At 39.1% G+C, this 144,179-nt stretch overlaps 1 protein-coding gene and 2 long non-coding RNA genes across 7 annotated transcripts; 2 read left to right on the top strand and 1 right to left on the bottom strand.

Annotated features, from left to right (window-relative positions):
* Positions 1-9,975: 9,975 nt before the first annotated feature.
* On the bottom strand, positions 9,976-109,678 carry LOC116226378 (cadherin-6). 3 transcript variants are annotated; one of them, XM_031589244.2, is made up of 12 exons: positions 109,509-109,678; positions 60,398-60,753; positions 37,153-37,447; positions 35,476-35,595; positions 33,279-33,446; positions 31,565-31,752; positions 29,861-30,114; positions 23,402-23,538; positions 18,816-18,937; positions 17,937-18,054; positions 17,601-17,852; positions 9,976-13,435 (listed from the first exon to the last, which is right to left on the bottom strand). In XM_031589244.2, exons 2-12 carry the CDS (start codon positions 60,623-60,625, stop codon positions 12,945-12,947), a joined length of 2,373 nt encoding a protein of 790 aa, XP_031445104.2. In that variant the 5' UTR covers positions 60,626-60,753; positions 109,509-109,678; the 3' UTR covers positions 9,976-12,944. The 3 variants fall into 3 exon arrangements, with proteins under 3 accessions (XP_031445104.2, XP_089993186.1, XP_089993187.1); XM_090137060.1 differs by lacking the exon at positions 109,509-109,678 and adding an exon at positions 100,798-101,334; XM_090137061.1 differs by lacking the exons at positions 9,976-13,435; positions 17,601-17,852; positions 17,937-18,054; positions 18,816-18,937; positions 23,402-23,538 and having other exon boundaries at positions 29,857-30,114.
* Positions 15,533-21,227, top strand: LOC116226379 (uncharacterized). Of its 3 annotated transcripts, XR_016465040.1 has the most exons (5): positions 15,533-15,580; positions 16,750-16,825; positions 17,349-17,451; positions 17,687-17,790; positions 19,729-21,227. It is a non-coding gene; the product is annotated as an uncharacterized LOC116226379 (long non-coding RNA). The 3 variants fall into 3 exon arrangements; XR_004166307.2 differs by lacking the exon at positions 16,750-16,825 and having other exon boundaries at positions 15,535-15,580; XR_016465039.1 differs by lacking the exons at positions 16,750-16,825; positions 19,729-21,227 and adding an exon at positions 17,890-17,969 and having other exon boundaries at positions 15,535-15,580.
* On the top strand, positions 45,584-63,923 carry LOC149918434 (uncharacterized). The gene is made up of 4 exons (XR_016465041.1): positions 45,584-45,754; positions 53,265-53,310; positions 55,530-55,604; positions 63,597-63,923. It is a non-coding gene; the product is annotated as an uncharacterized LOC149918434 (long non-coding RNA).
* Positions 109,679-144,179: the final 34,501 nt, after the last annotated feature.

Consider the following 144,179-nt stretch of genomic DNA (forward strand, 5'->3'; position numbering starts at 1 on the left):
TGCTACAGGAACAGCCTCTAGTTTTGGTGAAATGGCAAACTGAAATTAGTTATAAAAATAAAAATCAGACAGCTTCTGAGCCCCCATTCTAGAAATAAATTCCATGTATTTTGGAACAATCTTTGGGTTTCTGATTTTCCTTTGCTCAGTTCTTCTGTGCCTGAGCTATTAATGGTGCAGGGTTATGGGAGAAAAGTAAATATGTCCACTGATAGTCCAACTTACATTTCTGTCAGGGATAGCATTTCTTCAGCCTACCCTCAGCACTCCTTTATGTTTCCTGCATAAAGGTCTTTATGGTGAGGTAAGCACAAGCCCTATTCTTCTGTTTCTATGGTTGGTACTATGGGGCTCAGGGTCTGGGAAGAATACTAGTTGACAGCTGTTTTCACCAGAAAAAAAGACTTTCCAAAAGCTCCTTTCTGGATCATCCCTTCGGTGCTGTACTCAGCACCTGGTACCTGGTGCATGCACAGCCCCAACGGCAGAGTGAGATATGAGCAGTCTGATAACACTGATAGAGGTGAGTCAGTGAGATGCAGCTATGCATCCGGCAAGGCTTCAAAACAAAAGGTGGAAAGGATGATGAGACTGTGCCATCATTCACAAAACAGCTTTATATGTGTATGGCTAATATACAGTGCACATCTATCAATGTATGTAGGCTACACAGCGGATAGAAGGAAGGAGATGCCAAAACAAGAGACAAATGAAATCAATCTGCAGTTCAGCTTTGGTCCAGTTACTGTAGCTGTTGAGTATGCAGGAGGAGCAGTCAGAGCCAGCACAAAATCAGGAGCATCTGCACTGGGGATGTGACCTGATGGCAGAGCAGGGCAACAGCTGACATACAGCAAGTGGTTTTTTTGTTTTCTTGTTTTTTTGGTATTGCAAGGTAACTGTTTGTGAGTAACAAAATGAAATCTTCTTACAATGGTTTGTATATTATGGTCCTTCTGCCGGAAATCTTTCTTCACACACAGTGCCTTCATTTCATAGCCCTCAGGAACAACATCTATAATGTGAATCCCTCTGCTGCAGTTCCTCCTGGCCATCACACAGTTAACATGTATTGTCTTCCAGGCGTCCCATTTCACTCCTGCTAGAATCAATGATAAAATTCTGACTGTGCAAGCGATCGAGCCCATGGGCCAGATGGATATTTGGTATCAAAACATTTGAAAGGCTCTTACTGCAATAAAGAGCTATATGAAGTATTTGCTCTAAAGAAAAGAACCAATCTCTTTTCTCCAGGGCATCTGCAATCAATATTATATTACAGGTTGATTAAATACCAAGATATTAGAACGGTGAATCTCAAAGTTTAGTTTTGACTTTCTTCTTTTACTCAAAAACAACTGTAAATGTTGTTTAGAGAAATGTTGACAATACCAGAAAACAACAGAATCAGAATATCACCATAGCTGCTACAGCTGAACATTTGAGCTTTGCTAGAGGAAACAGTTGTTATTGGTTCTGTGCCTGGCAAATGCTGCAGGTGGGTGGAATGTTAGAACTTTGTGGGCTAAATATTTTGCCCATTTACACTGTGCTCTGTGCATATAGGTGGTGGAACAATTTCTGCTTCTTAGCTTAGTATCCACTGTGTGTATAAAAGGTGGGTGCCTCTGAAAAAGCTGGGGAGCCAAATAGAAAAGTAAAAATGCATTACGTTCACAAATCTGTACTGCAAGGTTTGTCTAGTACTGGATTTTGTAGCTCTGATGCATTGGCACTGTGATAAATATGAAGAAGCAAGAGAAAGAAGGCCACATGAAGAGCCATCATATGGAGCATTTAAAGGTGGGTTTCCCCTCTTGCAACTGGATTCCTTTTATTTCTTTAGGCTCTTTGTTTTTAATAACAGGTGTTAGGTTCATGTCCATCTGAACATTAGTGATGAAGGCTTAGACTGGAGTAAAGAGGAGGAGGCAGAAAGAATCTGGCTCTGTAGTTAAACTGTAAAGAAACTGGGCCATCAAAATGCCCAACGGTGACAAAACAAAGATGCATCTGGCTCAGTGTTTTGTTTGGTACATAGGGGAGAAAATCAAATGCAGTGAGTGACAGAGTGAAGAGTACACCTTCTGTAAGCCACCAGTATGCAGACTTGCAGGAATGAATGCAGCACCAGAGATTAAGCTGGACAATTAGACCCCATTGTATCCTGCCACTCCACCAGCTTCCAAAGTACCTCACTCTTTCCCTTGCCAGAGCTCTTTCATTCACTCCATTTTTCAGTGTCTCGTTAGCAAAGCTTATGTTTGTTCTTTGGGATGTTTTTGGTCGTATTATATTTTATTAAAGGAGGTTTGAGAGTTTGTTTGTTCTAATAAGCTGGAGCTGTAATTGGGAAATGGGTTAAGCTTGCTTCCAATTAAGATAATTGACGTGAAAAACCCAGTTGTGTCCTGAGAGAGAGAAAGAAATAAGTTCCCCAGCTGAGTTATAGAATAGAACAGCTTTGTTTAACATCGTAGGTAGAAGCAGATGTTTAGAAAAACATGTAAAAGCAATCAGAAGGGGTTTTATTCATTTGTCTATTAATTAAGATGCATGCATGAGCAGCCAGCCAGATAAGTTCTGAGTTAAGAAAGGCAAAGTTCCAGCAAGGGGTACAAAGAAAGCTGCATATGGTGATTCTTGCCTTTTTATATTTGAGGAGCCACCCCAAAAGTCTTGGGTTTTTTGTTTGTTGAAGATTCAAGTCAGTGTGTCTCCTTGCAAACAGTCTTCCTGATTATGTTCTGGTCCTACTAAGTCTCTTCTCTTTTGCTTAAATGATGTAAAATGCATCATAATGTCCTATTAGGCTACACCTATCTCCATAGCTTATGAAAGCATAGATGGGATTGTGCACTCCATGGACTCTTGGGCAGATCTGAAGTAGACAGTGACTGACTGAGGACTTCTGATGATGCTGAAGTTTCCTTTCTAATTTGTGGGGGTTAAGGAAAGTAAAATCATCCTTTCTGACAGTAGGGACAGAGTAGCTTGAGGGTCAAACATAAGGAGGGCAGTGGCAGAGAACCTGTTAGTGGGTACGTACTTGGTTTGTAAAAAAGACAGTGTAGAGGGCTGGTGCCAGCTGTGCTAAAATATGGAATGATGTAGTGCTACTAGGAGGGAATATTTCAAAGGCTTTGCATAAAGATGTAATTTTCTTAATTTTCTTTCCTTTCATTCTTTTCATTCTTTTTTGTTTTTTTTCTTTCTCTTTTTTTTTTTTTTTTAATTTTTTTTTATAAGGTCTATACCTTATCATATACAATGTCAAAAGTAACATCATCTCATATTTAAATTGGAAGGACAAACATTGAACTAACTTGGTTGCTCATGTAAATGATCATTCCTGCAGCTCTGATGTGAAGATTAAAGCCTTAATGAAACATGTCACTATTTTCTTTGGTTTCCTTGTTTGAGCTATCCTTGAAATCCAGCAATTACTGTTTTTTTTTTTTTTTAATGTTTTTTAAAGACTGTAGGCATTAATGGCTCATCTAGTAACTTGTCTGTGGTAACTGCAGTAGTATTAATGAAAGTTGAACTTTTGGAGTGTTAGTGATTTGTGTGTTACTTGTGTGGGGGGAGGTATTTTACAGAGATAAAACTGGTAGGTGACTGTCTGAGAATCAGATACGTTTTCTAGCTGAAATACTAGCCTCTAGCTGACTATTTGTTCTCATTGATGTGCTCACTGAGAATTCAAATAAGAAACCTGTCAAATACCAATTTCCAGTAAAGAAAGGTAGGAGTGCCCCTCTGTTCTTTTCCTGGCACTCAGAGCCCCATGTACACATGGAGGACTGCTAAGCCTGTACTACATATGGCCTGGACAGATGTACTCTTTGCTGGGTAAAAACAGGCTGGATGGATGGGCCCAGAGTGGTGGTGAATGGAGTTAAGCTCAGCTAGTGACTGGTTGCGATTGGTGTTCCCCAGGGATCAGTCTGGGGCTGGCCCTGTTTGATGTCTTCACTGATGATTTGGTGAGGTGATTGAATGAACCCTCAGTAAGTTTGCAGATGATGCCAAGTTGGAAGAAAGCGCTGATCTGCCTGGGGATAGGATGGACTTTCAGAGGGACCTGGATAGGCTGGATCAACAGGCTGAGGCCAATTCTATGAGCTTTAAGAAGACAAAATATTGGGTCTTGCACTCTGGTCACAACAACACCATGAAATGCTATGGGCTTGGGGCGAAGTGGCTGGAAAACTGCACAAAAGAAAAGGATCTGAGGGTGTGAGTTGATAACCATCTGGATGTGAGCCAGCAGTGTGCCCAGGCGGCTAAGAAAGGCAGTGGCATCCTGGCTTGTATCAGAAATAGTGTAGCCAACAGGAGCAGGGAGGTGATATTCTCCCTGTACTTGGTTCTGGTGAGGCTGCAGCTCAAAGTACTGTGTTCACTTTGGGGCCCCTGGATACAAGAAGGACATTGAGACCCTGGTATATGCCCAGAGAAGGGCAAAAAAGTTGTCAAGGGTCTGGAGCACAAGTCGTATGGAGAGTGGCTGAGTGAATTAGGATTGTTTAGAGTGGAGGAGGCTCATGTGAGACCTTAACACTCTCTACAACAGCCTGAAAGGAGGTGGTGGTGAGGTGAAGGGTGTCAGCATCTTCTCCCACGTAACAGTGATAGGACATTACTGAAAGTAATGGCCTCAAGCTGCACCAGGGGAGCTTCAAGTTGGATATTAGGAAAAAAAATTCTCCGAAAGAGTGGTAAGGCACTGGAACAGGCTGCCCAGGGAGGTGGTGAAGTCACCAGAAATTTTATTAAGAAATGTGTAGATGTGGCACTGAGGGATGTGGTTTAGTGGGAATGGAGAGGATAGGTTGAAGGTTGGACTAGATGACCTTAGTGTTGTTTCTCAACCTTAATTAATCAATGATTCCTTGAACCACGATTCCTTCTCCTGCTGCTGCTAATGTCTTAGTTTAAAAGAACTCAAGCTTATGCTTTTTGAAATCTTGTAAGGCTGTTCTAAACAACACGAGTAGCAGAACCAAGAAACAGAACATCTGAAGCCTATCTGTGTTGGCTCCTGTGTGACCTTACCACAGGGTGTGAGGGAAGGAGAAGAGTCCTCCACTTGCAAGGCTTTCTCTCTGTGGTTTGGTGTTCAGATAATGAAATAAAAATAAGTGAATGCTTTTAGTTACTATGTAGACCTGCATATTTATAGCTTTATGAACTACTGTTGAATGTTCAAAAAAGATGTTACGGGCTAATTATATGTAAGTTTTCTTCCTGAAGTCCACCAAAGATTGCAGGTGAATGTTTAAGCTGATTATTTTAATTGATTACAGAAATTTCTCAGTTCATTACAGGTGACTCTCACTGTTAAACTGGTTGTTCTTTTTGTCTAGTTTTAATACTTCTGGTGAAGCTTTGCTGTGACTTCTCCCCCACTTTTCTTTGTCCTTGTATTTAGGAAGAATTTTAAACACGATCAAACTTCTAGAAATGTAGGCAGATATTCAAATTTTCTTTTAGGAAACGTTAAATGAATAATTCTATCTGGAGGTTTTTCTACTTATGTAGAAAGACATTGTAAATGACATTTATCCTCTCCTTAAATGAACAAAGACTTAAAGGTTTTTTTTTTTTTTTTTTTTTTTTTTGGACCTCATACAATAAAAGAAAAATAACAGTACCATTTAAATTATATGATCTTTATATCCTACAAGAAAGGTATTCTACATGCTTTATTCAGGTAAAGCTTCCTCTGGCTTCCAGGGAAGCCTGGGCTAGTTAAAATTTGGCTTGTGTTCATGGATTAATATCCTCCTGATAGTAAGCATCTCTAAATGATGTTTTCTGAAATTATATCGCTCTTTTGGGATGCCTCACTAACCATGGGCAGTGATCCTACTGCTTTTACAGCATGTTGTAAGCCAGACACTTACAAATGATGTTGGAAAGGCTGAGCCAGTTTACCTCTGTGCTCTAATGCAATTGCAGAATCTTTCTGAAGGTTTAGCGTTATGATAGTTGTGTAGATACAAACCATAGATTGAGAGAATTAGGGAGGAAAAAAAAAAAAAAAAAACAAGTTAGAAAAAAAAAACCAATTTATTAAGTAGCATCATATAAATAACTTGTTACAAAAATCAATTTGCAAAAAGGCAAATTCACTCTGTTTGTGAGAAATTGTTGTTCAAATTGGTTTCTCATTAAATCCTTAGTCCCCCTGCCCTCCGCCCCCCAAAAAGAAGCCAGTACAGTGAACAAGAAATATTAGGGAGAGAGCGCACACTTGCCATCTGACCATAACAAACTGCCCATTCACGCTGCAGAAGAGGTGATGGTTCCAGCATGGATCCCTCTGTAATACAGGGAAGCTTCTAGGTGTAAATCTCTTGGGTGCCAAAAATATTATTGCCCGCAAACGTTCCTCCTTGATGACCAGGTCCATCTGATGCTGAGGCTCCTCCTACAAGAGGGGACACATTGCGAGAGGCTGTGTAGCTGGGGCATACCAGCAAGTAAATCTTCCCAGGTCGTGGCACTGGTTTCAATTTATTCTCGGATGTATTTTTAATTAAAAAAAATCAATACCGAAAAGCATTTATTTTAAGGGTTTAAAAATCACAAATCGCAATAGGAGTTTGCCAGATTGATTTAGCTCAGTAACACAGTTAAGATGCACATAGCATTTATTATAAGGCCTTTTTTCTTTCTTTTTTTTTTTTTTAAGTTTAATTTTCAAAGCAATGAAAGTAATCACAGAATTGAAACAGTACAGTGATTCTGAAGAGTTTTTATATGTCAAAATCCAGAACAATTTCATGTTTTCACTGTTGTTTCTTTGTTCTGTTCACCTGAATGCTTAATAATACTATACATTTGTTCCTTTAATAAACACTAAGGTAATAGATTGTAGAAAACTAAAAGCTTATAGAAAGTGTCTCCAGGTATATTTACATAAATAGTGCAGTCTCATAGGAAAGGTCAAAAGCCCATGGGAGTGGAAAGGATTAATCTATGTGTGAGACTTACGCCTTCTTAGTCAAATTAACTTTGTGAAAGGAGAAATGTGAAGTTTGCAGCTCCTTTTTTTTTTTTCCTCTTCTTTTTTAAAGAGAGAAGACATGCAGAAAAAAATAAGAGCAACTTCTGTAAAAGCTCCTTTGAAATCTAGCAACTTTATGTATAATGTGACAGCTTTGTGGCTTTTAAGTGCCGTGGGCCTGCCTTGCATGTGAGTGATTGCCTCCCCCCAATTCCCACCCTGTGCAATTCATTTTCTGTTCTTCTGCCTGAAACTCTCAGCTCTCTGACTCTTGAACTCCTTGTAACCCCAGACAAGGCTTTTGGATACCTCCTGCTGAATTTATGAACTGTTCAGGGAAGTGTTTCATATATGATGAGTGTAGGTCTGGGCTGAAAAGTACAATATTGCAAAATGATGGGCAGGATCAAGATTGTCTCAGCTGTGCCTAAATAAAACTGCTGAGAGAAAAGACTGGCATTAAAGCGTGGAGTTGGCTGCTGTGTTTTTCCTCTCCTGGAGCAATGCAGAAGGCTGTAGGCATTAAATATACTTTTGTTCTTCATCTCTCTTAAATAGAGAAACAACCTCTAAGGAAACAAGTCTAGTAAAGAAAAATATCATGGAATCACTGAATGGTTGAGGTTGGCAGAGACCTCTGGGTCCATCTGGTCCAACCCCCCAGCAGAGCCACACAGAGCTGGGTGCTCAGGACCGTGTCCAGGTGGCTTTTGAAGATCTCCAAGGAGGAAATTCTACATCATCTCTGGGCAACCTGTGCCAGTGCTCTGCTGCCTGCACAGTGCTCAGTTCTTCAGTTGTAGCTCTGACATTTACTGGGGAGGTTGCATTTTCACAGGTCTTGAGGGCTAGAAAAATACCCTGCCTTTCCCAACTTACAAAACAGTTCGTACTCATCAGAAATAGGATAACGATTGTGAATTTGTCAGCTCTTATTTGACAGAGGAGCTCAGACTGCAGTGTTAATTAAAACACAAATGGGCAGGGGATAGCAACCCCCAGTTGGGATAGTGATCGTGTAAAACAGTTCAGTATTACTAATAGCCAAATGAAATATGGAGAGATTTAAAACAGATGGTGGCAGGAAGAGCTGATAGTGTCCACAGAAGTCACCTGCTCAGAATCACTGTCCATAACCCACTGAAAAGAATGCAGAAGACTATCAAGTTAGATCTGGTGCAGAAACTTAGCATGTTTTAGTAATCATCATGAGAAAGGGTCTGTCTTCTCTAGAAATTTGCATGGAAATAGCCTTGATTTAATTTGCTTTGTCTGAGAAAGATGGTGTCTGTCTTGCTATCCACGCAAATCAGCATCTGGCTTCTATAGGCAATCTGGAAGCGGCAAAGTTACTGTGTACTGTTGTCTCTGATCAACGTGGATAAATCAGACTTTGAAGCATGCCTAGCTTCAAAATTTCATTTCTCTCCTTCTTTATTCATACTGTGTACACACATTCCAAAAGTCATCTCTCTCTGCTTTACTTCTTTGTGACTGTTGAATTTTTGTAGGATTAGAAATGTCCAGTTAATGTTTTTTGTTAGTTTATTTTTGTCAGAGAAATGGAAATATTATGCCTTTAATGCAGCCTATTGCTTCCAAAACTGGATCGTTTGCAGGCTGCCTTTCCCATTCCCATTCAACAACTATGAAATACCTTTCCATAGGATGAACTAAGGCCTGGCAGCTAACAAAATTAAGAAATGTTAGAAAAAAATATGTTGTTTAGGACAAATATAGAAAATACTGGTGTTGGTACATGTGCACTGTTTCTCTTCTGCTTGGGATCTTTCTTAGACATCTTTTACAAGCAGTGTCTGGAATGCATAACTTTTTTTTCTTTCCATGATTGGATAGTGTATCTGTCTGGGAACACATTTCAGTCCTGTGGCATTGCTAGCTGAGCTCTCAGGAAACCCCCAGATTCCCTTGTTCAGAGCTCACTGCAAATTTCTATCTTGGTTCTACTAACATACTAAGGCTGGTCTACTAAGGGAGATGTCCTGGCACAACTGTGTTGGCAGCATGTCTGGGAGCATCTGGTTTGCTGTATCTCCCCATACTGTTGCTGCTGTGGGACAGACTGATTCTTAACTTGAAACAATCATTATTCTGAGTAAAAAATCCATTTTACAGAATACAGTAGCTGCTCTGGGAGTTGGGGTGGAATAGCTATACTAGAAACCTTATTCTATCTCAAGTGTAGAGATGATATTGTTCTGCGACAGAAGGGCTGGAAACATCCCCCATGTAAGCAGGTATCTATTTTATGTTAACTCCACTGAGTTCCTTGGTAGCTTTTAATAGCTCCCCTGTTGTTAGAACAGACACTTTTCCAAGTGAAAAGCCAACTTCATTATTCATCTCTGCCTGGCTTGGCTAAATTTGCTTATAATGTTTATTCTATTCAAATGGGTGTGGTTCTAAGAACAGCAGGCTTATAACAGCCTTGAAACTCACTTCATAGCCCCTAATCTAACACTTGCTGATCTATAAATGACAATTCTAGCATTATGTGACGGTACTGTTAAATACTCATTTCTATCATCTAGCACACCAACATGCAACAAGGTGCAAAGAAACACTACTGCAAAGTTTTGTATTCACTGCAATATGGCACTTTCAATATTTAATATGCTGTACTGACTTTATAAATTGCACTTTGTGGTACTGCCAAGCAAGAAGAAAAGACAGAATTGAATTTTTCTTGTGAGAGATGCTTAGTCTGTCTAATTTGCAGGAAAAAAATAGACCTTAAGACCTAGATGCATAGTAAAGAATTTGGATGTGAGTTTGCCTTGAGTTTTCCTAGGAGAATCCATTTGCTATTGAGACAGCATATTATCTGTGGTGACATTACATAATTTTATATATTATACATTTACACAACAGGCATGAGCAGCCTCTCTATTACATATTGGGGCGCTCAATGGACAAGATAGAGCTAGCTTTCATCAGGAAAAGGGAATAGAAAAAAAAAAAAAAAAGAGGAGAGGAAAAAAAAAACAAATCACCAGATCAGACCAAGTCACTGTACTGACTTGGTGGAGGTGTGTGGTTCCCCCTATTGTGTTAGCTCCCTCAAGAACTAACGCAGGCAGTAATCATAGGGGACCACTCCTGTCCCAGCTGCGGACATGTGACAGCAGTCCACCCTAAACAGTGAGTAGAGGGTGGTTAGTGGGGCCAAATGCCTGTGAACCTGCAAGCCTGTAAGGCTTGGCAGCCATCTTTGCTGTCCCCAATGGTCTGAGGGTTAGGATTCACTGACTGGCTCTCAGCATCCAGCTCTACTCTGAGCATGTGATTTGCTGCAGGCAGCCCCACACAGAGGTGGGCAAGGAGCAGGTCTGTGGCAAAATGGTCCCCTGAAGGGTGCAGCATCTGCAGCAGCTGTATGAGGAGAGTGGCTTGTACTGAGAAGCCTGTGGCAGGTGCTGCTGAGCTCCTGCTTCTCCTCCCACGTGTCTGAAAGCCATTGAGGAATCAGGTGGTTCATCTCCTGTGCCAGAACCAGGTTTTGGGCAGGTTGCCTACAGGATGCTCTGATTTCCAGGAGGCCACAAAGGGACAGGCTTTCAAAGGCTTTCATAATCACAAATTGTGGAGGAGAACTGAGGAGAACAGGAAAACACGAGAAGGGCCTAGCTGTGTCACTGTCATCGTTTGGGCTCAGCCCCACCATGCATTGGAGCATCTAACCCAAGGCAGGCTGGGGGCTCAGCTCCCTCTGAAATCTTGCACTCCTCTGCACTGAAAACCCATCTGATCTACAATGTGGTCACCTACAAAGCACCAGCTGCCTTTCCCTACACCTGCAAACACGTAGTGCCTCCCACTGTGTTGCCCTTCCCAACACTGCTGGACACTGCAAAGCAATTCACTTCTCTGAACTGCAAGTGGGCCCACAAAATCAGAACTTCTGTCATCGTGCTTGGATGTGTCTAAAACTCTGGAATCTTACCATTCTCTTTATTTATTTCTCTGAAAGTAATGAATTCCAGGGATTAATTTTTAATCCCTTTTAATTTTCTGTTTATTAACTTTTTTCCCTCATCTTTTATTTTTAGAGTAAATTGGAGCTGTTTAAGTTTTCAAATTGATTCACTAAAGATTTGAGGGGGGAGAAGAAAGGAAATAGATCCATGCCTGTAATTCTACTATTAAATACTGTTTCAAAATTAAGTACATGAGATCAGTTATTTATGAGGTATATTAAAAAAAAAAAAAAGAAAATCCATCTTCCCTCAGCGCTCTGCTTTAGGCCATGTCCCTGTTTTGGGACCCAGGAGGGCTTTCAGCTCCTGGAATTGGATATGTCTGATGGCTACCCCTTTGGGTTTTTTCCATCTAGCCTCTCCTGGATGACTGGGTATAAAGAGCAGCCATAGTACAGGTTTGACAAACCAAAAGAAAGAGCAAATGGTACACAAGCTGTAGAGGAAATTGTTCTGGCTTGAGACTATGACATCTCCCCCGGCTCCCACCGCTGGACAAAAATTACTTAGCTTGGCAAAGCAGATAAGCACACCCACTGAGAGACTTGTGATTAAAATGTCACCTTCTGGTGAAGTCTTTAACAACGCTGGCTGAGTAGTTTATTAAAAGAAAAAGAAAAAAAAACCCACCAAAGTTATATACCCTGCTTTTCAGTACACTAGAATGACAATTGATTTTTGCTTATTTGTGCATTCAGGGCTTGAATCTGAAGGGGGAAGGCAAAAAAAAATGCAAAAAAAAGCATAAGAAATTACTTCCTCTGGCAGAGTGCCAGCATTTTCCATCTGTAAAGCATTTTCTGAGTGACTTATCTAATTCTTGCAACATCCTGATGAGGTAGGCATTATTTCCCTACTGTACAAATAGCAAAAAACTGGGCAGAGTCAGTGAGAAGCCACCCTGGGCTGCCACCAGGGGAGCTCAGGACATAGAAATTCTCTTCACTCCTTTGCAGTTTCTTCTTTTGACTCAACAGTCAGCAATGACCTTGGAGCTACAACAGCCCTCCTACACTTGGGAACAGGCAGAAGTAGAAAAGCCTGAGCCCTGCCTCCCCAGCACAGTGGCCTTCACCACTGATGTGCATGTGGAAGCCATCGCAAATACAAAGAAAAGCACAGTTACTTTCTGTTCCTTCCTCCAAGTCATGGTCTAATATGGAGTCTAGGTTCCTAGAAGCCATCTAAGAACAAGATACTGGGGCTACTGACCGCACACACATGCATGCACTCACATCTCTCCAGCAATGCTAGGTCAGAAGAATATATACATAGCAGTCAATGAACTATATATATGTGTGTTAATACGATTCAGTGCACTGGGGGCAATGGCAGGTTCTGAAAAAACACTTAGATTTAAATGACCATTAGGCCTCTCTAACTTCCTCATGAGTAAAATGTGTTGGATGTTTTTTCTCAGCTGACTCTACTTTGTATAATAAACCTTCATTCCATCAGCACTACTTTTGACTATAATACATAGGTTAAACTAGGGTACCTCATTACATTGGGATGTGCAATACACAATCAACAGAGCAGTCATCTGAGCTGAATAATCTGAATACAAGTAAAAAGAGCAAGTGAGCTTAAACAGTAATATACTCCAATTTACAATATAAGCAGAACAAGTAAAAATATTGCTCCCCATCTGATCTTTTTTTTTTTTCCCCTCCACCACTGCTGTGCCTGTAAGGTTAGCTTGATAAACTTGGATGCCCTAAAAAATAAGAACTTTGCCTCTTGGAAGCTCATAAAATGATACTAGAAAAAGTTTTCTGACAGCTGATCCACACTGCAGTCATTAGACAACTGGAACCGTTCGAACAGAGAACCCTTTCACAGAGCTGTGGAGAAATAGAAAGAAATAGCCACTTCACGTATCTCAATGCTGTTTCTGAAAATGAGGGAGGGAAAAAAAAGGCAACATATTAAGAGTCTTTGTCACTGTCCATTGAGCCATACATATCTGCCAGCTTTTTAAACCGCGGCCCCCAGTCACTGAGGTAATCATAGTCCTGGTCTCCATCTGTGGTCACCGACTCCAAGGAGCTGAGGGACTCTGCCACAGAACCATTACCTTCATATGCGTAGGTCGCTAACGAGTCATACGGGGGGGCTGCTGGGTCTGTATCATTCTCCTTTAACCTTTGGTTAATGAAATCTCTGACATCCGTGTTATCTCGGGCTGTTGCAGTCCGCCGTGGCATAAAAAGCGTTTCTGGCACAATGTCTCTGCGTAATTTATTATCATCTATGGCTTCGGGATTCCTCAGCGTGCCGATATCAAATGCCTGGGTGTCTTCCTCTCCACCACCTTCATCATTATAACTGACAATGTTGTCTCTGATGTCTTCTTTGGAAATAATCAAAGGCTCTTTTTTCCTTTGCCGTCTCAGTGCTGCAAACAACACCACTGTAACTGGAAAGAAAAACAGGGGAGAGAGAAAGAGAAAAGTTAATCCCCCAGCTCCATTAAAACCCAGATGAAGTGCTGAGCTAGGGCTTAAATTCTAAGCTTGAAAAGATGTTTTGCAAAACTGCAAATGTGTTTGTCAGGTTTTTAGACTATGCTTCTTCTGCTTGTGAGCACTGTGAGAGATGTTGTGGCATGAGTGTGCAGCAGACAAAGGAGATGTCAAGCTGGTAAGAAGCTGAGCAGTGCCTTCTTGTCAGCAGGCCTATTTTTACCCAGAATTATATAGCAACTCTGTTGCTTGGAGAACAGAGGTAGTTCCATGAGAGCTGGGAAGGGAGAAACACCTGCACCAAAACTCGTTATATATGTATTATATACCTTGAACATCTGGGCTGAGATGAAACTTATGCTAAGGACAAGACTAGTGTCTACTGGGCTTAACAAAAGGTTAGCAAAGGTGTACTTCAAGTCCTTCCTTCTCTGGAATAATTTAGGATATGGCATGGATTCTCAACTCACTCCAAGTCCAAGTTTATTTCATTAACTTTCCTGGCACGCTTTTACAATGGACACCATGTTTAAAAGTGTATAGCTTTGCCTTATAAAGTATATAACTTAAAGCCTGTGACATATGAGATATTGCCATATGGCAATGGCTTTATTAAATCTGCCAAAGGATTATGTTTCTCAAAAGGTATTTTATACTTTTCATTCTAAGATGGGTGTATATATATAATCTATTTAGAAGTCAGGAATTCTTTCAAAGGCCCTGATCCAAACCTAAATAATTTTACTCAATAACAATCCCTGGAGAAGTATGCACAGAGGTAGGAGGTGATATGTTAAACATTTTATTTCTTTTAGAAGTTGATTTCTTATTTCTTAGCTGGATTCTACTTTGTGATGGTAAATGACCAAATATTTACTAATGAACAGCAGCAAGGAGCAGGGATGTATTATTGCTTGGTAGTCTAAGTCCACAGTGCCCAGTATGTTAGCTCTGCTTTGCAAACTTGGAGAAAAAAAGACAGATCTTGTGGTCTTTATAGTTCTTTCAGAGCAAAGCAAAACAAATCAGAAGATGCCTAAGCTCACTGGTATGAGACAATAAGGTAGATCAAAGTTATCTTTCATGTCAGCTGTACTTCTAAAACTGTATTTCTAAGATGGTGTGTGAGTCAAAACACAGTAACAGACTTCTTTTTTTTTTCCAGTTCCTTCCTTGATTGTAACCCTGTTAAGAGCAATGCTAAGGACTGAGCACATCCCCAAAACAAAATTTTAGTCCATTGAAATTTGGTGTCTCTTGACAAACAAAAATCTGCTTTTTGTTGTCCTTGTTTGTCTGTGGTTTTGTTGTTGTTGTTGTTTGTTTATTTGTTTTTAATGATAGGCTTCCATGGAGAATGACTTAGAGTTAGATGCTATCTGTAGGTGTGTTGAAGCATTACTTTTTCTCTCTTTTTGACCGTAGAGAGATTTCAATATGATAGTTTAAAGTAGGAAAATATGCTAATTCTTATTGTATATTTACCATAGGAGTAATGTGAGTAAGAAAGAATATTTGTTAATAAAAGTCAAAAAGAAATAAGTAAGGTGGAAAAACTGAAAGAGGAAGAATGATTCAGATGGCAAAAACTTCGGGTTTGTATCTCAGTGATGATTTATTTCTGGTGTCACATAAAGACCCTAGTTTGAGTAATGCTTATTTGTGCAGCTGTGTTATAACAGAGAACTCTTGTCCTTATGAACATAAAGCTGTGATACTATAAAAGAGGGCTAGGAAAAGGTCTGTCATAGAGAATAGAGATAGCTGGAGTAAATTTTGGAGAACTTGAAAAATAGAGTCAATTTTGAATGTGCTTCTATTATAGGGCTGTCAGAATTATCTGAGAAAGGATTGATAGTTTTTACATGTGTATGGGAACTGCTGAGTCACGGCCTGAACCTCTGATTAATCACCTGAGGCAAGCAATGAGTCAGCCCTGGGAGCACAGGTGAAAGCAATTCACCTGTGCTGCAGGAAGGGGTAGAGCATGGCTCCACCTCTCCTAGACCCATTTAAGAGCCGACTACCAGTGGGGAAGGTTCTCTCTCTCTTGGGAAGATCCACTCCACTGGAGTTTCCTGAGTGAGCCCATGACACGGGTAAGCATCCTGTTTATTCTCTTTGTCTTGCTGTGCCTAACTCTCTTGCTTATTTCATTATTGTAACATCTTACTATTATTAAATTATATAGTATTCCTTTATATAATTTTCATTGATTATACAACATGGAAGAGTTTCTAATACATTTCATTTACAACAAAAAATGTGTTATACAGAATATTCTAGAATGATACTTAATAATTATGTCACATCTCTGATACTTGGATCTTCTTATTTTGCACTGAACTTGTAGGCAAAAAAAACAAACCAAAACAAAAAAAACAAAGAGAAAACAACTCAACATTAGATGTTATACATTAAAGTACATCACCCTTATATGCATGTCAGTTTTTAGGAATATCTGTGGCCTCCTGATAAGCCACTAGACCTATTCAGTCTGAAAATAAACCTAGCACTTTACAGGCACTTTTTGTTGCTGCTGAACTTTAAGTTGTGGTTCAGGTCTGCCCAGAGTATTGTTTTTCACTCAGTAGTGATTGCACATGCAAACCTTGCAACCAGCCTGAAAATAGAAAATTATATAGCTGAGTTAATTGAAAATCTGCTTATGGTGCATGGTGGCGTGAGCAGTAATTGACATAAAGTGCTGCTTAGCACACAGAATCAATTATTTTCGATTGACATAAAACAGGAAATCGTTTAATGTCAGATTGATATTAATGAGCACAGTTGTATTAACTAGTGCACGACTATCTGCAGCATTAGATTGATTTCTTTTTCTGGAAAGGAACTTGATACAAAGTGAGCTCAACCCTTAAAGGCCATGATATCATGTTTTGAAAAATAAATTTAATGGCAAATTAATGTTGAGATTGTTTTTCTAGGAATCTTTTTCTGAAGAGATGATAGCGCTTATCTGGACAAGCCATGATTACATTGTTGAAGTTTGAGTGTCACTATCTGGTCTTTGATTCATCACTGGAAGGAGAAATCATTTGTCAATTGTAATGCTCACAGTGATGAGCATATGGTGATGAGCATGTCTGAGGAAGATGCAAGCATAGTACAAACAAGTGGAATCACTAGGGAATATCTTTTCCCCTTCTTGACCCTAGTGCTATGACATTGGTCTGATTCCCTTCTTTTCTGGCCAGATGCTAATCATGACTAATAAAATCGATTTTGTATGTTGTACAATTCTCCACAGATTAATTATATCTGATGGCCGATGGACACATCTCAATTTTACTGAACAAGAGGAGTGGAATCTGCATGAGAGGATTGTGAGAGATGTTGCAAACTTGCCTTATTTTTCAACTAATAAACAAAAAGCTGACCACCTGTAAATGCTGCAGCCAGAGATCTGCACGTCCTTGAGATGTTAGAATGCTTTAGTAGCCACCCCATTTCAGCATCCTTTTCCAGTGGAACAGAAGCCCCAGGTGTGACTTGTTTGCCCCTAGGTTAGACATGGGAACATAACTGTTCAAAACTAAGTTATCTGGACCCCTTCTGAGATCAACAGGAAGAGAGAGATTCACTCTGCAGAGTGTGGATAGTCTAATTGACCTCAAATACTATTAAGGGGATTGGATGGACAGCTTTCTGGATGTGCCTGTTTCTTTCAATTGAGCAAAGGGTGTAGCCCTGCTGTCTCATCTTCCTTGGACATCTCTAGCTTTTAGACAGCTGAGATTAGGTGGGATGTATTCCATGCACCATATCGCCAGCACCCCTCACAGGAGGAAATACAATAATATAAATGTCAGATAAGACGTGGATGCTTCTGCTTTGTTCTTTTTCTAGCCTTGGTATAACTACTTGCAGCAGTAGAAAATAAGCCACTGACATCTGTGATACTGACTGCTTTGATCTGAAAGTTTTAACCCCTTGCACCATTTCTTTTGAGGTGAGCCTTTTGAATTTCCTAATTGTTCTGAAAGTATTTAGGAGAGAAACTTTCCATGTGGTTTGGTGGTTTTTTTTTTTGTATGTGTGTTTGAAATGCTCAAAATCAATTCAACCACGTAAAGAACAAAATACCTCTGAGCCACTTACCAAGTAATATAATGATACAGAGAAGAATGGCAATAAGAGCCCCAGTGCTAAGACCAGTAGGATGAATCAAGGCTTCTGCATTACAGGACAGCATCTTTCCTCGATGGTCGCAAGCGCATACCCGAATAGTCACCGTTTCAGTGCTGCTCTGGATAGGGTAGTCATTGTCTGATATTACTACTGGCAAAAGGTAGGTACTCATTTCATGCCGGTTATATCTGGTTTTTCGGGTGAAAATCCCCGCTGTGTTGTCTGGAATCATAAAGCACACATTTTATCTTCACCTGAGGACTGAAAGCAAGAGTGAGATAAATAAGAAAAGTCCTAGAAATTCACCTCTGTTGTCCTGGAGTGTAAAGTTTGAGCTGCTGGCTGCCTCTGGAGCTATGGAGAATGAAAACTGGTGTCCACTGTAAGAGTCATCTTTATCTACTGCACTCAATGTTTGTATCAGCTGAAACGATAAGAACAAAATTATCTTCAATGTCAGTGGACCTTATGCTTATTTATGATTTTACTGTTTTTTTTTTTTCCCCTGCTTTAATGAAGCTGATGCTGCTATCATGAGCATAACAAAAGCAATGCATGTGCTGCTGATGCTGCTTCGGATCACTGTGCTATTGTATCCCATACCATTAGCCAATAACATAATGAATTTGAAAGTTGGCAGGAAAATCACAGACTTTGAGAGCAGGTTTGGTTTGACGCCACTCCAGCTGGGTAGAAAGCTTTGCATGTGACAGGCAGCAGAAATGAAAGATGAGACAGTCCAGTCTGGCTACATATTCATCTAACCAAATCCCATGTAACTAGAATTGTTCGGCTGACTCTTCCAAATTATGTGCTACTTTGAATCATTTAGTAATAGCGCTGGTAGAGTGAGAGTTATCTGGCAGAAAATAATTATCTCACAGACAGGACCTGTAATAGTTTTTGAAGGAGACAGTGGAGGTGCCCGAATATAGCAGAAAATCACAGAGGGAAAATGAATCAGAGATAACAAGGCACAGTACAGAAAACAAGTGTAAAACATAGTATCATATTAGCTGCAAGAATACTAAGTGTAATCAGATGCTGTGCAGCCACTGTTTAGTTTAATTTTGCCAAACTGACGCTCTGATGCAGTGCAAGGTATATCTGTTGATGAGGTGGTGCAAGAGAAGTAGCAAACTCAATTCATTTTGAATATTTTCTTAATACAAGCACACAACACACCTGTTCTGCCTTTGCATTTTCACAGACAAAGGTCTCATAAAACATGGCAAACTCTGGAGCGTTGTCATTTACATCCAAAACCTTAATGAACACTGGGACACGGCTGCTTTGTTTTGGGTTGTCTGAAATGATAAAACCAGAAAAAAAACAGATTTTATTTAGCCCAGCTACTGACCCAGTATAGAAGAAAAGGACAGATTTAGGGGCTCAGTGCCTTCATTCCTTTCTCATTCATTATTTTCTGTTAATTCCTGGGGAAATACATTAGAAGATGAATTCCACAAAACTGTGCTGTATTATCATACTCTGATTATTAACTGTATTAACTGTAAACATTACAGGAGTTCAAGGAGTTGCTGGTTCAAGGTTTGCTGGTTCCTTTGTACATTCTGAACATGATTACGAACATATGTACAATATCTATAAAAAACAAATAACAGATTTCATTTAATTCTGGCATTTTATTAGTCTGCTTGGTGGTAACAATGTTCTCAGAACATATTCGCTTCCTTAACTCTGAAACAGGAAGACTGAATATTCATGAAGAGGGGGTTGCGGGTTTTTTTCTCTCCACCTATAAGAGGCAATATTCCCTCCCCTGCAAATCTCATGACAGAGTTCCTTAAGCTACTGTGATTACCATTACTATACATAAATAATAACCACTGCTGTGATCACGGGCATTTTCTAATCTTCTGTGGATTGATTTGGCTAATATTCTGGAGTTGATTTTAAAACATATCAGCAGAAGAACACCAGCAGCACTATATAAAATCTGCAGATTCCTGTATGTAAGCTTTTCTTTTTTTTTCTTTGCTTTAAGGACTTGGTAGGATCAAGAGATTGGATTTGACAATTTGAAAAGGATATTACTGAGCATAAAGTACTGATAAAAACATTGTTATCCTCACAGACAAAAATGAAAATTATTGGAAATGCAGCTCATTGTGCAGACCCTTTCTTTTCCTGTTGGACTACAAAGGAGACAGATCTTCATCAAAAAGGTACTCAAAGTGGGAAAGAAAGGCAATGTGCAGCAACCTTGCCTGAGAGGCATGAAGGAAGAAAGAGGCAAGACTCTGAGTCAAAAGGACACATCATAATTACCATCAGTTCCTAAGTTGTATAAGACCCACCCCTGAGCAGATTTGTCATCACTAATCAAGAGTAGACCAAGAGACATTTCCAGACTTGATCAGTGTCCCATGTCCGCCATGTGATGCAGAAATGATCCAGGACAGCTCACCTAGGCATACCCATTGTAGTACTTGGGAGCGTGTGGGAGTGTGAGAATGAAATCTATCAGGGAATGAGTGGGACTGAAATGACATTTATTTAAAATAAATCCCCACCTCCTCCCATTCATGAGGACTCGCTCTGTATTTTGCTACATTAATTTCCAACCCATATAAATATAGTTTATTAATACATTTTAATCTATGATCCAAGTAAAAAAAAAAAAAAACGGGAATAAAATATAGATCTATGAGTTTGCAAGCTTCTACAGGCATTCATTATAGTAGCTTGTTGAGTTAAGCTTTAATAAAAGCCCTATTACTGTATTTATCAAACTTTTATAAATTTGAAAATGCATTCTCCAAAATTGGCACCGTATATTCGTATTACAGAGTTCAGTCATTTGGACAAAATACTGCACTTTAAAGCTCCGCAGTCCCATTCGAGTTAATATGATTCCATTAGGCATAAAACACTTCCTAATATAAACCACAGGGCTAAATTCATTCAACGTGTAAAATATCTATGTACAATATATACTAGGCTGAATTTTATACTAAAATACATCAATATAAATGTTGAATTTTTATAATAGGCAGAAATCAAATTACTCATTTGAATTTGCAGGGCTACTTGCAAGACTATTTATAAGGGCATACCTTTCTAAAATATGCATTCAACTATATTGCCAAATGTGTTTCTTTTGCTCCCCAAAATTACAATTGTTTTCTTTCCTGCTTTTTGAACTATTAACTGCATATTTTCATTTTACTTCAAAGTGCTTAAGATCCTCACAATTTAAAATGAGAGTATAATAAATAGAAGCCATATAAAAACCAATATATTCTATGGATGGGGGCCTTTTTCTGATTTTATGAAAATGAGTTGAAATATGTTTATACATCATAAAGACCTTTTTGTCTTCTTTCAAATTATTTTTGCAAATGAATTGGGATTTTTTGTTTGTTCGTTGCGTTATCCTTTAATTACTAATGAGCTCCATCTCCAAAGAAAAAGTTCCATCATATGAAACAGACATATCTGCTTAAAATCTCTATAGTAGTATGTCTTATGCTTACCTATCAACTGCTAAACATTTTTTTTCTGAATGCTACTCCAATGTCCTGACAATGTTGATTTACCTTTAAGTATTAAGTAAAGGATATTTATTTTAAAACACCCTCAGAACTGTCTCTGGTGAGCTGTGATTCTGCAGCTGTGAGTCAGGAGTGCTGTGCACTGAGCTTCATTATCAGTTTGCCTCTGACTGTGGCAGATGTAGCGATCCTGTGTTTCATGAGGTAATTGTTTGCAACATTCAGAGCATAACTCTCAGGACTGCTGAGCAACTGCAGCTCATACAAATACAAACAGGAGAACATTAAAAAATGCAGCTATCTACACTTACTGATAATTTTAGAAAATTCAAGGCAAAACAACTTCTGTATTTCTGTTTGTTTTATACCATAAAACAAACCTGTCAACAGCCATTGCTGAAAGTTGTTTCTCTTTATGACTTTGCCACCTTTTTTGCATCCATCTCTTTGTGTGTGTTCTGCCTCTAACTGGCATGGATCCTTCCTTTAGTTTACTTCTTCACTAATCTAAATTAGTGATGTTGCGTTACTGAGAGCAACTAATGTTAGCAGAATGGAATTCAGCAAGCCTTGCTAGAAATGTCTAGTTTTAGCCAGAAGCATTAAGCAGTGGTGTTTTCCAGTTTAGTCTCTTGAGACTGAAATTAGTGAGGTAGCCTGGATCAGACTAAGCCTTGTTTCAGTAGTAGCTGTCTTTCAGCCAAGAAAATTGCCTTTGGAAGGCATCTACCCTAGTTATGCCAGATTTGGTCTAGGCTCAGAGATGCACAGCCTGGGAAGACAGTTGCAGCCTGCAATGTTTCAGACTAAAGAGGAATTGCAATTAAGGCAGAAACTTGTTTTAGACTCAGAAGGTTTAGCTGAGAGCATTTGGCCCAGTAGAAGCTCTGTCCTAAGGGATGGAGGCAAGGACTGAAATGAGTATTTCCTATAGATACTAACCTGGTTTTCAGATAGTACAGTTTGCTGCAGTGCATGTTATTTCAGTTCCACTGGGATCAAAGTAAGTGTGCTTCTTGGTATTCTTTCCTTTTTAGGTGTTTATTTTTTTCCCTCCTCTCCTATCCAGGAGCACTGTCTCTAGTGTACAACTCTTGACCCTAGACCACTCCTTCAAAGATTTAACAGAAACACAAACATCTGGCTAACAGCTAGACATCAGTGTTAGTGTTTGGTATGCAGAAACCACATACCTGGCATAGAAAGGTGCAAGCTTTCAAGAGAGAAAGAAAACTATTTTAAAAAACATCATTCCTGTAGGCGCTAGTGCACTGGTCTTATGTGCACAAGGCCATCTGTTTGCCTCACTAGTATCACATGTATCACAACAGTTTTCAGCTTCAAAAAAACCAAACCAAAAACCCTACAGAGTAAAGAAAACTGGAGTCAAGTACCTCTTAGTTACATTCTCCTCAGCATTCAGCCGCTGAGTGAGCCATACACAAACATACACTCAAAATGAGAAAGTAGAACTTGTATTCTCTTAGATCACGTTTTTAAATAATGCCATTTAACCTCTTGGACAGCCCCAGAACTGATAATACTAGATCAAGCTACCATTCTGTCATGGGCACTGGGAGTCTGCAAAGGTGAATGGAATTGTATTCTGTAATATGCCATATGTTTATAGGTGGACCAGTAAAATAAAGAGGCTTATTAAAGCTGCCTAGCATACCTGGCTTTATCTAGATCCCTGGCATGTCAGTTCTTAAAATGAACATGACCATTGTTACCACAAGATTACTTTTTCTGACCAGTCCTAAACTAAGCAACAGACAGGTTTGTAACTAGGGATTCTGAATTAAAAAATAAATAATACAGAAGTTAGAAATTGAAATAAAAAGCTGATTAAGGCTTGGGCAACTAGTTCAGCCCAGCCACCTCATCCCTAACTGAAAACATCCTGCCATTCAGTCTGGATCAGAACAAAGTCATTCAAGGAATGCCATTCAACCTTAAGCCATTTTATTTGCTGCATACCACTGTTTGGAGCTCATTGAGTCATTGTGGCAATTACTGATCAGAAAATATAGAATTCTTGCTTTCCTCCCTTCTCAGCTGTTACCTCTTCATGCCCTGCATCCCTAGTAAACATAAAACTGTAGACCATTTTTTTCACTTTCCACTTCTTCATTAGTATTGAGCGGTCTATCCATATAACCTGACATCTGTCCAACCGTGCTTTCCACACTCTCAGTTAGAAGGCTAAGTTCATTACATCAGGGACAGCAATGGTATTTAGGTTTGACTTACTGATCTCTGCTGCTATTACTGTAATGTTGTGCCATAGCAATGTTTCCCGGTCAAGAGTTTTTGAAGTAAATATTGAACCATTTCCTGAGTTGATGTTGAATACTCTGTCCATATCAGTGTGTCGATCTACAGAATACCTGCAAATGCAGAGAGAGAAGTTAGAAGATTGTTTTCCATTTATTTTCTATGTACTTAAACCATTTTCTAAGACTAGACATCAAACACCCATTAAATGGGGTTGCCTTTTGTTTTCAGTGCAGGCTTTGGTGCCTTTATATATTCACACAAAGAGCTTGTTCTGAGCTTCTGGATAATGACACATTGGAGGTTTGATTTAGAAGGTGGGGCATTGTCATTGAATGAATGGATTACTGTGGAATTTACATACCTCTGAGAATCATCAAAGCTTTGTTTTTAGTGAGAAATGTGAAGTCTGTGTCCTGAAAGATATGAATTTTTTTTTGAGGCTGAGTTGGCTTTCCCATTATCAAATCCTTTTTTAATGGCTTTATATCCTAACTGTTCCAAATAATTTCTGATAGGAAATTTGAAGGCCAGGAGGCATTTCTGCCTTTCACTTTCCAGGGTTAAAAAAGACTGCCCCTGAAATAACAAGTTGGTGTGGGCCAGAGATTCATTATTCCACAATGTATATCACACAAAGGTTTCCTGTAATTCATTAAAACTAACATGCGCAGCCCTACTTGATGGTATCCAAATGTGAAAACAAATGCTAACAAGCTCGGGAGGTCATAGTCTAAATACCAGAACAATTTTTCAATCTGATCTTACTCTTTCTTTTCCTGCTGATTAAATTTGAATCCAAATTTAAAAGCAAAACTCTCCAGTGACAGTGTTCAGCTGTCCAAATGTTGTCACCTCATTTTATCTCTCATGAAGAAAAAATTTTCACATAAATGATGGAGATTTTGACAGAAATGTGTTTCTGATGTTTCTAAAACAAGAATGGAATTGTATTATTCTGCTCTTGTTGCAAGTTGAGTGTGTACTGGTGTTCAATCCAGAACAGAACCTTATGAAGCCCAGTGTCCTTTCTTGGTCTCCACATCAGTGGAGGCAAGGAAGCTACTGCTATGTCTAAGCAAAGATAAAACTGAGATACAGCTGAGTTAGTATGCAATCAGATGAAAACTGGGCCAGGAGAATGACTGGCAGAGTTCATTTTCACTATAGAATTAAAGAGGATGAAGAAAAAAATTCACTCCCTTCTCCACTGTAGGCACAGCTCTGTGACATGTCCTCTATTCTACACAGATTTCCCAACGTCTGTGCAGTTTCTTAACTTCTGAGAATGATCACACACAGATAGGAATAGATGGAAGAGCCTAGCTCAAAAATGATTTTGAGAAACGTTTAAATTGAAAACACTAACCTTCTAATTATTTTGTAACTTCATGGTATCTCTTTTCAAGTGAAAAAAATGGGATATGATATCCACAGCAAGTTAAACTAGTCTTATTTTAAATGAGAATTTAGTGAAAAGTACCTTCATAAAATTGTAGTAAGCATTAATATTTTGAATAATTACTTTTTGTTTTACACATTCAATTTCTGTGGAAACAACCAAATTACATTCAAAGATACTCAGAGAGCAAGCCAATTTGGTAGTATTTGCATAGGCATATTCTCCTAGTTTTTCCAGATCTGATTTAGTCCTTGTTCTTCACTGTCAGTTGACTAACAATACAAAAATTTTAGCTGTGTGAAGACAACTTTGGTGTCACTAGCCTAGTTTCTCAGTGCACCATTATAACATTACTGACAGCTTGAACAAAGTATGCGCGAAGGTATCGAATAGGCAGCACTGAGTGACGGCACAGCTCCAGCAAACCGTGTAGTTTTGTCCAAATGTAAATATTATACATGAATTTGTTGACTTAGCTGAAATGTTTGATGGAAACAAGTTTATACCAAGCAGTTTGACTCTCGTATATTTTGACAAAGTAAGTATTTGATATGGTAAACATTTCATTTTAACTTTCATTCATTCAGGCTTTTATATGATATTATGTTGGTATTTTGTGAATTCAGTCATTTTTCAGACATTCTGCAGCTCATTTCCATATCTTTCAGCTGAAATACTTCAGTATTTCCATTTCACAGTACATCTAGATTCTTCATTCTTGTTTGAAATGAAAATAACCAGGATTTTCCGTAGATTAGCTATTCTGGCCAACTCTAATAGTATGTTTCAGTCTCTTATTCAGCAAGATATTTAAGAAAGCATCTAGCTGGAGGAATGAGTTGTCCGTTGTTATTTTTTCTTCAGTTATGCCTTCACACATGCTTCACATTATGAATGGACAACGTATCTTATAGCCTTAGCATATTTTAATGCCTTGACATATTGTAATCACTATCATTACTTTCTAAGACTGCCCAGATTCAATCACATCTGTGATATAGTATCTGAGAGAAATGAAAGAAAATGTTCTGGAGCTTTACACATTGAAGACGACTTCTCAAAACATTAAGAATTTAAAAATGTAAATCCTAGTAAAACCAAATGTATGTTCAGTTGTTTGTGCAGAGGAAAGTAAAACTCAGAAGAAAGAAAAAAAAAATAACCAGAGAACAGCTTCTTAATGAAATGTTAATTTTATTTCTTCATATTCAAGGGAAAATACAAACAAGGTCAATGCAGTTAAAGCATATTCTAATTATATCATTAACCCTAGACTAGAAAGATGATTTTAATAAGCCAGACTGTCACTTCTGTTTCTCAGTTTGTATAATCCAGTCTGTTTTGGTCAAGGTCTGTTAATTATGCAGAACTGGTGGCAATTCTGACTTATGGATCATAATACAGTAAGAATTAAGCAGACAACATCAAACTCATTTTTACATTTATTTAATAAAATTACTGGTGCGTATTTGTCAGATTTCAGGACCTCATCACTTTCAAACCTTGAGGAATTGACAAGCTAGGAAGTGAAAAGGTATCTGTATATATTCCATTCTCTCCTTGTACATAACAGGAAGAAGGAACAAGTGAAAGAAAGAATCTAACACATGCAAATATGTTGTCATTAAAATACACAAACAAAATTAAGCCTTACATTTGTTTGCAGATCATTTTAATCTAGGAAACTTTTGTAAATCAAATCACAGCAGGGAGACAGCTCCAGTGACTGATGAACTTCATTATGACTCTAAGGAAGTACTATAGCAAAAAAAACTCGACTAGCAATTTACAGAGATCTGATGTACAATACAGCAATGCCAACTGCAGCTTTTTTTTTTTTCCTTTTTTTTTTTTTTTTCCCAGTATGCAGTGGTTCATAACATCATTTCTGTTTAGATCAAGGAAAAGCAGAATGCAAAACTTTTTTCATAGCACAGCTGGACAGCGGAATGTTAATCAGGAGTGTATGAACGTTGCAATGCATAGATGGTTATTTAAACATGTAGCCAAACATTTATTGGTGTGTTTTTATATTTCCTTAATGTTACATAGCAGAAAATCTAATTTACAAGAGCTGGACTGATGCTCTACTGATACATAGGTCATAGACAACGATGCACTCTTCAACCAGGGCAGATATCTGCTTCATATTTGTCTATTGCTTCATTGTCTCCTGATGCCCAGCAGCTTGCTGTCTAATGCAACCGCAAGTCAGGAAGATTTGTGGGTCAGGAAGGGATGTGCGTGTGAATTTTTCATAATGCATTTTCATAATGATATTGTGAAGGTTTCCTTTAATGGAAGATCAAAGGGGCTTTCATCTAACAGAGTTAGGACTCAGTTTGTTTAAAAAGAGAAATTTTCACTCAAGTAGAGGAGAAAATGAAAGGTTTTCATTGTAATATCAAGTATCTAAAGATTTTATTTTTAACTGTCAAGGAAAATTGACAAGCAAGTGACAAGCCATATATATACAGTCTAATTGCATCTTCCCTGAAGCTCAGAGCGAAAATCAGATTTAACATCTCCATTGCATGATGGAAAAAAATCACCCTGTCAAAAAAACGCAGACTCAACCTCTGACCCTAAATTCTGGGAGATATGCAATGCACTAGCACCATAAAATTACGAGGGCTGCTCCAAAAGTAATGCTGCCTATTTTATTATGTTGGCCCACGGTGTCAGAGGTGAATGTGGTACAGCAGTAAAGGCTGAACCTTCCCATCAAGATTCTTTTATATTTTCTTGCCATGTGACAGATGGCAGCAGAGGGGCTATCTGAAATGGAAGTGCGTATGAAACAAAGGTGTGTTGTTGAATTCCTCCGTGAGGAAAAAATTGCAGTCATTGACATTCATCAATACTTGCTGAATATTTATGGAGACTGAACAGAAAGCAGACTGAGGCAGTGGGTGGTGTGTTTCAGCAATGGAGACAGCAACAGTGAGTCATCTTCACTGGTGCAGATTTTTATGAATGCAGAATGCAGGCTTTTGTTCATTGCTGGTGAAAATGCATAGCTGATAGTGGTGACTGTGCTGAAAAATAGTGTTTTGTAGCTGAGAATGTGCTCTATTAAATAGCATTATTATGCTCTTTACATCTGTTCTAGTTTCCATACAAATAAATAAGAAATGTTACTTTCGGAGCAACCTACATACATTTATTGTAAGATAACATCTCACAGGCTGCTGCTCTCTGCTGATTTCCTTTCCCTCTTACTGATTTTCCTATTTATTGTTTCTGTGTTTGCTTCTGTTAGTCTAACCTCTTCCTCATTTTTATTTTTCTTCTCTTTTCTCTCTTATTGTTTCATATTATTAGTGTGTAAAGACATTTTCTGCTGTTCTGCATCAATTTTGACATTTCTACTCAGATTTGTTCAGTAATTATATTTTAATATGTAGAGTACCTGTACAGTACTTAATAACTGCCCTATGAATGATAGATAAATTTTAGCACACATATTCAATTAACAGAAAAGAGCCAATAGGCAATACTCAGTGTACAGTACAATCTCTATCCACTGTAAAACGCTTAACAATTAAGAGGTGGTGCTGGTGTGAAATTCAAGTGGTTATAGTTATCACAACAGGGAATCAGAGAAGCATTCCCCTCATTCTCTAGCACCATTAGATATGAAAAAGTATATTTATATGAGGACTGGAAGGGTTTTGCCTGGGTTTCACCTCAAGCAATTTTTTGTCTTCATGCTAGTGTACCCATGAAGACATGCTATAGATGGTATTTATTCTTTCCCTGAAACTCACCACAGTCAGCAAAACACTATGTTGCCCTTCAAGTCACTATACTCTCTCTTCTAATCCAGAACTTCCTATAATTGTTGCATGCCAATGATATAAATGAAAGCAAATCTTAATTACAATTAAAAGGCTTAGTCTTGAACAAGAATTCATGTGCAGGGCAAGGCATTCAAACAGTGTTTCTGCCAGATAGTGTTTCTTCTTCTAGGAAAATAAGATAGTAGCAACTACCCATCTCACAAGATGAGCTGAGAACTTAAAACTTACACATGCTTGATAAGCACTACAAGACATTTTGATGAAAGATAGCTGTTGCAGATGTACAAAGTATTGACGACTTGGATTTTTATTAAACCTGTATTGTTCTATCTTTGATCTAAATACACTATTGCATTTCCAACATGACTAAACCAGAGACATGCTAAAAATTGACCTGGATTTAATATTGCTGTATTTTTTCATTTCCTCCTCTTACTGTCTTGTCAGCAGCAATGAACTCTAATTAAAACACATAGAATATGAAAGTACTTCTAAATATCCATCTAATATCATTTAAGTACTTCAGTACTCCAGTTTTCAGATGTACTGAAATAATTGACCTTTTAATTTACAAAAAATAAAAATAAAAATGAAGGCTTAGGCTTAGCTACACCAACCTTAGCATTTACTCCATTTCCTCAAAGACTAATTTACTGAGTCATAGCAACTGTAAGTTATGAAGTCCATGAGCCTGATCTGTATCTTACTAACCTTACACTGATATAAGTGAGAACAGAGTCTGTGTGTGAACCAAGTGCTTTTAAGGGATTTCTGCTTGTGGTATATAGAAGGTAAATGTGACCTCTGATAAGCAGATATGAATGGATGGGAGAAGCTGCTGAATCACTTCCCTGTCATATAGCCAAAAGGATGCACCACACTGCACTGGAAAATGTTGGAGGTGGAAGGAGAACACCAGCATCATTGTAGTGTTCTTTCCCAGTAAACTCTCCCATGGTAATAATAGCCACAAACACTACTGAAGAGTAGGATATAATTTACTGAAGAGGCTAGGATATAATTCAAGATACAAGGGCCATGCAAACACAATCACACATAAACAGATATGCTCAAGTAAGAGAAATAATTTACCAGCTATGCTACTCCATATATAAGCATACCCAAACAGTTTCATTCTCAAAAGGGATTTCTCTGTGTGTACTCACAAGAAAAAAAAAGCAAAATCAAAGCAGTAAAAGAATTCAGAGTGAGCTGAAAGTCTATGCTTACTTGACAGGGTTCTTGGCAGCATCTGGATCCTGCGCTGTTACTGTTCCTATTACACTGTTTATTGGAACATCTTCTTTCACTTCAATTATATATGCTGGTCTGCTGAACACAGGGGGTTCATCTACATCTTCCACTTGAATTCTGATTGTGGCTGAATCCTTGAATGGCCCCAAGTAGAGGAATCGAGGGTCCACGTGAGTATTGGTGGCTTCCACCTTCAGAATATACAAGTTTTTATTTTCAAAATCCAGTGCCTGGGAAGAGAAACAAGCAAACAAAAACACTTCAGAAGTCTGTGGGGATAGCTGTGGAGAGCAGCCAGAGTATCTAAACAAACTGGGGGATGGAAGCATGTGCTAAGTTACAGGAGCCTCAACTGGAATTAACATGCCAGAAGAGAGAAGAAAGTTGGGGCTCTTTGTACTGATGGTAAGTTCTAGGGAAAAAAAAAAAAAAACAAAAAAAAACTGGCAGGGAATTCTGTGCCAGGAACTTCTAAATTCAAATTAATTGTACCTTCTCAAATAGCCTCAACTCTTCATGCTTTTTAGCCTGTTGGTTTTGAAATTTTGTTGCTTTCTGGACTCTTGACCTTAAGCACCATACACCATATACTAAAGGGAGATTCTCTAGGAGCTCCTTTCTAATATGTTGACATTCCATCACTGAAATGAATCACTATGTTATTTGGTGTCAGAAGACATTCAGGGCCACCCACGGAAAACATGATTTTATGACAGGCTATTACCATATCACACACTAATAAAATAGGAAGAAGAGGTATTTAGGAACCGTTTCTTACATTCCTTAGAGTAATGTGGGGAGAGACTAGTTATTCCACTTTTCTGTTAGGCTGTAGAAGATTCACAGCTTCAGTCACCAAGAGACAGAAATGCAAACAGAGCTAGACTGATATCATAATCAGCCCCTTAAAGGCATCTCTTAAAAAACAAGTAATGACAGGTGTTGTACTGATATCAAACGCAAGTTATGTTCAGAAAATCTACACAATGTCTATTTAGTGAGGACTGAACTTGAACTGATGGAGGATGATATCTGTAACCTTATCAAGCTTGCCTGATAGCCCACTGTAAACAATATTTCTCAAACCTTTTCTGACAGCCAACGTGCAGCCTAGTAGATGGCGTCCACCATGATCCAACACAGCGTTGTTGTATTTTTTTTTTTTTTTCCTGAAGGAAAAGCATGCTAATGGGTTTATTAATTGTATCTTTATAGCATGAGACAAATTAAATTTGTCTTTGTATTTTGATATGTTATAGCTATACAATTCAATATCTTTTGATGGTGCAAAGCAGGCTGTGTGACACTGAATATTACTGTAGTGTTAACACAGCACATTTCTAAGAAGTGAACAAATCCTGTATGCATGATAGAGACAATGTCACAGTTGGGTAACTCCTTGAGTTGTCCTGTAGACACATTCAGACAGAATTTTCTCAATTCTATCCCACTTCATAGATTATGTACTCTCAAATCATGTGTATTATTTTTGTAAAGGAGAAAGCATCCTAATTGTATAAAAGAAAATTTACATAGGTAACATTGTAGAGATTCCTAATAGATAGTATCTAATTTAATAAACGACACATTGCACTAAAAATGGAAAACAATGGAAAATGTGGTAGATACATTTTTTTCTGGCATTTTTGAGGTTGGTATGAAGTGTCTTAGGATGTGTACCTTTTTGACAGTTATAATTCCTTCCTGTGTGTCCTTGTCTGTGGTAATTCCAAACATGTCATATCCATCCCCCTCAGTGATGCTGTATTCAGTCTCTGCGTTTTCATCCACATCTGCATCATTAGCTTTAATCCTGCCAATTGGTGAGTCAGGTGGCGTAGACTCAGGAGCTCTGAATTGGTAGGTGCCTACAGTTGATAGAGGAGGGAACTTTTGTCAGTCAGACTCATGGTATTTTGGATGCTGTTTCTGAATCCATTGTCCTGTTGGGCATGAACAGATGAGTTGCTGAATGGCTTTGTCTTTGTACTTTCCTGGTGCAAAAGCATTCAGCCTCTGCCTAACTTTCATAGGGATAAAAGTAACTTATTCTTCTACCTTTTTTTTCTAGTATGAAGGGATTTTTTTTCCTACATATATGCAACTTTAGCAACATATGTCCTTTCCTAGATACTATCAGTTTGTGTTAACAGTAACAAAACACTATATGAGAAATGTTTTGAGGTCAAAGGACAAATAAAATATTAAGACCTGCCAGAGGCCAATGCAGTTTAGTATCACTAAAAGCCCACTAAAAGCAAATCTGGCTCAAATGCCTATTACTAATATGCTGCACTGAATTTGTCCCCTGAGAAAAAACTGCTTGGGGAATGTTGGCATTATGAGGCTATATCTTTGGCTTTTATACTGAAGACACTCATGTCCAGAGATGTATAATTAACTCACTGGAGGCAGAGTGCTATATTTCCTCTTAACTTGTTTAAATTTAAATGGAAACATTTTGCCCACAGCTAAGAACAGACTTTGAACTTAAATGACAAGTTGCTTCCAATAACATTCCCAGTGACTTAAGCGCCAAAGCTTGCTGATTTGTCTGATAGTATCTGCAATTATTTTCTTGAACAGCTGCTCTTGACTTTGACACACACTGACACTCTGATACACACATGCACACACACAGCAGTGTAAGATGAAGCAGAGATGAAGGAGGGATAAAGAGAGAGGAAGAAAAGTGAATGAACGCTGAATCACATTGAATCACATATGACAATGAACAATCATTAATACAAATGGCTTTCTAAGAGATCTGACTCAACTATTTCCTTTAAATATTACACAGCTATCTAAACGATCTAAGGCAAGAGGAGGAGAATAGGCAGAAATATCTGGTATATTTATATATGTGTCTTTGTTTCTATTTGCAATGAATATAGGAGAACCCATTGAGGCAAATGTTTCCTGGCTAAAAACACTCATTTTGATAGAGTTATTCTGGGGATCATTTTATATTCTTAAATAAATACTTCAAAAGTTAAATATATTTGACTAGAACAGACTCCTTAAAATGCAGTTGACCACAAGGTCTTTTATAAAAACAATATTGATCAGAAAATATAGATTGTATCAGTCAAAGCTTATAGTTTAATAGGTAAGTTTATAGGTAGCAAAAAATAGAAGTTATTTCTGTTTGTTAATTCACTTTTCGGACTATTTATTGCATATATAGTAAAAATATTAAAGGTAAGTTTCCTAATGATTGTAATTAACCTGATCACGATGCTACTGCTTGCTTGTGTATTCCCTTTTTCTTTCTTAAGTGAAGTCATACTCTGTAAATTCATGACAGCAGAAACTTGACTTAAAAGGAAATATATAAAAATACTAAATTCTTGTTCATTTTACTGTAAAGACATAGAATATAAATATTCCATACTCTGGGGGAACCGAGGAGGATTGTCATTTACGTCGGTCAGCGTGATGTTCACAGTGGTGGTTCCTGATAATCCACCCATCTGGCCTCCCATGTCCTTAGCCTGGATGACCACTTGATATTGCTCCCTGTTTTCACGATCCATGTTTAGTAAAGCAGTTTTAATAATACCTAAAATGTGAAAATTAAAAAGTAAAATTCACAAGTAATGTACTGACTTTGATGAAAATTCTTATTTAAAAAAAAAACCCCACAGCCTAAAGAACAAAGCAATCTCTATGTAATGAGTAAACTTTGCCCACTACAAATATTTACTGTTATAAGATGGCATATCAAATTACAGACCTGTCATATCATATCTCATGCTGCTGCCTATGTGACAGACACAACAGTAGAGGCATTTCCAGAAAGATGTTCTACCTATTGTGAGCAGTGTTATTTTACATAATATCTACACCCTTTCAGTTCCATGCTAAAGTCTCTCACTGAACTGGAAGAAGGCTCATTGTTCATTATAATGTGCTCCATCTTTTCTCTCCTGTTCTGTCAATATTTTCATTTTGACAGACAAAAAAATAAAATAAAATAAAATAAAAAGGAAATAAGAAAAAAAGCTAACTTCAGCAATACATCATTAAAGGGGCAATATGACAAAATTAAAATGGGAGAAGTTAATTAAAAATATTGTAAGCATACAAGCATGCCCAAGTATATATATTTCTATTTATACATTGCTTGAAATGATTTTGCCAGTCTGTTCCTTCTTCAAAGGTACAAAGTCTTTTTAAGCCCAACTCCTATTGAATTTCAGTCATTTAGATTTACCATGAAGCAAAATGTTTGCTGGGTATCTTAAGGCTAAAAACTGACTCCTTTGTAGACAAAAGGGATGAAATCCAAGCACTGAAATCCATGGGAAAATTCATAACCGCTTCAACAATGACTTATTTACTCTAGGAGTTTTGCAATTGACTTCCATGTGAGCACAACCAAGTCTGTGGTTTACCTTGCTTCCCTTCCATTCCTCATACAACCTTCTTGCTAAAAGGTTATTACTGCTGAACTCCTGGGTGCATTATCCATATTGTAACTCTAAGAACAGATATTATACTTTCCAAGTGAGAATGCCTGCATCAGTGCAAAAATCCTCTTTCTTGTACTATCTAATACCTTATGCTTGAAAGGGAAGCTCCCTTTGATACTGGCTTCCCTTTTTTTCAGATGTATCTTTTTTAACCTCACATTTTTCTCTGACACATCTCATCTTTACCTTGCCCAAGTCTCTAAGATTTAGATAAGAAACAATTCTAAAACCTGATTAATTGTCTGGAATACCATTCTTTTCCTGTAAGAATGTTAAGAAGAACCATTTTCTCTAGCTTCAAGCAACCTATCAGAATGGATATTCCTATTTAAGGAGCCTCTTGAAATCTTTTATTACTTGTAGAAGTTTGACATAAGTCCGGAGAGTATCTGTGTAGTGGGATAGTGTAGTAGTACAGCAGATTTGATCAGTCAGAATTCACAAGTTTTACACACACTGGCTGCAAAGCAGTCTGTTATTCAGCCCATAAAAATTCTAGTCACTGTGTATAATTTAAATATATTCCAAAAACAGAACTCAGAAGTTTGCAATTCTATTTGTGATCTGCTAGTGTAGTTCAACAGCCAATTTTACCTCTTCTATCATTATTCTTAATTAAGATTTCTTTCATAAAATTAGCATTAAAGTGATATGTTGCAGATGTACAGAAATTATAATTACTTTAAACAAGTTCTGAAGAAGCAGGAGGGAAAAAAAAAAAAAAAGAGCAAACTCTCAGTCTTAATTTAACCATTATGAAGATATATGAGGATTAAGCACTTTTTTTTGCACACCCACCTGTTTTCTCATTTTCTTCTAAAAGCAACCTATTTGGTTTAATTTAAGCATCTACAGCAGTGTCTGTACCACTGCTTGTTAAAAATGATTGAAAACTGTTTCACATTCAGTACTAATCGTATTTATTAGATTTTGCTTTTAGATTAAAATATTGTAGGTGTCATGTTTACAGAGGTATCGCTCAATTAAGTTTGTCAAATTTTGCACTGAATAAGATAAAATCTCTTTGAAGTTTTTGACTGATATGTCCTAGCTTGGCTTAGCATGTCATTTTAAATTGCAGACATTGTCACAGAATGACAGACAAGGTCTTCTGACCTGTCTCGGATTCTACGGAGAAATATGGTTGTCCCTGGAGAATGCTGTAGACAACTTTAGCGCTGTTCCCATATGTAGGATCATCAGCATCAGTTGCAGTGACTTGTACAACAAAGGTACCTGCAATGATAAAAAAAAAGTATATTTTTTTTTTGTCTTTTTTTTTTTTTCTTCTTCTTCTTTCTCATGGCTGAGACAGTTTATGATGTAGAAAAGCATAGCTGAGATTCAAGTCAAACATGTGGCAAAAAGTAGAGATATCCTTATTTGGGAGGAGTTATTCTGCTCTCATAAAAGACAGTGTTTCCAAACCAAAATAATAGCTGGCTTTTTCTCAGTTCATTAAACTGCAGTTATCAATTGGATACATAAATCCTTTATCACAAGTTTTAGAAACAAATAAGAAACCCAGCTTTCACTAGATATGGAAGATGTTTAGAGTTTGAATCTGGCTCAAGAATATACTTTCACGAATTTACTCATGCTTGTAACAGGTTAAACTAAAATTTACAGTCAGAACAATATTAGACTTTAAGGTGTTCGGCATTAGAATGTAAATCTGTTTTTTATATATCTTTTAGAGGAAGAAATGTTTTTGAATCCTGGTCAAAGTGTTAACAAACATGATAAATGAGCTTAAGTTTTAGGATTTTAAGCAGAATAAATTTGCTTTGTGAATAAAGCATTCACTTCACATACTAAAATGTGAATATTAGTTTCTGTCTTCACTGGGTGAAGTTACATCTGTGTGATAAGTCCCATGAATGAGATGAGAGAGTATGCCCTAAAGTCTATATTTTCATATTGCTTGAGCTTTATTTTAATCTCATTCTTGATTGTGATTAATTAATATTTCTGTCTCTGGGTATTTTTTTCAGATTAGAACTGTGTTTCTTGCCATTCAACCATCCATTTTATGTCTGACAAAAAAAATCAAAACGACCTTCCTAAGAATCTGAGAGAAAAATTCAAAACCTGTGAACTTCCCTGAAAGAGATCCAACCATAAGTCATATTTCAAGGAATTCTTTCTCCCTCTTTTTTATTTTAATTCATTCTGATGGCTTGATATTTTTGAAACAAATGGAAAGATTTAAATGGAGATCAGTGGACTTTGTAGCTCAGTTTTTTTTTTTTTTTTTTTTGCCTAAGAACAGCAACAAAATTAATAGGAAAGTAATGACATATCTTAGAATTAATGATGAGTTGACTTGGCTCACAGTTTTCTTTCCTGAAGTATGTACGCTCACTTCTGCATCTCTCCTTTTTCACTTCTTTTTTACCTTCTTGAACTAAACAACGTAAGCTGTATAGTTCTAGAGGTGGTGTTGACTATTACACTGCAACTAAATCATGTTATCAATGTATGCTAAACTCTTTGAAGGTGTCCTGTAACAGAGATCAGCTCAGCCTACTTTCACTGTGAACTAAACAAGAATGCATTAACTTGCTTTTCCCGTAGCACAACAGAGGAAGTATATTTTACTCATCTGGCACTTATCTTTTCAGCAAACCATTGTCACTAATTCCATTGGAGACAGATTTTTTTAATGGCTCAGTTACTTCTACTCATCGCAAACAGCAGATGTCTGCATTCATTACCTTTCAGTTTCGGGCCCTTAATAAAATCCACGGAAAGAATTCAGATCAGATACAGAAATTAACTGTTAGCACCTACCAACATCTGACATTTCTGGAATGCTGGCATTGTAAACGTCTTTTGTAAACATTGGCTCATTGTCGTTGATATCATGGATCTTGATGATGAACTCAGATTCCGGTTCCACTGGTCTTCCAGTTCTTCGATTTATAGCCTGGGCACGAAGTATGTATACAGGCTTTTCTTCTCTGTCTAGTCTCTTTGTGGCTTGGATGTCACCAGTGTTTTCATTGATAATGAAAAGGTCTCCTGCTCCATCTCCAGAAAGGATGTACTTAAGTGATCCATCTCCTTTATCCTGGTCTGAATGCAGCTGGTGGTGAAATGAAAATAATCAAGAAGTGGGGAAAATAAATAACTGGGACACAATTCTACATATTTCATCCCATTAACATGATGCAGGCTTGTAAATACAAAAGGCTATACACTTCTTTTAGGAAATAAGATGATATCTCATTAGGAGCACTGAATGGATGGAGTGGTATCTTGATGTTGGATTTGAAATTGTTTTCAGTATTATAAAAATATCTTTGCGGAAACCTAGGAACTTGATTTGCAGATGACTTTCCAAAGCTGAGCATATATCAATCAAATCTAAATACTAGAGGTTTAAGTGCTATTCTGTGAATATATAGGATAGTAATCTCCAACAGTTGGAAAATCTGCAGAATCATGAACTGTAGCAGTCAAAGAAAGAAAAAGTAGCCAGGACAGTCACTTCTTGAGTTCAAATTCTGTGTGCTGTGCTTTTATGACTCCGGACTATATACAAATAAGAGTGAAAATACACAAATTCACATATGCAGCAAATAAGAATCAGAGGCAGCACATGTACAAAGCCATTCCAGCACTGGCAATTAAGATATCAGTCACCTTATCCAAAGGGACATCGACCAATCTAAAACAAGGTGAGTGCAAGGGTAAGTAGAGAATGATGGTAGTTAGCATACAGCACATGAGCTTTCCCAGGAGATTTCCCTTGCTACTAAAAGTCTGCTTAGTGCACAACAAGGTACAACAGATTAAATACTACTCTGAAGGCTGTTCCTTTGGTAAAGGTAAATTTATTCCTTTGGCCTTAAAATAAAGGTTAATCAAATGTATTTTATTTTCTTGTTTCATGAAAGAAAAAAATATATATATTAAAATGACTTCTAAATTTGGGGAATCAGTGAAAAAATTCATAGAAGAAAATAGCAGATTTCTTCAAACTGTTGTTTTCATAGCAAAAACATGTTTATGAGTCAGAAGAGTTGAATTTTCTCAACTATCTCTTTGCTTTTCTTTCTTCATGCAAATATGAAAAAAAATATATATATATGTAGCTGAATGTGTGGTGAAGTACTTAGCATTGCTGGATAGAATGCTTTGTAGAAGAGAAAGATTTGTACACTGAAAGAATATAGAGTATTATGATCTTCACAGATTTTACTAGTGCTTGGCTATTCCCCAGGCACACTGGAAGGGCAGCCTCCAGTGTGACTGTATAGCCAATGTTTTGGTTTCCTCCAACCCTGTATTCAGACCAGTGCAATGCTGGAAGCCTATTGACAGCTACCTGGTGGCATGCTGCTCCCTCATGGGTACTTATGCCTGTGGACCCTACAGAAAGCATGATCAATGCAACAAGTCCATCTTATAAGGGTAAAATTCTTTCTTTTTATAAAAAAATGCTTTTTATGTAACGTTTTTACACAAAGGTTTTTATATAAATGTTTTTATATAAAACATAATTAAAAAAAATGTTAAATAGAACAAAATATATGAACTGTAGAACAGCAAATCATTACCAGACATGCCGAGGCACATCTCCTTCAGGGAGAAAATGGGCATTCAGTGTAATTTTGCATGGAGCCTTCCTCTTGAAAATAAGAATATCGATAGCTAGCTTGTATGCAACGTTTCATCAGGAGATTTCAAAACACTTCACAAAAGCAGTCAATTACATTTACTTTGGTTTTTTTTTTTAATAGAAAAGAGTAGAAACTTGGAGTTTCCAAAAAGAGTGTCTTGGAACCTGGAATACAGTTCAGATCTCCTGAGTCCTAGTCAGTTGGCCATCAAACCTACAGAAATAATATGATTTACCAGAAATAGCTTAAACCTCTGAAGAATAAGAAGTCAGTCTAGAAGTCTACTGTGGAAAGTAATTGTAATTGGATATTTGAGTATAATTTTCTCAAAGGCAACTTGCAAAAAAAGTCATAAAAATAATTCTTATTTAAAAACATGTATTTTTTTTTATGACTGTCTCACATCCACTCAATTTTTGTTTGCCTTGAAAGCCACTTTAATTTTTTCTGTATCATAGTGGGAGAAAAACAGCCCTTGGTAACAGACTATCATTAATTCACACAAATCATGGAATAGTGCTGTTGTGAGACTTGTTATAGGCTGAACTCCCAAACTCATTTTTATCACTATTTTAATTAAAACTGGTTTCAAGGAAGAAAGTAGCAAAAAAGGTCAAGCTAGAAGGGGTGTTGGAACCACTGGGAATTGTTTTCCCTAGTATTCTTTAAAGAGTCCAGACTACCTAAAGAGCTAAAAATGAAAACTTGTGTGATTTTTCAGTCAATTGTTTATGAAATCTCCACTCTTCTCCCACAGCTAACCTATCAGTGTAAGATGAACTGTGGCTCTTGAATATCAAGACAATGTGTACCAACTCACTAACTTTGAGAATGAAGTGATCTTCATCGAAGGTTCAATCTCTAGCTTTTCAGCAAAAGCAGTAACTTCTGAAAATAAACATTTCCTATCACAATGTTTTCTTCAGATCTAATATTCTAATACCTTCAGCTTTACCACTTTCCCAAGACATTACAGAACAGAGTGAGTGTTCAGCTGGCCAGAAAGTAAGTGGGTTATCTACTTAAGAGTCAGATCTGGGGGAGGTCATGTCCTATATATGTTATGTACAGCTAAGGCTGTCTGAGCATCTACTCATCATTCCCAACAGTGACCTTCCAGTGTGCCACCATGTGTGGCCTGAAGAACATATTTCATAAAAATTCTTCATAAAAGTATGATTATAATACTTGATTTTAGTAAACTATGATAGTTATTTAACCACTGAACATCAGGGTTGTTTTGTTTTGTTTTCTGTTTTGTTATGTGTTTGTTTTTGTGGGATAGGACAAAATCACAACACCAGCATGAACTGCTTAATAGCTAGGCCAAAGTAGTTTGAATTTTGTTCCTTTCTTTTCCAGAAAAAAAATAAGTTGTTTTTATATGTTAGAATAAACAAACAGATCTCCAGGAAAGTTTCTCATGGATGATAAATTTGCAACATTTACCTATGAGGAAAATATCTAGACAAACAATTTATTATTACAGATTATATTATCTGTGCTTGACTGTTTGCTTGTATAAAATTTTACCCAGGCAAAACCATTCAGCTTTATTTTTTCTTAAGTGTCAATTTATCTTGAAAGCAATATTTTGCTTGTGTGAGCTATATGAAGTGAGAGATTGCTACTCCAAGCATGTTAAAAAAAATAATTAGGAATAAAATTTAAAAGAGGAACAAATGGTGCAAGTTTAGACCAAAAGAAGGGCCTGGAGGAGAGATGGGCTTAAAAATGCAGCTGATGGTTTTGTATATTAAACTTAATACAACTGTTATGAAGATAAAATGAGTAGTGGAAACATCCCCGCTTTCCTTTGCAGTTGATGGTATTTTCACTACCCAGACCCTTCATTTCACAGGAAGTTTGCTGTGATTAAATATGCATAGAAAGTATACTGCAAGTACTTTCAGCAGGACAGATACGAGACATCATAGTTTCACTCTTTGTATTAACTCATGTTGCAAAAGAGTGTCCATTATCCTCTGCATAAAGTTATTCATGGGCCAGATAAATGGACCATGGCAGGTAATCATGAGATAGAATAAAATATCGTAGGATGCAATATTCATGTCAGCAGGGTTGTATTACATTATAGCTCCTCGATATAAATTTAGTATGGCCAAACGTTTCAAGGCTCTACTTAAAGTTAGATTTTTTTATTTCTGGAGGAACTTGGTATTATTCAACAGCATTCATCTAATTTGGTGACTGAACTGAGCAGTACCCCAAAGGTAAGCAAAATTGAGAAGTAGTAAGTTGCAATAAAAAGCAAATGCTTCTGCAATTGAACTATATTAATATTATAGTAAATTGATTCACTCAGAATCTTCTCTGGACACTTTTGTGAAATCACCTATCAATCACTGGCTAAGGCTGAGGATGAACGACAAATTAAAGATTTTATTATGCCTTAGGCATACTTTCACTCATTTTACTTTAATGCCACTGTTACGTGAACCATCTTCTTTGCTTTTAATGATTTACAGTAAGATAAAAACCATCCAGTCTTTTTTTCTCTTCTCTCCTCGGGAACATTCTGGCTCAAGTCATTCAAACATGGCTGCTTGAAAGAAAATAGGGCCTCATTGCTCTGGTAAGAACTATACAGCTGTTTAAAAAGACTGCAAGACTACAGCATTGGCTACCTGTATTTGACTTTGTACTCATTGTCACCTACATAATTAATTTAAAAGGATAACTTTTTATTTATTACAAGGAGTTCCCCATTTGAAGCAGCCTTGCTCTTCCCAGTGTCACTGACAGAAGCCCCCAGAAGCATCAAGGGTGGTGCCAGAGGTGTCTTCTCAGCTTGGAGAGATATGTAAAAGCTGTGCTCGAAGTATTTGTGCTTTGAACACTTTTTTTTTTATTATTATTATTTTGGAGTGAGTTTGTTTACAGCATTTGCGTTCATCTCCAACACACGGTATTGCTTAACTTCAAAAGAGCTCCAGAAAAACTTTACCAGGGTTTCAAAAATTGAATCAGGCCTATGCTACATAAATAAGAATTATTTGAGCAAAGTGCGGGAAAAAATTAAGGGTGACTTTCATGTAATTTTGTAAAAAGATTATAAACTGAAATGGCGTGAAAGCAGCAGATCAAACTGGCATTAAGTAGTGCAATTCATTAGCGTTTGTCTTCGGTGTTCTATGCTACAAGAGCTGTACTCTAAAATGTCAGAGTATGCATAACAGAAGTGGCATCGGTGTGTTTCAATGCTGGTGAGGCCAGGGGCTCCCCGGGTGGGCCAGGAGGCACCATGTAGGCAGGGCCTTACCAAGAGTAGGGCACCAGGGGTACAAGCATCTTCCTCAGGGCAAGGCTGTGCTGTGGACCCACAGGTCTCTGGACGGGGCTGTGAGGAACTGGAGCTCAGCTGTTCAGCAGTCTTGCCTGAGCAGGGGTAGGTGGAGCTGGAAGGGCCCATTACAAACTGTGCTAAATTCACCTTGGTATGAAACTATAAGAAACTGCAGTACTAAAACTTGATAATGAAGGTGAGACCTCCTGTATTATAATAGGTTAAAATTAAGCTCTTTTTTTTTTTTTTTTTTTTTTTTTTTTTTTTTTTTTTTTGGTGTGTGTTATAATGGAATGCATTAGACAGAGGCAGTTTTCCAGCACACATATTTGTAATGAGGTTTTACTGAGAATGTACTTTTATAGCTGTGGTAATTAAATTAAAAAAAAAAAAAATATTGAAATTACAGGCCATGGATATTCTCCAGAAGGAAATAATATCCCTCCTCTACCTCACTCTATAACACTGATTTAAACAGCATAGTTAATCTCATTCATGAAATGGCTTTAGGTTGTGTAAGACAGCTGTAAATTGCAGTTTAGCTCCCACTAATGTCGTATTGCTGGTTATGATAACTGGAAATTCGGTGGGTAAGGTGGTTTCCATCCATCCTACAAATCAAGTTCCAATTCCTGTTGTGAATACAGCCCCCTGCTCCCTCAGTTTGAAAGCAGTCCCTGAACCTCTACAATGACACAAGCCAATTGACCTTGGGATGTACATACTAAATCATCAACCTACAATTATCCAGAAATAAGCTGCCTCATGTCTTATTGTTTGTTTGTATTTATAAAACAAACTTGCTATTCTGGGACTGCTGCGGCCACGTTTTTGTTTCCTAGCACCATAATGAAATAGAGACCAATTATTAAAGTGTCAAGTGGGCAGTTGGTATGCAGTTAACATAAAGAATCAGTGGCTTACACTTGGCAGTGTTCATAGCAATGATTTCACTCCAAATTGAATAGATCCAAGCAACAAAGTTCTGTCAAGTAATGAACAAATTCAACCACATGTGTTGCTTGAGGTCACACAGTATGATGCTACAGTAAAACACTAAAAATACTATGATGTTATAATATTGCACAGTTTCTCTTTCAGAGTAATAACTTTCTTGAACTCTTCCCTATCTATCCCTATAAAATCAACAAACACTGTCAATTAATATAATAATTAACACCATTAGGATCATCAAATAATCATGTCTAAAGCTTTTGCTGAGCTTAGTGACTCAGTGTTTAAAGGAAAAATATATCTTTTGTTCATTAGATAGTAAGTACTTAAGTATATATTGCTGAAACTTAAGTAGAGTCTTTATTTGCTTCTTAAAATACTCCCAAAACACTATCTGTACTTCATATACCTATATATGCATACACTGTGTCATGTGTTATTGGGGCAAATGCTTATAGAAATAAGTTATTTCAAGCTATGAAAGAGCCTTTTTTCTAAGTGGATACTCCACAAGATCCACTGGAAGATTCAGCATCACCAGAAATGACAAATTTACTGTGGATGTATGTGCCACGTTCTTATGGCATCAATTATGGAAAGCATCATCTCCTTTCCTGGTCCACATAACCTCTCCATCTGACTCATCCCTAGTGCAAAATTGCCACTACATGGTATTTTATACTTCTTGCTCTATCTATGTCCTCAGAACCTCTTGACTGCAAAATGCTAAGCTCCTTCTCATGTCCCATAAATCCTGACTTGAAAAAAGATGGAATGTGCTGAGGTCAGTGGTGGCTTGGTTTATATGCATATTTGTAGCACGGCCAGCTGAACAGTCATGACAAAATGTAGGTTTCTTTACCTTATGCAGCTACTATTCTTCTAAACTCTAATGAAATGAGTGTTTTCAACACCTTTATTCCTCTATAAAATTTAATTAGAAGTGGTTAATGGACTTAAAAAATCAATTTGAGAAGGCCAATGGACAGGGTACAGAGCATTGAGCTTAGTTATCTGCTCAGGTCACATACTTGGAAGGTTAATTTAAGATACAGGTACCCACCCTTTCACTGTTTTGTTACTTCAAAAATTTAACTGAAATTTCTGGTAAAAACTCTAGAACTCTAAAAAAGGATTCAGAAGAAATGGGAGAAAGGTGCTACAGTTCTTCCAAATTTTCTTATACTTTAGAGAAACTAAGGGTTGATTCCTTTCTATTCTTATGTAAAGCAACTTGAAAATTATATGAAGATTTATACTCATCAGCCTCAAAATAGGAGTTTGTCGTTTCCATAGAAAGTAAACAAACAACAGAAAAAAAAAGCATTGACAAGATGAAAAGAAAAATGCAAAGACACTCTACCAGAGCGTAGCACCATAATTTCAAATGTACAGCTGCCAGAAACAGCACTTCCATACTCCCATACAGGGGCTTTTTTCAAACTATTATGACAGGTGCTTAAAATTGGATACCTTCTTTTTTACATCTCCCCACTAACCAAAGATCTGCTATTCTAAGCAATCAACAATCTTCATTGTTAGTCACTTTCTTGATCTCACAAATGTTATGGTTTACAGAGTACTTAAATTAGTTTACTTTACTTCAGTGATTGGTTTACTATAGTGAGTATAGTTACTTTACTGCAGTTAATAGTGTAAGCCTGAATATGGTTCAGTATGACTGATTCCTGAGTATTTGAATTTAAGACAATTTTAATTTTTTGCATCGAGACTGTTTTTCTGTTTCAAGAACCTCCTCCCACTTGCTTATATTCTTTCTCTTCCAACATCTATGGATAATAATGATATATACTCTCAGTATTTTTCTTTGCAAGGCTGCCAGCCTACATGCACTCTTCCTGTGTAAAATGGTCACTTTTCAGTCCTCAAATTGAATCCTGTTTAAAATGCTAGTCTTTCATTTTTTTGAGTTCAGTAGATTCCAAAAGGATCCCATGAAGAGAAGGCCAGATGTGTTGTTTCTAGTAGTTCCATGTAGTTTTCCTGCAATTGATCTGCTTCAGTTGGCCTTCCTTCTGTATGAATGCACACAGGTCTTGAACAGCAATGTTAGTATTTTCCTATGTCTTTTAGAAATAAGTAGATACATTTGTCATTTTTGTTGGCATGTTTAGGTAGCTTCTTCCTGATATCCCTGGACTAACGTTAAGGCTTTTCTAATATATGACCATTCATATCATATTGGAATATATTTTTTTGTTGGTAACTCCTATTTTATTCCTATCCTGTTTCTTTTCCTTCTTTCCTCCTGCAAAATATTCTGGAAAGAGTTATAGCAGAAATGCTAAATTAGGGCTTGACCCAGTGATTGAGCACCTGGTGGGAAAGCAGGGCCAACCCAGGGGAGCTCAGGTGCAAGCACTGTGCCTTAGTGGCCAGAAGGTGTGGAGCCAGGATGCATCCCTTCCCAGACCTCACTGAATGGTTGGCAATGGAGACAAGGGTATTTCACTGTAGATTCCTACCTGCCTGGTGTCTTTTAAAAGTAAGCACTTTTTTCTTTTCTTTTCTTTTCTTTTCTTTTCTTTTCTTTTCTTTTCTTTTCTTTTCTTTTCTTTTCTTTTCTTTTCTTTTCTTTTCTTTTCTTTTCTTTTCTTTTCTTTTCTTTTCTTTTCTTTTCTTTTCTTTTCTTTTCTTTTCTTTTCTTTTCTCTTTTGTTTCTATGTCCATGGCTGCTGTCTTTGAGCAAATCTTTACTTGTTTTAGCCTAGGACTTAGCTATTCCGCTATCATTGCTGTGTTTTCCATTGCATAACAACAGTAAGGGGTATGATGCTGAAATCAAGCATGCAAATACTGAAGTAATATCTTAATGACACAGAGAACTGAAGAGGTAGTAAGGATAAATAAAATTTATGTGAATAGTTAGAGTTATTGGAATTTTTTCTTTAATCTGTAAGGGGTTCCAGGATGCTGGAATAAAAACGAAGTAGAATAAGAAATAGAGCAGAAAGGACACTGAAATAAGAATTTAACATTTGACCAGGATCAGGAAACAAAGTGCTTTTGTATTTGACCCCCTCCAGGCTTGTGTTCTCCAGGTAGGCTGGAAGGCTCTTCTTATTCTTTTATGAGGGTTATAGGCGAGACTGTGTGGTCTGAGGTAGATCTTGACAATAACTTGTCTGATACTATGATCCTGGGGATGTGGGACAGGCTGCCCAAGGTAGCCAGGAACTTGCTGTCCTATTTAAAATGTCTAAAACGAAGAATAAACACCCATACTCTACTGACTCACACCTTTGTTACACACCCTTCAAGATCACAAATGGTTTTCTATCCTGAAGTGCAAATATGCAGCAACAGCTAATCAGCTTTGCAAAAAATCAATTGAAAAGTGTCACTCCTTTCAACGTTGCCTAGGGCCTATCAACTCTTATCCCTCTTGGGTTCCACAACTGCTGCTGCTCTTCAATTTGATTAAATAGGGACAATGACACAAGAGCTTTTTGTCCTGAACTGCAGTACATCAAGCTGGAAAGATCCCTTATTTTGTTGCTCCCTCTCTCTAGGGGGTAACTTTCTATCAGATCTTAAGGACTATTGAACAAAGCTGCAAACTAAGTAAAGGTGTCTCCATGTTCTCTTGGGCTGAAAGATGCTTAGCCCTTCTTTGGTAATGCAGTCTTATTTGTCCCATTTGCTATTTATCTCTAAGCACAATTATAACAGGAATTTACTAAGTTACAACAGACAAATAGGTCTTTAATTTATAAAGCACAATAGACTTCTGTGTCACATCTGATAATCTCTAAACATAAGGCTCCTTGACTTTCACTTCCTTTTATCAAAATTCTTGCTTTCTTTGAACTACTACATGACCACAAGAAAGAGACCCAATCTCACTTTGCAGGTATTAAAGAACTGAAAGCCATTATACCTCCGAGTACTGATTTCTCTCACTTAAAAAAGAACATATATATGTTGTAAAATGATTTCTACAGCTTTGCTTACTGTTTGGTTCATCAAGCCATTGCCTGAAAGATTACAGAGCCCTGTTCACCTAAACTGCAGTGGTCTTAACAAAATAGCATTGTACAGACCTCTAGAATTACCTTCACAAAAGCTTGGAGATCTGTTTTTTATTCAGTTCTCAATTCCTTGTGAACAGATGAAACTGTTTAATCAATCTGCTTTTTGATTCATCTATTTCAGCATCTGGCATTTCTCTGTTGTAGTGGCCACCACTCTTTTGTTTTGTTTTTAAACTGTTTGTTAGAAACAGTACCTGGGAGACAGGAGGACTAGTTTATCTGAGTCATCAGTACCCACTGACTGAAAGGCATAAAAGGCTTAGCCACCCCAGACTTGTCATAGCTTAGCTGAGGTACTAAGAATACTTTCTTGCATGTAAATCTGAGCAGAAGATTAGGAGAGATTAAAAATTGTTTTATTACTGATGTGTACACTTCAGTGGTCAGGAATGAAAATTCAATCCATTGTAGTTTTGAAAGCCAGAAAGAGGTATACAAGTCATTTTATTTCAGGGGACAGATTATCATTACTCCACATTTCCTACCATAACTGGATTGTCAGTCATCGGTTTCAAATATGAGTCTTAAGGACTAAATGAAAAGATGAGTTTGACGCATAACTAATGACTTCCAAGGTATTAAATAAAAAAAAAAAATACAAATGAGTGAAGCTCATTTAAATGCACCTCTGACAAAAGGCAAGATATGCAATGGAAAAGTAGGCTTTATTTGGAAATGCAGAACTTACTGATTTTAATATTGTCTCTCTCAAAGTCTTACTGGCTGACCTTATGTTGCTATTTGATGCTTCTTTGATGTTCTTCTTGCAGTAAAATGTGGGTTGTTAACAATGTTCAGTTTTGTACATAATTATTATAATGTGATTTGAATGTTAGGTGTAATTTGTTCTATGCTAGCTTGTGGAAATATCAAAGATTGTTTAAGTCAAAGCAAGGAAGATGCTGTAATGCTAGAAAGTATCATTGCTCTTGTGTTTATTATCTACCTGCTGAAGGTTACTGTCACTATATTAACTAAAAGAAGGGATAGATGGGGAAATTTCTGCACTCTGGGCTGATTATATTAGCTCAATAGCATCTGGAGGTATTTTAAACTTACTACTTTGTACTAAAATAAATATGTATTTTCTGTCAGGTAAGCTGTGGAGTTATGGAAAGTTAAATGCCTAATTTGTAATGACTTTCAGTGGGAGTGCAATGAGTCTCTAAAGAAATGCATGCTTCCCTGGAAATCTCTTCCCTAAATCCCCATTTTTCAATGGGAGCTGTGAAAACAATTCAAGAGCACCTGCTTTCCTCACAGCTTTTTTTAAAGTTAGAACAAAATTGTTCCCTTATCCTGACATCCTTTTATATCTCAAAGAAAGGTATGTGCATAGGAGCAGATACCTACAGCACAGCTAATGTGCCTTCACTCTTCAAGTTTATTTAACATACTGTGTCCCATTTTCAAGAAAAGATGCTCACTGAGCCAAGAGGCTAACACAGATATATTGTGTTTTAAAAATTACATGAGAATAAGGTATCATATGAGTTTGTACATGCACATAGACATTTAATGGCAGAATACTTTCATGGGTCGATCTACCTATCTTTGAGAGTTTCCAATGACTCTAATGGGACTTCTATCATGTACTGCATTACTCAGTCAAAAAAAAAGGAACTCAAATAATATTAGCTGACAGCAGACATTTACTGACATTAGGAGTTTTTTGGTTGTTCTTGTTTTGTTGCTTTACTTATTTTTCCCTAGAAAAATGACTACATGCTCTTTTGTAACTAATAGACTGCCTTAGCATATATTCCTTAATCTTTAATTTGCCTGATTAGTATAGTTAATGAAATCAATCTGTGTTATATATCCAGCTTTAATTGCCTTTATCATCTTAGGAAATTTACCCAGGGTCACTCTTTATCAGAGATCTGAATTATCCATTTCACTGAAAAGCGTTTTTCTTAGACTCATAAACTTAAAAAAATAATTTTTTTTTTTTTTAAATCTCCCAAATCATCCCACAGCAGCTTGAATTTAATATTACATCAGTGTTGTTCTTTCTTTGTAGATATAATGCAGATTCATAAAGCTAGATGAAGAAATGCATTTTTAATTCAGTAAAAACCTCTATTCCTTGAGTGGGAAGAGGGGTAGGGAAGATATTCCTTAATGGTGAACTAGTAGGAAAAAAAATTGCTTGGCCTAATATCCAGAAATGTTTTTACTGGGATACGGTTGAATAAAACATCAGGCTTCTTCAGTAAGTAACAGCTTTTTTCTGTTCCCTGATGGATGTGCTTGAAAGCAAATGCTCATCCTTTGCTTACTGACAAAGGTGATCCCTTGATATTCTGAGCTGCACTTGATGCTGACAATCAAATCCAGAGGTATGTGTATGAATTTTATATGCTATATAAAAGTGTGTGGCAGGGTGGAAAGAAGGGATTGGAGAAGTGAGGCTATAGAGAAACATTCAAACAAATGGGGAACCATATTCTGATTTAAATCAACGTTTAACAAGAATGAAATAAATTCATATCCACAAGTTTAGTCGAGTCTTTAATCTGTTTGCATACCTGGCTTATCTAGTTCTGTGATTCAGAAAGTGAGGAAAGGAAAAATATCTCTGCACTGTCATGCTTCCCAAATTTATTTCTAAAAGTTTCTGTTGCATAAAGAGATAACTAGAAAACTGTGTGAGGCAATAGTTACAATTGAAAAGGCCACATATATAAGTCTTAACTGTGTTCTCCCTGGAAGGCTGCTCAGATAGAAAATTCTTTCTGGGAAAACTTGGCCAAGGCTGCCACTGAGTAAGTTTTTCATTCAAAAGAGCATTCCTCAAAATATCAGCCTGGGTATGAAGGAATGGGTCACATGGCTCAAATGTTGAGATAAACAAGTGTTAGAACTTCAGGAGGGCAGGGGGGTGGATTAGCAAAAGATCAGTTCAGGTAGATGGAGCTTTGCTTTGGAACAGGTGACAAATCAGTCAAGAGCTTGCAGATAAAGGACAGATCAACATGAGTGATATTGTGGTAGACATCCACTACAGACTGCCTGCTCAAAGAAATGAAGTTCTTGAAGCCTTTGTTAGACAGATGGAGGAAGGAAGCTGTACAATTGAAGGCTGTGGTACTCATGAAGGACTTCAATCATTCTGATGTCTGCTGGAAGAGCAATATGGCTGTATTCAAACAACCCAGATTTCTACAAAGTGCCATAAGAAAATTTCACACAAGTGATTGATGAGTTGACCAAAGGACATATTATGTTAGATGGATGTGAATGTAAAATTTACCCTCAGGTCTCAAAGGTCCTTGAGCCTAGCAGCAAATTCTAGCGAAGTGAAGCATTATTCACAGCAGACAAAGCAAGCAAGCAAGCAAGCAAGCAAAAAAAAAAAAAAAAAAAAAAAGAACTACAAAAATGTAGGGACTTGTTCACCCACAATTTGGGTGAACTCAGGTCCACACTCAGAGTGGGATGCATAAAAAAAAAAAAATGATGACGAAATGTTTTCTTGATGTGGTATTTGACAAGATACTGAGGAAGGTTCCTAATCTCTGAGAACAGGAAAAGCCACAGGCAAGGCAAATCTGGGAACTAAGGACTGGGCAGGTATACTTCAGTCCGAAGCTATGGAGCAAATCCACTTGGAAGGTAAATCTAGGTGCAAGCAAAGAAAACCAAGGTGATAGAAACAACATGGGTTTAACAATTGCTTAACCGAATGGATTGCCTTTCATGGCATTGTGAAAAAGCAGAGAGGATTATTGCATGACCTTCGAAAGGCTTTTGATATAAAATCTGGATAGACAAATTGGTGAGATATGGACTGCAAAAATGGATGGTGAAATGTGTGGAAAATTTCATGGATAGACAAAAACAATGGGTTATGATCTGTGGTTGATTATTTATCATGTTCCTCAGGGGTTGATACTGGGGGTTAATACAGCTTAATATCTTTATTAATTATTTGAATGATGGAATGCACTCTCAACAATGTTTTTAAGTCATTAAAGAAAAGAATGGAGGTGGTTTGCATTGAGAGCTTTTAATATTGAGAATGTAGAGTTGCTATCTGGTAGTCAGCAGCAGCTTGGAGAAATGGACTGATGAAGTTCAGCACTGGCAAATATAAGTTTCTGTATCTGTGCTGGAATACAGTCTGGATGGAGAAATAGTTTTGTGCTGAAAGATCTGGATGTTTTACTTCAATAAGCTGAAAATGTCCTTGCTGAGAAGAAAGCCAACTGAACACTGGTTTCTTTTAGCAATAGTATAGCCTACTCTCAGAGGCTCAGATCGTTCTCCTCTATTCATAGTTTGTGAGAATAGAAGTGGAGCACTGCATTTAGTTTTAGTTCTCCTCTGTAAAAGAATGACATTGATACACAGCATTAAGTCTACTGAGGGGTCACAAAAAGGGTTAGGGGGCTGGAGCATATGATGTATGTGGAGAGGAGAAAAATGTTTTTGTTTCGATTTCAGAAGAGAAGGTTTATTGTTGTTTACAGCTACCTAATGGCAAAGAGTAGATAAAGACAGAGAAGACAGCGAAAAGATGAAAGATAGTAGTTAGAAATTGCAATAGGGGGAATTCTGATTAGATATTTAAAGGAAAAAAAAAATCAAAAAGAGGTGGTTAAGCACTGAGAGAACTGCCCAAGAAGGTGTGGAATTTCTGAACTTGGAGATAGAACTTGATTGAGTCCTGAGCAACGTGCTCTTAAATGGACCTGCTTTGAGCAGAGGGGTCAACAAGATGCCTCTAAGGATTTCTTCCAGCCTAAATTATTCTGTGGTTCTGTTTGTCAGGAGTAATATTCAGTGCTGGACAGTTCAAGATTCAACACTGCTTGTCTAGGAATGAGGGTTAATTTTGACTGGAATGACTGGAATTCTGTTGGTGAGAATATTTTTCTCCAAATTAGTATTTGTGGAATAAAAAAATATGTGTTTTTGGAGAACATGTTATGATATGGTCAAATCAGCATAAATAATCTGAAAGGAGTTTTCCAGAAAATACTTTCTGCAGGTAAAATCATAAATATTTGCATGAAGTGGGTTAATCAGGGTGAATTGTGTAGATCCTGGCAGGTTGAGTTACCTGGAAGTAGCATAAGGCTCACACTCTTATATTAATTCTCTGGCTGAAACCCCCTTGGAGGTTGTTATTCCCTACGTCTACTGGAAATTCTCTGAGGAATTTTAGCAGTTATAAGTTGCATTAGCTCTCCTTTAAGCAACTGACCTGAAATGTGTAAAACCACAGAAAGAGCATCAGCTGGAAAGAATCTATGAATGCTCTGACACCTCTGTTTGCATGGCCTTTAAATCTACTGCCTGAGTCAGCTTGATTGCAGGGCCTGCTTTGTAGAAGCATGTCATGGAGCCATAGATACAGTTATACTCTTTGATTCTGTCTTTTAGGGAGAATTTGACCTCTTGTTCTTGATAACATAATGCAAATACAAAATTTACATGTTACATGACTTGAGTAGATGTAGCCTGCCAACATGAAGACGCAGTATGCACAAAGCTGCCAAACAGGCTTAATAGGATGATAGTTACAAAGCAGCACAGGGCAATAAAACCTTTTTTGTTACAGTAGATGATTAACAGTGAAACATTTCACAAAGAAGTAAGAAATAGTGCTGGGTAAACTATCTCTATGCAAAAAGGCCACTCCAGCTAGACCTTTGTATAGTTCTGCTCCATTCAACATGGCAGACCAGCTGGGGATAGAAGGGCTGCAGTATGAGTGATATGTCTCCCAAGGAAACAACTCTGAAAAGAAAATACTAGTAATTACAGTTTCAGAATAAACTTTTGCTGATATGTTTTTCCCCTTTTGTAAAGTACAGTTTAGCTCCCAGCTCACCTAGCATTTTATTTCTCTACAAATTTTATTGTTCTTGATGTCCTTTTGTGTGTGTGTGTGTGTGTGAAATTAGAAAAAGAAAGAAAGAAATGATATTTTCCTTTCTCTCTTTCTTCCAGAGGGCAATTCTTACCTTTCCTTCATCTGCCACCTCAGGCTTTCACGGTGAGTACAAGCTTCACTGAACCCTGAAGCATTTGCAAGTGCATGCTAAGGTTTGCTTCACCCCATTAATGGTGAAAGCAAGCCACAGTCTGCATTAGCACATACAGATCAGTGGTAGCTATTCACATCACAACACATTTTCAGTTTGTTTTTGAAATGCTATGCTGACTGGCCACAGCTCTCAATCTGCTGCTGCCCCACTGTGAACCTATGTTCACCAGTGAGAGAAACAGCAGCAAACACAAGGGCAGTCACAGAGGATAAGTTTCATTTAATAAAAAGATTTCTGTAAGCTTTACAGTTTAATATTTTTGATGAGCCAACTGTAAATAGCAAATAGCGGAATAACAGTGGTTCTTTATCGTAAGCCTGATAGAGGGATTTTTTTTCTAGCTGTTGTTAGCCTGCAAGTCTTATATTCACAACACTGCAGCTTTATAGAGAAGACTTGACTTTGCTGTACAAACAAATAGGAAAATGGTAATTGCAGCTCCAAAGATCAGTAATTTAAGTAACCCAAAATAAACCATGAACTTCACCTGTGATTTCTCCCTGAGGAGAAAAATAAATGTGTTAAGCTATTTTTGTATAGCTAGAAGTCTAAGGGCACACAGTCCAAGAAGACAGGCAGATTGCTGACAAAGGGAGGACAGGATGATCTGTGGAAAGATGTGGCCCGAAATGTAAGCACTGGTAAGAGTGGGTTGTTAGTATATAGAAATAAAAACTGTGTAGTTCTGGGCACAAAAAAAAAAAAAAAAAAAAGCAAGATTTTTTCACTTCATTTATCAAGCCAGAGAGAAATACTGTCCTGGGAGTTTCAGAATTTGCTTGCCTTGACTTCTCTAGGTAGAATGAGAAGAAGAGGAGGAGGTTATGTTCCACTGCATTTTAAGTACCATCATGTACCATAAAGGAGGAGATGTGGAATGTTAGAGACAGATGGTTGTAAGGTTCTATTATTGTGTAATATATTTGGGTGTAAGAATGATGCCAAGTAGATTCACAATTATGAGAATCGTAAATGTTAAACATGCTTTGTTTCCAGCCTTTCATTTTCTGAATGTCGTTCTTGCCCATCCCACCCATTTCTCATTATCTCCTTTCTTAGCCCCCATATGATTTAAAATCTGCAGCCTGTTTTTGGATTCGTGTCCTGGGCCTTTAACCTCTCAGCGGTCCCTTGTTTCAGTTATCTCTATTCCACAGAGACCAACAGTATAGAGGGTTTCTATCAGCGTCAGTAAATCTTTCAAAGAGGAATATAAGACAAGTGTGTGTATGTGTGTGCAATTCAGTATAAGGATGAAGGGCAGTTGGGAAAGTCAAGTGGTAGAACATAAAATATGAATGATGGATGAGGAATAAAGGCAGTGCACACATGCCATGGCATTTGTTCTACTTTTTGCAAGGATGACATATATTCAGCCTGTTGAAGCAACAGGCAGGTGCAAGCTAAGAACTCTGATTTTTTTTCAGCATTATTTTATTCATTTGTGGTTTATAAATTTCTGATTTTTAGCTCCGATTATGTCATTTAACCTCCCTGTATATCAGATTTCTCTTCTACAAAAGGCTTGTGCTAATGCTTCTTTCACTGCAGTATTATTGCAATTAACTAATATTGGTATTCATAAAGGACCCTGTGACTTTTTTGTCAATAGCAAGGGCAGGAGTGTCACAAACACAAAAGCTCTATGCTCTGCTAAGAGAAAAGAGGCATGATAGCATATTGCTGATAGCTTTCCAAGGACTCTGGCACCCTCACATAGGTGGAGGAAGAAGGCATCTGGAAAGGTACAAGGATTTATTTCTCCTCCATCTGTGATGATGATGGGTGTGGTATCATCTGAGAGGTACATCATGGAGTCATGTTTTCTGTGCACATTTGGTTGTGAAAGAAGAATGCTGAAGAATTGCCAGGGATGGGGGGTCTAGCCCTGAGGCCTGTGTACACTGTGGGTAGTGCTACAGTTAGCTTGACTGAAGCAACCAAGAAATGACTGATGGCTCTCTTCAGTTTTGCTGCAAGCCACTCCAGGACAAAGTCATTGCAAGACATTAGGTCTGGGTCTTGGGTTGCATTTCTCTTGGAAAATCAGAAAGTAGAATCTGTTCCTAAAGAAATGATATTCTGAATGTCAAAAGAAATTGAAAGCTGTTTTGAGTAGACTCATTGAAGAAGTCCCAAATGTAACTTAAATGTAATTTAATTTTAGGCTTCATGACCTGGTCACTTTGTTTGGAATAGGAAACTGAAGGCATCATGAGGCTATCAGAGCATTAGCTACAAGGTAAAGAAAAACAATATTTGCCAGTAGAATTGTATGAGGAATGCTAAAAGCCCAGATGCTCACAGTCATTTTAGTTTGCCTTTACACATCTTGGCTTTTTTGAAAAACAAAAGTTTTGGAGATAAGTACAGAGTACTAGCATATTAAAGATCTGAGTGAAAGGGGAAGTTTTTCTTGCTAATTGTCCAATTAAGATGTCATAAATTTTTCACATTGGAGTATGTGACCCATTGCTGATCAAGATGTTGAAAATGTGTGGACTGTATTACAGGACAGTAATTTTCATTCTTTAAATAGCCCCTCATGTCACAACTGTACATTTCTCTCTCACAATGTGACTTAGTCCTACTACTTGCCATGGTTTGGAGATATTCTCTTTTTGATTTGGTGATGCTTGCCTTCAAAACAGTTGTAGCTGTAAGTAAAGTCAGGGAAAAGGAAGCAAAATATTACTGGAAACACACTGCAATACCATTCAGTTTATCACGTCCTCCCTAAAAGCAGGATTGATGGTACCTGAACACTCCTTAAAGAGGGTAAGGAATCTTTCACTGTGGGTTTTTTTTGTTTGTTTGTTTGGTTTTTAATACCAAGGAGAAGGATTCTACTTTTTCCTAGGTGCAGTATCCTTTCTGCTTTGCCAAGACACATAGCAGCAGAACTTTGACTTTTATCTTCCTTGAAAAATTGAGTTGTCAGCAGAGGATGATTGTTTATGATGGGTGGTACAGGTAGAAACATCAGATAGCTTCCAGGCAACCATACAGCTTGAATTATTTGAGCATCAATAAGACACAGAAAAAATGAAAAGTATGTCTGGAAGTTTCCTTTCACTGTCAGACAGACAGTGAGACAAAACCATTCTGCCTGTTGTTATCAGGAAAGCAAGTTGCTCCTTTTTACTGCAGGCTGCCAGAAGCTGTTTCCAGGTTAATGAGTAAGATTTAAGTCTTGTTCAGAACTTTCTTTAGTCTAAATGAAAGAGGCATCCTATCCCTTTATATAACAATGACTTGTAGGTTTGTGCTCTGACAAGACCACTCAGTGATGGATGCCAGTACATGGGTTTCATGCAGCCAATGGGATAGCTGTGTAAAGACATCAGATGCATACAAATGATTACTGTACCTTTGAGTCTACTATTGTAACGACAGCTTTTTTTCACTCTGTTGCTCAGAAATATCTGAAACCTCAGAGGAATACAGCATATATTTCTATATACAACTACAGTACCACTTTATCTTTTACCTGTGAGTTAGGGCTGGGGTGAATGCCTCTCCTTAAAATTTTACTAAATAGCTGTTGGTACAAATAGATAATTTTTAAAAACCTAATTCAGATGTTGCAGATTTTTCTGGATTGTAGAAATGGGAACTTCTCCACTTTGATACTCATGTATCATCCTTTTATTTTATTTTTGGATTGAGTCTCTGGCAAGTGTTGTAATTTCTGAACCAGAAGAAAAGATATCTTCAGGTTAAAATGTCACTGTGCCCATCAATCACACTTCAATGAGTAGCTGTAACTCACAAGTTATTCAGCAGTGCAATGAATAATTCCAGTCTAGAACTTTTATACCAGTTCCTTATATTACTGAGCCTAACCAAGACTAGAGGGCATGTATTCCTATTCTTTTTCAAAGGATTTATTTTGTGAATATATAGGAATGAAACTTAGGAATAGAACTGGATGATAAAATGGTGGATCTGAATTCAGTGCCACAGCATACAATCAACTTGTGTTGATAACGCTAGGAGATTTGTGGCAGATGCATATTCTTGTCTAAGATACAGCAGCATATTTGAGTCGATAGTAAAATCTGTAGTAAACAAAACTGGAGGACCTGTTTCTAATAGTTCATTGTACCTATGGCTACCAGAAAAGGACTACTTTGTTTTATATGTGCTCAGGTGTGCTTAGACAATTATCTCCTAAAGGACGGAAGCATTTGGGTTTGCTGGAGATAAAATACACAGAGCATATAGCATTGTAGTGCTCTGGCCCATGACTCATGATGCTTCAGCGTTGCCTTCAGTACTGCCCTGAGCTTTACTGCTGCTTGATATCTTCAGAGAGATTACCTTTTTTATTATCTCAAACCTGAATATGTTCCTCTTCACTTTTCCTCTTCTTCTCTCCAAAACTATTATGATATAAATGTGGTTTCTGTAGCACAAACAGTTACAGGTTTTTATGACTTTAATATGGGCAGTTATAAAAACAATGCTGTTAGAATATTTTACAGCCAAGTTGTGATGTCTAATCTTTTCATACAGGTGTTTGAATTAAACACGTTAACAATTAACAGAAAAGGCATAAGTAAAAGCAGACTAAAAGATTTCTTTGTTTAGAAGATTTTTTTTTTATGTTCTGATGTTAATGCCCACCAGCTTTAACTATTGAACACAAAAAGCAAAAAGCTAGATATGACTGCCTATGCAGTAAAAAGAAAGCACAATTCCCCTTTACATGCATATATCGCTATTGTTTTCAAAGAATTTCCTATGCATGTTTCCTTATGGTATAAGGGAATAAGAAGAAGATAACCAAAATCTCTTATCATTTTCAGTTCATATTTAAGGTTAACATTCTGTCCTCTGAGACAAAATATGCTTCATAAACATGTTCATTATCCTCATTTGCCCATTCCAATCAAGTTTAATTGCTCAGCTAAATTGCCTGGTTACCTCAATTTGGAGACATTCAGCTGTTTCTATCGCTTATCCTCACACCAATATTCAACTTTCTCTAATAATAAATGGCTGCTGTTCCATGCCTTTTGGCTAATTGTTAAATTACAAGGGTGTGAGCAGTTCTGGCATTTGAAAGACGTGTGAAAGGCCACTTGTGAACAGCCCAGGGACACAGAATCAATGACATTTATACATTATGTGTCACTTCTATGCTTTGTAATAGTAAATGCATTAAAGTACAAATAAACAGGAGAATAACTTAAAAATAACAACCACTTTTTTTTTTTTTTTTTCTTTCTGTGACTCCACTTCAAACTTTCTTGGGTTTTTTTTGGTCCAACTAGATCATTTTTAGCTGTCTCACTGCAAACACATCCTGAAGGAGTATTTGCTCCCTTAACAATCCCTCTGTAGTCAATAGCTTCTACTTGAATTCTGCAGTGTGGAGAATGGGAGACTTGGGACTGAGAAGGTTTAATGTCAGAATTTGCAGTGAAAATGACAGGCTGCTGAAAGAGCTCCCTACCTCGACCCCCACAAGTATTCTGTAAAACAAGAGTGTGTGTGGAGAACTGCCGTCTTTCAATTTCTGTTCTTTCTTTTTCCTTGGCTCCGTACTTCTTGTCTGTTTGATTTGTTTGGATCTTTTTTTGTTTGGTTTTCCTTTACTCTCTCATCTTCTGTTTTTACTGTGTTCTCTTAAGGTAACCTTATTTTCCTGAATTCTATTCTCTACCCCTATTTGATTTGTTTCCCTCCCTCGATCTTGATTCCTCTTTGTAAAGTTTCCTCTCCACCCACCTCTGTCTTTCTAGTTCTCCTCTCTTACTCTTCTCTGGCTTTTTTTCTTACCCTCTTATCTTTCCTTCTGCTTCTCTCTGAGGACTCTCTGCCTTTGGCATTTTCCTGTAGATTGGGTTCAGTGGTACTCTTCATGAATGCTGATTATCTTGGTTGGAGCTCTATGAGTATTATACCAGCTGAGTAGCTCTTCATTTGAATCATGCCTTGCAGCCATTTAGTAGGAAAGGAGTGTCACATCCAACTTTGAGTGACAGCTGATTGGCAGGCAAGAAAAGCAGCCACCATCTCTCATGGGAATGCTCAGAAGCTTGTAGAGGGAGATAAAATGTCAAACCACTGTGATCTGCAGCCTCTGCTGTGAGGCCTGAAAGATCAAGCTAGATCAGACACAATCCTATTTGAGTTTAGAAAACTAAGCTATATTGTTTTTACTTTGAATGTTATCATCAATAGCATAATTTCTGCATTCTGCAAGAGAGACTCTTATAGATTATGACACCTTGGGCAGTGTAGACTCCCTCTAAATAAACCACAAATGCATTAGCTCTATAGTTTACCTGAGGAATTGTTACCTACACAGGGGCCTGCCACTCAGGGATGTGGATATTCTCAGAATTCAGATGTAATTTTTATTTTCTAAAGACCCTTTTCTAGCTGTTGGCATGCTTTGAGCTTAGTACTTTTAACCTGATTGTTACCTAGCACATAAGCACAGTGTTCTTCAACTCTTTGTAATAGCATGGCTTGTGTATCGTGGTCATGTCACAAAGTCTTCCATGGCACCACAAAACCTCTTCATAAAATGGCTGCAGCACTGGTATGTGCAGTGGAGAATAAGCAATGAAATGGTTGCCTGCTGTGTAATAGGGAGAATCCTCACAAAAGTATAGGCACTGTGAATTCTAGGTATCTTGGAATAAACCCTCTTCAAGTATATATAGTTTGACACTATATAGTTAAAAAAATGTGAAGGAAAACACATTTTAAAGATAAAAAGTGAGCTAGACTATCCTATAATTGAGCTGCATCATATCCATTAAATAATTTTAAAAACCAGAAGCTTTTGAAGATTTGGGCATGATTGACCATGGGACTTGCAAATTAAACTAGGAACTCCTCATAGTTGATTACAATTTGAAGCTTAAATATACTAACCTTTCTACTGAATTACTCCTCAGCTGAAGCAGGGCAGCCAGAAATGAGAACTGAGAACTGTAGCAGGCATCATTCTTACCTACTTGCTTTTGCTGGCTATCTAGCTCTTCTAAAATCAAAACATATCTAAAAGAATCTTACCTTGCCAACATATTGATAGTCAGTTCCTGTATATTCCTCCAATAAAAAGAACTGATTCCACATCCAACTCCGTTTGGAACGACTGAGGTCTCTCCTGCTGTTTCCAGACAATACCAAAACCTTTTCCTTTTCTGGAAAGCCACTAGTCCTTTTGGACAGCAAAGTTAAGAAACTTTGGTGGGGCTGGCCAGCCCAAAACAGCAACCAGAAGCAATGGTAAGTTCTCATCACGGCAACAAGAGAAGATCTAAATAGCAACTGTTTTTCTTGTCCTCAAGCTAACCTATTTTAGTGCATCAAATCCAATCTCATGCCGTCTTCGTTCTTTAAGTAGTCTTTGCAGTCTCAGAGAATCTCTGAAAAGAAAAGTAGTAATGTTGTAAGTATTTTCAAAAGTATTAACAATCATCATTACAGCAAGTAAATCCAAAAATTAAAAGAGCAATCAAAAATTAGAAGAGATTGTTGAAAAGCTGTTCCTGGTTCAAAACATTGCAAGCAGTCCTTTAAATAATTGAAGTGAATGTATGTTGAGTAGAAGGAGGTAGTCCTGATGTGTTTTGATATTGGTGGTGTCTTTCTTCCTTCACCTCCATTTACTTTCATTCATGAACTAAAGCAAAAAAAAAGTATTTACATTTTTACAGCCTGGGCTTTGCTATATAGCTGATTAATTTCTGACTGGGGATCTTGATGTGGTTACTTTATTACGTTCAAGAAGGATTAGCAAGAGTGCATACTGTCATCTCAAGGACATTCAATTGCTGTAGTTATGGGCTGAAGAGCCTGAAATTTCCAGGATTTTACCTTCAAATGTTAGGAATTTGTACTTAACTTCATTTAGGAAGGGTCAAGTAAACAGGCTAGTGAAGTAGATGTATGTATTTGCCAATATCTCCCACGCTCTGGACCTCTTTGACACTGTGAAGTTAAGTGGAAGTCTTTGTTCTCTTTGGTACCTGTTGCTTGAGTTATGTGTTGAGTTTTGAAACTTTAATGAATAGTTATATATGTAAATATTTTTATTATTAATTAAAAAGTATAGCAGTCATCTAGTTAGTCTCTGCCTCTGGGCTCCTACTAGCTACTGCTTCCTATTTTAATATTAAATATCTGTACACCTTCAAAATAATTATGAAAATGATCCCTATATCACTGAAGATTGCACGACTTTCATCATGGAGAATATCATGCATTCAACACTATAGCTTGGTGTTGACAGTTCATCTGTTTTAAAGAAGTTGAAAGCTTTTATTAAGTAAGAAGAAATGATATGAGGAACCAAATGCCTAATGAACAGCTTTGGAACAATTTGTTGTCTGAAGAAATTAGAATTAGTTGACAGAAAAAATTCCACATATATATTCCTATATATAGGAATATTTTTCATAAACTTTTTTTTTTTTTTTTTTTTTAGTTCAAACAGATCCACTCTTAAAGTTTATTTGCTTGATTTTCATTTTGTTTTGCACAGATGCTCTTTGGAGAAGTTATTTTTTTCAGTATTCTTATCAGAAGCTATAAATCATTCTGAACCAGCTCAATATTCAACAAGGCAGCTCTCAGTGTTTGTAAATAAAATTGTTGAATGGTAATCTGACTTTATACTAAATCCAAAAGAGATTTTATTTTATTTTCTAGACATTTCATGCATCACTATTTGGATCATATTGTACATCAAAGATCATTTTTCCCCCTGTAATTTATGTTGGGTTTGTCAAGGTGTAAATCAGGCAGAATTTAACCTTTGAGGTACATTCATGCAGTTAGAACATTTCCAATGCCTCCTTTTAGCCGTTCTGCTGGTTGTCACTGTTCTTAGTAATACATTGTATAAAATAACCTCAAGTCTCTTGTAGTTCCTCTTAGTAAATCATTTTCCATTAAAAAAAAATACCACTTAACTTTTAGATGATGGTAGGTAATGGAAAAGGGCTGTTCAAACTATATCGTTTTACAGCTTCACTAGGTAAAATACTACAAGAAGGTAGCTTCTGGGTGAGGAGAAATCAGTTTTTTAACATTAAGAGGACGGGTGGAAAAGATACAATTAATTCTGAAATGATGTTGTTTCCTCTGGAGAAAAGGGAAAGTTCCCAGTTAGATCTCATTAAGATCAGTAAACCTTCTGTAGGCAAAGACACTTCCATCCTGCAGGGCTTGGGAGATGTGCCTACGTAAACATCTGAGCATTGTGAGGCTGGCTCAGACCCATGGGTTTACACCCATCTGAACATGCACGCATTCAGGAGTCACAGTAAGAACAGATCCACTGCCCACAGCAAGGTGGCCTTCACAGGAAAGGGGAAATTTGTGAGAGGAACAGAAAGAGCAAAATGTGAGTAGACTTGAAGTGTTTGGCAGAATCAGGCACCAGGCAAGAGTGAGCTGAGGTAGCTTCAGCTTTCTTCCTGTTTTTATGGCACCTGTTATCTTCTTCCTATGCCCTTCTGACTTGGTCAGGCTCTCATTTAAGGCTCTGCCAACATCCCTCCTTGTTCCCCTCAGCTCTGAGTCTCTGCACTCTGGTAAGACACAAAAGGGGAAATGATGTTGCACACGGTACTTCTGACTCCCACACTATTGCCCATCTGCTCTGCAGAGAGGCTGCTGGCTGCCTGGGTGAGTTAATGAGTTCCGTGGGCAGCTGCAGCCCTGGCAAGCTGCCCTTTAACTGCATACCTGTTGTGAAGCTAGCTTGGAGTGAAGATGGGAAAAGACAGGAGAATTAATTTCTGGCTGTGTGCATATGGCTCACCTTGCTGGGGAGGAAGGGTCTGAGATAGGGAGTACAGCGTATAAGCAAACGTATTATTTTGCTATTAGTGAAGTCTGCATGGCAATAAGGGAGTGAAAATCATCACTCCACAGGCTCCACCAGGGCTCATCTCACTGCCCCCACAGCCAAATCCCACAGTGAGCTTGTGTACCTCTGCTCCTATACTTAATGTTTCCTGAGCAGTGCTGCCTGGAGCAGAACTGCCTGACAGGATTTGTGCCAGCCTCTTAAAGGATCAGTCCTTCAAATGCCAATTGCCAGGAAACAATTATTCCTACAGGGGAATTTTCTGCACTTGAAGTCAGCTATATTTCACAGCTCTGATGTCATGGGAGAGGTTTTATAGTGGCTCATGCTGAAATATAGCTCATGAGAATGATATCATAGCTGTGAAATATAGCCTTTTATTCTTCTTTGCAGAGATGTGTCCAAACAGCTGAAATAGGGGCATGATCCCATAATGTCCCTCTTGACTAGGTGGTCTCCGTGCAGAAGCCAAGCAGCTAAACCCCAGCAAATTCTGTGTGTACGGCAAGAGAGCAGACATGTTTTTACAGACCTTGGCTTGAGTGTGCAATCGAGATGAGTACCAACCGAAGCCCAGGATGTCTTTACAGTTACCTTTGCTTGTAACTGTATTATGGGTCATAATGATAAATTTAGTGAAGTGAATAAAAAGAATGGGAGCAATATACTGTGAGCTGTGTCTTTAGTAAAGAGTTAGCTCCTTGTCTCTTAAATGGCTTTTGTGCTTTTTTTTCAACGTCTCATGCTGCAGAGAGGTCTCTGCAATGTAGTAGCTCTTTTGCAATTTCTATGCTTACTCCTTTCTTTAATTTGAAAACAAGTCATTCACCAGGGATGCTTTTTTTCTGTAATGGGAAGAGTGCAAATATAATTGACAGGATGTTTCCTTTGGTCTCCACCAAGGGATGGGGGCTAAAATTTGTGTTTTCTTCACATCATACAAAGACAAGGAGTAAGACAAAGAGTACTTTAAACATTTCACTTTTCTCAACCCTCAGCTGGTCAGCTGGTTGGGGAACGCACTGTGTTAATCAACTGAAATGTCAAGAGTGAAAAACGATTTCACTGTACAACATTCTCAGACAACTGGCTTAGCTCTGTCAGCTCAAATACATATCAAATCTGGGGTTTTTATGGGAGAAGAAGGAATCTGCACATCCAAGCTTAAAAAAAAGAATCCCAGTCTAACTTTAGGTATGATGACTGTTAACATAAAAGCAGTGTCACTTGCAGTGAAATAACTGTCTTTGGTGTGACAAGCTGCAGATATAAAGTTTATGTTCACGCCTCTTTGAAAGATCAAAACCTTAGACAATTGCTTAATCACTATAAATATCAACTTACTTGAAAATTATTTCCCCTAGGTGATGATGTTCATAGGCAACCTTTCTGTTCACTCTTCCCCACAGTATCTCATTAATGTAGATGTCTTCATGTCACTGATGTGAGAATTCAGTGCAATTTTATAATCTTCCTGAGAAATACTTCATTACTTCAACTAGAAATCAATGAGAAAATATATCCGTTGGGGTTTATCTGATGCAGCAGGAACAGTGTCCTGGAGATGGCTTTCCAGCACAGTGACAACCACCAGGTAGGTGCAGGTTCTTGACATGAAGAACACCAGAGGTCTCCACCTCTACTCCCGCTCAGTGTAGTAGGTTGTGCTGCTCTTTGTAGGTGGTGGTTCAGTAAACCAGACCAGAAAAGAGCCTTCCCCCCAGAGGCATCAGTAAGGAGAGAGAAAACATCTTTTCTTTTTTTTCCATTCATTCCCATAGTATCTCCCCCTCAATAAACTCTCAAAAGAATATGATTCATAAATTGTTATTGAACCAGGACTTGAAAATTCTTTACAGATTCCATGCATTCAGTGATGTTTTTGTATATATATATATATATGTATGTATGTATGTATGTCAGGCACTGTCGGCTGCTGATGATTAGATGTTAAGTATCCTTTTAATGAATCAATAATCATGAGTCTCTAAAATTTCTGACATAACCGTTACTCAAACAAGTGCTAGTGCAATAGATCTTTTATTTCTTATTCACCTAAGTATAGTTTCATTGTTTGAGGGCTAGGTACAAAGCTTCAGACATTAGGAATAAGGTCCATTAGTCCATATGATTTAACATTCATTGTATTCAAGAACTGATAATTCACTGCTGTTCTCACATGAAGAGTGAGTGAGGAGTTGTAAGTTAATAGATGATGTGACATAGTAACTGAGGGAACTGAGTATGGAGAATGATACAGATATGCCCTGCAAGATTTAATTGCAGATGTGAATATTCAGACAAGATTTATTTATTTATTCAGTTCTTTACGGTGCATGGTTGGGGATGGGCGGGGGAGAAGCTGTATCTGTCCTCACTGATATTCAATTACTTGGGGGAAAATAAACACAAAGGCAGAAAATAGACCTGCTGTTTAATTCAAGTAGTATTACACAATGAACACTCTGGCATATGTGCCTCTACTGGCACAAAATCAAACTTGTTTTATGGTTGGGGTGAAAAAGTATAGACTAGTTCATCAACACCTGTGTTGTGTATACCAGTACTCTGATGCTGACATCAGGTACAAGTGTTTAATTTGTCAAACTTTTCAGAGAGAGAGGAAAGAATCAACATTTCATTGTCAAAGCCTGAGGAATGAAGGGTGGGGAAAGCATTAATGGGGGGAAGAAGAATGGACAGATATTGATTCCTAGTTTTGCTATGTAAGCTGCTCTTTGGAAGGAGGCATGCTAGGTGAGGATCTGGTGATTATTTATTTAGATTTTACTTTGTTGCAAAGCCATGTCAAAGAAGCAATATCCCAGTCCTTAAAATAATCTGAACAATTCAGAAGAGCCAGGACCTCAAGCTGACCTTGGGGCTGTCCTCACAATGACAAAGTGTACAGTTCTGCTACCCCGCAGGAAAGATTGCAAGAAGAGGATTAAAGCTGTAACGAAAATCTGCAAAAAATTACTTTCTCATCGTGGTGGGGGAAAGGTTAAAGTAGCAATCACTACACAAAGAAAAGACAGTATTCCATCTAACCTAAGAAAATAGAGGCTTCCAAATTTATCATATTCATTTATTTTCAATGTCATATTCATATATTCAAATATATCATATTGATACATTTTCATATATAGTAAAGAATTCCTTGCTGGATATTTTCAGTAATAGCTAAATTTCATGTACTCAAAAGCTGTAATGCTACAGTCTGTCTATAATTGACTTGGACTTAAAAAGAAGTTGAGTTTGAGCTTACTTTACAATTATGTTTCTCTTATGACCAGTAAGATCTGAAAGTCTCAAGTGTAAATTAGCTTTTACTGCTCTGAAATCCAAATGCCCTTTTCCCTTCATTCTCCATGAGGCATTCCTTTGCAAATATCACTCATAAACAGAAAAAAAAGGCTTTTTTTTTTTTTCAGACTAAAGATAGCTGATGAAATTTTAATCTTCTGATGTACACTTTTTCTTTTTAATATCTTTGTTACATAAACATATGCCCTAGTGATCATTTCTGAATACACCTCTGAAATTCCAAACAGAATAGAGCCAAGAGGGAATTCAAACTGAAAGATATGTGGTTTTAAACCGTAGGTTCTTTCAGAAGACATGGAGTACACAATGTAATTGCAGCCAGCAGTGGTTGATTATAGTGTCTTTGAAAGCCATTTTTTATTCAGTTCTCTCAGCAGGAAAAAAGGTCCAGAACTATAAAAATAACTGAAAGCAGCAGAAATGTTAAGATAACTACTACCTGAATCCTGCATTGGGATCTATTAACATGGCACTTTGGCATAATGTGATTGCTTTAATCCCAGTGAACCAGAATGCACGCAAACATCAGCTTTCACAAGAGCACAAACCTAAAAAACAGACAAAGTGAGAGGTAAATCTCTCTTGTTAGTGCCTCAGTGGTGGTGGCTACAGGTGACTGTATGACTATAAGTTTATTCAGTAGCTGGTGAGTGGACTGATGATGTGGTTTGTTGTCTTTCAGAAAGTTTGATTTTTTTTTTACCTGCCATTTGAAAAGAGCCTCAGTTTCATCTTGTTTCAGAAATGCCAAATCTAAGTCTCTGTATTTAGAAATACTGGAAGCATACCTTTCATCCACTGTGCATAAACAGTCTCAAAAAAACGAGACAAGAATGTCACAGGAAAGGAAATCTTATTTTTTCCATTGCATGGATGCAGTAAGCGACTAATCTGTGATCACTCAAGAATATAAAAGTCCTGCAGCTTGGTCGGGGTAATTACCAATATCAGTACAGACTAGAGATCAATTCACTGAGAAGCCCTGCAGAGATAGACCAAGGGGTTACTGGTGGATGAAAAATGAGACCTGAGCTGGCAATGTGCACTTTCAGCTCAATTGTACCATGGGTTGAATAAAAAGGAGCTTTCCCATCAAGGTGAGGAAGGTGATTGTTTCCCTCTGCTCTACCCTTGTGAGGCACCACCTGGACTACTGTGTCCAGGCTGTTGGGGTGGGTCTGGAGAAGAACACAGAAATGATCAGAGAACTGGAGCATCTCTCCTGTGAAGAGAGTGAGGGAGCTGGGATCGTTTAGCATAAAGAAAAGAAAGCTCTAGGGTCACCTCATTGGGGCCTTTCAATATGTAATTGTATGTATTACGAGGGAGATGGAGAACAATTTTTTGCAGGGTATGCAGTGCTTAGTGGCAGTTTTACTGCTAGACATATCTGGCACATAGATCTTTTATTCCAAATCAGTACCATGATAGCAGAGCAGTAGATGTGACTTGCCAAGTGATAGCCAAAGTGCTTTCAAAAGTACAAAACAAAAATCCTTAAAGCTATGAAAATGCTGTAGGAAAACCATATTGCAGTACTTGCTGGAAGACTGCAGTTTTGCTACCATCTTGTGAAATTTGCTATGGTTTTCAGAGGTGCAATAAAGTATTATCAAACCTACGTAATGTTTTTAATGTCTGATTTTCCCTAACATTTTTTTTTGTTTGTTTTTAGATGAGGTGCCCAGTTTTAATGTTTCCATCCCTACTCAAACTACCATTAAGCACCTACCCCCATGCTATCAGAGGCATCTGATGTCATGTATATGCATAAATGATGCAGAACCAGAGAAGAACAGATTCTTTCTGTGCTGACTAGCAATTACTCAAAGCAGCACGTCTGAGGTACTCTCCAAACACAAGAAAAAAGCCTGGGCTTGCAGCTCCTTTCGTAGCATTGCAGTTCTCTCTGAAGTACTGCAGTGTGACAATGAAGGCAGAGGCTGTACTGCCACATGCGTAGCCAGGAATAGAGGAAAGCAGGAGATAGCACGTTTTCAGCAGGCACCAGCATATCGCTCTATCAAAGACTCACTATTTTGGCAGTAATAATTAGACAGTTCAAAGACAGACATAAATGAAAGAAAATTCCTTGAAAGGAATATTTTAGTTGTACTTTGGGCTGTGTAAATCACTGTAAAACTTAATCCCTAAAGTCTTATTTGTTTCCTACAGAGGAGGATGATAGACATATCAGAATTATTATAGTAAACAGTATAACTAAGGGCAAACAGGTAAACAGAGTTCACCTGATTCTAATATAGGTATATTAGAGTTTGCATATGTAAAAAAGGATTATTATTCTCTATCTTAAACTTGCAGCCATCTGTAAATTCATATTTCTAGGAAAGCCGCAATCCCACATTTGACTGCTGCTGTGTTTTATTTTTTTTTTCAGTGACCCCAATCTCTTCTGCTTGCCTTTTGTAGTTCTCCCTTACAAGGACTTTTCTCACCACCCCCACTGCCAGCATGCCCCATTACATCTGTGGTAGAACAAAGCACTTGTCTTTTCTTAGGAGTTTTCCATTCACCAGCTGCTATTTGCTTCTTTCTCTCTGCTAGAGGCTTGATGTTCTCTATGTTTTTCTGTGCATTTTGTCACTAACATATGGTATCTTCCCACTCTGAACTTAGGTGAAAACAATTAGCAGATAGAGCATAACGTACTGGACCTGGGAAGGGTAGAAATAGCTAAACTTTACTTTAGTATTTGATAATCAAGGGCTTTCTTATTTCTCATGGAGTTTCATGGCTATTTACCACTAAGAAATGGATGCAGACTGCTACCAATCAGAAATCCCTGTAATGCTCAGCATGTTGTGGGCAAGTGAACTCCATTTATGCAAATACACTCCAACGGGAGCAATTAAGAGGGAAATAGAGGAATGCCCATTAAGACTCATTTCATTACAAATGTGCTATTAAAAGAACTGTAGATTAGTAGGTCATGTCTCTTTTTTGATGAAAGAGTCTTTTATTTCTTTGATCATGATAGTAACAGGCTGCACTAAAAGGCAATGCTTCTTTAAAAGCCTCTTAATGTTGCCCCTATTAACTGCGCAGCTTAAAAAGCCATAGCAAAAGGCAGGAGAACTAATGCAGGTTTGCAGGCTTTCCTTCTCTCAGATCTCTTGATCCTACTTGGGATCTTATTAAGGAGCCAGGAGATCTTCTCAAGCAAAGCTAGATGAGATGGCAGAAAGTAGAAATACCCATCGTAAGTCCTCCTGAGCTCTCCTCACAGTTGATAAAAAGAAGCTGCAGCACTTAGGAACACTGACATATTTCTGAGTGACTTCAGAGATATTAGGACTGAGTAATCGCTGTTAAATGGGAATGAGGCACACCTGCTGTTCATACAGGGTTGCCACTAGGACTCAGTTATCCAAACATGCTGATTTTTACTTCTAGTACAGCTTCAAGCCAGAACCATCTACCCTCTACAGCTAACCTGTATGGAAAGCTGCCTGTGACTTCAGGTGAGGCAAACTTCGCAGCTTCAGTATGTAGTGACTCATTAAGTAACTGAGATTTTGTGAATACTGAGTGATGTTTCCAAAACTCTTGAAGTTTCTTGAATAGGAAACATGTATACTTGCTTTTCAAATCACTAATCTGAGAGGTGGCTTTCTTCTCTGAAAGGAGCCTTTTAATAAGTTTTTGTTAGTAATGTTATGTTTCTTAGAATATGATAATGTATGAAAGAATAGCATTACTTGTGACTGAATAGCTTCTGAAGTATTTAATAATGCCACCTATGTCACTAGTTCTTTGAAAAATCTTAATGAGTTGTTTAATTGGGAATATGCAAGAAATTTGAATTGTTTATATATATTTTTTTCTCTTGGTGCATACAGCTGTGTATATGTACACCGTTAACAAATACTACGGAGGTGATGAACTACTTTGCTTGTTTTACTGAGGTATTCTCTGGGTGTAGAACCCAATGAGAAAGTTCCTTTCAGTGATATAATAAGATCCCTGTAACACATTGCTTCTTAAAAGTGGAGAAATCTAGGAAAGGTTCTGGTCTGCTTTGAAACAATCAGTGTTTGTAGTGTTGTTGAATTCCTTCCAGTTGTATGTGAAATCTCTTTGGAGAAAAGCAGAGTATATATTTTTGGAAGCAAGGTTTCTAATGCAATTACTGAAGACATCCCCTTGTGTAATGGCGGCTTCAATATGGTGCTTTATTTCTAATTCTGTTCCAGCCAGACTCCTTGTTGCTGTTTTCTAGAGAAGGGAGTTGGGAGTCATGCTGCAGCTCTTAAGCACGTTGTTAATACTGAACAACTATGTGATCACATATGCAGTGAACTGTGGATTAGAATCTTCTTGAACAGCTCTGCTCTTATATGTTAAACAACTGAAGGAGCTAATTCCAAATATACAGAACGAGTGATACAAGTGTTGTTTTTGGTCTGAGATTTAGAGGAATATTACTCTGTGTAAGCTACTAAAGAGTTTGAATTTGGCTACTATTGTGCAGTAATGCTTTGGTTGAGATTCTGAAGTAATCCCATGGAGTAGCCAGGATTGATGATGGCAAAGATGAAAAATAAAAATCAGCAAGCAGATTGGGAGGAGCAGAATTAAATGAATCAATTTCTGTGTAACTTATATTTTCATGCTTGTAAACATGTTCTCTGCTTAAAAAACAACGACATACTTACCTGGACAAGAGAGACTACCTTCTTATTCTGAAATTTCTTTTCATCTAAAAGGTGGGCAGAGAGTGCTGAGGATAAGCAATTCTAGTAAGAAATGAAAGCTGACCAACTGAGGTGTCAGTACAGCCTCTCTGACACTGCTCTTTCTTACCAGAGAGGGGCAAGTCTGCTGTTTATCCATTAATGGAAAGACTACTCTTATATGTTTTAAATATTTTCTTGAGCCAAAAAATAAACTTCTCTGAAATTCTTAAAGAAAGTAGCATACAGAAATAACCAGCTTTAGTCTTGTTGAAAGGGATGAGAAGCTTGTGTCATTGGAGCTAGCATGTCTTCTTTCTTTTTCTTTTCCTTAAACATTTCTTAGTTCTACAGTTACTCCTTTCAGCAGCTTTTATTCTCATTTTTATTAGAATTAAATAATATCCTACCCCAAAATCTTAAACATTGCATGTACTTCTAGAGAACATGAGTGTTGTCAACTGTGGCTGCTTCCTTCTGGAGAGATTAAAGCCTCCTTCCTGTCAAGGTCGCTTAGCTTTGATCCTAAAGTCCTCCCACTTTCTGCTTTCCTGTTTCCTTCTCACCTTTAATTATGGGCAAACTGATGTAAGCTGAAAACGGTCAAACTGCTATGGAGGCTAACATGAGTGTTTATTCACCTCTTTGAGATAGTCACATAGTCTCAATTACCAAGGAGTTCGATCACTTAGGAATCTTTACTGTGTTTATCCTCAGAATCATTTTGTGAGATCTACAAAACTATCGTTTCTGAATATGGAAACAGAATAAATGTAAAGACCAGACCTTCAAAGGCATTTAGAAGCCTAACTATTACTGCAACCAGGTCGATGGAATGTAAGCTTCTTATCATACGATATTTTAGTGCTTCTTCAAAAGCAGAAGACATTATGGCCACCATAAAGTCTGGGCGATCATCGACAACTGAACATGAATAAACTCAAGAATGCACACATTATCTTTCTCATTTCTCTGTAAGATTTCACATATTTTTGCCCAAGTCTCGGCAAAGTAGTTTTTAGTATTTTTTTCACATATATAAGCCACAAGACATTTACTCCTTATTATATTTCTTATTTGCTAGATGAATACAGTTTCAAAACAAAATCAAAATTACACCAGCAGTTTATTACCTCTATCTACATATTATCTTTGAATTGATTGTCTTGTGATGAAATGATGTCTCTTCAGTTACATAAGCAATCCACAGAGTATCAGTTTTAAAGCAGAAATTAGATTCTCTCTCCCACTTCAAGCCCTTGCAACTTAGCAACAATGCAGGTGTGAGGCACACGCAGGTAATATAGGGGAAGATTACCCTGGAGTTATCTGCCTCTGCTCCCTCTCCATAATCAGTACCCCTTTCTTTTGATTTACTGCAGGTTATTTTGCACTGCAGGTTCTAAGAGGACTTATTTTGAGCGTGGGTACTTACAAAGCAGTGGGGATTATCCAAGCTCCAATCCTATGAAAAAATGTTATTTCATTAAGTGGGCAATCTGAGATTTATGATTTTAGATTTCCATTCCTTTCTGTTTATAAGTGCCCAAAGTTTCTTGAAAGTGTGATATATTGTCATTTAGTACTGTCTTCCAAGTTGAACTTGTGTGTATATATATACACATATATCTGCATCTGTGTGCTGTATACTATCTAAACTGGTAAAGTCTTTAGTAACACTTTAGTTACCTGTGAGAATTAACTTTGATTTCAGTGCTGAATGGCTAAAGCATTTCTGTGGTGTTAGGATCCTGGATAGGATGGGACTTAAAACCATAAGCTTCTGTTCCTTAAAATCAAGTATGGCCATGTCAGATGTGAGTGGAGCTGAGCAATATCAGCTTGAAGGAAAAGCTCTGGTGCTTTGAGAAATAAAATCCAACACTTTGATGGCAGTTAATTTGACTGTAACTGGGGAAAAGATCAGCTAAGTAAAGTTTTACTGACAAAAGCATTTACGGAACAGGTAATTGCTAGGTATGCCTGTTTAGAGAGTGCATATGCACCAGCACTGCCAATGTGAACACAGCCTCTGTGTCTCAGGAAACACAATGCTGCCATTGCTACCTGCAAACTGCAGATTTTATTTTAACTTAACAGAAGCAGCTTCAGGTCAGAAGCATATTATAGCTTGTTTTAACTGAACCTGAGTAAACCAACAGGTAAGTAATGTCACCTTCCTGCATTAGCTTAACCCTGTGAAACTGTATGGTTTTACCTTAAAGAAATTACTGTAACTGAGCTTGCAGACCAATTAAAAATTGGTCAGTCTATCTGAAAACCTCAAGCAGACCTAAGAAATTCTCACTGCCTGTGTGCTTCTCAAGAAGTAGAAGTTAGGACATAAGAACTTGCTGGTACTACTTGGAAGAAATGTGAGGATAACAAGACAGAAAGGTATAGGAACCAGGAAGTTGGTGATGAACCAACTTCTATTGTTAATGACAATTAGTAATTAAGTAATACGGACAAAAAATGTCTGTATTAATCTAACAGGGCTGGTAATGAATAGGTGTTTGTTTCATTTTGATTTTTACTGTTGAAACATTAATCAGGCTAACAATGAATTCTAATTGTTGGCTCTGCAGATAAGGTGTGTTCCCTTGTGCCCATAATGAGACTATGAATACAACACTGTTTGTCAAATGGACAATTTTTGTGCAGCAGAAGTGTGGAGAAAGGGAAAATAATGAGAAGTAACAGCAAGGAGAAAGAAAAAGAGCAGCAGCAGAGAGGTTCCTTGTTTGGCAGTGCTTCAGAGCTGGGAGACAGCTGCTTATCCATCTGTGAGCCTGGGCTACAGCCAGGCAAAAGGGGCTCGGGACCCTCTCATGTGCTCATTTTCTCCCCATTTGTATTGAGCCCATGCTGGTGGCACTTGAACATACTGACCAGCATGTTCAGAGGTCAGGTGTTACCTTAGGCTCCAGGCCACCAAGGGATTTGAATGGGTTTCCTTCTCCCTGCTATCCCTGGGGACACTGCTATAATGGCCTTGTTCATAGCATTGATTTTTTTTTTCTTGAAGCAGCCCCCTGTTCTGAGTAGTTTCACACCACCAGAATGAGCTCCATGCCAGAACCGACAGCATCAATTCATTAGTCAAGGCTGACCAAAGTTTGGTGTCACATCTCTAAGATGCAACCTGTCGTTTAAAGGCCTGAGGGAAATATAGATGAGGGTGACTTTAAGCAGCCTTCTTTTCTGATATTCTGCAGGCCTGAAGTGGCTCCTCATGTAACTTAGGCAGTCCTGATTATCTCTAAGTCCCTACATTGCCTGCTCCTTGCTGCTTAGCCTCCACCTCCCAGAATGTCTGCAGAATTGCACTCCCTGTGCTCAGAGATACATGAGCAGTTGCTAGGGCTCTCTTTCTGTGCCAGTGGTGAAGTCTGGGGAGAGGACATCTTTCCTGTCTGCGCCTGGAGCTTTTAAGGCTCCTTTAATGACTCCTTAAATGCTTTAGTAAACATAGGGGGTCTGGAAGAGTGATGGATGACTCTCTTTTTGTGTCCACTTTCAGCATACAATGTAACACACAAGTTGGTTTTCTCAGCTGTGGTGGTGGGAAAACAAACAAACAAACAAGAAAGCCCTCCAGATCACATGTACCTGTCTGCTGCTTAAAACTAAAGAGGGGCAGAGAGTCTTGAGTACTTCACTGCAGTGGTATTCCACATCTGTTGAACTGGGGCCACGATGTGGTTCCCATTAAAGTTCCCTGTAGAAAGCACCTGGGCCGCACATCCTGAATCAGCACATAAGGAAAACAAGTTGTCTCTAAGGAAAAATGGTCATGTCTGGCCTGCCTTAACTTTTCTCCCCACCTCTTCTTTAATGGAAGAGTGAGATATATCACCCTGCCTCAACTCTGCATATTGAGTTAAACCTAACATTTGGATTTATTAATAACACCTTCCATCCTTTATTCCCCCAGGATAAGAATTCAATCTTTTTCCCAGGAGCTGCACTTCTATGCATACGTTATGGGCAGGCAAGGTTCACAGAAGGTGACTCCCTACAAAAAGTGTGCGTCTCCTCAGTGCCTATTTGTTTCTCCTGGAAGGACCTGTAGTAATCTGCATGAGTACCTGCAGGAAACTGAGAACAAGATATGATGTCCTAGAAGGAACAGGCTAGCATGAAACGTGGGAGGGAAAGAATTCCCATTCCAGTTAAAATTAGCAAAGTCATTATGAAATTCAGAGATTTCCCTTTGTGTGCCAAAGTAATTTATTGGGATTTTTTTTTTTTCTTTTACTGCTGCTTGATGAATGAGATGCAAAAGAACCTGATAAGTGATGAATGTGTTATTTTTCTGGTGTGAGGGGATGTAAGCATGGCTTGCATGTAGGGAAGAAAGAAGAAAATCAGAAGTGGAATGGGTTGCTGTGTTATTACTCAGCATTCTATGGCCTGGGAGTGGCAAAAAACTCAGGGTTGGTCAAATACAGACTCCTCTGGGGCTTAAAAGGGAGCTTGCGCTTCCTCTTTGTCTCTTTCAGCCACTGTGAAGGGACATTACCCTGAGCACCCTTTGAGTATGTAATCCTATTTGTCATACTTTTGTCTGGGTAACATCAACCTTGTGGCTGTGGGTCCTCTTCTGCCTTTTGCCTACAGCTGCACTTGTTTTAGTCATTATTAGTTTGTTGGTTCTTTTTTCCCATAAATTGCTTTTAATTGCACGTCAGAACTTCTGTATCTTACTTTCTTTTCATTCTCATAGTGAAGAATATTATGAGGTGGCAGCAGAGCAAAATCCATAAATTCTAGTTTAGACAAGGAAAAAAGCCCTGAACAATTTTTAAGCCATTTTTTTTTCTTGCTTGCTGTTATTTACAGACTTGATCTCCAACCCTACACCCCAGCTCACCTCTGTACCAAACCACATTAAGTCTTAATGAGAAAATCTTTAGGGTGAGATAATAACAAATAAATAGCTGTTTACTCACAAGTCCTTTCTATTGTTTCTCTTTTCTGTGTGTGCACTGTAGCATTCCTGGGGCTGATAGGATCAAAGTAGTCTGGCTTTTGTATTCCCATAGCTGGTTGCAAACAATATGAACGTTTTTCAAATTCACCCTTCCACCCAGGACATGTACTAGCTCTCAAGGAGGCATAAAGGAAACATCCCAATCCAATGACTGCTGCAGATGTGTTCAATAAAAGAGGAGCTGTAACTACACAAATTACTTTTGCTAAGCTGCAGGGTGCTGCAGAACTCCTGGAATGAGTTTCTCCCTGCCACACTTTTCATTCTCTCTGTTGGTTGTGAATGAATACAAATTAAGAAGAAATCGCTGAAAGAGGTTATAGGCCTATACAAATATCTTACAAGAGAATTGGACTGCTCATACAGCTTATTTCTTTACATTTCTGATAGTTTTAGGAAGAAAGGGATGTTACCTCTTTTAGAAACCTGTATCTGTAGGGGAGGAAACAGAGACATTTAGCACAGCTTACTGGCAATTTCATTACAAGTCTTGCAATAATTGATATTTTAATTAAAGCCCCAGCTCCTGGAGACAGGTAATTGTGTGCAGATCTCTATTTTCATTTAGGAAAACATGTTTCTATTCAGATGTTTGCCAAATAACACTGGAAAATATAACCTGTGTCCCAGCCTCCTCAAAGCTAGAATGCAATGAAAGCCAATCTGCGCTTAGGATGTTTTTTCATTGTTTGAGATGCAATGCCTTCTGAGCTGAAAGCCTGACTTGTTCATGTTGGGGCCAGGCCCCAGGCTTTCGAGTTTGGAGTGGTTAATTTTGGGCATTTAAATTGAAGATCTGAAATGTATTGGGAGCAGTGGTAGGAAGAGGCTGTGGGAGGGGAGTGGAAGGAACAGGCTTGTAGCATGCTGCATCTGCAGGGGGAGCAAAGGGATGCCCTCTCTCAGAGAATGAAAAGCTAGCTGAGAAAAATTGCAGCATTACCGTCTATTGAGGAGAACAGCTTCTTAGAGATTAATTTACTTCATCTTTTGGTTCAAAACACCATTTAGCAGTGTATGCAAAACTGCTGTTAAAAAATCCTCATTTCTGCCTGTATGCAACCAGACTCTCTGCCATGGCTCAGTCCTGTTCTTTCATGAGCAGCACCCTCAGCTCTGCAGAGTTTTAAGGAACCTGCCTGCTTCTCCTTCCCTGGAAGAGGTACAGAAGAGCTGGTTGTAGTTTGGCTTTGTAAGTTTAGAGGCAGGATTTTAACTGGCCTGCTGCATGTGCTCTACTTCTAGCAACTACTTTGTTGGGTCCCATTAGCAGCTGCAGAACCCTGGGACATGAGGCCAGGAGTTTTCCCACACCACAGCTTTTTGCTGTTTGTGAATTTGCTATGCGCAGCTAATTTTAGATTTCTATAAAAAGAGCCAATATGAAAGAAATCCAAAACCTGTACCAGAGTGTTGCCTTTTAAAATAACAGATTTTTGGCTCCAGGCCAACCAAGCTGAGAACAAATGGAAGAAAAATTCTCTTAAATATTTAACATTACACACGGGATTATACTGGATTACAAATAATCAAACATGTCTGTTTATTTTTTTTTAAAGACTCATTCCAAGTGCATTGTTAGCTTTCATGTTTATTTGTTGCTAACCAATGATGGTAGAGATGGTAAAGCCACTTTTGGGCTAGAAAATGATATTTTGTTACTGGTCTATGATTTATTTTTTTTTCCCTTATGTTCAAAGAATTCCTACATGGTCTTCTGTAAGAGTAGGGTGGGATCTATTCCCAATTAGCAAGTGCTGCTTTCTTTTTCCTTCCCTACTTCATTAAGAATACCCTGCTGCACGTACAGCCATGGACTTGCTCATTTTGTTGTACCAAGTCATCTGTATGAATGCATACAGTTTAATAGATAGCCTGCTCAGGCATTAGCTGGCAGAACAGGTAATTTGAAATTTTCTCCCAAACATGGCAAATAAATCTCTACTTACATAAGTGGCAGAATCTGAGGAACAAGCTTTATTTAAAAAGCTGTTTTAAAAAGATGAGTACGTCAGAAGGGGGGTGGGCAAAAGGAATGCAATATGAGTAGTTGTTATTTGGGATCTTTAATAGATGACATTTGAGAGAAAAAGAGGATTGAGAACCTCAAAACTTTCAAATTATGGAAGTCATATTTTTCCAACCACTGAAATAACATGGTGACTAGTATAAGTTCTCCTGTACAGGAGAACCTGGGCTTTGATGCTCAGGATTTAGAGCCTCTGAATCTTTTCTCAGCTGCCAGCTCACCCTAGTGGTGCCAGAATTCCCCAGGCACTCATGATTTAGCCATCAGAGCCCTCCAGGTGCATGCAATTCTGCTACTGAGAAATGGTAAAATTATGCAAATCTGATGCAGGCAGGCAGTGTGGCAGCTAATGCTTGGCACAATTCACAGGGTAGACCCTCCTTCTCCCATTTCCCCTCAGGAACCTCAGCTGGGATATCAAAATGTGTCTACCAAATTGGCAGAGCTTTCTAGCCTGTTTCCTACCTCCAGCCCCTATGCTCTGATGGGGCTCTCCAAGCTTGATCCTGTTCAATCTGTTGTACTGAGGTTTAGTATCATTCCATGATACTCACAACACAGATTAGCACCCAGACCACTCTATCCACTACACATAAGCCTCCTTTCCAGTATTTCTTTGGCTCAGTAACAAAGGGAAAGTTTTGGCTCAAGTTCTTTCTCCCGTCTGATTACTTCCATCTTTTCTGTTCTTTATCTAAATGGATACAGCATGAACTGCATCACAGCGCTACCTTACATATCACAATGGGCTCGGACGGGGAAGTGAGGTATTGTCCACATGTTTTCTCTCAACTACAGCTGTGTTGGCTTAAGAGCTCTTCTGTCACCAGACGCTCATCTATACATCCTGACAGGAGAGCAGGTTGTTACCTAAACAGTTCCTTAACTCATTTCAGTCAGAATAAATTCACTATAGATCTTGAATAAACCCATATAATCTTGAGCCAAAGGAGCTGGGCAGGGTTCTCAGCAGGGGTCTAGCTGAAGTGCTCTGGGAGGATGGCTTTAGCCAGAGGAGGATGCAGGAACAAGACCTTCGCCACATTGTAAAATGGAGGCTGATGCAGCTTTTGTGTAGGATAGACAAAGAGACTGAATTGTGACTGAACCTCTGTGCTTGCTTTTATTTCCTAGCCTGGTCTGCAAGATGCCAATTTAGCTATTAAGGTCTAATAGCAAAATGGAAAGCTCAATTATAAAACATGAAATGTTACATTAGAGGTTAATAGAATGGTCTGATAAACAAATCAGTTGTTGCATTTCATCACCCTGTTACCAAATTACTGGTTTGTCAGTTGTATACTTCCACCCTTTTTCCTTGTAATGCAGTTGATTTGTATATTATCTGTCTTCTCTTTGAAGATAAAATATAGCTCAGACTTAGCTACGTTGCTTTAGCTAAAATATTTCTTGTTCTCTTATCCCTCAAACCGCATCTCCTGCTTCAGTCATGCAGAAATGGATGAAATGGGAATCAGCTTGGGGGATTTAATCACGGTGCCAAAAGGCACAGAGAGTCCTGGGGATTCAGCACCCTCTTCTAGCCATACAGCATTGACACCAGGGAAATCTGAGATGAATGTATTTGATAGAATAGAGCCTGCACATCATCTCCATTAAAATCTGCACTTTCTCCTGTTTCACTGCATTCTCCACACTTATACACTCCTGCTGGAGGAGTTGAAAAGCACTTTATAGGCACCGAGCGGAGCCTCACAACACTTCTTTATGCTAACTGCTAACTTTATCTAAAAGATTGAAGGGGAAGAAGAAGAGGAAAATGAAGCCAAGAGGGATTAGTGCCAAAAGGGACTTACAAAAATATTTGCATGAGTTAAGTTAATGGGAATTAGGCACCCTTCTGACTTCGATGCATCCCATGAAGGCATCTAGCTTCCATGGATGATCTCTCTCAGTGGATTTTGCAGGTCTCTTGAACTAACATTATATCTCTGTAAGTCACATACAGAAGATTCTGTCAAGCCTGGGCCAACTGTGATTATTACCAAACATTTCTACTTCTCATTGAAGTAAATGGGATTTAGGGGTATACAAGGGGTCAGCCTGTACATCTCTGAGAGTATGACATTGAGCCTGAATAATCCAGAGGCTTGACAGCCCTGTGTACCAGCGGACTGAGTGTGCTCTGAATCAAGAGGCAATGCGTGCACATTCAAGGTTGTTATTGACCTAGTTTTGGGAGTGGCCCTGGGTAGCCCCCAGAAGATGAACATCTCTGTAGGGACTTGCATGTGCCAACACACAGTGGAGCAGGGATAAAATCTAGCTCATTTCACACCTGCCGTGGAGACGGTGCATCTTCTTAGCACTGCTAGTGGCAGGGTAGTAGCTGGGGTGGTAAAAGCTATGGGGAAGCAGCCTGCTTCCCATGAAGTACTGAGCTATCTGATATTCTATTGTGGCAGAGGTTTCATAAATGCCCAGTATTTGCAATGTAATGTTTTGCCTTTTCCCTATTCCTTGATCTTTACAATTACATAAACCGTTTGAATTAGATGGTATGTTTTAAAACCTCATTGTCTTTTCAAAAGCAAAACAACATCTCCCTTGCTGTAACATCTCAGCAAGGCAATTGAAAAGTATGTGGACAACACCAAATAACATAGAAATCCAATGATACGTAGCCTGCTGCATCCCCTGAGCACAACTGTAATGTTAGTTTGCTGTAGATGAGACACTGTCAGAGGTTTTGATACCTCTTCATACATTTTACAGTGTGCTGCAGAAACAGCAGGCTTGGCCCTGGTGCTTCTCTGATCATGAAGCAAAGAGAAAAGCAACAGCAGAAACGAGAGCAATGTCTGCTAATACAGTGAGTGCTATATAACCTGCTGGAGCACTGCTGATATGGGGCTACGTGCAGAAATGTGTGTTTGTTCAGGTGTGAATGCATTGATTGCATATATGCATTGCCTCCCTTTGTTTACATGGATGCTTTTGTTTCCTGTGTTTATACAAGCTTGTTTTAAAGGCTGGCACATCTCATCTTTGAAGCTGTGAATCCCTCAAATTCCATCCAAACTCACTGCCAGCAATCCACAGCTGTACACAGCGAGAGCAAGTGAATAAAACAAGTGTAACTGGAAGGAGGGCAATGCTGCTTTGCTCTTGTGTGAGCTTTCACTTTAGTCCTATGAAGGACCCAATTTAGCAGAGCACTTTACTTTCAAGCTGTATATACTTTTACTGAAAACTGCTAGCAGACCTAAAGATAAAGATGTACTTGAACGCTTGCTGAATCAAGGCCTAAGCAGTGGAGCATAACAGAGAAAATGTTGATCATTATCTAAGAAATGATGGGCTGGCATCACGCTGATAGAAGTACTTTTTCAATGCACATAAAAACAGTAGGGATTACAGGTGAGGAATGGATTTCTGCATCTTATCTCTCGCTCATTGAAATAAATGGTTTTATGTTTCTAGCAAGTTTACTTAACTTGTTCTTCCAAACAAATTTTTTGTACTTGAACTGAGTAGGGAAGAAGGTGAAAGAACTCTTACAATTGTTCTACAAGTTCAGGGCAGCCTCCATTTTTTTTTTTTTTTTTTTTTTCCTTCAGCAACACATCTGTCAGTGTGGTGAAGGCTCCACATAGGAAGAACTTCGCACTGAGACTTCCCCTTTGACAAATGGGAAGGAATATTTTGCTCTACAGTGGTCTGACAGACCAGGCATGAAATGGCTCTGTTTATCAGCTGTGTAGGAGATCCCTGCACCTTGCCATTCCTAAAGTACCACAGTATTTCTGAAACTGGGAAAAGCAAACAATGCCTGGTAGCATAAATGTCTTCCCTGAGCTAACAATTTCCCTTGCAGGGAGAGAGAAGGGAGAATTTGAATTTGAATGTGCCCCCTGCTCATGTGCATGCACACACATACACCTCCTGCCAAAAGATGCATCTGGTTCTATAAAAATCCCGGATCCTCTCGCATGAATGCAATCTAAAGTCATAGGTTTGCATAAGAACCAAATCCTCAGCCAGAGGGCTGTGAAGTATCTGTCAACTTGTCAGCTGGATGCATACAAAGCGAGCTATTTAGAGCTGATGTTGCTACTTGGAAGACAGGGACTTGGTTATCTTTTTACTTCTGTGCACCTGTGGCCTATCTCACCTATGTTATAATACTTCTTGTTATTTTTACCTCATCTTTTTTGAGCTAAGAGCAACTTCAAAGCAAGCAGTTAACGTTCAGGTGCCCTAACCCTTGTGTGAGGCAAACCTTCCCTTAGGAGCACAGAGGAAAGTAGAGCCATGGTGGTGTCCTGTGAGCAGGGCAGGGAGGGACCTATTTGGGGAAGAAGATCTCAATCAGAGCTGGGAGATGCCCTCTGGTACTCAGCAGAGCCGTTGTGCAACTGTCCCCTCAGATCTGCAGGGAGGTGGCTTGGGAAAGGTCTGCTTTTATGAAGGCAGCAAGGCAGACTCACATGAAACAGTATGAGTCACAAGTACATCCCACCCTTGTGTCAGGGGATATATGCTCTGCTTTAATTTCTGGTTCATCAACTGTGCTTTTTGAACAAAACTTCAGCCCAAACTATGCATGTTAAACAAACAGGCTTTCAGAAAAAGGAGTAAACTTGGCCATGTCAAGTTGACCGTATCATATCATTCTGCACATAACTGCCTTCATAGCAGGGCCCTTTAAAAAAAAAAAAAAAAAAAAGGAAGAAAATAAACCATGCTTTTGGTGCCACTGTCTCTAGATCAGCTATTGGTGTCTGCAGATTTTCAGGATGTTACTTAGCAATCCTGTAATGCTGGCCAGTGATGTCAGAATCTCTTCCTTGATGCAGGTGTTGACCAGCAAACCTGAAATTAAATCCCACTGTGATATTCTTTATCTTATTCCACTGAAACAAATGGGATAGTGGTTCACTGCTGACTCCTTCTCATACTGTGGTCTGCGACCACGATCTTGGAAGGGACTCTGCAAGGCGAGCTCTCCCATTCCTGCTCTGAAGTGCTCTAGCAGATTAAAAACAGTGGGATGGAGAAGGAGAGGTTGCTGAGCAGTTAATGGCACTAGAATGGGGAGACTGCATGTTGTGATGAACATTGCCATAGCTTGTGACCTTGCCTGGTGCATGTGGTGCTGATTATATGAAAGGATCCAGCAGATGTGAAGGAAAATCGAGTTTCATCTCCTCCCAGCTATCACAGGCCCTCTTTGGTAAGTGGAGGATTATGATACTTTAGGAAAATAATGTATATATCTGCGTGTGGCTGCAATAATGATGGATTTTCCTCCCAACCAAAGTAACTGTGATTGATGCAGCTGGTGCAACCTATAACAAATGCTAAGGTTAATTGGAGCCAAGGGCACAGCAGTCCTTAAGTAACGTTATTGTGTGGTGCACTCATGTGCTGTCATTAATTTTCCTATTTGTTTGACTTTACAAAAACACGTAGAACAAATCTGAAAAGAAAGGAAAAAAGATCTCAATTATGCCTCTTAGTACTGAGGATGAGGAGGAGCTGAATCACCAAAGTGCTTGATGACATTCTGCTTTTGTAGCTCATAACGCCTCCAGGTAACTGGAGAGCATACTGTGCAGTGGCATTTGCTACATCTGTGTTTTTCTGTCTCTTCTAGCTGGTGCATTAAAAGATTGGGCATCATAACACTTGCAGGCCACAGGTTTTTTATTACAACACAGTTCAACCTGAGTCAGAATTTGAACTCCTGAGACAAGTGCTGAAAAAAAATATACGGAACATAGATTTAAAGCCATGTTGCTGCATGAGGGCAAACACGTGGGAGATGTAGTCTGGAATCACTTTGAAGGTGGCTGGCTTTGGGTGCTGTATAGGGGTGGTCAGAGATCCAAACAGGCTGAAGTGGGGATAATCTGCCTTCCACGTGAATCACTACAGGTAGCAACTGCTTTGAGCTCTGAACATTTATGATCTTTATTTCTTGGAGCAAGCTCATTCACAACTGTTTCTGTCTGTACACATCTCCAGTTCCCTTTTGGACGTTACTGAAGCTGGGCTTAGCAGGATTATGCATTGCAGTGTCTCCTGCAGTACAACAGCTTCATGTTGCATGAAAAAACATTTCCTCTCCTTTGTGTTTATTCATGCTGGGGCTGGACCACAAAGCCTTGTGTTGTGGGACGAACTATAAAGCAGCCATAGCAGGGAGCAGAAGGTAGCAGGAATTACAACAGTGACATGAATGAGAACTGATAAATCACTTGACAAATGATGTTTGTCTCTGCTGATCCCACAGTGTAGCACAAATACCCCAGACAAGTCCATAAAACATGTGAAACATTGTATACTTGTCAGAATAATCCAAACAAAAGCCCACCATCCTACTCCCTCCCCTCCCAACAAACAATGCTGTATAGGATCTTTTGCTCTATCACAGAAGCCAGCAAGTCAGAAATGATTCATATTCTCGCATAAAATAGATTTTTATAAGATTTTGTTTGAATGAATGATGACTGTCAGAATACGGTTATATTAGGGTGTGAACAAAGAGAGCTTTCAGTGTAATATAATACCAAGCATGTAAACTGAGTTCATATCACAGATAAAATTAGATCTCCGTTACCTATCTGTAGTGATATCTTCTGACACCTTTGCAAGATTTCAGGGTGAACAATAACACGCCAGGTGCAAAACCTTCTCCCCACTTCATTCCATGGTAACAGACTAATGATGATGTTTGGCCACCAAAAAGAAAATATGCACCAGGAATAGTGGCAGGTGTGTCTGTTCTGCCTACATGTAACTCTGTGTGTATGCTTGTTCGCACTTGCACCCTTGCAGCATATTGCACGAGGGAAAAGAGGAGGTGGGAGCAGGAATAAGATTTTTGCATGTTACAAATACCGATACAAGGATTTGGGTTTTTTTTGTTTGGTTGTTTTTTTTTTGTCTTTGCCAAAGACTTTCTGGCTGCTGCATTTCCTACACGAGGAGACTTCAAGATCCTTCCCTAACTATCACTTATTCTAACAGCTACGTGCAGCCCAATGAGACTGTTTTCTTGGACGTATTAGTGCACTTAAATATGTATCGTAATGTACTTTTTTTTTTTTTTTGGCTCAGCTGCAGCACAGAACTGTGGATATACTGGGAAATGAGGACAAAGAGTTTTCCAGACTGCTGAAAACAACTCAGCTTCTGAAAAAAAAGCAATTATTATTGCTTTTGGATTACTCCTTTCTTGAGAAACATAGTGCCCTGCCACTGTATCCAGTACTGCACAGAAATCTATTGGGTTAGCAGTAACCTGTAATTGTCAATCTAAAATCTAACTAATAAGCAATTGAAAAACTGGGGGGGAGTGGGGGCAGCAAGTAAAACTCAAGCTCCTGAAAATAGTTCATGAATATATTTCACATTCAGGTTAATTATTCATTGAAAAAATCCAGATTGACTGACAGGATCACTGTCCTTTTTAGCGGTTCCTAAAATGCAGTCAGGATATTAACTCTGCCCATGGTGGTTTTTCTTTTTTAAATAGAAATGTAATTAGAAAGTAGGAAAAAAAAACATTGGTCCAATTTGAGGCAGTGTTCTTTAGTTGTTATTTTAATGCATTAGAAAGGTGGTACTGCAGTGCCTGAAAAGCTTGTATTTTATAGGGGAATGTACTGATGGGACATATGATATGGAGCACTATGTTACTACAGTGAACAAGACCTTCTTTTTGGCCACTCTTTTATGATGCATCTCTCAGATCCTCAATGTGATGTTATGCTATACTACAGAAACCATATGGTACGAACTCCAACACACTGGCAAAGCATTTGGGCTTCAACATGAGTGCCATGCTTTTTTTTTTTTTTTTTTTTTTTTTTTTTTTTTTTTTTTTTGCCAGTGCTTTGTACTTCTAGAAAGGACTGCAAAGTTGTTGTTACACAAAGGGAGCAGTGGTTTAAGAGCAGCTTGGGGTGCAAAGGTGAGGTTAAAGGTGACTTTAACATGCTTACACCACTATTCCTCATGTAGTTTCTGCCAGATCATGCCCTTGATCTCATCCTTTCCCTTATTCCCATGTTTTGCCATTTTTAAGCTGCTTCTGCATGTTGTACTTCAGGGCACAAGACACAGAGAAGGGTGAAGTGCACAGTGCACTCTTGCAAAGCAGGTGTCTGTTCTGTGGAGACTTGTGATTGTGGGAGAAATGGACTCAGTGCCCCAAATGATTCCTCCTAGCGCTATGTTCCCAGGAAGCTCAGCAATATTTAGAGTAGCCTGAAGGCTATTTTAAGGTATGCCAGCTGCTAAACACAGCAGGGATTCATCAGGGTAATAAAGGACATTTTAGACCAAGTCCCGACTTATACTCTCTGCAGAGAGTGTGATAAAAAGAGATTGCTAGGAAAGCTCTGCTCAATCTGAGAATGCACCTGTTTTGGGATAAGCTTTCCAGGGCTGAGTTTAGGCTGTGGACAGATTTACACTGGAGGAATGGTGACAATCAGCACTAATGCAAATAGACTGTGTAAGGGGACTAACAATAGTGGAAATACTTAAGGTTAAAGATTGATATTTGCAACCTGGCTGTCTGGAGGCTGGGCCTTATGGAGTTTGATTTATTATTATTATTTTTCCCGTTCATTAAACCAATTTGCAGTCCCCATTAATGCAACTCAGCTGTGTGTGTTCTTTACCAAGAGATGAAGGGAACCTCCTTACAGAGACAGATGGGTGAAATGGTGTCTGCATGACTGCACCATGAGTCCGATCACAGCATAATGCACTGAGTGTCATACCCTGCTCCTTCACCTCTCCCACCGGGGTGAGTAAAAAGTAAAGAGAGGATTGAATGTTAGAGGGAAAAATCACTCAGCTCTGCGCTTTCACATGTGATTCTGAACCTGGGGGTTTTGAAACAGCATTAACTGGGTGTAAATTGAAGCTGCAGGAAGCAGCAGATAAAAGCACACTGCCTTGTGATATGTACTGAAAGAAGGATGCAGAGCAACTTGGAGAAAGGCGATGCTATCGGCCCCCGTGACTTGTGCTGGCTGGCTCGGTGCAGGGCGCTGTCAGAAAACTATTCACCCTATGTAGCCTGCACGCTGCCGGTACACGCACCCCTCCTTCACGGGGCTGCCCCTTGTGCTCTCAGGAGACGTGACACGGCCGTACGTCTGCCGGGAGGGGCAGCCGCGTCCCCTCAGGGCCGCGAGGCAGCCCTCGGCTCCCGCTGGTAACGGAGGGCTGCCGCTTGGGGGCGCTGCAGGCTCGGCGGAGGCGGGCGGCACCGGGACTGGGGTGGGCCGGGGGAAATGGGGGGCTCTGCTACTGCTAGGATCCGCTTCTGGAGAGCGTGTTTAAACGTGCCAGCCCACCCCCCCCCCCCCCCCCAAAAAAAAAAAAAGAGAAAAAAGGTGGTTTTTTTTTGTTTTTTTTTTTTTAATTCTTGAGCACTTCGTGCTTCCAGCTGAGCTGTTACAGAAATTAGCAAGAAGTGAAATATTGATGTGGGCTTAATGCAGTTTGAGGTAGTTATTTTCGCTGCGGTAAGGCAGCAAGTCCAATTAACTGTTTCCTATTAAGTGGCCTAAAACAAAATAATGCGGTTATGACCTGACTGTGGGATGAAGAGACGCTGACCCCGGCATGCGGATGTAAATAATTTAATAATTTTCTGATGGCTAAACATAAAGCTGCTACAGCACAGAGAGTCAACAACAGGATGAAGGGATAAGAAGGGAAAATCATGCTGAGGATCGGCATTATTAAATGTTGCTCTCTCAAATGCTGTGTGATAATCGTGAGGGCTTTGGTGGCCTGAATGTGGATCGTATCACCTCATGCCCTCCCTTTACACAGCCCAGTGGGGCGAATTCCCTTCTGCCCATCTGCAAACTCCCAAGAGCAGTCATTTTCAAGGAAATTCATATAGAGTACCAAACTAAACATTGACATGGAGAGAACTGTATTGAGTTTTGCCTTTGACTGATTCAAAGGGAACTAATCAGCCGTCTCACAGGGCTGCAGTTTTGTTTCGTTAGTCTAGATTTTTTTTAAATTGCATTTTATAACGTCTAATCTCTTTGGCATCTAAGCAATTGGAACAGGAGTTGAAGTTTCCATCCCACTCAATGGATGGAGAAGGGGTGTTGCATTTCTCTAAGACAGATGAGGTGGTATTTGGAGACACTCTCAAAGCAATGCTTGTGCTATAGTTTGCACTGCAGGGCTGGGTTAGCACACTCGACTGCTATGGAGACCTGCCTGAAGCCCAGCAATAGGAACAATGCTCCAGCAACCAAGAAAGACAGAAGTCTGGTGCGAGATTACAGTGTACTTCGTAACAAGGTGAAATTTTTGGATGAAATCCTGCAATCCCAAAGGTTGCATTTATTTTTCCCATGGATGATTTATGACCACAATTTCCTCCCACTCTGTAATGACACTGCAGGTAAACTGTCTGGCTCGCCAAGCAGAGCGTGGCTATAATGGGGAGGACAAGTGCACTGCAGTCTCACAGGCAGAGCCTGACAAAAATTTTAAGATGTTCTGATGCTTTTGGGTGCTGAAAAAACATGCTCAGAGTGGCTTTCCGAATGACAAATGTTTTCCTGGGAGCCCAGGATGAATCTATACACCAGTGGTTATTTTTCAACTGCCACTTTTCACAGCCCAGCCAGCTTTGAGTTATTTGTTTTGGAACAGTATCTTAAAGAGACCTAAAAAGGTGTTGTTTTCAACGTACGTTGTAACGATCTTCCTTATGATCCTGTAATGATGCCATCTTCCTTAAGCCTTTCTGAATGATGAGCAACGTTCTAAGAGTGGCTGCATGTGTAAGTGCTTGAGGCTGCTCGTGTACTTAAAAATACGCTCATGTGTAAGTATTCACAAGACTGGGTTCATCTCTGCTAACTGGAGTTCATTGGAGTAATTTTTAATTTAGATTTTTTTTTCTCTTTTTGCACTCACAACTATTCTTTGTCACATACCCTGATATCTCCCTCTTGCTATTATTAAAAAAACAAAATAAGCAGGAAGTTTAGTTGTAATTCAGTGTGGACGTTTTTCCAAACTCCAGAGAAGACTTGCCTTGAACTAGAACTTTGCACTGATTGTGCAAGGGACAGCTCTCAAGCACTCCTCCAGCTGTGGTCCGAGCCTGGTGCAAAGCAGTGCTCAGTGCTTGCTGCCTGACTCGCATGGAACCAAGCTCAGTCTGCAGCACACATCTGGGCACGGCTGCAGGGCTGAGCAACAACGCGCTGTGATGCAGAGAGCCTCCAGCCCTCGCTGCTGTGGCCCTGACACTGCGCTGCACCAGCAGCTTGCCTAATTCATCCTGCTGACAGGCAGCACTCACCAGCCTGCAAGTGGAATGGGGCTGGTACAGCTCTGGTGGAACGCAGTGCTACACAGGTACCAGCAAGTGCTGGGGTCTGCAGAGTGGTGTCAGCCCACCTTGTAAGGATGTTCTCATCACCTCAAAAGGGAAATCAGCAGCACCGCTATCAAACACTGCCTGGGAGAGACATCTGCTCTATAAACGGGTTGTGTCAGATGAAAGGAATTGAAGCACAGAAATCCAGCACTTCCCTTTTTCCTAATATAATCAGTATTTTTAGGCAATTTATCTGTTTATTAACAGGAAGGTTTTAAAACGTTTTGCTTGAGCTGACATTCTTTAATTATTATATTCACACTGCTGAATATGCAGTCACACCAGCAAAAGCTTCATTGTGAAGGAGTATACAGATTCAATCTGTTTCTTTTTGTATATTTTTTCTAACTTGGTCATGTTTTTTTTCCCCCATTCATAATTATTTTTTGTTTGCTTCTCATATTTCTTCTTAAACGTGTTTATTTTTTTCTCCTTACACTGTTGTTCCACTTGAAAACACCAGGATTAGCATGCAGATGTTTTTTTGATCAGTTTTTTTTTTTTAATCATTCCCATTTTCCACAGCTTATTTTGATAGCTAGGGATTTTTGTTTGTTTGCTTGTTTCCAACCTTGTCTTGTTTTTTTGCTTTTTTTTTCCTGATAAATACTTGTGTCTTCTGAGTGTAAACACCTTCTGTTTACTATTGTTTCCTTTAGACAGCATTTCAGAAAATATTTCTCCTAGTTAAAGAGATTACGGGCTATGCTAACTATGCCAATAATCTTCTATCTTCTATGTTTTTAGTGCTTTTCTAACCATGAAAGCTTAGGTCAGATATATGGTTTCAGGAAGGTTTTGCCAAAACAAAAACAAGGTTTTAAGCATGTCAATCTGTTGTAAAATTGTATTGCAATACCTCTAAAAATGCCTTCCAGAATTCTGCTAACTTACAAGGTTTACTATCCACAGAGCAGGTACTGGAAAACAAGAAATGAACAATTCATTTTTTGTGATTTCTTTGGAAAGAATAATCCCCTCTCTCTTTAAATAGGCACCAATGGGGATTTTGGCTGTCTTGTAATCTGCAGGATAAGTTTGATGATGGTTGAATTACAGTTAAGCTGAAAGGGGAATAGATGCTCACAGCTTAGCTTGGGAAAACTGCCACCAAATGCCACATATGTGATAACCAGCAGGAATGGAAGTGCCATGGAAGTGGCAAAATCTGCCATCACTAACTTTGTATTATAAATATGGAAGAGGTTCTGCGGTGTCCTCTTCTTTTGCATTAGAACAAATAATCAATGGCTGTTACAGGGCTGCTATCTCACTATACGTTTTTAATGTCAGGAAGCCAAAGTTGGGATGGGTGTTTCTCTATAACCCTGAATGTTGCCAGAAACTAGGATTCTCACTACTGCTGTTTAATAGCTATGTATTTTTTCACAAACTTCCATGCCTGAAGGTGGAGAGGGAAGCTGGTCTGTACCCCATTCCTTACAAGGAAAAGCAGCCTAAGATCACTTCAGCCAAAATTACCTTCAACAATGTGTGCTGGGCAAGCTCAGAAATGCCATGAACTTTAGTTGTATGGGAGCCTGGCCAAATCAACAGAATGTGCTGCTCATTTCCAAAGTTCATTTAATGTCTAAAACTTTGTTCATTAATAGCTTCCTCTCTCATCCTGAATGACCCAGTCTTTGCCTGGTGGGCAGTGCTGTATTACGGAGAACGGCAGCTGTGTCCTGGCAGTCCTGGGAGCAGCTCTGTGGCAGTACCATGGAGTGCAGGGAGACCTCAGTTCAGAGGGCACAAGTACAGCCCACACAATTAATTTGCCTGTGGAGGAGCTTTTGCCACCACCAATGCGTTGGACTTGATTCCTGGAGAAGAGGTATTGGCTGAAGTTAATAAGCAATGAGATGCTGAAATGAATTATCCCTACAAGTTTTTCTACAAATAAGTAAATGAAAAAGTCTGGAGATTACGCTTTTGCCTTTTCTTTATCGCTAGAGGTCTCATAAAAAATGGATTTTCTTTGAGTAATTTTTTGAGACAAAGTATCTTTTCCCCTACAAGAGAAAGCAGGAGATTATCTCTTACCTGTAGCTATAATCAGGATAATATTACAAATCTGTTTTTCCCCTACAATCCTATTTCTTTTTGCTAAAGTAATTAATTTCTTGTGGCATCACATACTTCAAGAACAAAACAGAAAATGATGGTGCTACAGCAGAGCAGCAAAGAGGGGATTTTTTTTTTTTCTTTCTTGTTCTGCAATATTCATCTAAAAACGCTTTAGGGCTTAGTCATCTTTCTTTAAACCTGTGGCAGTTAATAAGTGCTTTGCCAGCCCTCTGTGTCTGGTCATGAACAGACAAAGGCAAAAGGTCCTGTAGCCCTGCAGCCCCTTTGCACCGTTACAGCTGAAGCAAAGGTCAAGGTGTAAACCTCTTCCAAAAAAAAAACCAACCAGCTGATGTTCATTCAGAAGTCTAGATGCATGCTGTCTCCAGTGTGGGACTTGGATGTGTGAGGATACAGAGGGATTATCCTAAAGGTGTCTCCTCCTAGTGGGAAATGTAGCAATTTCCCACCCCACCACAGCCATTTATTACAGTAAGAACACAATTTAGCATCCCTCTGAACCATTATTACCATGCATATTTTAATTAGTTCCCTCTTGTAAAGCACTTGGGAAGAAAGGAACAATGCAAATGCTAAATGTTACTGTCACTATCATTCACCTTTAGCCAATATGTTTCTGTTTTATTTAGCTGTTTGTGACCAAGAAGTCAACTCGTTTTTAGCCAGATCGTACTCAGAGCCTTTGGAGACTTCAGGAACAGAAAGATGGGGTCCTGAAGCCTTCCTTGCTCCATAAAGCTGAGAGGTAAGTTTGCTTGTACTGTAATAAATTACAAGTTGATAACTGCAATAATTTCTACTTTGTTAAGTTAAACTTATTGCCAATTCCATGTCTAAGTAAGTCATGAGTTGGACTGACTTGAAAATAACTAAGATGACTGTTCTTTTACCTTTTCCTCCTTGATAAAGGTAATGTTTTCAAGGCTTTCTTTATATCCAACAGCTAGAAATTTTACTTTTTTTTTTTTTTTTTTTTTTTTTTTTAAGTGAAAAAATCCCTGTGTAATAACATATTTCTCTTAACAAGTCAGAGATTTAAAGAAAATGAAAGCTAAGAGTGGACTACAGGAATGGTGTATACAAGGGTTTCAGGAATGAAACAAACACCACCAAAAATTATAGGGGTCTGATTCATTGCTATCATTCATATATCAGATCAGAAAAAAATCATTAAAATCTACAGGTAAGATATCAGCCTCCCGAACTCATGTAGTCCATTGAAAATTCTGCCAGGATCCTCAGCAGAAAGGGAAGAGCAACAACCCTATGCAAATAAGAGTAAACGTAAGCCCTGTCATTTGACCAGACTGAAAAACTAGAACATATCCCCATCTGCTATAAATGTCATGGTTTTGCTTTGATTTGTTTTTCCTTGAAGAAATACTGATTTGGCTGTCTAATGAAATGAAACTGCAAGGCTGAATTTCAGGTATAACTTAGATTTCACTGGGAAAAAAAGATGTCTGCATGATCTGAACAGCTATATTCATTTTAGATGCATAAACATCTATTTATAAGAGGGTAAAATCCATTTACTTTATTCTATTTATGGATATGTGTCACATGGTCTGTTTGCAAGCTTATGCTTCTATTAAGGTGCCTAAATACATAGAGAATTTGCAGATCCCAATATGTTGCTCTGCAAGTTCCTAAATAAGTTATGATTGGCTTCATGAAGTAACTTCTCCACTGTAACTGAGCAAATGATTTACTCCAGGATGAAAAGACTAAAAACTAGTGATACAGTACTCTTTAAAATAATAATAAAATAATAATAAAATAATAATAAAATAATAAAATAAAATTGAACTCAGCACAAGTAAGAATTATTTATGAAAGGAATGATACTGCTACTCCAAGTTTAAAATAACCAATTCTTTTTTAGAAAATGTTCTTTAATGGGTAGTTGTAGAACTGACGGTACCTTTGGTTCCCTCCTTCTGTTTCCCCTTCACAGTAGGTGGTATCACAAATTAATGTTTTCATTTTCAACACATGGCTTGAGTACATCAGGTATATTGCTGTAGATCTTTCACTGCACAACTAGAGTGTGAGAAAAGTTGATTCCACCCTCAGATAAGAGACTGCCCTGTCTGTCTTCTCTGCAGATATGAGAAAACAAAGGCTATGACCTCTTTGAGTAACTCAGTATATTGTACAAAGATTCAGAGGTTCACATATCCTTACCTTGCTTGCTTCCATCGCAAGTCAGCTACTCTGCGTGAACATTTTGTTTTTTTCAGTCCCTTTACTGATGCAGTGTAGACAACTGACAGCTGTGGAAGCCAAAGGCCTTTATGTATCCACAGAACAGATAAACAGCAGCAGTGAAAGTTTCTCCACCTTGAGTTTTGCAGGGGCTGTGCTGGTGTGCCGGCTAGCAGCACTGTCTCCATACCACTTCTGCTACTGGTTCATGGGTGTCACAGTGCCACTGAAAGTCTCAAGAGACGATGCTACTACTACAACCCTTACTATTTACTTTTTACATATGAAAGGGAATGAAAATACTTGTTTTGCTTATACAGTCCTCTGAAGAGCCATTAGGTGGTACTGATGCTGCTTTTGACTGTTGGCATATGTTCTAGCTGAAGTTTGAGTAAGGGGCCTTGAAGGTAGAAGGCTTTCAAAACCTGTCTGCTTGCCAGTCCCCTGAGGTATCCTATCTATGCTGATATCAGCATACTGAAAGATGTGTGATGCCAGCCAGCCAGGTGCAGAGTGATAGTTTACCAAATGAGACAAGCACGTGAACATGAAGTAAAGATGCAGAATTTCTATTGCAAGGTCTTATAAACACTCTTGCTGAATTATGTTTTTGAAATAATGTTTGCGAAAAGCTTTCGGAGAGTGTTCTGTGCTGTTCCCTCATAGCCCTCCTCCAGAGGCATTTAGCAATCCAGAGCATTGTGGAGAAAAGATAAATGCTGTATGTCTTTCTTTTTGAAAAAAGACAGAACTTTAAAGGCTGCTAAAAGGAGATATAATGGTATCATGTATAATTCTACTTAATGTAGTTTCCTCCACAAGTGTTATTCTACATTTTTTTCCTTTGACAGTATTTCTTTTAAGTGCCAGTGGCCTGCATGGCACCACAAGTGAGGCTTCTGCATGTAACCTATCCTGACCAGAAGTCAGGTCAAAATGCCAACTCTAGTGTTTTCTTGTTTGTTGTTGTTGTTGTTTGCATGTCTGATAAAGGAGAAATCCCACAAAGAATCAAAGTGTCCCTTCTGGTGTGAGCTGCTCCTACATCCTTTTCCTTCTTTGCTCAGAGTTTTTAAAGAGTTCATTTTTATGGGACTTAGGAGTTCAGCCTCCTATTTTTGGCACATCCAGACTTCTGACTTTGCAAGGAAAGGGTTTGAGCTTATAAAGAGTACTGATATTAAAGGGTATGTGAGTTGTGCCCAGATCCAAATAATCAGGAGTGCTAAAGGCTTGCATTTTCTAGGTATACACCCTGTTCTCTGCAGCAAGCATCAACCAAAAGGCTGTCTCTGTGAAAATGTTCTCCCTAACCTTGGCATCCTTTTAGTTGGGCAGAAGCCATACATAGTCCAAGTGCACCAAAGCATCCACTGCTTTGCCGTCGCAGAGGCTAGTTCGTCAGATGGTAAAGGTGATGACAGCTCTTTAAAGTTACTCAAGGTACACATGGATTTACTCCAATTAAGGACCTGGCCCAGATTCTTATTTATTGTTGTTTTTTGTTTTAATGCATTAGCAGATGGCAAATATGCACTGAACATGGCCAAACTACTGGTTTTTGAGGGCAATGACTGCATGGTATGCTAATTTGAGGCTTTATGTTTATGCAAGCTAACATGAAGGGACACATTTCAGAGTTGGGTAAAGCAGCAGAAAGACTCAAGCTGCAAAGTGCAGAGCTGGATATCAGTAACCCATTTAAAGCTGGGGTGTGGATGCAGGGGTGGGTGTGTGCTCATTCTGAAGAAATTCAGAAAACAAGGTAGGAGGAGATGTTAAGAGATCTGCTTCATACATTTCTCTCATTCATTCATGTCAAGATGAAGTCACTAGCACAACGTAATCTCAGTTCAGTATCCAAACACATTCAGTATGTGAAGGTATTTGACTTCATGGATTAGATTCAGGCCAGCTGACATTACACCACAGTCTGATATTCACGTATTTTCCTGGAAATTATGTCCCCATGATAAAATTTAAGTGCACTTGTGTGGTGGAACTTGATTAGTAATCAGCATCTGACGGTAGAGGTTTAGAGATGTGTATGAAACAAATTTCCACAGGTTTTTTTTTCCATCTGTCAGTTGTTTTGACACAAACACTGTCTGTATCTGCAAACTGTGCAGTGCTATTGCTGTGATGTAGAACAAAGTCAGCATTTCCCACAAAACTTAGTTACTGCAGAAAGTAACCCAGAATAACCATAAAGTTCCCATTGACTGAAGTTGGGCAGTTTACTGTCTAGTTCAGGCTATGCAGCAATAGAATAGAAATAAAATACAGTTTTGAACACTGTGAAGAATTACAGTTAACAAAATATATAACAAAAAGCATAGGGCTTTTTTCTTCTTTAATGGTAACAGTTCTATCTAAGAATACAGTGGAAAGATATGGGAAAACTGAGGGCAAAATTTATCCTAAAGACCACTAAGACATACTACAGCCTCCCCTGACCTCTAGTAGTGTCTTGTGAATGCTCTGTACAACTCTGTTTATTTTGTAGTTCTTTCTCTTTCTTTCAACCAAGAATTGTGATATCCTCATCTTGTACCTGATTACATGTTGTTTCTCGAGATAATATATTCTTGTGCATTACTTATCTTGCTTTTTTCATTTGATTCATTTAAGTGAACCAAGAAGTCATCTTTGTGAGTGAAAAATCACACTGACATCACCTGAAAATTCTGTACACAGAAGACTTTAAAAATCATTCTAGTTATTACAGACTGAATCATAGTATACCAGACGTTCATCTATTTTTTAATAAGTATGCTTTAATTGAAGGAAAGCATATTTAATGTGTTTATTTTACACATCTATTACAGGGTAGAGCTTACTTAGCCACTCTGTTCTAGTATAATTTGCTGCAAAGTTAGCCATATTTTGGTCAAATAGTCTTACACTCAAGACTGATTACTCTGAACATATTTTCCAGCTGGGACTCTATTAGGTTAGAGCATTGCTTTATGCAATTAGGACCTGTGGGCACTAATGTAAAACCGATAAATAATAATATGTTGTTGTAGAATAGTTTGGATAAATAATTAATCCCACAGATTAAGTATGAACTATTTGCTCATACTGTTGTGTCATTGGCCACAGAAGTCCCATGACATTGCTTCTGTTCTCTGGCTGTATGGCTGAGGATTTTTCAGTGGGAGAGAGCAGGCGAGCTGACTGCTTTCAGTTCCTGGGCATGTCTGCTGTTGATAATGTATTTATGCATTTTCTTCTGATTTCTTGGACCAGTTTTTCAGCTCATGCTTATCATAACAGCTCACTGGAAGTCAAAGGAATAAGATTTGTTTTCCTCTTTTGACTGAGAATTTGACTAGCTAAAATCTCAACCGGTACTGAAGAATAAGATAGAAACCTTGAGTGTTGCTAATCCTGAATCTAAGGGACTTATTCCTCACAGATACTGCTTAGTCCCTGATTCAGCACAATCTTTTGAGCTTTTGCTTAAATCCCACTGACAGTAATGGCCCACAAGCACACACCAAATGTTGAGTGCCATGAAAAAACATTATGATTGAAATACTCAGAGTTCTTCTAACAGTAGTTGCTTGAAATATGAATACAGCCCTACAACTGAAATTTAGTATGTAATATCCATGCATCTGAGAAATCTTCCTCTGACTGTGTTGCTCATTTTTTGCTTTGAAGAACCAGCAGTTTTCAGAGGATGGCTCTAGTATTTTAAAACTTAAAGCCCTTGAGTCTAAGACAAAAAGTAAGCTACTGATTAAAAGAAAAGCCATGGAGATGTTAAGAGTTCAGATAAAGAAATGAAAATGCTTAAATATCAGTATTTCTTTTCAGGCTTGTAATGTCTTACTGATGAAGAAAGCTCAAGAGGACAAAAATCCCATCTTCCTTGCTGTGAACCAGTGGAGCTCACAGCCGTTTATTGAGTCTTTTCCCTTAGCTCCACAGGCTATAACCACCCTATCCAAGCCTTGATGAAATGAGTGTTAAGTCCACTGAAAAGTACTAGAAATGGAAATAAACTGAGAGGGGGGAAAAAAAAAAAAAAGATATGCCATACAATTTCCTGAAGCAGCTGAACTTGGAGAAGAGAAAGTCAAGGGGAACATTAGGTCAATTTGAAAATAGAAAGATAACAGAACATATCATTGTTGTTATTTTCTATTTGAAAATAGCCTTGCCTGCAGCGGAATAAGTTCTACTCTTCTCCGCTAAGGTGTATGTGTTTGTCTTGCTTTTGTACTAATGCAAGTGAGCAAAGTTTGGCCAGCAGTGTTAACAATATCTACTTACCTCTCCTTCTACCTGCTAGCATCCTAGCAAAAAGCAGCATATAACTTTCCAGCATATAGTATCAGGATCACCTTCTGTCTTCCCTCCTAGCAGGGGGTGCCCAGCAATAACCTAATAAGCAGGATAGGGAGGCTCATTGACAAATATCACTGAGACAGATGTGACTAGTTGCACAGAGTAAATGTCAAGAAAGAAATTCCTCTCTGGGAAAGCAAGCCTCCGGCATGTATATCTGGATTTCACCCTCTAAAATAACATTAGCTGGACAACATTTAGCTCCTACGTTTGCAGATCTCAGCCTGACTCTGCCAAGTGCTGATTCCAATCCATCCCAATGGACTTCAGGGACACTGAAAAGCAACTGAGCACAGCGAGAGACAATATCCATCATTTTGCAGGATCAGACCCATCACATGATACAGAGGCCAGCGTTTCCTCTGATACATACAAAAGGACGAAGTACTCAGAGATCAATACAACAAACTGGTGCCAGCAATGTTCACATCAGCAATTTTTCTGAAGCAGCAATAGTAATAATAAAAATAATCAACAATGCAAATGTAAACCTGAGTATGGTTTCTCTTAGATGCAAATTAAGATTTAAATATAAAAATGATAGGCTTGTGCTAATCCTTCTTCAGAAGTCATAAATTATTAATCAGACCCTAGGCAGTGTTGTTTAATACCAACTTTAATAAAATAGCTGCCTGAAGCAGAAAGACAGTTGGGATCCTGACTCCAAAACTTTGGTAGCCTCATCCACATTTTTGTAGCCTGAGGCTCTTACACTACCATTGATACCAACTCCTTTGAAATATGCTCATTTTTTAGGCTGCTAAATTATTAAACACCTTATTAGTAGAAAGATTAGATGGAAGAAAAGTCATCTCTGTATGACGGAAAATGGATTGGAAGAGGAAGAAAAAATTGAAGGAATATTTACATAAAAGATACAGCTCTGTTGTTGATATACAGAGGTAATCCATAATCCATAATTCATTTAAGAAATGAACCCATCAAATGACATCACAATGCATGACAAATTGCTACTGTTGAGCTATCCTATGATAAATTACATAAAATCATTCTTGTCAGAGTAAAACCTGTTTGTGAAAGCAATGTCACTAAAAGGTTATTTTCCCCGTTGTTCCATTGGATCTGTCTATCACACGCAATGTTTTGCATTTCATCACACACCTTCACAGGGAGGGGTTGTGAAAGTTTCTTGTACAGGATAAATACAAAGCGTACCAAATTAAAACTGTTCTGAAAATTGCAAGAAAGAGGAAAGGCAGAAGAAGGAGGAACATTCCTTCTTTATCCCTTATCAATACATGTCAGTAAGATGAGCAGATATTTTGACAAAAATAAAAGCAAAAATCAGTCATTTCCTTAAGTGAAATGCCTTTTCCTTGTATGTCCAGAGCAGCTTGTTAGCATGCTAATTGTTTAGTTTAATATGCAATACAGAGCACACTTGCTACTTTGAAGTGCTTATTCATGATGTCATGGATATTAGTGTATATTTCTTAATTACACAACAGGACAATCTTTTCCCCCTCCAACCTACCCTTTCTGTTGCTCTGATTGGTTTCTTTAACTAGCCAGAATAATCATTTTGCCACACAGAAGAAGATAAGGAAAAAAATTGTAAACAATTTTAAAAGCCATTTTAATTTAATAACAAATTGGGAGCTGTACTTTGTGTTAAATTAGCACTGCAAGCCTCATATCAATTCAAGGCAAGGTTCCTTGTTCGTTACTGCTTAATTAATCAGTCCTGCTTCCATCTAAATGAAAAGTTTTCTCTCTCTCACTATCATCTCTAATATCTCATTTCAGGCTGCACATCAAGCTAATCTTGCTTACATTAGCAACTTATTTCTAATGGCTCAGCTCGGTTATTTACAATAATTCATCCTATCCCAACTTACAGATGAATTCTGCTTGATCTCTGCTCCATTCAGTCAGTCCAAGTCCATGGTACACCAGCAGGTGCAGAGCAAGCTCATCCACCCCCGTGACACAGCATGTGAGGACAGAAACCTATTTCTTACACAATGATGTCTACTGAACTTTTGGCTTCCTGATGTGTCTTGTCTTCCCAGAGGCAATGTACAAAGAGCTGGGCAAAGGATCATTCTGTTATAAAACAACAGATGAGCATGAAACAGTCCAATAGAAAAAGAAATATGTAAGGGACAGAGAAAATACGAAGTTGGGTGGTGCCTGAAAACATTTCACCCTTACACAGCATCCTATAAATAAAGCTGGAATCAAGATGATTCCTGCACTATCATCAGTGGTGTATATAAAACAACAAGCCTTCCACAGTGCCACCTTCAAAGGAAATGAAGAACTTTAAGCACTGGCTGGCTGAGTATCTCCCCTATGTGCTCACCTCACCATTCACAGAGCTGAAAACCGCTTGCCACAGCCATAATATTCCACCTTCTGTCACTGCCATAGCCAAGTAGATGAAGTCTGGGACTTAACAAAAGTTAACAAAACCCCCATTATTTGGGATTGTGCTGACCTGGCCCAAGACAACCACTTACTGAAGCTGTGATCTCTGGTAGCCATCCAGCCTACGTGCCCACCGTTCCAGGTTTGGCCTCCAGAAGGAAGATTTTCATGTGCCTGCCCAGGTCAAGGGGACTGCTGGAATCTCCCTCCCTCATCAGGCAGCATCACTGCCGCAGCAGCTCCGTTCCCTGTGACCTGGAGCCGTGGAGAAAAGTAACAGATACTGGCCGGGGCAAGGGCTCGAAACTGAATCTGCATCTGAAGGCCTGCACCACGTGAAGGCAGGTTTTGATGCCAGTTTGGCCAAAGATAAATACCTCTGTAATAAACACAAAATATGCTTAATTAAACAAGCCATTTCAAGTGGACAAAAGCTGTCCCCAAGTAACCCCAGTATTTACTTTCACTCCTCCAAGATTCAGGATGGTATTTCAACAGGAAGGAAGAACGTGCAGTATATCTTAACCTAGATTTGTGACAACCAGCTTCTGACCTCACATTTACCAGCCTGGTTGAAATTACAACCTGTTGCTAAGGAAAACTATCATACCTTAAAGTAACTGTGATATCAAATAGCTTTGAGATATCTGACAAACGGATTGCAGGAGATTAATGAGGAGCAGTTTTAGAAATCCTGTAAAAGGCAGCTTAAAATGCTAAAATATGATAATACATTTCACTTAATAACAATATAAACTCTATGTTGAGAAAAGAAGGAGCCTCTTTTTTTATTTTATTTTTTTTTTTTTAAGGGGAAGACAAATCCTTTCTACAGATCAGAGTGCACTGTTCTGTTTCTGATGGGAAGCACTGCTCTGAAAAGCACTGAATTTCAAAAGCTGCTTGAGATTAGATTGTCTGTGGAATTGTGCTGATGGCTGTAAATATTAATAAATAAGATACAGTGGGCCAGCACTTTCCCCTCAGATTAGCATGCACTGCTTTTACCTTGAGAACAGACCTGAAGACATAAGCACCTAAAGGAATGGTTTGAGCTAAGAGTTGCCCTTAGAGGTGCAGCACTCCTGCGATGCTTTGGCTTCCCTGCACTGCAGCCCCTGCAACTGCTCCCAGCTGCTGATGGAAGCAGAGGCACAGCGGGGAATGCAACTGCATACTGTGCAAATGAGCCAGGACTCCATTATACTAAAGGGGATTCAAAGGGAAATTGTGACCATTCCTTACTTGGTTGTTTCCATCCCTACTTTTCTTAGTCTACTGCTTAGAAACACCAAATATACAAATTTTTGGAGGTCACTTTTTGGTCAGCTTGGAGTTAGCTGTAAACACTGCATTATAAGATCCTGACATCCTGATCCAGGAAAGCACTTAAGTATCAAAACAATCTTGTGGACTTTGGTGCAGTGTATTTCTCTGTTTAAAAGTAAACATCTTTAACAACTTTCTGCTCTGGGACCAGGTATGATTAAGCAGAGAGAGAGGAGAACGCTGCTTTGTTTATAGCAGAAATAACTTGGCAATTATCAGCAGTGAGAAGGGAAATACAGTAGCAAGACATCCATATTGTTTAGACTTAAATGGAGTTTAGATGAAATACAGAGTTTTATAAAACTGGTTGGCACAGCATGGATCGCTTAAAGGGATGTGGCTGGTGGACTTAAAAGTTGCTTCTGCATCTTTTTCCCTTTCAGCAGTGACAGCTAAATTGAGCACCAATTTCACAAAAGGAATTTGCTCCCTGAAAGGGATTCTAGCTCTCTATATTCCTGCTCTGTGATCTCCCAGAGCACTTTTCGTACTGTGAAAATGAGGAAATAGGCTCTCTTGCATCCTTACCGCAGTCACTCAGTTTGTGAGGCCAGCTCTAAAAACATTAGAGCACAGTGGTTTGGACTTGGACCTAGCCCCACCATATAATTTGCAAATTCAATGCAATGTTAGAGTTTTTTTTCTTAATGTTTTCCTGATTCTCTTTCTTTCTTTACACCAGAATTGATATCCGTGACAGGGATATCGTGTATGCCATGTCCTTACTCAAGAAATTTTTCTTTGGCTCACCTTTGTAGTTATGCACTAGGAATGCTGCTTCTTAGATGTTTACAAAACAGGGGTGCTTTGAAATGGATTCCTGTAGGGATGGAGGTGAACAAGAGTGTGGAGAGTGACCTCTTGCTGCCCCAAGCCACGGGCAGCAGTATGCAGAACTAGCAACCTTTTCTGAGACTTCTTTATCCCCTTTTCTCCTGCAGGCGTAAGTATGTGGAAATGGACAAGGCAGGGAACTGTGAAGAATCTCCATGGCTGCTTCAACTAGGCCAACACTGAGAGGAAGGTCATCTCTACCTTGCTTAGGGACGGCTCAGATTACTGTCCCTTGAGAATGAAATATTCAGTCTTAGCCTGGACTGCTCTGGATCTATCCAGCCTCACTCCTCCCCTCCACACAGAACATGACTGAACAAACAGGCAAAAGACATCCAGAAAGTCCTTTGGGAAGTGACTGTCAAAGCAGCTGCAAGGAGTCCTTGAGAAGAATAATTGTCTTTCTTCTGGATGAAAAAAAAGAAGACCCAAATCTGATTTTTTTCCATCCATTCTTTGATCAGCTCCAACAACTGGAGCAAGCAGCAGAGATGCAGGAGGCTTGGCTGCAAGCAGTCCACGCTGTAGGTCCTAGTTCAGCATCCCTGCTGTGCTGCCGATCCCTGATTGACCTTGGGCAAGTCACACATCTCCATTGTGATCTGCTTCCCCCCTCTACAAAACGAGGCAAAACACAGAGGCCAGTTTCACTGGAGTCTACATAGTGAAGAAATATTTTAGAAACGATGGAATACTTAACAGATTTTGAATGAACGCCCCACACAGATCAATGATACCTTGTCTCCTATGTGAAGCAAGACCACCAAATGTCCACGCAGCATCTCATAATGATTGATATTTTTGTGACATGATACTAGGAGCTATTTCACTTTCTTTTTACCTGTGAAGATGCTTTTGTCAAATAATGATTGCCAGACTAATGACACCCTAAAGTTACAAAGGCACAAGGCACTCAAAAGATAATTAATTCAGTGAGGAAGCTGTTTTCACCTAAATGCTTAGGGCAAAACGTAAAGCAACTGTGCTTTTAATTGTTATTTTTGTTAATGCAGTAGAACTAGGAGAAAGAGGGAGGAAGACATGTGGATTTTCTTTTAAGTAAAAAGGCTTTCCCTTGGCAAGAGCATAGATGCCAAGACCAGTCCTCATGCTCCTTGTTGCCAGCACCCAGCAGGGACACACGGACACGTTTGGTTCTCCCACCACCAGACCAACCCATGTGCAGAACAGACTTGGAGTCCAGTCACCTTCAAGAACCCAACACAGGGTTACCACCAAAGTCTAGTCCCACTAAAGCAGAGCCAGATGCTAACAATTGTGTTGATAAAGTAGTCTTTGTGCTTACTGGAACGACTGGCTGACAATGGAGATGCAGCAGTTAAGGATAAAGTGGATCTGCCTCACACCCAGGTGAGCATGCACCTGCAGTACCTGGAGAAATTTGACTCATGTTTAATTTCAGTGCTAATTTCCAATTCCTGCTGACCCTTCTCCTGGGTGCTCCTGCTCTAGTTCTGCCATTAGACACAGAAGCGGGAATGCTGGAAAGAAACACTACCTATTATCTCTCAGGCAACTGTAAACATTACAGCAAGATAATAGAATTAGTTTAACTGAGAGGAATTAAGGTACCCAGATAGCACAGGACCGATGCCATTCATAAAGTGATCTCTGTGTACTGCGGTATGTCATTAGAGAAGAGCTGTGGGGATGCAATGGATATTTATGTTGCAAATCAAATCTAATAGTAATATTCTGACTATAACAAAGCACTTTTTGAATATATAGGTATATGCATATCCTGGAAGGGTAGGCTAATCAATCCATAAAATATCTGCCCACAATGCCAGAATGAAGCCATGACTGAGCAGGTTACTTAAAACGCAGCAAGGCTGGCACCGTTCCTGAATGCGACCAGATGGAAATGTATATGCTCTTTGTGTTGTGTGCTTGGCATAAGGGACAGCATGAGGAGAGTATCCTGGGGCTAGGTGTGAAGAAAGATGGAGCAGTACCAGGGTGAGGGTGGATGTTTCAGCACAGTTTCAGGTGCTTTGGCACTATTACAGTGAAGAAATCACTGCATTGCTTCCAGCTTCTTTTTAGAGCTCCAGCCCTGTAACCCAGGGAGGACACCACTCAAAAGAGTCCTGAACTACATTTATCCTAATTTCTTCAGGGAATGTTCCTGTTAACAAACAAAAGCATAAATACAAATCTCCACAATATTTGTTTGGGCCTTTCAATGCCAAGCAAACAACCAGGAAAATAAATAAAGCCAGAGAAGATGTTGGCAGCCAGCCACACCTGGATTAAGTACAGGGGATGGTCATGGGTACGAGGTGAGACAGTGCTCCCTTTTCTGGGGAGGGGAAGCTACTGGTGAGTGACCAGGATCAGGACACACAGCAGTGCCTGTAGAAGCTCAGGAACTCAATGCTAGATGGACCCCTGGTAGATATTGGACAATCCTTTGGGGAGGATGAGAGAAGGTGTTGAGATGGGATGTGCCACAAGAAGACCCCAAATGGATGTGAAGAGAAGCACTCAAAAAAAAAAAAAAACAAAAAAAAAAACCAACACCTAAACTTAGAAAATGCTTTTATGCAGCATTTCCTCCATCTAGCTCTCCTGCAGCATCACTCACAATACAAACAAAGAGGATGACTTTTTCAGTCACTTCCCTGCTTAGTGTAAGACTGCTGGTGTTTTGCATTTATTATGTATTCTTCAAGGGTGTCTTTAAACCTCAAACAGGGACTAATAATCTGCCCTGTACCTTTTGTTAAGCAAATAAAGACAGATAGCAGCTGAGTTTAATTACACAAAACATCCCTTCTATATCTCCTCTTTCTCCATCCCGAATGAAGCAAGCTGAGATGCCATAAGATCTTTCTCCTCAGAGTGCCTAATTTCTCCAGACCCCTTGGAAGGGCTGCCATGACTAAGCAAGCAGCAGAGCAAACCAGCAGCTGCTGACGTTTTTTGTTTTGTTTTTTGTTTTTTTTTTTTTAATCTCCACTAGTGCACATTTAGGCATTTATACTGCAACTTGAACCCTGCACTGAGTCTGCAGAAATGCCTGGGTTCGGCAGCATATAGAACTTCACGTGCAGAATGGTGGCTCGCTTCAGAGGTTTCTGTTGGAGAGGACCTGAATTTGGCCCCAGTGGCATTGAGGATAATGACATTTGTCTGCCTTGTTTCTGAGCATTTGGAACCAAAGTAATTACTTAGGAAAAAAGAAAAAAAAAAAAAAAAGAGAGAGAAGAAAAGAAAAAAGAAGCAACCCCCCCAATGACTCAAAGCCTTCCAAGAAAGCAGAACAACGCATGCAGCTTGCAGTATCTTTAAAGGGTTAATTAAGAAGTCTCCCTGACACTCAGCTCCCAGCACAGGGCCCCTCCGCGGCACTTCCCACACGGGCACGATAATCAAAAGATACTGAAAACCAATTCTGCTTTATTCTGGTGTAATTGCAACAGAGCCACCAGAGGAATTGCAACCATTACGCGGGATGAGGCACCATCGCGGTGGGGCCTGCTGCTTCCAGCAGATTCTACCCACTCATTTTTATAGATTTCAGCTACCTTTCATTTTTGTAATTAGCCAGCATTTCCAAGGAGATCCATAAGCAATTTCCTCCTCATCTTGAGCCATAATGCTACAAGATCACACTAGCAGCTAAGCATAGCTTAAAAGTAGTCAACAAAGGGCAGAAGGCACAGTAAAAAGTTAAGCTGGAGACCGATCCCACCATATAACCATGGATAAATGTCAGTGCCCTCTACATCTGCATGACTACTGCAGAGAGCACAGGCATCCACTGGAAAACCCAACAGCGATTCCTTCCAAACCCCCAAATATTGCAGAGATCTGCTAACATCAAGTAGATTGGTACGCTGCAGTCTTCAGTCAAAGCAAAATTTCTGGAGCAGATGTGAGGGGAGAGTGCGCTTGGGGGGGGGTCCTGCTCAGGAACTCAACATGCCTTGGGCAGCGCACTGAGCACAGCAGCGCAGGCAGGACTGCAGCCGGGGAGCACAGCCAGAACTTCCATCAAGTTTACAGCAGTTTCAAGATCTTCAGCAGAAAGGAGGAAAAAAACACAACGTTTTTTTAATGCATGTGTTTTGCTTTCAAGGAAGTCTCTCAACTAAATATTTTTGAAACAGCAGATGGCAAAACGCAAACTTTCCGAAAGGAGAAGCTGCATTGAGAGGCAGGTTACCGCCTGCATGGGAATGCTATGCAAGGGAGGGAGAGAGCAAAGAGCCAGAAGTTATAATACATATTTCTGTCTGAACAACTTGGCTGGAAAATGACGACCATAGCTACATATAGCTGGCATGGCGATATGTAGGAGCTTTGAATCGGTGTGAAAGCTAAAATACCTAGAGAGACTAATAAGTCCCCATGGGGACCCCAGTTTGCTAGGTCCTTGGATGGCTGCAAAGGATAATTGCAGACAACTACAACAGGACTGAATCAATGCCACTTTCCCTGGGAAAAATAAATAAATAAATGAGCATTGCTGCCTCTGATTATGCTGCTCTGAAAAGACCGGCTGCCTGCCTCCTCCACCTCCCCCACCTCAAAAGTTAACTGCAAGCCACTAGAAATATGTCCAGAAAGATTATAGTGCAGCTGAAAGCCAGAAGCACATGAGATTATATATTTACCGGTGCTGTGTCAGATAACATCTGAAAAGAGAAAAGAGCAGAGGAAAAAGGGATTCAGCCCTGCAGTCTTTATTAGCATGTTTGGGCTGTTTAAAGGAGCTATCCAATTGTGCTGTTGCTGCCAGGCCTCTAAAACTGTATATATCCATGGTAAAGGAATCTACAGAAGCCTCCAAGCTCAACCCGACTCTCTTGTGACATGCAAACTTATTGCCTTCAAATAAGAATTAGAAAGAAAGAAACAAATAGGGATGCACCATTACCCATAGCATTATATTGCTCAAGAACAGATGTTAATCAATTTTATGGAATGGTTTAAGTAATATGCAAGCACTTTTGCACAGAACTGACTGCATAATAGAGATTTCAGCCCAGCAAATACATGAGATAAGCCTTTATCTTGACAGGGAGAGTTATGTCTATTTTGATTAAAACCAAAGAGGTCTGCGCACTCAAGCAGTTTTATTCCCTTGGAATTACGTTATTTCCAGGGCGCTATTACACATGGGTACAATGACAAAAGGAAATGAAAATAACCTTGCTCTCATTGTACTGCCCTCCTTGTGCATGTATCTATGCACAGAGCCCATGAAGTACACGTGTGGATGCATGTACTACTCTTGCCAAGTCCTGGACTAACAGCAGCAGCCATCCAATCCTCTCTATTCCAGCTGTGCTTGAAGAGCTGTCACTTTGGAGAAAGGATTGACCTTATACTAGGTGAGTAAATTCTGCTACACAATCTCCCCATGCAGTGCTATCAGAACTTTAAAATCTCACGTCATACAGAAGTGCAAGGAAAAAGATGCCCCATCTTCTCGATTTGTACAAAAGTAACTTCTGTGCTGGGAGTAATTTTGGTCATTAAACTTCTTGATCCTTGAATGTCATCAGGAGTTATTTAGGTGACCATCCATTTGCACTTACAAAGTACTGCATTTAACTCTCCATAAAATATGGATTTTATTGCAGCAGTGACAAGACTTTTCTCCCTGGCCACTGACCTCTACCACTATTGCTTATCTCTTGACTCAACCTTCTGCATAAGAATACATATATAGTCTATATCCCATGTATCGGTTTGCATGCATGTGCATGTAGGTGTTCTATACATGTGAATATATAAATAGTTCAATCTATCTGACATAAAAAGTATGCTACCAGCTCCTTAGAAACATTGACAACAACCAAATTCAACACTTTTTTTTTTTTTTTCCTGCAATTATCCAACTTTTCTTCTGCAAAATGCCTGTACGCCTACCCCCTTTCTTCCCCCACCTCCACCACTCCCCAACCTCTTCCTTCCCCAGATGAAGCCTTTCACATTTGCCAATCCCGGCAGCATCCCCAGGTCCGTCCCCCCCCCCCCCTTTGCCCCTTCTTTGCGCCGGGGGAGTGCTCATCTCAGTGCTGCTCTGCATCCAGCTCTGCACTTTGCCTTTTGCTTGTGATCTGAAGGGCTTTACCCTGTATCCATTTCACTGAGACTAGGTAGCGCCAAGAAGCCAACGCAGGGTTTTTTGTTTTTTGTTTTTAATGAAAAAGAAAAAAAAGAAGAAGAAAACAACCTTGGCTCTTATCATGCTTCTCCTTTTCCATCATCATCATCATTCTTGTTATTATTATTAATACTTTTCTAACCACACGCGACCCCTCCACCCGCCTTCACCTCTTCCCTCGCCCCCAGCGCTTTGCTGCCCATCACAGCCCTCAGCCCAGCGCCGCATCCTTTCCCCGACTCAGCGCACGCGAGCGCGGCTCCCGCAGCCCCCGGGGGACGAAACCCGGCGCAGCCGCGGAGCCCCCGCCAGACAGCCGCCAACTTTGCGAAGAAGTGATGGACACCCCTCCCTCCCCCACACGCAGTTGCATTCCCAATGAGCGCAGTAAAAAAAATAATAATACATTAATTAAAAGAAAAAAAAAAGAAGAAAGGGAAGGCGGCCGCCTCCGGAGGGCCAAAGCTCGATGCCCGGGGCGCGCAGCCCGGCTCTTACCGGCTCGCAGGGCCGAGCTGGGATGGGTGGCGACGGCTCCCGGCCCCTGCTGCCCGCTCTCAGCCTCCCCGCCGCTCACTGGGGCTGCCGCTCGACCGGCAGCACTTTTTAACTCCCGCATGCAGGCAGCCCGAGCCGAGGGGGCTCTCTATCTGATTGGTTTCCATTCAGTGCTCCTGATTAATAAAAAAAAAAAAAAAAAAAAAAAAAAAAGAGAGAGAGAGAGAGAGAGAGGGAGAAGGAGGGGGAGGGAAAAAAAAAAAAAAAAAGCCAAACTCCTCCCTCGCTGCCTGCCTCCCCGGTAGGCGCACACTCGCACACACTTACACCCAGCCGCGCACACGCACGCTGGGCGATGCGGCTGCGGAGCCGCCGGAGCTGCCGCACTGGGGCCGGGAGGTGCGCAGCGGGCTGGCAGCGGTGTGCGAGCGATGAGGCGGTCGGGGCTGTGCCGCCGACTCCCCCGTCCACCCGAGGGCTGCTCCGTGCGTGAGGTGGTGGCTTCGTAGTGAGAGTGAAAAGCAGAATGGAATGGGGGCGGGGGGTAAGAAGGAGAGAGAGGCGCACCGCTTGTTCGCGTCGTGCGGTTTCTCATCCCGGGAGCCGCTCGTAAGTCCTTCTGCCTGGCAGCGGAGATGCTCGCCTGCTCTTTTCCCACTCTTGCTGGGAACTTCCCGGACTTGATGAATCAAGGATGGCAGTGAATTATTAATGGAGACGCACCTCGCGGAGGTGATCGCACGTGGTGGTCTCTATGTGAATGGGAAGCACGGGGGGAGGGCTGCCCAGTGCCTCCTTCGCTCGCGGCCCCCATCCCGAGATGCGCGCTTTCTTGCAAAAAGCGGAGATCTCGGCTCCTCTGAGGGACTGTGCAGCCCCTCTGCGCACACGCACGCTGCACCCCCAGCCCTCGGCAAGGCTTTAAATGTTTTAATCTGAAGATAAAATGGCAAAGAGAAAATCGCATACCAGTTTAGTATTTACCTGAGAAGAGTCCGCTGCAGCTGAGCTGCACAGCGTCCCCTTAAGATTCGTGGCCGATGTTGCAGGAAGCGCAGCTTTCTGCTGTTTTCCCCTCACCATTTCTCCACAGCCTTACATTTGACCTTTATGATGTGCTTTTTTCCCTCGCTAGTTAATCGTAAGCCTTCATTTCTCCCTCTTCTTTTTCCCACCCCCTTATCCAGCTCTCACAATTGCTGCTTGCTGAATGTCTTAAGGATGGCTCTGTGCTGGCTCTCAGCCACCTTTGTGTCCTCCCCTTCCTGGACCATCTCAAGGCTTTCAGTGTAATTTAAACACTCCGAGCATCAGAAGTTCAGGTAACTGTCTTGCTGCTTGCACTGTAATTCCTGAGGTGCTGCAGCACCATCTCCACAGCACAGCTGTTATCCCTGACACTGGGTCCGGGCTCCTTAAAGCAGCCTCCAAGCTATTCCCTACAGTCGCTGTGTTGACAGAGTCCTTCCTCAGCACAAAATCAGACTTGTAAGGGCTCTGCATGATGACTACAAAAGCCAAAGCTGCGTAAAGAGGCTGGATCCTGCCTTCTGTATTCTTAGGGGCTCAACTTATGCCACTTAGGTAGCCATGCACTTCTCCAGATGTTTTGGTCTTTCCACACAGCTGGTTTATTTCAGCACACAGATCATTCTGATTGCTCTTCTTTGAACTTCCTCTAGTTCCCTCATTATGATTTTTTTTGGCATTGATGGCTCAGGAGCTCGGTGAGCATTTGCAGACTATTCCCAGGAGTCCCTTCTGGACACAGTCCTTCTCTCCCTCATGACAGACCACATTTGCAGGCTCCCTTTTTCCCTGCCATATTGCATTGTCAACATTTGATTCACTGTCCACTCTGACTCCAAGGTCTCCTTGGGCATTATTCATTCCTGGATGTGTCTCATTATAGTTAGCCTTAATAAGGCTGCTTTAGGCTTTTATTTTCTTTTTGTTCTTTCTCTCAGAACAGGGCTATTTATATCCTATTTGGACTTCTGTATTTTTTTCAAGAAGGAAAGATTAATACAAGGTCTGTTGTATTCTCCACAGAGTGTGCTGGTTTTGTCGTTGTTGTTTTTTTAAATATATCTTCTCATTAATGATATGAATTTGTTGGTGACTGTTTTAAATCTATAACAGTATGAAGAAGACTTGTTTTCATTTTTGAGAGACATTGTCAAGGTGATGCCCTCCCTCTTCGACCCTCCTCTGTTGGCAGCTATAATGACATTAGAATTCCCAGACCAGATCAGGCCATTAGCCCATGAAGTGTCCAGTAGCTGACACATGAGCTGAGAGCAATGCTCAACTTGGCTTATGAAAATTAATCAAAATCAGCAGTGGCTGAAATGTACTGTCCTGTCATGAAGTAGAGAATTTAAGAAGATTGAAAGGAGGACTGAATGTTTATGAGTGTAACAGAGAGCGGTTAGAGTTGTTACACTTAATACAAACAAATAGAACTCTGGAAACTCTATAAAACCTTTTTTTTTCCAGCTCCTGAACCAATCTAATAATTGAAAATCAGAGTACATACTCAGTGTAAAACATGCAATCTCAAACCTATCTTGTTTATGGCTGTTTGTGAAGCAACTATTCCTGCCCATGGATAGACACAACTTTGAGTTAGCCAGAATGAAGATCCAAAGTGGCAACTTCTGCCTCTACAGTCTCTATGGAATGACCAAACACTACAGGCTGAGGCCAAAATGTCCACGAATCTCAGCCATCAGCACAAAAAATCAAAATGCAGCATGGTCTAAGAGTGTGTGATGTATTTGTCTAGGCTATTCCACAGGAATCATGTTTCCAAAAAGAGGAAGAGTTCTTTGTAGGGTTTAAGGACTAAGAAGAAACTTCCTGAAGCTGATGAAAAGCCACCTACAGTTCATGAGCAACTGCAGTATCTATGAAACAATCTGAATGTCTCACTTTGTCAATTCTCACATGAATCAGACACTTCAGAATTTTCACAGCCCTTTTTATTTCCAAAAAATGTGTAGGGATCTTTTTTGACTTTCCAAAGGAGAAACCTCAGTCTAGCAGAACTTCTCACCCTTTTCAGGTGTTTGGTTGTTGGTTCTAGGAGAAAAAAAATAATCCCCTCCAAAGTAAAGGTACAATATCATTTCACTGCAAGAGAAGGGGAGAAAATTGTGTTAACTTATCAGCTTAAAATTTTTGAGGTAGAATAAACTATTAACTTAGTATCACGTCATTACTGGTGCTATACATGGTCACCATGAAAATCTTTAAAAATCTACATTTTAACACTTCTGACCTTCTGTGTTAATGAGTTCCACAGGTGAACCATATGGTGCATAGCTTTGTCCTTTTCTGTTTGTTTGTTTTACAGCTTTTTAATTTCAGAATCTTATCTTAAGGATCAAGAAGATAATGAGCTTCTATGTAGCCTAAACCATATATTTTTTTCATTTTTTCTTAGTACTAGATTTTTTCCCATCCAAGGTTGAATGCTGCATATTCTCTAAGTCTATAAATTCAGTTCTGTAGATCAATGTGCAACAATCAAAGATTAGCCAGACAGCTGTAAGAAGCCAAGATAAGATGTTGTCATTTACTATTCCTCAATCTAAACTTGCTTCTCACAGCACTGAACCTGACGCTGTCTATGTTTCTATTCCTAATCCACTGCAAATACAAAGGAAGCAGATAAACTTCAGTCTCTTTCCGATCCTCTCCTGTTCATACCTGTGGTCTGCTGGACCACTGGCAAAGTGATGGTGGTTTGCAGGATGTATCCCAGGGATGGCTCACAACTCCCTGTTGCATATTTGCTTTCCTTCTCTGAATAGTTTCATTCTTAGTTGACATCCTTCTTGCAATCAAGCTCACAAAACAGAATAAAAAGGTTATTTCAGCAACTCTAAATTCTTCATTCTAATTGGAGTTTGTAATATTTTTTACCTCCTTCAAGAAGTATTGAAGTAGATGATTACTTGATTTGTGGCTTGTGAGGAAGTAATCCTTCCTATGCCACCAATACTTTATGGTGAAAGGGCTTCAAATTGGAAGGCATAAAAGAACAAAGAAGCCACATCTTCATCAACTCTTGCCGTTTTCATGAAAGTATTATGAAATCCACCTGCTTCCTCATAGCTTGCTCTCTGAACCTCTCAGCTGCTTCCCAAATAATACACTCAAAACTCCAAGTTCTTTTGGTTCCCAAAGTGTCATGGCTTCTCGAGCACCTGCCTTTTCTAATTTCAGTAGTGAAAGTCAGGAAATAACAGTAATTAGGAAATTATAACATTTTTGGTTTCTCCTTGAAAAGAGTTACTTCTTTGGTTTCTTCTCTTAATAACCTGGAATTTCTGGTTGAAGTTTTAATTTTAGATGAGAATTTATTTTAAACCATGTTCTGGAAATCCAATTTTCTACCATGCTAGCTATTTCTTTGCTACTCTGTACACCTCTGAACTGTTCGAACTAGCATCTTTTATTCTTGAAGAAATGACAATTTCTTCCAAACTGAATAATCCTGGCCACCATGGACCTCCCTTAGTGTTTTCTCTGTTGTCTAGTCTATTACTTTTTTGTCTACGGATGGTAAAAACAATCTCTATTTCAGTGAAACTCATACTGAAATAGATATTTTCAAAGCTGTCACACACCTCTGAATTTCTTCTCTCTCCTAATTCCAGTGGTACTGAAATATCACAAGAACAGCTGTTGTTATGTTTTTTATGGAGTTGGTAATTACAGAATAGTGTTGTGAATAATCTAAAGAATGAAAGATATATTTCATATACATATAATTTAGGTGTGTTCAGCTGCACCAGACCTTTGATCTTCAGGTCTCAGCCTTCTCTCATTGCAAAAACTACAAGGGGACTCTGCTGTTAAGCATGACAGTAAGGAGTTATTCACCTCTGCATTACCAACCTGACTGATCATTCCTGACAGAAGCATAAAAATGTGAGCATAGACAAACAAGATGTGTAAATAGCAGCTAATGCCTTGGGAGTTTCATTGCCTCAACAGGTTATAACTTCTGTAATCATCACTCCCACAAGCAGTTAGTATTTCTACTTGCCATAGAAGAGATCTGAAAGGAGAGAAACATCTTCTATTCAAAACATGATGGCAATAAACACATCACAACCTCTATGGTCATTGAAACCAAAATCTCTCATGATTAGGGTAAGTGAGGAACCCACACACTTGGGCTAGTGATGAATGGAAAATCAAGAGTACATTTCTTCAGCTGAGCAGTTTATACACAGTGGGATCAGTTTGTGACCAAATTTCACTGTAGGTCATTTGGGAACACTCTGGATGTTGATGTCTTCCCTGTGACTGATGAAAAATGTTATCAGTGGTCCTCTGATGTTGCTGCTGGAGGAGGTGTTAATCATAGGCACTAGTCAGAATTTGTTGTTACTTCTTTCCACATGTGATGACAGTGCAGTAAAGTTAGAAGCCAGTGCTTTTTGCCAGCTCTGTCAAAATTTTGGGTGCTTTGGGAGTATTTTACAAAATGCACATAAGTATTTTTAAAGAAATGCTTCATTTTCTGAAAAAAAAAAAAACAAACCCAAAACAACTCAACCCTTAGTTTAATCTGTTGTGGAACTCACAGACTTCTTCTGCAGGGCAGCATTTGCTATCAATGTGCTCTACTTGGGCTATGAATACTATTATTTGTGCGAAGCTCACATTCTTGGCAGTCCTTTGTCTGTTTATATCCATCAATTCACTCCTCTTGTAGGGGTCAAACCTGTGTAAGTTACCATGATTTAACCAGTTTCTCCTCACTGCCAGAGCTGCAGTTATGCTGTTTGTACTCTCAGATGGCAGAGAACACCAAGTAACATGATTTTGTCATTCCTGTTCACTCTGGACTAAGCTAAAAAGAATTATTTTCCATTTGCTCCTGACTAAGTGTGCCTGTATGAGCAGAGACTGTGCTTTAGCTGATGTAGGCTAGTTGCTGTGCAATAATAACTTGCATGTGAGTCTGACATGAACATACTTTGTATTTTAATAACCTCTGGAGAATTCACTGTCTTTGCAATCTGTTCTTGCACAGCACCTAGCACAATGGGATAAAAAGCACTAAAAATGTGATGCAAATAATTAATACATCAAAATCCTGGTGCATTCACTCACAGACTTTCTGGCCCGAAGGATTTGTCACCTAAATAGAGCTGAAAGGCAAATGCTGAAAAGGAAAATGGAGAGGTGAAGTGAGTTAAGCTTCACACTGCAGGTCAATTTAGATCTGGGGATGAAATCCAAACTTCATTCCTGTTCCACTCCAGCTCACACCAGTGTCTTATCCTCTTATCCACAGTGCCCTGCCACATCTGGTTCCAACCTAAGGTTTCAGTGCAGGCATATCTTTCTCACTTTTCAGATACATAATGCTGAGAACCACAGGTCACTCCTTCTCCCTAGCACATCAATTCCTCTTTCTCAGGAGTATGACTTATTCCAAATCTTCATCTCTCCTGATAATACTGCTGATATGTGTGTACGAGGTTAATTCATCCACACAAGCAATACCTGTTTGGAGTAGTTTTCTAACAAATTGTGTTTTTCATTCCCCCATCTCCTCTACTTTTTGATTCATATAGCCTTGTGTGATTGCAGTGATCTTAGAGGTTACATCAAGGCTGAATTCTGCACTACACACCTTAGGCTAAAGTTCTACATCCACATTACATTTTTTCTTCACAAAATAGTTGATGTCATTTTTCTCTCTTCTATCTGGGGTCTAATTACTCCTACCTCTGCCCCAATTCATGTATCTCCAGACTTCTGTCACCAAAACCACCCGTGGGATGTACTGTATTATCAGTCACCGAGACTGGAAACCTAACTTTGGCTATGGTCATTTTTTATTTAAATCATTTGAGTACTCTGAGTTCCACTGAGTACAGTGGAAAATCTGAGGAAATCATGAACAATTGCATGTATATACCTGCACATATGCATGCTCATATACATTTATATGTATATACATGTGGATGTGTGGGTGAGAAGAGGTTGGGGAACCTCTTAAATGAGTATTTCACTGTAGAAAATGTAACATCAAATAACACATTAAATGATACATTCACTTTTTTTTTGGAAAAAATCATATAGCAGCATAGTAATGAAAATGATGAAAAGACTCCAGCACATTTGTGAAAGATATTTCTCTGGAATAGCTAGCTATATATAGAATTTACAAAATAAGCCAGAGTTCTGTAGTAGCATTTACTTGAGCTAATCAGCAGATATGCTGCTCCCCTCCCTACTTGCCGAGTGATACTGCCATCCCAGAGAAAAGAAACACCCTTTACACTGCAGTTTCCCGGGTCTTGTGCATGACACTTTATATAAGTGATGTAACTTGGTGTTCCCAATCTTTGGCTGAAGGCAAAGAGCTAACAGAACTCTTAACGATGAAATATATGTGGGCTATCTTATTATTCTCCACAAAACATATTTCTTCTGCTTCCTTCTTTTTTGAAATTCTTCTTATCTCCTTCCTTACAAGAGCCTTCATCTGAAGAGTGGAAATTGCAGCTCCTTGTGCTTGGCTCGTAGCTAAGTGGACTAGACATTGGAGACCTCTTTGTGATCCCAGTTTTTGGAGTCCAGTGATCAGAATACTGTAATAAATTTCTTGTCTCTACCTCTTCTAAGTGTAAAAGTTGCTTCTGTAAGTGGGAGATGCTAATCTGAGTCTCAATCTTAAGAAGACAGGAGTATTTTGAATTTAAGTGGATGTCTGCATTTCAGATGAAGGTGAGATTGCAGCAGAAAGACTAGGAATGCCTGTGCTGTGTTTTTAAATAAATATGCTTTCCCTTGGAAGCAGCAGCCTTTTCAAAATTGCCAGCTTATTTGGTCCCTTGTTTGTTGCCTGCACCCCATCCTCCTAACCCTTCAGTGCTGCACACGCAGTTGCCCACTCATCCGGGGTCCTCTTTTCCCCAAGCCCTGTTCCTTTTAGGGAACTTGTAAAAACCAGGAGCCAAACTCTTGGCAGGATATTTTATGATTCCTTTCATTCAGAGTTGCACAACTACACCTATGGGCAACATTTGGAGTACAGCCCCTAAGGACATTGGCAACTCACTGCCAGTTGCCATGAAGTCAAACAAAAATATTGAGACTGCAATAATACAGCTGGCTTCCTAGCCTGGTATTAGTATAATTTTGGGTCTTTTCTCCTTAGAAGAAGAGAAACATTTGCTCTGCAGTAAAGGATTTGCAGTTGGAAAGGGAAGCAGCAACCTTTTATTCTGCATTTAATGAGAATAGTCCCCACTAGAAAAGAGCATATTGTCAGGACCTTTTTTATTTGCTTTCTCAATTAGTAGCAAACTGTGATAGTAATTCACAGGAGAGTTAACACTCTGCTTTCTGCATTTCACTGTCTCTTCTGCATGTAGCTATTTTAGGAATTCCAATGCTGCATGATATACCTAGTTACTGTTAATAGGTACTGTACCGGAAGGAGAGAGCTAAACATCCTCAAGCTGATCTTCCTAATCTCTTATTCAGTGGACCTTCTAGCAGCGCGGGAAACCTTTTAGCAGGAATTAGAGCGATGCGAGTGGGTTTTTGTAAGAACAGGACACATATAGTTGAGTGAAAATAAGTAGACTAACAAGCACCCATGGTAAAGCAGAGTAAGGCAGCAGCTGCTCTTGGATTCCTGGCAAGGATGAGCTGTTCACACTCAGGGGATGATAAGTTTATCTGTGACTAAAATGTTGGTTTATTGACTGGGATTGTAGCTCTGCAAGTTAATTAGAAACAGGCTGAACTTTGGGCACTTGAGTAGTCCCCCAAGGCTGGGATGACTGTTTGCATCTTTGAGTTGGATGTTGAGATGCTTTGCAGTAAGCCCCCTGCGAACTGTGGAGGGTTAAAAAATCCTGTTTACATGTTCTCCTTGAATCGGGTGAAGAAATATTTCCTGAACCCACAGGCTTTTTTTCACACTTGAAATACTGTATAGCCCATTTGAATATTTTTGTAGTGCTTAACATTAGCATCTCTCACACAGTTTACATTACTTTGACTTATGGAGGTCCCACTGTGGAGGATTTGGAAAAACTGAAGTTCTGTATTAGTAAGCCCGTGACAGAAAAAGAGGCAATTATCTTTTACTTTAAAAGCTCCAAAGTGTAATTCTTGCAATTAATTCCTACAAGGTTCAGAGAGTCTAGGCTGGATTTGGTTTGCAGTAGATATTTATATTCTCCTTGGAGCAGCTATATATTTATATATAAGAATACTGATTTCAATAACAGTCTTCTACTTAAACTTGCAGGTCGCTAAACTAGATAGAGCCTATGGGGCATCTGATGTACATTAGTGAACTGTTGCTAAAAGTCTAGCTGAGTATCTGACGCTATGCTTTAAAATATGTTTCTTGGCATGTCTTTGACTCAAAAGAAAAAAAAAAAACAGGAAGAAAAAGCTTATAAAGTTCTTTCTTTCTAGAATTAATTCCCTTTTTCTGTGGTCTCCCAAATGACTTGTATGTATTAGCTGAACTACACGATAGGGAAAATATCCAACAACTATTCGGAGATATAAAAACAACCTAGTACAGCACACGCTTGATAGAAACTTCATCCACAGGAACTTCTGGGGTGGGGCATTAAGAGAGAGCTATAATTTATAATTGGCTACTGTTCATATGAAAAAAAAAAAAAAAAAAAAGAAGAGAAATTCTGAGTTTAAAAGGAACTTCAAAATGTAAACCTGTCAGAGCCTCTGCATTGTGTTTGCTTTGCTCAGTACATTAACATCTCTAGCAAAGCTTATGCTATTTTGAGTGATGGAGGTCCTACTGTGTAGGACTGAGGAAAAAAAAAATTAAAGTTCTGTATTAGAGAGCATGTGACTGGAGAAAAAGGCAATTATCTCTTTCTTTAAGAGCTACAAAGTACAGTGGTGTTGGCTTCTGACAAGAGTAAACTAGATGTGCACAGCTTAAAGGCAAACTGAGGATGTGCAGATGAAAAGTTCAGCCCTCTCTTCCTTCCCCCCTCCTTTCCTTACTCACCCTTATGATCTCTTTGCTACAGTTTGAGAGAAAATCTGGGACACTTGTTTCTTTTATTTCTTCCAGATTGTTATTTTATCTTCATTTTTGGTAGAGCAGTAATGATATCCAGTGGCTGCTTAGATGAATCACTGATATATATTCCTTAGGGATATTCCAGAAAAATGCATCCCGGCCAGGACTTATTTCCAAAGTCACAGCATGATTCTGAAACCTATACAGTCTGCCAACTGTAATCAGCTCCTATCACTGGTCAGGTTTCCGTTATTTCTTTCTTGATGCTCTTCTTCAACCTTTCTATTTTCTCCACCTCTAGCAGCAATTAAAGACTGCAATGACTTTCTTATGTGTGTTAGGAGGAGAGAACACACGCAGGAGCCTTCTCTTACCTTTGCATTTTATCTCCAGAATGTTACTGCTTTTTTTCTGCCTTTGCACTCACTAGTTTATGCTTCTTTGGTTCAGGATTTAGGAAATTCTTCTATTTCTTTTCTTGGGAGCTTCACAAGAGGAAAATTGACCATGGATTTCTCTTCTTTGAAACCTGTGAGAAATAAAGGAATAATCAATAGAAAAAGAGAGGTTCAGGAATATTATAGTGAGGAGACAGGTGAGCTCTCTTCAGATATCCAAAACCTTGAAATGAAAAAATGACATGTACAAGGATTTTACATCAATTAAGGAGGTGAATGCTGCTGCTGTGTTCAGTAGTTGCTTCTCAAAGTGCAAAGGAATCTCTCTAAAGTGCAGGCTGTGTCATGAACTGAGCTAAGAGCTAAAAGGGGCTGCCCTGATGTTTCTGAGACACTCAGCCGAATTTGGCCCCTGCTGGTAGCCACCAGCACTGTCTTGCAATTGGGAACAAACCCTAGCAAATGCCATGCCAGGCACGTCACAAAATCTTCCTGCAAAATCTCTGAGCTGAGGCATTCCCTTTTATGGGAAAGTTGCTCTCCTGGCACAGCTTTTAGAGTGGCAGAGAATATCAGCTCTCCCTCTCCAAGAAGCCCTTTCCCGTTGACATCTACCAGTTGCAACAGCAGCCTATTAGAAACAGCCAGTTGCCACTTTCACTCTGTGGGCAAATTGCTAAAGAAAAGCACTATTAGAGCCAGCCAAAAATCCTCTCCCCAACTTGCATGACAATTTACCTATTACTGCAGAGATACCAAGAGCTCCTACAGATGAATTTATGTGATACGGAGTGCGTGCTGCCAGCTTTCCCCGTGCATCCTGCAGGCAGAGCAGGGCACTGTACTGACCCCACCACCCTGTCTCCAGCTCTCTGGCAACTCCTCCCTGTCAGAGTTGATAAATATGGTGTATATTTGCAGCATCTCTCTCTGAGGTATAAGCATCTTCCGAACAGTGCTCTGTCACACTGGCATTCCTTACTGCACAGACTCTGTCTTAAAATAGGCTGAGCAGGATAAGAGATGTTTGTTTACATTAAAACAAAAGCTCTAGATGGAGCAAATTAATCTTGTGGTATTTAATTTGTGATTCATGCTCGTCTATGACTCTTCCCACTTTTTTGCAATTAAAACAGCCTGTGACTGCACATAAATATTTAGCCTAGTTAGATTTGGGTGCCAAACTTCTCCTGCTTTTCAGTGCTATTTGGGTGTTAAACTGTTCTTTCATCCTTTTGAAGGGAACCCCAGGATTCCAGATTTTTTTCTTTGTGCCTGATTTTTGTGTTATGAGAATCCAGTAAATATTGTACAATTCTCCCACTAGTACTGCAATTACAACTCTGTGTGATCTTGGCACTCCTTAGCAAGAAAGCCACACTCACAAACATAGAATTTTTAGCAGATCCTAGCTAACTAGCATATTTGCAGGGTACCTTGTCATGATCAAAAGCTAGTGTTATCATCTCTGTAGGAAAGCCCCAGTGAGGTCACATTGCATTTCCCCTGCTGAGGATTTTCTCTCTCATATCTTCTGCTTGGGGCTACAAAGACTGGAAGCTGGGTGTTCAGTGTCCCAAAGAATTAGCCATAACACCAGGCTAAAAAGTAGTTATTTCTGCTTATTCTAATAAATTTTTGTTTTGTTCGTCATCCTTTCAGCAAAGGAATTGTTTCTCTTATTTTTCTTATTAGATCTCAAATTAGTATTTTCCAGCAGTGACATAGAAACTAGCTGGAATAATAAGGGCACTTATTTGCTGATGTACATAGATTTTTTCAAAAGTAATGGCTCTATTTATTCCCGTGGAAACTACAAATACAAAGAGCACAATAACACTATTTGATAGAGCAAGTTCTCAGCTACAAAAGAGTATTTTTTCAACACAGCCACCACCACCAGCTATACACTTTTGCCAGCAAAGAAGAAGATTCGCATGCTGCTCTCATAAAAATCTGCACCAATGGAGATGACCCACTGTTTCACAGCTGCTATTACAGTGTCGTGCTATGAAAATGTTGCCCATGCAGTCCATCTTTCATCAGCCAAACAGCTGGAAGTCAGAAGGTGCCAAATCTGGACCATAGGGTGGATGTGGTAGGACAGTCCAGCCAAGATTGACATTATGCTCTATGGTCTTCAAACTGGCGTGGGGCCTGGAGTTACTGTGTTGCATGAGAAAGGTTGTCTTCTCTGGCCTCACTCTGGAAGTTGGATCCTTCAGCTTAGTCAGCATCATGTTAGCAGTCAGAATTGCTTGTTTGTCCAGGTTCCAGAAAATCCAGAAGGATCACACCTTTCCTATCCCAAAAGACAGTGCACATCACTTTACGCACAGAGTGCTGTGTTTTGACCTTTTTCTTCCATGGGGAAATTCACATGTTGCCACTCTATGAACTGCCATTTTGACTCTGGCTTGTAGTGATGACACCATTTCTCATCTCTGGTAATGATGTGATCCAGAAAATTGTCACCTTCAGCCTCATATTGTTCAATAGTTCCTGAAAAACTTGCATAGGATGTTCTGTCTGTTCCTGTATGAGCATTCATGGGATCCATCTGGTGCAAACTTAGTGATATTTCAATGTTGCCACAATTGTTTACAATGCACTGAAGTTGATATTTAGCTCCATACAGAGTCCCCTGGTTGTAATCTGCCAATTCATGTGTGAGCTGATCAAGATACTCTTCATTTCATAGTGTGACAGCTCTGCATTTTATCACAGATTTTATCACACCACAGTTCATATAATACACCTATGAATAACATTCAATAATTTTTTCTTAATGGGGCATGTAATACTATGATGTTTTTCTTTCTTTTGGATCTGATGGTAGTGAAGTGTTATCTCATGTTATATCTTCCTCAGTCTTTCTAGGCCTTTATACTGTTGATGAGCAGTAGGCAGAGGAGGTAAGGTCACTCTTCTTTTCCTCTCTCACTGTCATTTGCAGTAACTGATGCAGTTGCAGCAGAAATAATACTATTTTTGTTTGTTCTCTCTTCTGAGACCACACAGAAGCTCTTCTGAAAGTTAACAAAAAGCTCAAAGTGAGTGTCTGGTATACACAGAAGGGCCTCTGTCATCCTATTTCCTCCTTAATACTGAAAGTCACTGCTTTGAATCATAAGCTCAGCGTAGTGGCAGTCATCTGGAGCATTGACTCTGTTTATTTTGTTTATGTAAAGCTTTGAAGTCAGATCCTTATTGTCTTTTAATCAGAATAAACTCATCAACTTTCTACACTTCACCTTCAAACACTGAGTTATCCACAGTGTTGGATCAAAGACGTGGTATGGAGAGGGGAAAAGCTGAAACAAAATGTGATGCTTCCTAATGGGGTGTTTGGTTTACTAGAAAGCTGAGAAATAGACAAAGACTTTTTTTTCCTGAATAATTTGTCCCCTGGTACTGTGCAGGTTGTAGAAACACTGCTAGCCACCCATGCTCCTGACACGTTGTGATCAACTAGAAAGTGTTCTTGGGCTGCAAGACACAATTTTCTTATTGTCTTGTTAATCATAGTTAAAAAATAATATTAATGACCACATTGTAACAGATAAAATATCATTTTCTCTTTATCCTTCTATTACCTTACAATGATCTTTTTTCAGAAATATGTGCTTTCTCTGGAACAGACTCACTGGTAAAAAGCAAATCCATCTCACTATTTTATATCTGCAAGTTCCTACTGATATTGTATAAATGCTCTCAAATCTGAAAAAATACACAAGCCCAGCCCTCCATTTCCCCAATTTTTCTGTCTTTATTCACAGTTTCCATTATGGTTTGAATGACTGTAACTTAGGCCAGCTCCCACCAATTCTGTTTTCAAAGAAAGCCAAGGCTCAACCTTCTTAATATACTAAGAGGGAACTGCCTTTGCTTTTTTTCATCTCCACCTATAAATTGAAGAGAAGTTAAACTGTATCAACTTATTTTTCTAATATGGTATGCATGATTGGAATTGTTTATTCTCCTAAAAGGCCTACACATTTACTAGGTATTGCTCTGAAAGCAATGCCTCCTATTTATTTCTGTGGAAACTGCAATAGTTACAAAGAGCACAATAACACTATTTGATTGAGAAAATTCTCAACTATAAAACACTATTTTTCAACATAGTCACCACCACTAGCAGCATTGAATGAGAGTCTGCATGCTGTACTCAAAAAAATCTGCATGGCTATCCAAAATATGACTTGTCTTTCATTTTGCTGTCACCACTGCTGAAACACACCACCCGCTCCCTCACTGTGTCCACATCCACTGTTTTGTTTCCACGTGCAACAAGCATCAACGAATGAATGAATGTCAATGGGTGCCTTTTTTTTTTTTTTTTGCATGGAGGAGGTCAATTACATCCCTTTGCTACATACACACTTCCATGTCAGATGCCATTCTGTCAGACTGCCCCTCTGCTGCCATCTGTCACACAGCAATGACATGTAACAGGATATTGGTGAGAAGGTTCAACCTCTTCTTCCATTCCACCAACATCTGCCTCTGACACTGTGGGCCAACATAATAAAATAAGAAGCATTATATATAAGCAGCTCTTGTATATAACAAGACATAACAATCTGTAATTTTGCAAATCAGCCTTTTTCCAAAACACTAAGACCAAGAGACCCTCACCTAAGGAACACTTCTGTTGTGTGCTCAGAACAACGCTGTCTTCACTTCTGTTCCACCACTGCGAGTGTGATGCATACCAAGGGCAATTCAACGCTGTGCCAAACTTTAATGACTGTCAAGGCTTTTCCACATCCATAGAATAGGGACCAGTTCAGTCCATCACTAGCAGTAGCGGTGTAGGAAAGGAGGATGAAGTTGCAATTAAAATAGCAGACCTTGTTCTTGAGAAGACACAACTCCACATACTTCTTCAGGGCAGTGGTGGTTGTCAGGTCCCTTCCCTGCAACCCCACAGCAGGGAGGTCTGCTCCACGGAGGAGAGAGGAACAAGGAACGCTTCTTCCATGGCAGGAGCAGCACCTGCTTAAAGCATGCTATTTTGCAGTTACCATTCTCTTTCAGCTCTCATCTATTCATGGGAAGAGTAGAAATGCTCCACACCCCCCCACCCCCCGTTCTGGGGACTGAGGAGTCAGGCCCTAACCTGCCAGTTGGATTGCAGCATGGAGTAAGTTGAACAAAGCAATATCTATTTATGCAGCTCTGTCATTTCCAACCATAAATTTAAGTGGAGAGGTTAAGGATAGGAGACTGCTAAAAGAGGTGATTTGAACATTATCAACTGAAATAAAAGGAAGTCTGTGCTAAGCAGGAATTTCAATTGCGAAAAAGAAAATTAATCTATCTGTTGAATTATTCACACAGGTAATATCACCGTGATATCCCAGCACTTTACAGGTACCATGAATTTTCTCAGTTCACTGTAGCTTTATCACAAAAAGTTCACGCTCTGTTTTATGGTGGGAGAAGCATCAAGCTCACTAGAGGTACACAACTGTTCTGCCCCTGAACTATGTGAATTTTTCTGTTTGTGGGAGCAGGCTGTTGCCCAGTATTATTAGATGACAGCCTCATCTGGGTAGACAACAGAGGAATTAAAAAAAAAAGAAGAAAAAAAGAAAATAATCTGCCAGCATTTATTATGTTCCTCATTTCTCCTCTTAACCATCACTGCAACAGTTCCTCAGAGCCTTTATGCCCACAAGGATCAGCATCTGGGTGACAAAAGCTAGTTTGTGGAGTGTTTGCTTTGTGTCAGGTAGCAGTTCTGCAAGAAGGCACTTACAAGGCTAGAGGAAGCCCTTTGCAGGGAGAGCTGGAGCTTGCTTCTTTCCTGTGAACAACTGAGACTATATGGGGAGAGGAGACTGCAGGATGGTCTGGGTGCAAAGGGCTGGGACATCCCTGAAGAAAACCAGGTGTGGCTGAAAAGAAAAGGGATGTTCTCTGAAGAATGGAGAGCATGGTCTGCATCTTTGAGCTGCTGGACTGGAAGCAAGCCTACAGTGACATACCTCCTTTTAAGGCTGCAGCAAATGGGATGGAAATTTGATTACAGCACCCTTTTATTTCTCTTCTGCGTTGGTGATTGCACTTGACAAGTTCAAATTTATACCAAGTTTTGTGTATCTTAGAAAGTAGTTTGGCTTAGCTTATTCAAAACAAAGTATTAAGTTCAGATTTTGATTTTTGGGAGAGTCAGTGGAGCACCCTCACGTCTCTCGCTGATGTAAGTTCTCCCGTTTTTACAAACTGAGGTGTTTAAAAGAATTTTTTACATAAACTAAAGTAGCGTGGATAAAAATAGCAGAAAAGGAAGAATTTCTAAGGAAACTGCATAGGTGTGTTACAAGTTTGTGAATACTGTTCTAAAGAAAACATCTACTTCCAGATAAATGCTTCTGTGCAAACTGTGATAGTTCTGTACACATCTGTCAGTTTGCAGTGATTCACAAACTGCAGGACTTCCAGCCAGGAAGCAATTTCATTTCTGTTTGTGTGCTTTTTTCCCCCACATTATTTGTTCAAGTACTTTGAATCAAGCAAATCCTAGGTGCCAAAATATTATGCATCAGAAATGAGGGAAGGTGAAAAGTGTTTGCACAGCACTTGGATTTTCACTGGTCCCAGGGGTTTCAAATGAAAAAATAACAGAAAGGAGCTGCAGGAAGATGGAAGAGGCACCAGTGGCAGAGGTGGGAAGGTGCAGCAGAGCCACTGGAGGTTAGAAGCCACTCCTGGTGATTCTGTAGCATCCTGCAGCTATGCAGATTGTAAGTGCATGCAGGTGTGTTTAATACAGACTATTGCCACCTGAGTCAAACCGAGTATCTGGAACACAAAGCAGGTGGAAAGCATACTGTGTTGAAGTGTATCCTGCTGTTTTTATTCAGCTCGTTGTGTAGGCTGGCCCATATATGAATACGTGTGCTGCAGTTGTACATCTCAGTATTTACACAAACTTGAAGTCCACAAGGACTACTGGGACAAGAGGAAATGAAGGTATGTGGATTTATATTCAGACTTTACTTAGGATTTCTAGAAGTCTGCTAGTACAGCTGTATTGATCCCATCTGATATAATGTCACAAAATAACTAGTTTAAATTGGAGTCAGTTCTCTGTGAATGAGTAGTCTATGCTGTCCTCGATGTTAATTTGATGAGTTTATTACCTCTGCTATTCTTATTAGTTGGGTAGAAAATAAGTTAAGTATCTTCATGCTATGCAGAAGCCACATCTGAATCTGTAATGCTCCCCTAGCGTTGGGGGAGGAGTTGTAACAAGATCAATTTCTTAGAAAGTAGCAGTCAGCATAGGGTGCCAACAGAAGCCATTTGTTATCTGCAAAACCTAAAAGCTTCATAAAATACCTTCTTAGATTTTATGATTATTTTTATTTTTTTGAATAGTTCAGAAGACCACCCTGCTAAGTAGTTACAAAAACACCATGATGCTGCCTTGGACCTGGGAATCTGAATTGCTGTTTTTCAGCTTGTGATTATAGTCAGGAGTTTGAGATTCTTGTAGTATTTTCTCTTTTGTTAGATATTTCTAGATGATGCTAATGAGTTCATATTAATAGTGAGGACGAGGTCTTAGAGAGATGAATATCAACACAAACAGCAAAATCACTTTGCAAAACAGATTTGAAACAAAACCAGAGTACACTATAGAAAAGGCTGCTTGGGTTTGTGTTGCACGGTATTAGAGTTGCCTGAACATGTGATCTGTCTGGGCAACAGCTTCACTTTAATAGAATTTTATGTAATTTTGTGAAGGTAAAGCTCTTTTATCTGTGGTTTGTATGATAAATGAGGCATGTTTTAAATTTCCAGAAATTGTAGTTCCTAGATGTACAAATGCACCTGACAGTCAGAATAGCTATTGGAAATCCCAACAAAGGTTTGTTCCTTTTCCAATTCAATCTGCAGGTAAGAACCCAAGCTGTTCAACGATTTGGACACTGAGCTTTATAAGCCCAAGAACTGAGCTTATGCCAGATCCAAATAAGCAGTCTGGTGCTGCTGTTGTGTAATATGGCCAGCTTTAACTCTGCATTGCACTCTCCAAGCCTTGCAGCTGCTCATTTTAGTGGTATTAGTGCTGACTCTGCACCAGTGGGGCTTAAGCAGTCATGCCTTACGCTTTCTCATAACGTGACAAGTGAGCACGCAACCAGGAGGAGGAGGTGTAAAGCAGCTTAATCTACTCTTATCAGTAGTGGCCACCGATATGCATGCTATTAAGAAGTGATGGGAACATCGCAACCGGATCTAAGGAAAGTTTCCAGCAAAAAAAGATCTGAAGTGCTGTGAAATTGTGCTCATACCAATGAGTGGCCTGGGGTGGTCTGTGCGAAGCTGACATGTAATGAATCTGGCCTGATTTACGTGAATAATTTGAGGAATAACTTCTTGCAACTGAGGAGTAAGGCTCTGGCAAGAATGGTTATGTCATAATTTATCAATGAAATAGGCTTCCAACATGCAGAGTCAGCAGGATCTTTTCTTTAGAGTGAGTAACAGATATTGTTACCTCTCACTGGGTCAGGGTGAGATACTGCTCTTTTGGCCTCATTAAGCTTATCTGAGAACCTGTGGGTTATTTAGCTTTATTTCCAGTAGAGCTTTATTTAAACTACTTTGCTGCTTTGGGACTTAAAATTTTTGTCACAGTTAGGCCCATTTCTGTGAAGCTCAGTTGGCTTTCCAGGTGCTTTTTCTAGGTGTTTTTTTTTTTTTAATATAAAAAGAGTGTGAAGGAATTAAACAAATTCGACCATACCTACTTTATTTTTTGTTTTATGCCATACTCTAGGACTTTGTCTATCTGCTTCTCTTTGATCTGTACAGGTTTTAGGGCAAAATATGGCATAGCTTACTCATCTTATGCCATGTTTTTAAAACTGTTATCCCATTTGTACCTGAATTTTTAGTTTGTAGTTTTTTTTGGTTTTTTTTTTTATATGATCTTGGTTTAAATTTAAATGCTTCAGATAGAATGTTATTTATTTTTATTTTTTTTACTGTTTCTGGAGAGTATACTATAATTCTGTCATATAAGCATTTTTCATATCTAAGGGTACTGTAGTTGCCATGGGTGCAAAGCTAATTAGTTCAATAGCGTCGCACTCATCAGTGCTGAAAGATACCAAGGCCACGGCCATAAGAAGGTGCTCAGCTTCCCTGCTAGCCTGGGAAAAATCACCTTCCAAACGCATGATCTTCAAACTGGTGTTCCTGAAGTCTAATCTTGAAATTCTCTTTGTTGCTGCATCATGTGCAGTTTTAGCTAACAACTGGGACATTTGAAGGTAATTTGTTCTCAGAGAGTTAAGTTCTCCCAATAGAGAAGAATAGCTTTCTGCTAATAGAATTTGTAAGACTGCTTGTGTCTATCTGGTTTTTGCCAGGACTGACTGTGGCTTTATTTGGCTCTTATGGGCCTATAGATGTTTTAACTGTTAATTTCTCCTTGACCGGTGAACCACTTGCTGCTATAGCTGCCACAATACCAACGATACCTATTGGTGTTGCAGTTTCAAAGACGTGGAGTGTTTTGGGGTATTTCTTCTTACTTCAATCCAGGAGAAGAGCCAAAATGAGAATAATATGTAGTTATGAGTAATTTTCTAGTCTGAGTGATGGTGGGAAGAAGTATTTCCTTGTTTTCTGTAATTCTGATAATTAGGAGATGTGAGACTGTGCCAGTAAGCATTGCATAAAGCCTAACCACTGGCAGTCTTTGGGGACTTGTTCAACAAATGAAAGGATAACAATGAATGAAAGGAAAACAAACCTGCTATTATAGATGGCAGTCAGCTGTATATTGTGAGTTTTGACTCGCTGATCATGCAGGCCATAGGATTTTCCTAATTGACTTAAATAGTACTTGAGTTTGCAATATATATATACAAAAATAAATATTTCTTAAGGCATCCCATCCTTACTGAAACATCTCCATTGATGAACATTTTATCCTGTAACACTTCTAATACTCCAATGGTTAATTATCCTCACTGTAAAAAATGTCTGCCTTACAGCTGGCTTAAATTTTGCCTAGTTTCAACTTTCAGACTTCAGCTTTTCTTATTCTTTGTTTGCTAAGTTTAGATAATGAAGAGACATTTACAAAGAGTCCTCAAGTAGTGCTGCCCTACCTTTGATCAAATCACACCTCAGTCTTCTTGTCATTAGGCTAGGAAATAACACCATAGGGCATATGTTTCAGTGCATTTAATCATCCAAGCAGCTCTTCTCATAACCTTTGTAAATTTATTATCATCCCCCCCTGTAGTGTGGACATCAGAACAGGACAGCATTTTGTCTGTAGGATCACACCATGCAAAATACCCATATCCTATACCTTAATCTCAGTTGGAGTTCTGCTCATTTACCCAAGGGCTGCATGAATAATTGAATTCATTTAAGAGAAGCTTTTGTCAGAGTTGAATCTTGGAAACTCTTAATGTCTGCCATACAGCTTGCGCAGAGTAGGTTGGCATTTCATGAGGTATTTTGTTGTGGTTGGTGCTATGAATACTTTGTTTTTGCTTTTCAACACTCTTGAAACGCTTCTGTACAGAAATATTGGTTTCTTTTCTAGCTGGCCATGTGCTCTAGCTCTACTGAGCAAGTCTTGTGCAGTTGTACTTCAAGTACCTGAGTTATCTTATTTGATTTGCAGAAGCTCATAGGTGCTCTCCCTGCTTCCTCCTTAGTGCCATTAATCTCAAGGTCTGTTTCAAGGTCTATCTCAAGCTGGAGATGTCTTTCCCTTTATACTCTTCTGAAATATCTGCAATCCTAACACTCTTTATTTGTTTTATAACTTTATCCTACAAGGTCATCATTTCTTAAATTTTTTTACCCTTCTTTGCCTTTGTCATATCATCTTTATCCCGAAGGTGAGATATTAATTCCTCTGGCTCAGTATTTTACATTTTAGATCCATGTTTGTGTGTTTTGGAATAAGAGATGCTCACAGGGAATGATGGCTGTTATGATTTAAGCTTTATCACCAGTCATTATCATCCACTCTCAAATTTATTTGAGCTCCAAGACAAAATAACACTACTTCTAAAGCAGCAGAGTTTTCTAGGGTTTTCTTCACCTGCAGTATTTCAGATCCTTTTATTTCTGTGAGAATGAGCACAACAAAAGGTTTATTCTTTTCTTTTGGTGGTAGGCATTGAGGGCTACAAGACACGTGGACACGGGTCTTTCTGCACCTAGAGGGTTCTCCAATATCATCTGGGTAGGGACTGTCAATTTCTTCATGAAGAAGAAAAATTATATACATCTGGCTGAGGGAGGTTTGATGAGGAAATTTCATTGCATTGGTAACTTTAACTTTCTTCTTCTGCTTTCCATTACAAGTTTTACAAAGTTTCTTTGAACCATTGTGGTGCCCTTGGGGAGTATAAAATTGGTCTGGAAATCTCTATGCTTTTCATTTATTTATTTATTTTGGAGTGGTTTCTAGTTCTTTCTCTTCCAGCTGAGCATAACAGCAGCTTTTGTCTTCGTATTTTGGCATCTTCACTTCTAGTCCCAGCTGGAAGTGGGAAATGCACTAGCAAATGAAATTGAACAATAACAAGGACAAAAAGGGGAAGAAATAATAAAATAAAAAGAGTCACAGAGGGTTCATATGTTGTGCTGTGTGTCTTTCTCCTGAGGTGGGTCTTGATCCTGCCAACTGTTCCCCTGTAAGAAAGTTTATGCCTGTGGGTACTCCTGCTGAGTTCAAAGTTACTCACATGAATAATTGATTGCAGGGTCTGGGACATAGTTTGCAATTCCTTTTTCAAGATAAGTTCATTATCATCAGATCTCATCTTGTTCTGAATGTTGCTGGTTTAGGGACAAGTAGGTCAAATGGATACTTGATTTTTTTTAAAAAAAATTTTTATTCTTGCCAGTTGCAGGAAGAACAAGCAACTGGCAACCTCAGATGGTGATTTAATAATAATAATGAGGGGAAAAAAGAAAAAGGCACTGTCACTTTTTTGTTGGGGTAAGTTTTTTATCAGAGTGGTTAGCTCTGAACAGCTTGTTCAACAAGAGTTCGTGTCCCAGGGGGAGGAGAAGAGCTCAGGAAAGCTTTACGTTTTACGAATGTATAAGTGGTATTATTCATGGCATAAAGCTTGGAGCTTCAGAGCTCTGCTGCTCTATCTTCTGCCATATAATTTTCCAGAAGTCATACATCTACAGATTTATATTGAAGGAAATTGGAGTAACATAAAGAAATCAAGTAATAGTTGAAGTGGATACTAGCTGCTTCAGCACAAAGGGTCTTATTTGGATATATTTTTAGCAGTTAGTGTACCAAATTGATGCAATAATACCAACTTGCTGAAGGGACAGAGAGGGAGTAGATAAAGTAGAGTTGTAGAGGATATGAGAAGGAAGAAACAAACAAATAGGATTTTTTTTTTTTTTTTCCAATCAAATGCAAATGGAAATGACCCTAAAGATTCTAGGAACAGAGGCTTTTTCCTGACAATGAACATCTTCATGCAGCGAAATCCATTTTTGATACTCATTAGAAAATGCTGTGGATCTTGCTTATTTTCTGTAGCAGTATCTGGTTATTTTAAATTGATTAGGAAACCTCTGATGTGAGAGAGTAAATCATGAGCTATTCCAGGTGCTTCTGTAATTGGTTATCGTGCTTAATTACAAATGTTTGAGTACAACTAGTTTGTTCTGAGCATGATTTTTCCCCTGCTTTTCCATTGCTGCTTGATGTATTTAAAAAAAAAAAAAAAAAGCAAAGACAAATTAAGCTTCCACAATGCTTTTGTTTTAAAAGAGCTGAAGATTTACAGAATGATGGATTAATTTAAGATGTACTATCAATAATGATTTAAAAACAAAAGAACTAGACTATCTGTCTATTGATCACCTATCCATCTCAAGGGTATCTGTCACTGTCAGTACTACCACTCTGTTTTGGGGTCTAATTAAAGTTCCTTCCACATGGCAACTTCTGTTTGCCATTTACAGGTTAAGGTCTTGGTTGCTGAAGGCAAAAATCCTGAATCTCCTCTTAGTTACGCTGACATGCAATCCAAAAACTGGGAGATGTAGCAACCTAGAATGCTTGTGAGAACTTCATAAAAAGAAAAACGGCTATGAGGTTTATGGCATGCCAGGGGAAAAAAAAGTCCATATCTTGAAGGGGAACAGGAGGCACTTTGAAGAATGCCTCTTGGTGTGGGCATCTGTTTGTTTAGCAAAACTGCAGCTGCCGGTGACAGCACTCATATAATGAGAAACAAGAAAAGTGCCAGGACAACAGGGGATGCTTGTGATGACATAAAATCATTGTTAGTTGCAGGCTGGAGTGTGTTGCTTGATTAATAAGTGTATGTCCTCAGTTGGTTTCAATATCCCTGTTAACCAGACACAAAGCTCTGTCTCCTTCTCTAGGTGGGAGAATGCATCAGAGAACTAGCTGTTATGGGTTTTCATCTCCATCACCAAAACTGTGCAGTTTGTGGTGAACCTCACATTCTAAATAAACTGAGAAAATATTTATCACCCAGCTGTGTCAGGAGACTAAATATTGCTAATGAGGAGCTTGTGTACCAAATGTCGCTTCAAAAACTTGCTCAGTTCTGTTTTGCTCAGCCACAGCTTTAGGCATCATCACCTGTTCTGCTGAGCAGGGTAGTGCTGCACTGTGAGAGCTTTTCATTTTCATATCCACAGCAGTGACTGGTAGGCTGAAAGGATCTCTGAAGAATGAATAAGATTTAAGGACATAGCGCAAATGTAGCTAACTTCATCCAAAGTACATTGTAAAACCTGCATCATCACAAACACTTCTGTCTTCTTGGATGTCACCGGAACAGGTTGCTCAGAGAGGTGGTGGGTGCCCCTTCCCTGGAGATGTCAAAGGTCAGGCTGGATAGGGAGAGCTCTGAGCAACCTCATCTCACTGGAGGTGTCCCTGTTCATTGAAGGGGAGTTGGATTAGATGGCCTTTAAGGGTCCCTTCCCACTGAAATGATTTTATGATGATATGATGACCTCTCATTGAAAAAGCAATCTGACCAAGCTGTGTGTCTTGGGGTTGTAATTCTTTGCTCAAAATGAGCAGAACAGTGTTCCCTTTTGGGGAGAAGTCTCCCATGTACCCTTTTGAAGTTTTGTTACAAGAGCTTGGACAAATGAGAAGTGGGTTGTATTTTTCTGTGTGTCATATCTCTGTTGTATTTGGCAGAGCCCAGGGACCTTTCCCGAGGGCTTGTATTTGGAGGAAAGGATATACATAATAGTATCCGAGGTCCAGTGCTTATCCTTTCTCTTATGGTGGTTGTACTTTGTGATGCCAATGCTTTCTGGTGCAACATCATTGAAAACTGACTAATTTCTAGCAAAGAGTAATCTTCCCCATTTGCTTGTCTCCCAAGTTGGTAAGAAATGAAATGTCATCAGAATCAGAAGAGACCATGGATGTCTTTGCATTTGAGAGTTGCTATTATACGAAAGGAATGTGGGACTTCTGAGTTAAAGAGGAAAAAAATCTGTTCTAGTTCACGCAGGCTTTTTTCATAATTGTGAGCGTGAAGTAGAGAGGAGAAACTGTTTGCTTTTGCATTTGATATTGATATCAAATATACCATACCAGCATTACTTGCTTGCAGACTACAGAGAACTACAAACCTTTTAAAAATCAAAACTTTAAATTTAGTCTTAGCTAAATGAAAATTTTCATGGATACTTCTGAAGAATAAAAGGCAAGCTCTGAAGACTTTTTCTCTCTGTAGCACAACTATCAGTTCTTGCTGTCCAAAGTATTCTCTATCAGCACTTCAGTTAAGCCTTTGTGCATCTGCTGGCACTAAAATTTTTCTTTAGATTTCCCAGCATTTGCACAGCACAGATTCACCTCTCTCAGTGATAACAACAGTCAGAGGGTCTAACAGGGACTAGCTGCTGGCATTTTAATCTTGCTTAGAGCAAGCAACAGTGAAAATCCTGTCAATGCCCAGTCTGTGCTCATCTTCCCTGTGGTGAGGCTGTGCTGTTGGTAGAGCTGCAGAAATTTTGGAAAACTGCTCGTGTTGTGAAAGCCTGTTGGAAAGGGAGAGGCCTCTGTTTAACAGGTAAAAATGCTTACAGGAGAACACAGACATAGATGAGGGAATAAGCAGACCCTGAAGTAGCCTGAACAGGGATAAAGGAGAAGCTCCTATTTATTCCTGTAGAGAATATGCCTGTGAATTTTTGACTTCGACATTTGTTTTTAGAGCTGAATAGATATTTAAATGAGATATTTTGACCCTGCAGATTTATAGGAGCATAAGCTTATTATTTGTCACCTTTCTTACTCAAAAAAAAAAAAAAAAGCGATTTCCATGGAGATAAAAAGGAAAAAAACCATCAGAACTCTTACTGAGTATACTTTGCTAAGATTAGTGAAGACTGAAGCACACAGTGTGGTAAGAATAGATTTGCCTGAGTCTGCTCTCTTCTCAGTGGGGGCCTATTCTCTTCTTTGCCTCACTATGCCTACCCCCCATAAATGTTAATGGGAGCTATTCACAGGCAAGAAGAAGCCCAGAGACTCCAACATATGCAATTTCCATTCATGATAATAAGAAGGGAGGTTTGATTATCTCGGTGCCAGCCTTAGGGCTCTCTGAAAACTTGTGCAAATAAGCTGTGGGTATGGACACCCAAGTAAGTTTCTACAGAGGAAAAGCTGTGAATCTGCAGTGTTTCTGCAGCTCCATGGTAACATTTTTGCATGCACACTCTTACCCTGTGGTAATTGTAATCTGAAGTATTTCATCCTTCTGTGAAAGAAGGGAAAGTATAAGACACATTCTGCATTAATCATAGGTTTAAGACTATGGAGAAAGGAGACTGAGGTACTGCAGATTTACAATTTAGTTTATCCTGAAAAAACTCCTTGGGTGTTCCTAAGCTGAGGAGAGGCCTGTGTGGACTTTAGTGAGCCACTGAGATGGAAGGAGGGTCTTGGGGAAGGGAATGATTAGGTGATGAGGTAGCTAATTCTGGGGAGGTGTGAGGTTTCAACAGCTTGTGGATGTCAAAATCTATGTTACAGACTGACTAGTAGCAGGAAAAGAAATGTGCCAACAGCGTGACACAAGATAGTAACTGATGTGGATGCTGCAAAAGTAGCATCTTGAAGAACCGAGCTTCAATCCATCTTTCCATGAGAGGGGAGTAGGGACCATGGGTGCCAACTGAAAGGGATGCTGACAGAGAGAAATCATGGTGAGCATGAGGCTCTGGGCAGCACATATGGCACGTGCCACTGGCTGGCCCTGAATACCAGTGTGTCTAAGCTGTTGATGGAAATTAATAGGAGTCAGCTGCAGGGATCAGAGGAGGTGAGATCCCTCTGTCTGTGTGTGCAGAGTGCCCTGACACTGGATTTGTGGGGAAGCACTACACATTAAGCATGGCTCTTGTTAGGCGAGAAGATATCACAGTAGCTACAGCAACAATTTGAGCAGCAGAAGACTGGGATATACTCCTAGCTCTGCCAAGGTTTTGCTCCATTACCTCAGGCAAGTTGCTGAAAACTGTCATTGATTTTGGGTCCCTGGGTCTTTGGATGCCTAGCTCAAATAATCTGGGGTCTGACTTTCTGAGGTGTTTATCTACTGCAGTTTTTATTGACCATGACTGATACCTAGGGCTTGTCACATTTCGCATGTAAGCTGGCTCACCTGAAGTATTCAGAGTCCTCTCTAAAATTTTTATCACTATCTTAGTGTCTGAGCTCTCAATACAAAATTAATTGTGATGATGTTATCTACGAAACTCTGGTGTCCTGATTTAAAAAAAAAAAAAAAAAAAAAAAAAGGCATAATAACATTAAAATTTTGCATTGGGGATTCTCTAAGTGTAAAGTATTAATTTCTTGCTTACTGTGTTTGGATTATTTTTTTCTACAAGAAAGGCAGCCTACATAAAAGCAGTATTTCATTTGCTGAAGTGTCTTGATGCTGTCCTGTTACAGTTATTAATAATGCTTCAAATGGCACTGGAGGAAAAAAAAAAAGGATGTGAAGCCAAATGTCATTAATAATAGCTGCAATATTCCTAGTGTTAACAAATTATCAGCTATATAAGTTTTTAATTAATAGGAATATGAACAGCAATTTGACTGTCAACAGGCATCAGTATTGATGTGTGAGAGTGAAGCATGGCAAGGTAAAGATCAAAAGGGGAGGATAACCAAAACCACACAGCTGTGAATGACAAGTCAGCGTTTTCTGAACAAACTTCTGAGAGCATCACAACTTCAAGCGTAGGCTCTGTAACAAGAAGAATGAGTCTAGTGAAGTAAGAACCTTTTCAAAGTAGAGATGAATTCATTTTGCTTGGGGTGGTAGGGGATTTTCCTGTATTTTAGCTGTGTTTGATAATTCTGACAATGAAGAGATGTGAGAAGTTGGGATATGGAGTATGGAATATGGAGACAGAATAGTAGCATCTCGGGTTAGAGAAAATGAGGGGACTTCTTGTTAGTGAAAACCATAACAAGATATCCAAAGAGCAGGTAGGATCTGAAGTATGTACTTACTGCTCCTTTCCATGAATTTTAAGGTTTTCTAATAAGCTGCTGAGGAAAAAGTAATCTGTTCCTGAGGTCAAGGCCTGATGTAAAGAATGCAGAATAATAGTGTTTGGTTTAAATGCAATCAGAACAGTTTAAACTTAGGAAAAAAATCAATGAAAATCTTAAAGCTCTCTTTTCTGCCCAACCTGGCAGTTTCAAAGTTATTATTATTATTTTTTTTTTCTGTAACATTCAAAGTGGCTTTGATTTAAGAGCTTGGAACTCTTATCTGAGCATTAGTTTGCAGCACTTTTCCCCCCCTTGTCTGTATTCTCATGTTGTGAATCTACTGAAACAACTTTTGTCTTTTTCATGCTAAAGAAAGATAGTTTTTTTTTTTTTTTTCCTTTCTTTTTTAAAGGAAAATGATTCAGACATACAGATTTTTCAGCTTGGAAACTCTGGCAGGCTTATTTTTTTGTTGGTGATAGTTTTTCTTGTTTGTTTGCTTCTTCCTGGAATATATACTTGTCTTTATTAGTGGTAGCTATTTATGAGTCTATTAAAGATTTAATGTTTAAGTTTATGATCAACATAAATGCACCAATTATAGATAAAAAATATTAATACTACAGGAACTCTTTCTGGCTTATTCGATTATACCACTTTTTCTGTTATATCATTAATAATCTAAAGATTAAACATTTTTTCACTTTTCATTTGAGGAGATCAAAATGCTTTAAAGACATTAGCTAATTCTCCTGCTAATCCAGGGAGATTGGACAGTGTTATGATAATCCTTTCACAGATGAATAAATGGAGATAAGGAGGAGGCGAGGCTAAGTGACTTTTCAAAGTCACAGATGTAATCAGTGGCAGAGCTGGAAATATAATCTTGGGGGTTCTGATTGTGATTTTTCTTCTATAGTCATAGAAAACTATGCGTGTGTATATATGTGTATATCCACACCACCAGCAACTCATTGTTCAAAAACCAAAACAATTATATTTGCAATAATGGTTAAGATATTTAGTACCTCCCTATCAAGACAGTCGGGTGCTTCTCCAAAGACAATTCAAATGCAATTACTGTAATAAATAAACCACAATAATTGAAACAACATAAAGAATATCAAAAGCACTAAGTAGCCAAAGTTAACACCATAAATAATGTATCTCAGTGACTCATTTGAAACAAATTACATATTTAGTATTTCTTTTTGTTTTCTGAAAAGATCTATTTTTTCTGCAATTTTTTTTTTGTCAGCCACATTGTTATTTCTAGACCTTAAATGATTTTATTTCCAATTTTTCTATTTGTTTGTTTTTTGTTTTAAATACAGAACAATTTGCAGTTTTGGGATGGTGTTAAATAGTGACTGGTCAAATAAATTACATGAATCACGTCACCTAAATAGTTATTGCTGTTCTCTGGCTTAGTTATACGTAACCACTTACACTTCAAACCTGTCAGTAGCACTGACAAAGTGCAGAGGTACACGTAAAATTTAGTCTGCTTTGATGTAGCTTGTTCTCAACCTACATTCAAAACACATTTAAATTGAGTGGATAGCTACTTCTCGTTTTTTTCTATTGACTTAAATATACTTTAGCTTAGGTTCTATCAATCTATGTGCAGTGGCTTTTAGAGTGTGCTTAATAGCGTTACTCAATTTTAGGGTTGACCAGTCCTTTTCCCTAGTCTGTCATTTAGCAGAAGCCAGTGAACACTGCAATGATTTCAGTTTGTTGTCTTTTAGGAAGAGGCCAGACATAGTGGTGTTCAGATGGCTCATCTGGTTTGGAGAAAGAAGCTTGCTAGAAACCTTTTGTTTGGATCGCTTTAAGGCAGTTTTAGACATCTCAAAGCTACAAAGACTTCAGGCTTTGAAATTCACAGGGAAAACAGCCTTGGTGTCTGGTATGATGCCTACCATCTTTTTGACACCATACTGAAATCTGTCCTTGTTATGAAGTTGTGAGAACTGTGGTTTGTGTAAGCTAGTTTGAAAGCTGGAGGTGGGGTAGGGGTAAAGCAAAAAGTTAGGCTGGGCTGGAAAACAGAGACAGGGATGGTGTGATGAAGAAGACCTTGGGCATGGGGGAGGAAGGTGCATGGAGCTTATGATGGAGCTGCATGGGTTGCAAGGGTAGGGTGCAGATCTGGGAGAGATGACAGAAGAAGGTGAAACAAGTCTGACCAGGAAATTGAAGGAAACGGGAAAGTTGTGAGACCAAGGCAAGGAACAAAGAAGCAGGAATCCACTAAAAGAGCTCATATGGTGCAGGATGACATAGGTTAATCAATGACCTGAGAATTGGTATGAAGCAGCAATCTGCTGTGTTTGAAAATCAGAGGGGACCCAAGGCTGCACATCCATTGAATCTGAAACTTAGTGGGCAAGGAGGCTGAGAGGGAAGTGAGAACTCAGTTGTGAACAGACCAGACAATGAATGTAGAGTCTGACTGATGAGCCAAAGGCAAGGAAGAGACAAACTTATGGTCATTGGTTTAATGAAAGAAGAAACCAGGATTCTAACTAGTAGTTACATGCATATGACCTGCAGTAGCACACTCCCTTACTGAGCTGGGTATTTTGTGAACAGATTCGAGCAGATATCTGGAGCTGAAGATCCCTGAATGTCACTGTTCTGCACTGGAGCTGTCTGCCAAAATGGAGTGTTACATCCCCCTTCAGCATCTGTCTGCAGGGAGGACAGCAATCTATTAATGCGACCAGAAGCTCTGTTAGCTCAGTGGCAAAATCTGTGTTGGCAGCAATGCTTTGAACTCCGTTGATGACCTGCATGTGTTTTAGAAAGATGCCAGATAATGAAATCTGTGACTGTGTGTGTTTTGTTTTTCCTTTATTTTTTATTTGTTTGTATTTAGTTAAACCAAGTGGACTGCATGCACAAAATGATACTAAGTGTTTTTCTATTAAACCTGTTAAGAATAATACTCAGTCATTAGGAAGTAGCAGAATTTAAACCTTTTATATATGAGGTAACTATTTGTCTCAGTTTTATGTTTATAAAACAAATGCAATACTATTATTCAGGTTTAGGTCTCCCTCATGTTACATCTCACCATACCATCATGCTCCTATTTCATCTGTGCCTTGTACCTTCTTGCACTTCTATACCCCTTTGCATTCTGCACCAGCTCCATGTCAGATCTGTCTCTTTTCTCCTTAATCATCAGATGGGACAGTGGTGTCCCCCCATGCTGTTAGGATACTGGCAGGAGGGGCAACAAGTGCATGGGAAAGATGATCCCATTTCCAGTCCTTGCATCTGAGCCAACACAGTGATTACAAGGAAAAACCATACTTACAACCCTTGGCTTGAACATGCTCCCTTGTTCTCTGCTTAGGAGCACAGGCTTGGCTTCTTCAAACACATGAACTGTGCGAGTCTCCAGCATTCCCATAAAGATGGGCTCTGTCGGGAGTTCAGCTGCTAAAATCAAAGAAGCCTCTTGTAGGTTTGCACAAACAGCAGTTATTGAAAGGTTTTTAACTTGGCATGTTTGGACTAATTTTCATATGGGACAAAAGCACAACTCTGATTCATTCCTTTCTCTCCTCAGACAAATTTCTAATCTTTATCTAATGCAATTGCAGGAGTGTTCCAAAGAGAGGATTGTCATGAAGAGGATAATATATTTTCTTATTAGCTTTTTTTTTTTTCCTTGAAAATGACTGAAAAGTATTGGCTGAAGTTTTCCAGGAAAGTATCAATAACTGCACAGATAATTGGCAAGTAGAATTTCTGCCAAACAAGTTTAATTGGGTAAAGTTAGGAAGCAGATGAACACAAGGACTCACAGGATAATATGCAAGTAGGCAGTATTAATGTGCATAATAAACAGTACCTGCTTCTCTCACACGTTGGAGAAGTGCAGATGTATCTTTATGGATCAGTGGAGTACAATACAGAGATTTCCAAGCTGGCTTGGCACCAAGCTGGTAATATCACCTACTATCTAGATGAATCACTTTTGTTGCTGAAAAGGAGTTAGCTGCATTTTTGTGGCACTGCGTGTCCTGGTTAGGCATATTAACCTGGGCTCGGTGCTGTATGAACACCAATGGTTTCTGCTATGATTGATACTAGCCCAGTTATTGTGATGTACATGTGACCTAAGTGATTTGTCTAAAGTCATGTGAGATGTGTGCAGCAGAGCTGAGAAATAAAGCCAGTTCTCCTGAACCCTAGTTCAGTTCATTAACTACAGAAGCTAAATCAGCTCCCTCCAGAGCAGCAACTAGAACTATGCACTCAACATCATAGTGGATTAGCAAATCTGGCCCATCTGATGTGAACTCTTAACCTCTTTGGAGTATATGTCTGCTCTTCTTCAGCATGGCGTCACAAAGGGTTGTGGCAGGGTAGGGAGAATAAAAGGCATCTCGTGCACTTTGAACTGCTTTGACATACCTCCCTGCCCACCCAGAAGCTCTTTCAGGAGTCCATAGGGAAATGCTGGCAAAGGCTTGATGCCAAATGCTCTTTCTACTGTCCTGGGAGGTGAGTAATCCAAGCTCTGCAAGCCCGTGCTCTAGGACCCCCAGACTTATTCTTTAGCGTTACCTTAATCTAATTTTCTTTTGTATTTAATAAAAATCTATGGGCCTTGTGTTTTTTTTTTTTATTTTTTTTTTATTTTTTTTTATTTCCTTTCAAGAAGCAACAGAGAAAAGTTCTCCTATTTGATCCCACTGATGTTCACTTTCCAACACCTGCCACCAGCACTGCTTGGACACGTCCCTTTTATTTTCCATTCTCTTTTAAGTGTCTAGGAGACTTTGATATATTTCTATCTCTGTCTGTAATGGCAGCAGGATAAGGTGTTATTCTCAACCTGGGCTTGGCATGATGAGCCTTTTATTTCATTAAAGTCACCTTCCTTTCCAGAAACGGGCAGCCTGAGTTGAAGCTGTTCTGCTCAGACTAAGGATGAGTGTACCAAGGACAGCAGTGTAAAGTACAAGCATCTTTTAATGCAGCTTTGATTGGATTTTACCCATCCTCTTTAAAATTCATGTATGATAATCAAAATGGTGAGTGGGGAGGGAGCATTAAATCTTCTCCAGTTTACTGCCCTCATGTAAAATCTCAAAATAAGGACTGTAACCAGCAGAATTCCAGCATTTATATTTCATGAGAGGATTGTCCTTGTGTAAATATTGGTTTCTTTACTGAATACACTTCCATCTCTTTTTAAAAACTCCCAGCTCAACAGCATCTGACAGCATTACAAGTCTCTTTCTGGAGGCAGCAATGAAAATGTGCTGATAATTTGAGCCCTGGGAAGAAGTCTGTTCCCCCGTGAATTTCACCACAGTCACACTGCTCTGCCATTGTATTAGCTCTCTGCTGCAGCACAAGAATAGCAACTCTCTCCACATTATAACAGCACCTCTCTGAGATCACATCTTACTCTCAAATAATCACCCATTCCCAAATGGCTGGAAATTAATGATGGCTGAATCCGTCAGCGTTAGGATTATGCTGGTTATGTAGTCCAGATCCCCAAACACCTTCCTGCAGGGAATGACTCTGGATAAACTCTTGTTGACTTATTTGGAGAGTCTGAGCAGCTCCTTATCCTCTCCCACCCAGTGCCACTGGCCACCCATGGATCAAAGGATACTTCCAGTTTACCTCAGTCTGTGAAATTAGATCTGGGGATTATGGCATGTATGAGTTACCTTTTGTGTAATCACGAGAGGAAGGATTTTTCTGTCTTGCCCTCAAGACCTTTAAATCTTTCACATTCTGCTGCCTTCTCTCTCCAGTTCTTCTAACAAATGTAGAAATGTTTCCTGTAGTGGCTCTGAAAAAGGACTAGAAATAGCTGCCCGGACACTACTCTCCATACTGTAGTGGAGTTTTGATTCCACTACACCAGGAGAGTGATATGAGGACACATCTTTTTCCCCTCCATTAAGAAATATGGATGGCTGAACTCAAATCCTGGGACCATCTGCTACCTGGGAAAAATTGAGTCCTGTACTAGTTTGTAATTTTTCTGGCAAAATTGATGGCTTTTGTCTTTCCCACAAGTTAAATTTTGATATCCAGACTTCTACCACTGAGAGTTCAGTTTCTGGGTGTAATCTTGGTTAACTTTAGTCTAAAAAGTACTTATTATACTTATTATATAAAAAGTACTGATTATTCAATAATATGTACTGGTTTTATTATTGATTATTTCCACTGAATTTTCAGTAAATTTTTCCCGATGTCTTTCAAGCTTTTGCAATTGCATTTTCAAAGAGACATTTTCTATAATAGGATTGATATCAAGCTTGTTTGAGCAATAAGGCAGTTAGCACACACTGGGGGACAAGAGTCAGAATTGGGGTACTCCTCTTTAATTTGTTGCACAGTGCATTAAATTGTGCTGTAAAACCTGATAATTACATTTTTCTGGAGCGTAGATAAAAATTGAACAGTAGTTTTTTTATAGTAATTATATTGCATGTAGTTATTTACCTATTTTGTTTGAGGCATAAATATGCAAATGTATACGTATTGGTTTTTTTGTCAATTTTTATTTATTTATCTATTTATTCCACACTGCTGATGAGTTATATGGTGGATGAATGCCTTTATTCCAGCTGGGGAAAGATGTAGCATATGGTCAGCTCACAGGGCTCTGGAAATAACTC

This window comes from Phasianus colchicus, chromosome 3, assembly GCF_987193195.1.
Source record: "Phasianus colchicus chromosome 3, bPhaCol1.hap1.1, whole genome shotgun sequence".
Lineage (NCBI taxonomy): Eukaryota > Metazoa > Chordata > Aves > Galliformes > Phasianidae > Phasianus > Phasianus colchicus.

Bases quoted from the DNA above. Each gene is read 5' to 3' on its own strand.
- LOC116226378 (XM_031589244.2), bottom strand. From the start codon at position 60,625: ATGAGAACTTACCATTGCTTCTGGTTGCTGTTTTGGGCTGGCCAGCCC. The intron at 31,753-33,278 runs GTATGGAATATT...TATCAACTGTAG, and splicing joins TCCTCCTCGGTTCCCCCAGA to GCACCTACCAATTCAGAGCT. The intron at 30,115-31,564 runs GTACACATCCTA...TTCTCTTCCCAG, and splicing joins GAATTATAACTGTCAAAAAG to GCACTGGATTTTGAAAATAA.